Raw genomic sequence first — 136358 nt, 5'->3', positions numbered from 1 at the left:
CCAAACCATTCTGTGATTCTATGATTCTACGAATATGAAACAGGCTGCCACCATTGCATCTGTTTAGGAGCCTTAGTGAGGGGTCTTAAGCAATTCTGACCCCTGAAGGAGGTTTCCAGCTACCTGTGGCCTGTGCTCTGTAGTGGAATAGCCGTGCCCCTGCATTACCCTATTCTGTGGCAGCTACACCTCCTGATGTGCTGCAAGTCATGATGCTTACACATAGTCACAAAGACAAATTCTTTGCTTTCCTCTCCACCCTGTTCCCATCCTTCTCTATGCCTGAGCTCACCGTCAGTGCCTCCTACTCACCGCTTTTCTTTAACCTTAATGCTGTGCCTCCATCTGCTCCCTCCAGCTGCAGCTGGCAGTCTCCCCAGCTAGCCAGCTCCCCTCCCTCTCTCCTTGCCTTCCTTACCCAGGTGTGTGTGGGTACTTCTCTGCTCTGCATCTTGCTGAATATACCCTCCTGAAAACAGAAGGACAGAGAAAGTGCATACCAGCAGAGTGTTCCCCTCCGTAGTTTCATCTATCAATGTATAAAAGAGGAAAATCTAGGTTCAACGAACTGACTGACAACTGCAGCTGTAGAGGAGAGGCAGTGCCTAACATGTGAGTGCTGTGAGCCCGCAGGGTCAGCATGGCCTTTCTGTCCTGTACTGGGCAGGACCGGGGCAAAGCCACAGTGAGAACATGGCCCTAAACCCTGGGTGAGCTTTGCAGTTGGCTCCAAGGAGCTCTTGGATCTCAGTTCTCTTTGGGGTTTGTGTTTAGCGTGTTTAAATGGGGGGAGAAAATGAAGGAAAATCCCAGAGAGAAAATTACACTAAATTGAGACTAATATAAATACTTTGGGGTAAAACACCAGCATGGGGAGACTTGTAACTCTTCCCCAAAACACACTTTAGAAAATCGACAACTTGAAGGTGGTTAAGAAAGCACAATAAAGGTTCCAGATGACCTCTGCTGTTTTGCCACAGGGCAAGGCTCTCCATCGTTTGCAGTCGGTTAAGCAATACTTAACTCTTACTGGGGTGGGGGTGGGGGGGAGGGGGGGGTGGTGTATGTATTCCAGTCTTTTTCTTTTCTCGCCTTTTGAGGAGAGATGGAGATTTACTCCAGGTGCCGGTCAGGTCAGCTGGGTTGATCTCGGGAGGTTAACAGCTCTCCCTCCTCACTTATAATTTTTGTCTTTCACAGTGGGTATTTTTAGTGGGTGGTGGACAAAATGCTTTCTTACTGACTATTCTGAAGTCTGTTTCCAGACCGCCTGAGAGCATGCACTGTGGACAGACACAAGCCAAAACCCGGCTTGCAAATGACTAGCCACCTCATTAAATCATTGAACAACTTCAACTCTCAATATCCCCCTTGAATCACCCCGTGACTTTCTGAAGGTGCTGGAGTCCAACTGATCACCAATTCTGGAGGTTTTAAGGGACACTTTTGCCCATGGGCCCGCTGCTTGGGAACAGCCGTGTGAGCTTTCCAGTGCCTGTGTATCTATGGCTCTGGCAGTGTGGCTCGTGACAAGCCTTTCCCAATGCCCTACCAGTTAATCCTTTTAGTTTATTTAAATGAGACACAGGGCAAATGTGACTCATTGTCATTTTTGGGAAATGATAGATTTGCAAAGCATGGCCCAGGGGAGTGTCTGCAGCTGGGATCGATTCGTAGCTGCCTCATGCCCTCGCTCCCTTTCTCTTCTACTTTGAAAATTAGCGTTGCTACTTTCCTTTTGACGGCCAAATGCGGGAGAGACTTTCTAGTGTCCTCTGTTGCCTTTGTGTGAGGTGAATGTGCTGGGCTAGAGAGAGAAATTGCTTGAAGGGAAGAATTCGTTACATGTCAAACTGCATGCTGGCTTTGCTTTATTAAAACCACACACTTTGATTCCTTGCTACACACACCAGCTTTGCAAAGAGCTGTGGGAAGGTGAGTCCCTCCTTCTCAGACAGATCCGTGGCTGTTACAGCTGGGTGCCATGGTGCTGGTGGCTGGGCTGGTGCATCATATTTAGCCCTTTGTACTTCTTACCTCTTCATGCCACTGTAGCATCTGCACTGGCTCCACAGAGCAAGCATCCCTCAGCAGAGCATGTCTGTCTTGCTGGGAACTGTTACAACATCTGGAGCCTGACCTTTCAGTGTGCTATTGTTCCCCAGTACCTGCCAAAATAAAACTATGTGGGGCCCTCTGCAAAGCTGCTGCTCTGTTCTGACAGTCCTTGGGGTCTGCATTAGCACTGGTGTCAGCCCTGCCTAAACTCTCCCAGGTGCATCAGGGCCATCTTTGCTATCTGGGCACATAGGGACCACTTTGGGGGTCTTTGCTCTGCTGCCATGTAGTGGGAAGGGTCTGGCTGCACTTCTGAGATTTAGAGGCTGTGAGCTCACGAGAGGGGCATAAAAAAAAAAGAAAGACAATAGAATGGGGAACTTCATTTTCCTCTTGCTCTCTGAGCGCTACATCAGGGCTCTTCTGAGGGGGACTATGGGATACTCAGCCAAACTGAGCACCTTGCTGAGAGAGTCCCAGGAAGGATGGACCTGCAGCTGCCTTAATTGGACAATTTTGCTGAGATGAGGAGACCCAGGTAGCCTTCCAGGCTGTTTCAGGTACAGGACTCCTCATGGTCCACAACCAATAATTTTATCTAGCTTGCATCTCCTTGTGGGAGCACAGCCCAATGGAATAAAACTACACACGTCATTGCAGCCCTCCCAAGTGACAGCTCTGCACGCAAGGCACCTGCATGTGCGTGAAAAAAGTGCAGCCCCAAGCTTCCACTCATCTGGGCTTGCAGCAGACCAGAGTCCCAGAAAACTGAGACACAGGGGCTTAGGATTTAATCAAAGATCCAGGGAAAGTGGGTCTGGTGTCCGCCCCTTCACTTTGCCTCATTGCTGTGCTGGGCATGGCTGGCATGTTCCCCACCAAGCACACACTTATTACAAAGACTTCAGGTGGGTTTGACAGCCTGAGCATCACTGTCCCTAGCTTGTCTCTTCTTCCTCAGTGTTTGACAGTGCCAGGGAAGGAAGGCATGCAGGAGAGCAGTGCGCACAAAGCCCGTGCCCTTGTGACTTGGTATCTATTTGAACACTCCAGGCTGTGGGTGGAGTAAGCACAATATTCAAGGCACTGAAGTTAGAACCTGGGCAAACAGGAGTGAGGTAGTGTCTGAGACCACAGAACAAATATTTGCCTGCGATGCACTGCGGTATATAACTGAGAGGCAGCCAGCAAAGGGTGGAGAAGTCCAGTGGAGACAAGGCGCTGCTTGTTTGCTCAGCCATGCAGAGCACATAAATGCAAAGCAAGGGCCATTCAGGCCTCTATAGCAGCCATGAAAAGTGAAAAAGGAGTGGGCCAGTCACAGCCTGTCTACACATGCCTGAATACCCTCCAGGCACAAGTATGAGCATCATCTCAGAGGTGGCTCACCTGCCTCTGATCTTCTGGCTTGTACCTCTGAGAAGCAGCTTTCTGGGTAGGGAGAGGAAGAGAAAATACCTTCCTGTGCTGTCTCTCTTCCTCAATGTCTGCAGCAGGAGCTTCACATTATGGAGCTCCAGCTCCAGAGGTTGGGGCAGGGGGGACACAGCTGGCACTAGCTTCTGACCTGTCTTTTGCCTCCAAACCTACTGTTTGCTTACTGTATTGTCAACAAACTGCATTTACCTCCTGCTGGGTCTGTAGCACTGGGTGTTTCATGATCCACCCATCTGGGAACCTTTCTGCTACCTGGTAAGGTGCAAGGGCAGATTGTGCATCACCACTCCACTTGCCCACGTCTTCCCCCCAGAAAAACCACTGGGCTAGGCAGAATTAGACTCCCTTTATGTTCAAGGGATCAGATTTAAAAAGGCAGAAAACAGTATTTTGTGGTGCCTTTTTCTGAGCAGTAGCAAAACTGAGACTGTCTAGATCAGCAATGTTCAGATTGGAGTGAGAGGGTGACGTTCTTCTTTTTTTGCACCTTGTTTTGCTGTTTACAAAACCTCGGTGTATCCTGCTTCCTCAGACAGATTGGGTAGCACAGGGGAGGCTTCATCCTAACGCTCTTTTGGCCCCAGAAGTGCATGTCTTGATGTGATGTGTCCATGTCCCTCACAGTGTCAGGAACAACCAGAACAACCAGGCCAGGCAGAGAGCCTAAGGGTATCCTTGTGATTCAAACTGCCCCTCTCCCAAAAGATTTCAAATGATTTCTCCTCAGTTTTTTTTCCCCAGTTGTTCTTTTGGTGTGAAAATCCACATTGAGTTAGACACCACCTTCATGTTCAGGGGTGAGAAGTTGTTAATGTACAGGTGTACATGTGAAGGGAAGCCTCCTGGCCCCTCTGGAAATGAAAAGAGGCTGAATGATACACTCCAACACCCAAAAAGAAAAAGAAATGCTTGCTCATGTCCCCAAGGGATGGTTCACCCTCTGTCTCTGGACTGCATGTTTTCTCTGTGCAGTAACTTCCGGGGGTAGGAGGAGACCATGGGGTGGGGAACCTCATGTAAGGTCCAGCCATCACAACTTGCCCTGTTCCCTGTGCTGTTGCCTTTCTCCCCACCTCTCAGCTGCACATAGGCAACAGCAGCATGGGCTCTGCCCCTGGGAGAAAACCAGGGCAGGAAGGGGCGTTGATACTGTGAGGAAAGAGGCCATTTGCTCAACCAGGCAGTGCTTCCTACAGGGTGATGCAAAGGATTTTTATCTGTGTTGCTTTGCACTTCCTTGTTGTCCCAAATCTGTTGCAAGCTGAAAACATGATACTGGGTTCTGGGAAACTGCTGGTCCAAAGTTGGTGAGATCATGGGGCCACTTGATGCAGTCCCTGGTTGACAGCAGCAGGCACTTCAGAAAAGAGTAAGGCAGGATAAAAAGTCTTCCTCCATCTACTGCCAATGAGCGTTTGGGAACCTTTGGAGGGAGAGGTTGCTCTGGGCCTTCCATGTCTAACAGTTCTCATGGAACTTGTGCCACAGATTGATTTAGAAGCTTTTGGAAACTGCACAAACTCCTCACATCACCAGCTCTGCCAGCAGAAGTTAGCTGTGCATCTGTGAAGTAGCTCGTCCTTTTGCCAAGTTTAGGACTTATTCTTTGCTAACTGTATGGGGTGTCACCCAGACCTGGTGACATGAGAAGCAGTGAACAGTGGTTTCCCCATTTTCACATTTCCCATTTGAGTCCTGGTTTCTACCTTCTCTATTTTGCAGGTTGAGAGTCCTGGTACCTTTGCCATGTCCTGGCACAGAGCTATTCTGCACTTCCAGCAACTCAGAGTCTGTCCTGTCCTGTCACTGCACAGGTGACAGGTGCAGTGACAGGGCAGGACAGACTCTGAGGAGCTGGAAGTACAGCCCTAGGCAGAAGGCTCAGGATGTAGACACACCAGAGAATTAATTACCTTTATCCCTTTCCTCTTAATTCTCAACTTTTTATGTCCTTTTCTGACCACTGCTGAACACACCAAACCATTCACAGCGCCTCCTGAGTATCTTCTTCAGTGCCAGCACCTGATGTGGAGTCCATCAGTCTGCAGCTGTGGCAAGGGTTGCTGTTGCCCCATGCACACTACTTTATATTTATCAAAGCTGAGTTTTGTCTGCCACTTCGTTGCCCAATTACTTTCACACTGTGGGAGCCTTCTGCTGTCATTAAGTAAAGAGCTACAGCTTGCTAGATTCCTGGCTGACAAGCAAACCTTGGAAATGTAAGTAAGGGAGCAGGGTCCCTGAGTCTGCAAAAAGTCTGAAACAAGAGCATAAAAGTATAACTTACCCTGTCTCCAACACAGCCATTATTGCTACTTGTCAGAAAAACAGAGAGGACGGATTGATGTGCAGAGATCTACCCCATCCACTCTTGTTCGAGTTGTTTTCCTTTTGGGACAGCCTTTTGGACTGCTTATGCTTTTGGAAAGCCTAAGGCTGCTCCAAATCCTGGATTGTACTTCAGCACCCAGTGTTGTTGCTGGGGAATGCACAGATGCCAGATGGAGCATTCATGTGATGCTCTGTACACTATGTATCATCTATTTACATCTTTTTTTACATTAGCAACAGATGGCTTGGCATAATTTTTTTTTTTTTTTTAAATTAGGGGGAAAATGTATCTAAAACTTCACATATTTTCTGGAGCCTATGGTTTTCGCTTTTACAGTACCAATGCCTGAGGTCTTTAGCAAAAGGACCTCCCTACCCTTCCCTTGCCTTCTTGTGAAGAGGTGTCATACTAAAGATGTAGGTAGAGAGGATAGTAGTAAACAAGCAGAAACTTTCCCAATCATGCAAAGAGAAGAGGAAAAGGCAGCTCTGAAGCAAGAAAGACAAAAGGGAGAAGAAACAGACTTATGGGCAGTAGTAGGAAGGGAGGGGAAGAAGAGAAGCATCAGTGCTGACAAACCCTACCTTCAAAAGCTGGTTGGACTCACGTCCTACAAAAGCATGAGCGTGCTTCAGAAATACAAAACTTAGCAAAACATGAGTTCAACAGTTGATTACCTCTTTTTGCTCTTTTGGTATATAAGACTGTAAGCACTGGATCCCTGCTATCAAATTTTTCTTAGGAAATATGAGGCTTGATGGAGAGGAGGGTTAATGTAAATGAGGACTTTAACATGCTCATTGTGACTTCCAAAGCTGGGGCTGTAAGGAAGCTGCCAGCTTTGTTTGACTTAGGAGTGCTGATGCTGTTAGAAGAAAAGAAGAGGCCCTGGCAAGAGATACAGGATAGACCAGGAGCACCCAAGGTACTGAAATCTCTTTATCAGACTATATTCGCCTGGAAAACAAAAGGTCTTTGAATCACTAGGGATGAAAAACATCCCCAAAATTGCTAGATGCAAGCATCATCCTTGTGTAGAGTGTCAAGCCTTCTGCACTGGCAATGCGCAAGGCTGCTGCCATCTGTTGGGAGGTGGCTAAGGCTTGGTGGGAGAGAGCTGTCAGAGGAGAACATGAGAAGGTTGTTGGGACACAGGGAGTTTAAACTGCATCCTTACTGCAAAGGGCTATATCAGAGGGAAAGGAGCCCTTCATGGGGTAGCGCATATGTCCATAAACTCATCAGTGCTGTAGTACTGTCCGTAGGCAAGTATCTGATCTGCCTCGTGCCAACAGGACAGAGTAGAGTACAGCTTTGGGTGGAAAATATTTTTGATTTCAACAGTCCCTGTGAAACAACTCTTGGAGAATGGGCACACAGGCAATACCAAGATCTGCAGACAGAGCTCTGGACAAAGGCTGCAGGATCCCTCAGTGGCCAATGGACCAGTGGGTGCTGCATTTGTAGATAGGTCTTCCCCAGCTCAGGCATGTACATCTGCTGTCTAAGATGCCATTCTTTAGCTACATTACTTTGACCCACGGACCTTTGCTGCAGTAAATCAGATGATGTGCCTACTGGTTCTTGCTTGGTGTTTCTTAGCAAGCAAACGTGGTATGGTGGGTGGATGCAAACCTAGTTTACATTTTTATGCTAGTTTTACTCCTCTGTAAATCCTACTCAGTAATGACTAATCCCCAAGTTGATTCCCGTTTACCATTCGGATTATTTTATTTTCGCTAGATTTTGGTACTTAATAAAATTTAACCATTTAAGGTTTACTTGTCGTGGTTTTTCACATGCTATAAGGACAAGTGGTTGGCTCTAAGGCAGAACCGTGATACCACTTGTATGTAGCGACAAATTCCAAGTTTATGGTAAAAGCAAAGGCAATGGAGATTATAAGACACAGTCCCTCCAAGAAAGCATAAATACTTAAAGACAATGTACAGAAAGAGCAGATTGCAAAAGAAACTATGTCAAATGCCTACAAGGAGTTGAGTGAGTCACCATGACTAGGTGTACTACTCCAAGGAGCCCACCCATCCTGCCTCTATTCATGAAACTTTCCATGGTGCCAGGGACAGCTTGGGCCATGCAGCCTCTACTTACCTGCCATCATCTTTACCAGGAAAATACTACCCAGGAGTCATCTCCCTGTCTGAAGAAAGGAGGAGACAAGCTCCTTTGTGAAGAGTTGTGCAACTAATTTCTGCTGGGCTCAGGTCATTCCATCTGTAGCAGCTCAAAGAAAGGCAGCAACAGGTGGCCTGAGAAGCCAGGTGGCCCTCAAAAAAGCTGGAGGGACCTGCAGCTACATCAAGGAGAATGAGAACGCCCATCCTTCTAACACCACCAGCTTGCAGGGGTGCTGGGCCAGCTGCCACCTCCAGCTCAGCCCTGGCCCCAGGGATCGGCTTGCCTCTCCGGCATGCAGTGAAGCTGCTCTGCGCCAGAGGGTGCGGTGGGGCAGGTCTTGCCTTGCCTGACTCCCCTCCATCAGCTCACTGACATTGGGACCCATTGCCCAGGCTGAACCTGCATCCTGTCCTTGCTTTTTGGCTGTCTCACACTCCACATGGGATCAACACAGGCCCCTGTTAGGATCTGATCTCACCACCCTTTGCAAGGCAGCATACCTTACTGGGGGCTACTCTTTCAGGCGTTTCCCAGCAGGCAGGAGGTCCCCTGGCTCCCTCTGTCTTTCTCCTATTTCTGGCCATGAAACACCAGCAGTCTTGTGGCTTAGAAGGAGATGTTTCAGCTATTCCCTATGCCTCTTTGCCCCACATCTACTGTGGTGTCTGCAGTGCCCCTGTGAGTCAGTGAGGGCAGCAGCCGACTGTGGAGCAGGAAGTAGGATAGGAAAAGGTCTGCTGGGGCTGGCCTAGTGTGGCTACTTCTGCTGCTCATCTAACATCTAAAATTACCGCTACCAGTTGCCCATTTATTCTGAGCAAGGTGAAATGAATCAACAGTGAAGATCTGAATCCAGGAAATGGTTTGCCTAGCAGTCCGGAATGGGAAGTTTATGGGATTTTCAGAGAAGCAACTTTGTCAATACCATGTTGCCAGTCCCTGTGGTTTTAATCATGTGTCTTATATGTGGTTTTTTTTTTTTTTTTTTTTTTTCCTAGGGCTCTTGCAGTTGCAATGTGATTACCAAGTTCTCTCCTCTTTTCATATTGACACAATTCTTGCTTCTGGGACCTGTGAACAAAATCATGAGAACAAGAACCCCAGAGCCTCAAAATACCTGTGTGTAAATAAAGGGTAACACTACAGAGATGATTTTCAAAGCAATGTCTTTTTTCTCATCAAGAAAAGACTTGCACCTGACAACCTCAGCAATAGAGAAAACCAGTCTTGCCAGATGTGACTGAAACTGTATGCAATAGCTCCTTAGTACATGAGCTCTTCTCTAGCCTCCCAGGCACAAATACAGCCCTGCCTAAATGGAGGTCTGCTTTGATGCTGTGCTTCTTCTGGCCTTCAGTCTCCACTTGCAGTTATCAAACCAGGAGGCATTGCTGAGAGAAGTTATACACATAAGCCAAAAGGTTGCTGGACTTCAGGTCCTTCATCCTTCTTGGAGAAAGGCAGCAGACCCAGGGTGCCCAGCTCCTTGTGTGGGGAAGAGGCAGAACCATGAGGCTGTACTGAATTGTCTTCTTCAGGCTGCTACATGAGGAATTTAACCATTTAATCAAACACATTGCTACCTTCCGTCCTGATGCATGGACTATGAGATGCAAGACAGTTAAGGGTTTGTATGGACGGTATATTCAGGGGTAAGGTGTGAACTGCTGTGGTATACGAGCAAGTGATTCAACAAAATTCGCTTTGTGATCTTTACTGTGGTCCTTACACACCACAACAAGAAAGTGGAAGGGGAAAGAACAAAACTACAAGAACCTGCAAGGAAAAGAGAAATGAGGCTAATACATCTTCAGGTTGGTTGGTTGGACACTGAAGACCCTAGATGGGATGAAAATACAAATCATAAACCAGCTCACTGATGAGGCATGTAAAAATAGTTATTCTGAGTCAGCCTGCATTAATTTGAATATCGTGACCCTTCTTAGAGCCCAGGCACAAAGGCAAGAGCATCAGGCAACATCAGCCACTGATACACAGACAGTTAAGCCAGCAAGAAAGAGAAAAGTGTGACCTTACGCTTTGGAGAGTAAGGACACCTCCGATATAATGATGGGAGACCTCACCCTGAAAAAGGTGATTTACTCAGGTGTGCTTGCACTGTCCTGTATAAAGTGTGGCATGAATTATTGTCAGGTTCTGTTGCCTCTCCATCTTGGTAAAAGAAGAAATATGTTTCCAGAATGAAAGCAGAAAGGGGGTGGAGGAAGAAAACGATTCTCTACTGTGAAGCACAACATATGCTAGTGTGAAGCTGAACAGCTTTCCATGCAATATATTCTAGCCAAGCTATTAGTAACACCTGATACACCCATGGTTCCCCATCAGCTACCTGCCAGCAATGAGCATTTGACTCAATATTATCAATTATGTTCCTTTCCCCTCTCCTTCCCTCATACCAATTAAGCATCTGTTAATCATCAGAATAATCTTCTTCACAGAAAATATGGGACAAACAATTTTTGTAATAAAATGGAATATTATTGTAAATAACCATTAAGGTGTCCTGAAATAAGGTGGAGAGCCATATCATTACCCCGGGGATTTTAAGCACTGCTATTTAGCAAAAGTCCTGGGGAAAAGTAAGCTAGTCAAGTCTGCCAGCTGATGCACACAGGTAATGTGTGTCAGAAAAACCAGCAGCAAGACTGTCTTGGTCAGATCAGGATTTCTCTGGTCCCATGTCTATTAAGGCCCAGACCAGCTGCCCTGAAAGTAGCCACCTTTTCATTCATCTGCCCCTTCCCCAGGCAGGACTAGCTGTGCAGAAACCAGTCTCCACAGATGTTAGCCTGCCTTCAGAAGCCTCCCAGCAGAGGTTTCAGCAATGCCCCAGACAATATCCTCTCCTGGTTCACTTTAGCAAGCTTCTTCTAATCTAAGTCTCATTTGCTGCAATTTAAACTCACTGCTACTTCCTCAAGTCATAGCTAATGCAGAGAATAGCATCCCCTTTTAACATACTCCTATCTTCCTCAGTCTAACCAATAGGCAAAATATCAGTCTCTCCAGCCTTTCCTCCTGGATGTATTTTCTAGAGTTTTCATCATCCTTGTGCCTTTTATTGTTAGTATTAGCATAACCGAAGAGAGACAAGATATTTATATGTCCTCATACAGGGTCATACAATACCAATTAGAGTAGATCACACAATTAGGAATTTTCTTTAAGAGGACCCTTTTTGTTCCCACCCACACCTCCACACCCTTTTGATTTAATCCACTCAACAGAGCACCCCTACACTTGCCATGGAAGTTGCAACAGAAGTACCTATGACAAGTTCTGACACTACCCAGGGTCAAATAAAACCTATCTATCATAGACTTCTATGGGGATGCTGAAGTAATAAAAGTCTTACATAAGGTAATGTGATACAGAGCAGGGACATGCAAAGAGGCTGAATCCAAGTCATAGTGCAGGAAACTCAACTCTAACCTCCTGCTTGCCTCGTTTTGCAATATTAATTATTACCTGGATTGACTTCTCACTGCTTGAATGAACAAAATCCCCAGTTTACAGAAAGCACCTCTACTTACCACAGTGTTTAACGATGTGCTGTCCACATGGGAACAGCACCTGCTGCTCTATCTCTGCCCTAAATATCTGCAGGTCCCTGAGCTGAGGGAATCATATATGGAATGAAATTTTGCAGCTTCTTCCTCAGGTCAAAGCACAGGGAAGAAGGCAACCCACTAGGATGCTACATCTCAAAGAAACAACGATAATGTGACTTAGTGCTCTGTCTCCTTGGAACAAATGCCTGTGTGGCTTCCAGAATCGGTGACTAACAGGCAGTTGCCTGTTTGGTTGGCAGCTGGAAGCAGAAGAGCTACCTACAACTGCAACTGTACAACAGACCTTCTAAAACAGCCGTCTATTCCAGCAGCTTTGGCTGAGGAACTCTCGAGTGTTTAGCGAGCTTCTCATAGCTAGCACAGAGGCATCAGATGGAAGGACAAGTGCGTACCCATCAAATTTTCAACCTGGTTTAACAGTTTCTTACCAAACATGTAATTACATGCTTTTCCATAAACATTGGAACAGTGTACTAAAGCAGGCTACAATGTTCACCTCCAAGTCCCTAAGACTTGTCCCAACTTGACCCTGGAATTCCCAGCTAACTCTTGTTGGATATTTCTTAGCAGAATGGCATGAACCGGGAAAAGCACAGGATTGCAGCACAGTCCAGTCACATCCAATTCTTCCCTGCCCCACTTCAACCTTCATCCTTCCTGTAAGTCTAGAGACTATTGGCTGTTTCCTTCAATCCACTAGCTGGATTCTCATCCACCTGCTTTACACTTTTCTTTGCTTAAAGGATTGATATGTGAAGGTGTTAACTAATCATCTTTACTGGTTTATCATCCTGAAAGCTTAGTGCCCATGGATCTGAAGGTACTGATTGGACTACTGAGGGAAAAGACTTCTAATGTATAATATACTTTTGGGACCAAGATTTTAGAAATTTTGTAATCCTTATAACGGCAATAATAAAGATGAAAACAACTGAGTTATCTCTGAACATCCTGTTCACAGACACCAAGAATCAAGAGAACCTCTTACTTTAATAGCAATTTATTATCATTAAAAATAACAACAAGTAGGTTTAAATCCTTTTGTCTTACAAATCTAGTGTAACACACAGGTCACTGCTACATTCTATGAAACCTATGGTAAAATTGTATCCCCAAATCACATCGTTCTGCCTCATCCTCATACACATCAATGGTGTGGGACACAAAAAAACAGAAACACATGGCTCTTGTGTTAAGCAAGACTTGTCATAAGGATGATCATTAGGCCTCAAGATGCTAAGTTATTTTGTAAGAGCTATTAAGCATAACTTTAGTTTTTCCCTTTGTTAATATTGTTGGAACAATCAACTATTTCACACGGGTTTTGGTGCAGCTGTAAGAATCTTCTAAGAACTATATTCTTTCCCTGTATCTCCTCTTCTTTGCTGCTTAATTCTGACCCCCCCCCCGACAAGGCTGCCCAATTCCAGAAGACAAAACCACAGCAGTTTCCAGTCACTCTGCACACAGCATCACATATTTCCTTCACATTCTGTAGCCAGTGCTCAGCTCTAGCACTTGCCTTTAACATTGCTGCCAGAACAACTTGGTAGCACACAGTTCACGAATACTACACACTCATATATTAATATTCAGTTTCTTGGGAGCTCTAGAGCTTAAGTTAAGCTCAAGCTAATTGCCCAAGATAGATAATTTACAGCTAGTTCAGATTTGTGTAAAGGAGCAGCAACCAGATGCTGCAGGACAGATGCATCTTCACATTACAGCTGTTCATGAAAGGGCCTGAGCAAGTCATAATACTGTTCATCAATGGCTTGATGGACCAAAAAAAGTCTCCACAAGCAAGCAGACATAGTGGTGAAAAGGAAGGATGGTTCTAATTCTGTCAAGAATTTAATGTGTTGAATTTAAGCTTACAATGTTACTCAATATTCAAAAGTAAGCAGAAGCCTGAGTGAAACCCTTCTGGCTAGCAGGAAGATAGTGAAGGAGGAAACAGAACATGGGTAAACTTTACATAGCTACTCAGAAGTGGCTTGTCATCATTTCAGGTACAGAAGAAGGTCTGTTCTTCAGGAGCAGACCCCTTAGATGGATATTCTGCATCAGCTTCACAGTAGCAAGTGGAATTGGGGAGCTCAATGAAAACAAATCAGTAACCAGCTTCACATATATATTTATATCCACTCTGGATTTAGAGTGTAATGGGAAAATGTACAAACACAATCACAGGATAAACAGAAGAGGTACTAGGTCAACAGATTCTATGAACAGACTCCAGCTGTTCTACAACAGCAGTTCACACTCTTCTCTAAGCAGACCTGTAACTTAAACTCCAGGAGAAAAAGGGGTGTTAAATTTACTCAATGAAAAATACTTCTTTGGAGTTTGCTTTTAGCTGGACCTCTTGGGAAAAAAAAACACAACAAAACAATGCTTACAGCAAAACTGCAAAATCCTGTCTTACCTAACATCCTAAACTACTATCTTGCTTTGTAAATGTACCTAACAGCTTATGAATATCCTACACTTACACAATAACACCTTAATGACTTTTAACTGAGGTAGCCACTAAACCATCACCATACATTAGCAATGCCAACACAAAGGCAAAAGCTCAACTAAGATGCTCAAGAACAGTTAGTTTGCCAAAACCAGTAGCATTTGCTTCCGAAAATGTCATTTTCTGTCTTGCTCTCCTCCTCGCACCCTTGTTTCACTTCCTGTTTCTCCTCTTGCCCATCTCTAAGAAAGAGCAACAAGGAAAAATGTATCTTTCCAGTGCATTTGTAAAATGCATTTGGATTTTTAAAAGCAAATTTTCAAATAAAGAATCAGTGAATTTACTTTTAAATGAATGTCATTTAAAACACCGAGACTGAAGGACAATCTCCAACCCCAACCACTGTAACGTCAGGTGTCAGCTATATCATCTTCCTGGGCATGCCCAGGTGCTAGAAGCTGTGGAAAGATGCCTGCATGGGTAAAACACAGAAGTTGTGAAAAGGTCCCTTTCATTGTAAGTCTCATCCCATATATGTAAACACGCAAAGAATCATCTGTTAATCATGGTCTTTCAAGTACTGAGGAAGTTAAAATACAAATACAATTATAATTTCTCTAGCTAAAACATACATAGATCTATCATATCCTTGACCTTTCTAGTGGCATTTATTTCCTAAAATTAAAATATCTTCAAATTACTTCTGTAGCTATGATAGCCTATATTCAAATTCAACATTTAAAAAAAAAAATCAACTTTAAAGATATTTAATACCCTGGTATTTTTGAAAAAAATTCCAGGATTTTTTTGTGGTCCCTTATCACAGATCTTTTTCAAGATAATTTGGAACCCCCTCTACCCACATCCAAATCAACCAAGCAACTAAACAACGTAACCCCAACTGAAAATCAAACGCCCCAATAGCTAAGTTGTTTAATACTTGTATTGCAGAATGTACATTCAGGTTAAGTTCCGTAGGTAAACATCCAGTTCTGACTTCTTTTCTTCAACCACTATCTAAAATTTGAGGGTTCTCTCCATTGGCTAAATGTTTTAATGCAACTAAAGGAATGCAAACTCTCACTTCAGATAGGTTACATTGACCCAAAGCAGCATAAACCCCCTGCTTCCAAGATCTATATCCATGAAATAAACAAGCCTGAAAAGAAAAACCATGCTCCTGTTTAAAAATAGAGCACTAACCAGTCTGGCGTGCATAATACATTGTTTTCTCTACCTAGATTAGATACTGTGTCTATATTCCCAAATATAAAAATAAAATCGTACGAATTGCATGCAACCGTACGTAGCACAGTTCAAGCAATACTGAGGTGTTCTCCTTGTTTTTGTGAAGCATGTGGACAACAGCAAACTGCAGGTTGATAATTGTATCGTGGTCCTTGGGCTTCTTCTTCCACAGAGACACAAAAAGCTACTTTTATTTTTAAAATTCTCTAGCCCACAACAGGGAGACATTAAACAATTTAGCTGCAATAACTGTACTGTGAAGAACTTCTGAATTTCCTTACACATGTCTAGATTACCCAAATGGATTTTTTGTTGTAAGTCCTTTACTAGAACTCCTTTTTCACAAACCACAACAAAAAGGAATTTTCTGCTTTGATTGCATACAGTTGTTCAGCAGGTGGAAGGTAGTTTATTACATTATAAAACTAACTTCATCCTTATGAAGCGTATGTAATACACAAAGATTCCAGTTAAGCGTTACCACATACTAACCCTTCATATTTGTGTAAGATGACCAGCTATGAAATCGTAACTACTGAAACTGTACACAGGCACCTTGCCATATCGTACTTATGTTATAGCTCTCTTTTTAAAACATTCCACAACTGCCTCTGCATTTGGGTCATTTTCATCCATTTCATCTATTCAGCCGCTGTGTTACCACTTCTCGGTACATGATAGAGATATATATCAGCAGAAGAAAAATGACAAAGAAATCATCCAAGAATCCCAGAATCCCAAATAGGGCTTCAGGAAGAAAATCCAGAGGTGAAGCCAGGTAGAGCAAGGCTCCAAGCAAGCACAGGAATATTCTGATGCGAAACATCCAGAAGAGGCCTCCAACAGAAAACATCTCCCTGAAAGCATGCCGCAATAAAGTGGGCAGATCCATAATTCTTTCCATAATCTATGAAGAAAGAAATCAAAAGTTACTATTTTGCTTTAGCAACAGGCCCATGCTAAATGGGTCTTTTTTTTAGTCTGAAGTTTCTATTACTACATTACAGCTTTGGAATCTGTTAGTTTACAAGAATTAAAACAAAATAAACCCGTAAGATGAGACTTCCTGGACTTAGTTTTGCTGGGTAAAAAGTCAGATTTAGAATACATATGTTTTCAAGAAACAGTCAAACTGTGTTATTCTAGACCATAAAACATACATTTAACTCACTACAAAATACATTGGCATCTATTAAGAAGGAAAAGCAGTGACTACTAGAGTAAAACAAGTGACTGAGAAAGTGAGAAACAGCAAACAGATTAACTGGAGTGAAATATTGATCAGCATGCAAGACAACTAGGGACTGCGAGAAAAAACAACAGGTAAAGTAGAATAGGTTGCAGTTCTTCAGAAACACCCCCTCCCCTGGCATATAACCAATGATTTACACAAGTTTCCAAAGGATGGATCAAGCTTCAAAGTAAACTAAAGAACCTTCAAATTAATCCATCCATGGCTTCATTCCAGTTTTCTACTATGATTCTGTCATCTTAGTGAGGGATTGCTCAGTAGAAAATACTCAGGTTTTTGTTGTGAGGTGTAGGGAGGGATGAACTTTGAAATTTTTTTGATACTGGTTCCTTTTGTACTGTACACAGTTTCTACATGACGTGTAGGGCCATGACATTAAAATGAGTTATTGCCAAGGCTAAAAAAGTTCTCTAGAAGGGAATTTTGTAAGTAGTTAAGGCAATACACCACATATAAATCAAACATAATTTATCTAGTCCAATTAGGCCTTTAATGCATACTTCGGGCATGACCTCAGACAGGTTATTGGGCATTAGACACAGAGCCCACAGAGAGATCTAATGAAGCCTGAAAGGGAGTTTCAATCTATTCTGGATCAAAAGCATAACTGTTTTGTGGTTTAGAACATGAAAAAAAATTCCCGTCTCACACCTCTTTTGTCTCTTTGTACTGTAAACTTTTCTTACTAATATTTTGTTACTGTATCCAAATCCAATGAACAGATAAAGACAAGCAGGGAAGTGACTAGTACCCATGTGCATGCCCTTCACCTTGTGAAACAGAACATGCACATAGAAGACAGGCTCACAAGGCTGACTTTCTAACATTTGTAGAACTTCAACCATGTCTCAGCTGTTTATAAAAAAATGTGCTGTTTTCTTCACTCAGAGAGCAGAATAGACTGTAATATAATCTAGGAGGAAAATAAAAAAAAACAAGACAGCACATCTCTTGAAATCTGAGGAAGAAAGGCACAGAGTAGAACCTCAGGTTCTTCTAATCAAAGTAAAGAGATCAATCAAGTGAATATTCTTCCTGCAGGTCATGTATTTTATTAAGTAGTTTTACTGACTAATTATTAATGCTGTCAAATACAAGTCATAATTGAAAAAGAGCTTAACACATGAAGAGAGAACTCAAGGCTTATCAGTTTTCATTCACAATAAAAATGCAAGTTTCCATACATTTCCATAAATTAAAAACAAAGGTCGTGGGTTTGCCCTAACTGTATAAACATGAATTTCCTAAGGAAAACTCACACAGTCCCTAAGCATCAAGAAGAGAAAATTCATACCCAAGGGGAAAAGAAAAGGGAGGGGGAAAAAAAATAATAAAAAAATAATTTAAAAAAAAATCACAAAAAATGCTTTTAATCTCCCTTAAAATCAATGACTTCGACCCGAGTTTACCCAAAACTTACAGATCTGGGCTGTCCTGAGAATCTCCGATTGTAATCATTAACATCTTGAAATACTTGGGTTGCATCCTGCTGATCTTCACCAAAGAGTGGTAAAAACAATGTTACCTAGGCACAGCAGGGAGATTTTGTTACATGTACAACTGTCTTTTAAATGCAGGCACTGTCAACTATAAATGAAAACCGTAATCTTCAGTCAACTACATAGAACAAACTTTGTTTTAGTTGAATATTTAGTAGCAAAATAAAATGTAAACTACTAACATGGATACTGCTGCCAAGTTTTAAGAAATTCATTGCTTACAACTCTTTACAGTATATTAATTTTTAAAAAGATTGTTAAAAATAAGCGTAAGAACCCTCTTTCTTAAGAAAGGCTTACAGGAAATTTTTATAAACATATAAATGGGTTTGTTTCAGAAGTGGGACAAACGATTTGGAGAATAAAGTTAATTTACCAAATTAATCTAGTTTTGTTTCTTAAACTGAAAATCAAATAAAGCAATGGATGAGGCCATTCTTTTTCCATCGTTAGAATGGCCTTGCATTTCAGCAAACAAGCAGTAAAACTCATACTTTTCCATTTGGATGTTCATACCAAGACCAAGGAGAATAATACACAATAATAAGTTAACAGAAAAAGAGATTAACCTTCAGCTCTTTTCTAAGCACCGAGAATTCTGCTGCGTTCTTGGGTTAACTTTCATGCAAAGTTAGAAAAATATGTAAGGTCATATTCATATATATCTTATGTTATATTTCTGTATAGGAGTTTCTGAAAACTTAAGACTTGTATTTGGAAGTGATGTTCAGGTATAAAATGTGGATTATCATAGGAAACAGAAAATGCATAGCACTTTAAATTATTACAATCTTCAAAAGCTCCCTCTGTACCTGACCACTAAATATATATGTTATATCTGTGCAGCAGTCACATTTAGCAAATGACAACAGGAACAGATCTACATTCAACTCCTAGTCCTGCCACAAACCTTCCGTATGACTCATGTTGTTCATGTGCACATAGTTCCACCCCCCATTTATAGATCAGAGCTTACTTTTCTCACTTCAGAGTGAGAATGAATGCATAACCATGCAAGTAGTACAACCCAATTTACCTGTTACTCAGAGGAAGGTAGAAGAATATCTATGTAGAGATCCTAAAAAAATCACTTACGTTCCCCTTTTCCATCCTCCTCACCTTTATTTTTTGTTTTTCTCTCTTAACTGCCCACACCCTAAACCTACTCATTCTTTTCTAGTCGTATCTATTTTTCTTTCCTTCCTCTGTGTATTTACAGTCATTTGTCCTGCTGATATACACAACCAAAGCAGGATATAATGTATGGGCAGGGGCATGGAGCATGTTAGATAATTCATCAGAAGTTATTAGCTCTGTAGTTTGTGCATTGTTAAAATAAAGATCTACTTTTGTTAAAACATACAGTATAAGACTCAGAGATCTCAAGTGCTAATGAGTTGCAGGGACATATTTCAAACTGACAATGTAAGTAAGTTGCGTAGGAAGCAAGTTAATGCTTGTTCTACAAAGCTCAAATTAATAATACATACAAACTAAAAATAGCGACAAAATAAGAAATTTACATGGGTAGGTTTTTTTGGCAGTGAGAGAAGGAAGGGAAAGGGTACTTTTCAGAAACCAGTAATACACTGCCTACTGGCAGTGCACCACAACAGCCAGGTCTTTCAGATGCAAGTTCTTGTAAAGAAATTACACAACACCCCAAACAGAAATCATGGAAGAATCACAGTTAAGATCTCACGATTTCCTGTTTTCATACACTCCTTTACAGAAAAATGGCTGATTGAGTTGGAATGGCAGGAACAATCTGTATTCTTTGAGCCATTTGTCAAAGTAAAAAGTTAAAAAAACCCCTTAAGGTCCACCATCTATGTTTCACATATCCTTTCAGCTTCTCAGGCTTCTTCTTCTGTCAGTCTCACTATTGCAGTTCACATGTAAGTGCTTTTCTGGTAAGCTATAATAGATAGCCAAACTATCAAGTCCATGATTACTCAAAATATTACCGTTTGCCTGCAGATTGGACAACGGATGGCACCAAACCATGAGCCATACCTCCAGTACGCAATAATGCAAGAACCTGATAAAGAAAAGTTACAGACATTTAAACTTCTGAGTTGAAACACCCATTGCATGAAATAATATGTTACACATCAAGGAAAACAACGGAAGTGTATAAGCAGTTAGGTTAAATCCATTTTTTCTGGTGTACTTTTGTGAACAGCATTCATTGAAGATAGCCCCCGAACCAATGTGTTCAAATTCATACAATCATGGAACGGTTTGGGTTGGAAGGGACCTCTAAAGGCCATCTAGTTCAACCTCCCTGCAGTAAGCAACCTTCAACCAGATCAGGTTGCTCAGAGCCCCATCCAACGTGACATGGAACGTTTCCAGGAATGGGGCTTCTACCACCTCTCTGGGCAGCCTGTTCCAGTGTTTCACCACCCTCACAGTAAAATATTTCTTCCTTGTATCCAGTCTGGATCTACCCTTTTTAGTTTAAAACCACCTCCCTTCATCCCATTGCAACAGGTCCCACTGAAGAGTCTGTCTCCATCTTTCTTATAAGCCCCCTTAAAGTATTGGAAGGCCGCTACAAGGTCTCTTTGGAGACCAGGCTGAAGAACCCCAACTCTCTCAGTCTGTCCTAATAGGGGAGGTCTTCCAGTCCTCTGGTCATTTTTGTGGCCCTCCTCTGGAGCCACTGCAACAGGTCTTTCCTGTGCTGGAGGCTCCAGAGCTGAACACAGCACTGCAGGTGGGGTCTCATGAGAGCAGAGTAGAGGGGCAGAATGACCTCCCTCGACCTGCTGGCCACACTTCTCTTGATGCAGCCCAGGATGTGTTTGGCTTTCTGGGCTGCAAGCGCACATTGCTGGCTGTCGTTCAGTTTTTCATCCACCAGCACCCCCAAGCCCTCAGCAGGGCTGCTCTCAGCCCTTTCATCCCCCAGTGTTTATATCAATACTGGTGATTGCCCCAACCCAGGCGCAGGACCTTGCACTTGGTCTTGTTGATTCAATGCTATTAATGAGAAAAATCCTGAATAAGTTCAACTGCGTCATTAATTTTGCGGTATGACTTCCTGAAGAGACAGAAAACTCCTTAATCATTAACTGAAGGAGCAAATAATTGAAAAATCTACGACCTAAAAATTTAGAAGTCACAAAAATGTCCAAAGATGTAAAATTTATCCTAAACTCCTTGCTTTACCATCAGAGTTTCAACTGTATATAAAGGAACATACAAAAATCTGAGTACTTTAACTGTTTCCCAAATTTGTAAATTGTTTTGTTTAAATGACTAGGCATGGCATGCACTACATACTCTGTAAAACTAGATGAATGCAGTGAAAGAATTCTACTGAGAACCTGAACAACAGGAAGCAAAATGTACATAGGGGGTTTATATATAAATTTGAATAGCTGGACTCTCTGCCCTTGACATTTTAAATTTAGTTTCAATCCTGATAACAGAAAAAAATTGCAGCACATTCTCAAAGTGACTGTTTATTCACAAACGTATTTTCTAAACAATTTATATAAAACATATTTCTAATGCAGACTAGAAGATGAGCAGGTAAAATCAAACAAAGCTTTGCAATAGGATGACTGTACTAGTGCCAAAAGTTTGTATTTCTGTTCTGGTTTTATCTTTGTATTTCTGTTCTGTTTGTCTTTGCAGCTTGAGGTTTTTCTTGCTTACCACAGAAGAGATGTCCGCAGTTTGTTTCTATAGGAAATGTAGCCTGTTGCAAACAGACTGGGCAGGACATATCTGTATAGAAGCGATTTCTATCACCAGCAGAAGCATCCTGCTGGAATAGAAGAGAAATGCAAAGTGTTAGAGATACCATTTTTATGCAAATCTACTGAGTTAAAAAAAAACAAACAATAAATCCACTGTTAATTTACTAGAAGTCAAACAGTCAAATGCAAAACAATGTGAAATTAAAGAGAAATATATTTATATTAAAAAATGAAACACACTTAAATGCAAAAACTGATTCACTAAGCAAGTTCTTCTTGTGACAAGCCCATTATTTTCCCTTCATCACATACTGAAGTGTGTGCTTCAATCCAAATAAAGACTGCAAAAAACGACCCCCCCTTGGTCCTTCACATTAAGTTAGCTTAGATATGCTGAGGCATGAATAACAACTCAAATCTAGACTGTTACTTCATTATCCTAAGTAGTTCTGTCCAGAGACAGGTAACTGAACTGCATTGCTTACCAGCTGCGGTATTCAGTGCTCCCAAGCCTAAGCATAGACATCAGCTATGTATCTCACTGCCATCAAATATTTTTTCTCCCCATTTTGCCATATTTGTCTTTCACATAAATATGCACCATAGTTAAAAATCTGTCATTATTTCAAGGAGTATTACGATGAAAGACTATCCTCAATACTCTCCAAAAGCACAGCTTTTCACTGTGGAACTGGGATTCAGCAATTTCCAGTAACCTGGTCTAGCCTCTCCAATCCTCTCCTCTACATGTCAGAACTAGATGCAATCACAGAACCATAGAATGGTTTGGGTTGGAATGACCTTTAAAGATCATGTAGTCCAACCCCCCTGCCATAGGCGGGGACATTTGTCACTAGATCAGGTTGTTCAAAGCTCTGTTCAACCTGACCTTGAACACTTCCAGGGAGGGACCATCCACAACTTCTTTGGGCAACCTGGCCCAGTGTCTCACCACCCTCATCATAAAACATTTCTTCCTTATGTCCCATCTAAACCTAACCTCTTTCAGTTTAAAACCATTGTCCCTTGTCCGCTCACTAAAGGCTTTGGTAAAAAGTTCCTCTCTGTCAATCTCTTGTTGCCTGGCTCTTGTTGCTGTGCCATTGTTCTGCTACATCCAGTTTATCAGTCTAAACATCTAACCCCTGTCCTGTGGCAGCAAGCTGTACTCCAGATTTCCCTTCCTTTACCACTAAGTTCCCAGGAACACTGTAGGAAGCATACAACATAATCTAACACACTCCACCTTGTGGCAAAAATTTGTCTGAAAAACGAACGAGCCAAATATTTAATTTTAATCACTTATCCATAAAAAAAGCCTACGTTATCACATTAGCTGACAAATTTCAAGGATGCCTCGGTATAGTAAGTAAGCTTCCATAACTTTCAAGTCCAGCTTCTTCCAGAACCTCAGAGGAGTTTACACTACCCCAAACCAGATAGTTCAATGATGCCAACACTTAGCACAGCACCTGCTCAGTTTGAAGCTGCTGACGAAGAGCTCGCACTAGCTCTTGATTTTCTGGGTGTATGTTCTGATGTTCATTTCTGTGAAAGAAAATATAAGCAATAAGAAAAACTGAACACTGTGACCCAATACTGAAAAATAACTGACTGAAAAAAAACACTTGAACAAAGGGCAAAAAAAAAAAAAATCATTCTTTCCTGCTATAAAGGATTTTAAAGGAAGTACACGAATAATTAAGGAAGCAGGACATTTATTCTAGATCTTAAAGTTACTCTGGACATTTAAAGCTGTACACCAGCAAGATTTTTCAGAGAGACTACATAATCAATCATTAAATTATGGTAAAACTAGATTTTCACCGAAAACTGCAAAAAAATCAAATTGCTTGAAAGCTTTTACATCACCATGCAGAAATATTTTTAATTTTTGTCTCCACTGCTAGTTTTTATATTGTTGGTCTACATGTAAATTTCTTATTTTTCCACTCACTGCCTAAGTTATAGAGTTGAAAAATCCTAATTATTTCAATTTTATCTGCCACATGAAAGATTAAGATGTATCATTTACATAAGAAGTGGTAGGCAAACTTAGATTTAGAATGTTGAATTTATGTAACTATCAGCAGACTAGATATAAAAAGAAATCACTCTTTTTAAATCACTCTTTAAAAAGAAAGACTCTACGGGAAAGAAAACTATAGGTTAGAGATGCCAAGGGGAATCACAGGGAAGGGACTCACTGAAGAAAGCAGGCTGGATATATTACAAGTTTGAAATTCAAAACCACAATGGGAACAGAATTGGAACTAAAAATGATGCTGACAACATTAAGAGGTGTTGAGTTACAATAAAAGAGTCAACAGCATCATATTCAAAAATGTGAATTTTCATGCTTTATTTATTCATATTCATTTCACTGGTCACACATTCTGCTCATCACTGCTGAGGTCTCAGCTGGATTCTGTTTTCCATTTTCAGCTAAATGCATAAGAGCACACAGAGTTGTTGGAGGAAGTTCAGAAGAGAATAAGAACTACTGCCCACATTTTTTAAACATTAGAGAAAGAGTGAAGAAATGTCACTTCATATAGAAGACTGCTCATGGAGAGAAAAGGGGACAGGATAAGGCTTTATTTTTAAGGATTTATTCTATAAATATGAGCAATTATTTCCCACAGTTATCTCAGGTTGGTGGGAAAATACTTCTAACCGCTAAGTGCACAAAATCAGAAAAGGTTACCTCAGGGTATCATGATCTATCTCTGACTACACGTTAAATCAAAGAACACGTTGCACTGCTTCCAGGGATGATCTAGGCAAGCCGATCCTCTGTCAGAGCTGAGGGCTCTGTACATTTTAGTACTTTCAGTACATTTTCTGGTTGCAATTCTATTTACGTAATTTCCTCAATGGCTCTAGGAGCTTCTGCAATATTTTACTTCATTTCATGTGGGCAATCATAACATTGCATTACTGCTATCTTTAACATTTTGTCTCTTTCATTTTTTCTTCAAAGAAGAACAAGCAAACCCCATATTTTTCATACTAATAGTGACATAGTTATCTGTAAAAAGTAAATTTAACACTAATGTGGGTAACATATATGAAAGTTATATGATGGGAAGCCTACATTATAACCCTTCTTGCTCACCCTGGGTCTCCATGAGACAGATTTTGTGGATGTTGTCTGTCACACATGTTACATGTATAAAAGTATTTTCCTATTTAGACACTACAAATGAGCATATTTTGCACCTTCAGTTTGCCAGAACTTTGATATATATTCAAATTCAATTAAAATCACATACAAGTGGATGGTGTGAATTGCAAGCCAGTTTATTCTGATTCCTTCATAAACAACTAATTGCAAATTTGCTGCTGAAGTGTTCATTTACATGACTACTCTGTTATCACATGCTCCCCCCCCCAAGAGAGTATTTGTAGAGCTGTAGCGATACAGTATGTACAACATCTGTTACTTATGCATAAGATGCTGAGGTAGCAAACACTGCACAACGTCCAGGAGGGGGACAGGCAGAGCTCAAGCATATCCAATTCATAACTTCTGCCATGTGATTAGTGTGTGAAAATAAATTAAATAAATGAAAAACAGTATGGTGCTATGAAACTAAAGGCATTATCAAACAAGCCAGAAAGACAGATTGAGGAGTCTTTCAGTTTCCCAGTTTCTGAGTGTTAGCACTCCATAACCTGAAGAAAAAAGTCCCATGATGTGGAAAGATTGTACTAGGTATCACGAAGGGCCCCACCAAATGATCATTACCAGAAGGAATAAGGCTGCCTACTCATTCAATATGCAGTCTCACACAGGGAAAGTGAAGGACAGTACTTATGGGGACTGGTGTATCACTGTGCAACGATGGCCATCGTTAATTTCCAAGCATTAAGATCTCACTTCTGCTGAAAATACTTGATCTTATAATCAAACCATATGATGGGATAGAAAAATGAGAGAAAAAGACATAAACCTGCAGATTCGTAAACATGGGTTAGGTAAGTCACCCAGAACAACTAGGGAATCTCTGGTACAAAACACTGGAGGGTCAGGCTCCCTTTAATTTCTTGGATAAACTAAATTTTCAGTCTCATTTGTAATGTAGCAACCTACTCACAAATTTAAAAGATAACAGAAAAACTCTGGCTGCATTTTATCAAAATTTGTAACTCAATGTCTACACAGGCTTTGCAAAAATATAGTGGCTGAATTAAACACCTGCAACTTGGTATATATGTTAATTACTGCTAATAAGTTTCTCCATCAAAAGCACAGAGACCTTCAGCTCATGCCCTGATGTGATGCTCCACTGAAGCTGGAAACAAGTACAGCAACCATATTCCTTAACAGTTTTTCCCATATTACACTTCTGCCCCCTAAAATATACTGCAACATATGCTCCTTGCTGTCCACTTTCCCTTTTTATTCAGTTCCTGCAACCTTATTCATTACCCTAAGCTTTTTTTTCATGTATTCTTACCCAGGACATGTTTCTACCCAACTTAGGTATTTCAGACATTGCATACAGAAGTATGGGTGGCAAAGAGACTGGGGTAATGGACACAGTATAAGGAATACACAGACTACTGTATTGCCTAAAATAACTAGAGAAGAAAAAGGAAATACTCCTTTTCTCCCCCCCACCTCCTTCTGTGCTAAATAAATAAAAATTACTATACTTTTTGTACTGTACAGATTTTCTACCATATTGTGCAGATTTTGATGAAGACAATACAAAAGAAATAGAGGAAAAAATGCTGCTGAATACAGACAATTTCAGAAGGTACCAGAAGGCACAGTGGAGAGCTAAGAGGATGCTGACAGGACTTTCAGTAGTCAGTCACACAATGCAGAAGTAAACAAATTTCAAGATTTCCAAAGTATGGAGGCTTTGTGTCCGAGTTTGTTTGCCCCACCAGAAAACAAAGCATCAGGACATGTAACAGGATCCACAGCCAAACTTTTTACTTAGCTTATTACACCGCAGAGGTAGTTAGTAAATAGCCCTTTTCTCCCCCCTCCAAGTACCTCTTCATCATCGTTGCAACATCTCACTGAACTCCAATCCTGAGTGAACTCCCACTACTCTTGCCCACTGGTGACCCTTGTTCCACTTGCTTTTTTTTGTGTTTCTAACTTACTTTCCTTAATAAAATGTTTACTTTTAAACTAAACACTTAAAATTCAAGTCACAAATGCTAAAAACGTCAATACGAGGGGTTAGAGAAAGCATAAGAGAGCAGAGTGAAAAGAGGCACTCTTGCAGACACTGAATAACTGAAACAGCTGTGGAAAGAAAAGCAAGGTGAAGTGCATATGTTTCTCTTAGATTCCTTTGCTACGTCCTGGTCTCTAAAAGCAGCACTGACTTGCAGTCCAAACAAGCTTTCCCACTTCTGGGTTCTTTTGTAGCTTGCTCTCAAATACCTCCTACCCCGCTAACACTTCTCATATGGACAGATCCTCCTCAGTAAATTCCATAATGCCAATGTGTCACTAAAATTGAACTATCTTAGAAAACTCTTCTGCGTTCAGAAGTCTACAGACATCTGTAAAAAAAACCAAAGAGCCTATCTGAAGCTTAGACTTATTTTACAAAAACACATAGGCTAAGGTATTTGTTAGGCAAGGAAAAACTCTGAAACGAAAGACAAGCTTTGACTACTTGACCATTAAATTTTTGGAATTGTGAACTTAACATTTTGCTTTGTGGAGGGCATATTAAAGTCCATTGTTTTTTAGCATATATAAACAAATCAGTCAATTTATTCAGGTTTGGGGTTTGTGGGGCTTTTTTTTTTTTTATTGGGAAGGCAACTGCAGCTAGAACATACATTGGAGAATTATATCCAATTGTAATTCTGGAGTCATTGACAAAGCTGCACTTTGTAACCAAATATGACACCCCAGCCATATAGACTGTGAATTCAGCCATTTTCAGTCTTAAGGAATGATGAACGTTATTTAGTTTGAGCATCTGAAGATAAGCAAGAGTTAAACTTCACTTCTGAGAAATGTACCATTTCACTCTAACTGTGAATTACAAGTAATCAGTTAAACAGAGTAAGTGATCAAACAATCATTCCCTTATTGTCACAAAATCACAGTTGTTTTATATACCAATACAAAAATTTGTTGAGAAAGTTAGAATTTTACAAATGCAGGTATCTTGATTAATTCCTGGCAACATATTCTCACCTTAAAAGCGTATATACCAGAGCAGCAATGAAAGCGAAACTGAGCACAACTGCCACCAATACCTGGTCACTTATTCCTTCTATAACTGAATCATTATCTAGCTTCAAACTCTGAACTTCTGCTTGGTGACTGGCCATCACAGCTCTAAAATGTAAAAAGAAATATATACATATAAAAACATACACATGCACATATACATTTTAAACATAGTTACAAAGAATATGTATATGCATCTATTCATGCACACAAGATACCCGAAGCAACAGATTAGTCACTGCTGGATGAAAAAATGGTAAAAGGAGGAAACAGGTGCATTTTTACCACTGAGCTTGCTGCAAAGGACTGCAAAACTTTCGTCTTGCACAGTAGCAAACAGTCTTAGATGACTGTGTTGTGATCTAAACACTGTTTTTTTAAAAAACATCATTCAGATACTTTACCTGGGAATCTTTACCAGATAACTTGCCCAGGAATAGGTCATTGCTGAATTAGACATATTCTAAGGATGGTTCATTTAAAAAAAAAGTATAGTGACTCTGCATTACCAGGAGTTCTAACTGTTACACAACACACCATTGCTGCTAGGCTGAGACAACGTAATTTTTAGAAACCTAATTTTCACCACTTATGTGAAGAAAGAAACAAGGACATTTGGGGTTTAGCTGTTTTTAGAGCATAAATGGCCATCTGGATACACAGGAACCACCCGATGCACTTTATATTTTGTCTGTTTTTTCTATGCACTACCATCCTTCAGCTGCCAACATGGGAAAAACTTGAAAGACAAAAGAGTATTATCAGGCTTTCCTAGTTAAAGACTTATTTTGTATTCATTTCACATATGCAACAATCAGAATGACTTGCCAACACTAACATTTATTTACCTATGGCATTAACCTACAGCTGGAGACAAGCAAAAAAACTCAGTTTCCAACACACTGCTAAATCACTCCTGTGGCAATCTGGAAGTGAAACAAACTATATCTGTGAATATTATTAAACCAATAGAGAGAAGCTAAATCTTGCAAATGACAAAAAAAGTCGTATTGAAGCTGTATTCATACATAATTAAATCATTTTTCATACAAAGCTGACATAAAATCTCAGCATCAGTTTACAAGGTCAGCTAACACTGGTATCATTTACTTTGCTTCCTAGTTCAGTGTGTGTACCTTAAGCTTGCAAGCTTTCATCAGTGTTTCTCTCTAGTTCATAGCTCATGTATTATTTTTTAATTTGAACCTTGCTGGCTAGCAAACATCACCATACACTGCCTGACCCTGAATTAATTGCAAAACTGAAATGGAATACATGTCATTGGGATTTTAGTGGATACCTGTAATGACTACCCTGGCAAGATTTCAACATGCCAGTCTACCACCAATATAAAACTGTCCATAAGACAGCTATTCCCACCCTCCAGACCTTTTCTTGTACAAGTTGTGGAGCTTTTTACAAGCCTCCTTACATTTGCAGGAGCCACCCTCTGTAGCAGCAATGCAAGCGAAGCTGGTATATTCTAACATTATTGTAAAAAAAAAAAGGGTAAATGGTATAATTAAGTACCATAAGAGCAGCAAAATGGAGAATGAAAGGTAGATTCCTTCAATTGTTGTTGTATGTTTGGGCTTCCACTGTGAAAACCAAAATGAAATAATGAAGCATATATGAAGTGAAACAATGAACTAAGTTATGCTAAGTGTTCCAATCTGAACTGAGACTACTATTTCTGTAATGATAGTAATAATTTTTGCTAATTACAGCTTTCCACAAGCAACTGTGTCATAGTCTAACTACCAAAATGTTGATTGGTATTTGGAAAGAGTAGCTTTTCCCAAAGGTGGAACACCAGTGACTCATTAAGAGCCATGTTTAAATTAGGTCAATACTGACACAGGTTTCATGTATGCTAATGACTAAAAAACCAGCTCTTTGTGGAAAGATCTTACATAGGAACAAGAGTCTACACAAGTAGTTATAGCATTTCTTTGTGCAGCTAGTTACACAATTATATCGCTATAGTTAAAGCCATGAGGCTAAGGTGTTGTGGAAGTTTTCTGAGCAGCAGTTCCTTGGTGCTGAGGATCCGGAGTGGTAGGTGTGCTATGATGCCTCCCTAGCTCAACATTCCCAACCTGCATACTTTATTTCTTGCATATCCAATCCCCAAAAAGTTTTTCTCTCTTATAATACATCATTCTCGGATGCTCAGTTTCCACAATCGTGTTTCAGGTAGCATGCCTGTATCTTCAACTCCTATGTTTTCTCTCCTTAAGCACTATCATCAGCCCATTAATTTTTACTGCATCACACCGGATTATTTCTGGGTACAAAATCAGAAGTAAACAGCAAAGAACTGGTATGTGATGATTCCTCTGCTGTCCTGCATCAGCTCTGTGAGAATAGACCAACATGCTAATAACAACTACATCCCACTAAGTATTATGCACTTTCTTCAGAAATACACACCGTGGCAGAGACATATAGATGATTTAACTGCGCCTTTGGAAGGCAAGCGTTTCTCACACTAACACCTGAAAGGCTTCCTGTGTCTGCTTGCCTAGCACACTGAAAGCAACACATGAATTGTCAGTATCACATAAAGCTACGTCAGTTTTCACTGAACAGTCTTCAAGACATCCACTGTAGAGCTCTCTCCCCCTCCCTGCCTGTTCCTTGAAACAAGAGTTTTAACCCTCATCTGTCTCCCATTAATAGCCCTCAATATATCTGCTTGTCTTCATTTCTGCTCATGCACTCTTCCTGAAATAGCAAACTATGGTGCCAAGGATCACAGCAGAGTATGAGCAAGAAATAGCCATATCCTCATCTTCTCTTCCTTCCCGCACATAATGCCAGTTACTTGTATCCACTTCACTCCTTCACTTACCACATATGACTTCCCCAATAACCATTTTAACACAAACTTGGTGTCCAAAAGCAATTCTTGCATAGTCTTTCTGGCTACATAAAATGCTACTCCCTCAAACACTTTGTCTTCACCTACATATCAATACTGCCAAGACATATACAGTGGGGGGAGTGGAATCTGCCTCAGTCTCTCTCCCAGCTGCTTCTATTACTAAATTCTAGAGAAGGTGGGCTACTGACGCTTAAGGCTCTTATTGTTCATGTTTTAACTTACTTGCTGCTTCTGGACAGCCAATAAGTGCTAAGCATATTCCCCTCTATCTCCAGCACTTTTTCTGAAACAGACCACTGCACAGGAGGGCTGATATGAATCGTGTAGACTAGGAACTACAAATATAAGGGCTTCACTTCAAAAGATTGATACATACTTTCTCAGATTGGTCATTCAAGCCTCAGTAGATACCGTAACAACCTCCTCCTACTCTTTATTTTTGGGCTAACATGTAAAAAAAGCAATTACTTCATGAAGAACATTGATAAAATACGCTACTTGAAAATTATCTGATTGAAGGAGGAATTTTCTGATCTCAAGTCTGTTTCGAATATTTTTGAACAAAATACCTAGAACTACAATTTTGCAGTTCATGTTTCTTCAGGTGCAACCACAACAGCCAATGAACACATCTGCAGTGGTTTGAATGAATAATAAACTAGCTAACAGTCCTAAATAGCTAAGAAATCTTGAGTCCCAGTGCACGTATTTAGCAGTGGTGCTCTTCTGTTGGTACAATGAATAAGCAGGCTATAGGTGACTTAATTCTTAAATGATGTCATGAAGACCCTTCAGTCTTCAGAGACAACCAGCACTGACAAAGACTGAGTGTATGTCAGAGAAGACTTCTCAAACCAGATGTTGTCACAGACATCTAATCTCTCCTAAAATAATAACCAGTAATAATTTGATGTAATGTAATAGCAACTTGATAAAAAAGTTTTAATTTAATGTTTTTAAAAATGTTTAAAAAAATTTTTTTTAAAAAATGTAGTTCAACTTTTTTATGTTGATCCACTACATTTGTCTGGTTATGCAAACATAACAGTGTTTAATCAACCTTTTAATCATATAGTCCTTTTCGGATCAGCATTCTGCACCACAGGTTTTTCAGACATTAAATAATTTTGAAGCTGTTCTTTCTTCTTTGTAGATTGCTACTTTGGTTTCTTTCTCTAATTACAAGGAAGGTTTGAATTTTTTTTAATGTTGTGCCTCTATTCTTTTATACATTAAATTAATTCCTGTCTACACTAGCTTTCTGAGAAAAATACCAAATTAATAGAATGACCAAATTAATACAAAAAAAAGGCAGTAACTGAAAACAGATTAAATTTTGAGAATTGATTTTTGGTTATACTTAGGATTTTTTCTCTTTTCAGCCATTTAACAAGGATAGCTTTCTTAAATGAAAGCATAACCCCACTCTGTGTTCCAATTAGGGGATGAAAACCAAACTACATCTAACAGTAGTTACATCAAAATTGGAATTTATACAATCAACTTCAGAATGTTAGAAGCAGCAGTTGAAAATCCGACAAAAATGTTAGACATTTTTCCTACATTAAAAGCAAAAAACAGAAGAGCCTGAAACTTAATTCCCAGTTTCATTTCATCTCATCTTTAAACTACTGGCACTTGCTTGAAGTAAAACAATACAACATTGCAGCAAGGGGAAAAAAGTCAAGAAGTTACTCCCTTGTTCCACTTGGGCTAGCTAAATTACAGCTGGACTTTGCAGCACTGTATTTTACTGGGATCAAATTTATCTGCGTTAGGATTCTTGATAGCTACAGAATGTAAACAACCTCAGACTGAATTGCCCACAAAATGCTTGGACATAGAAAGGAACAGAATTTATCATTTGTAAAATCATGCCGTTTTGTTTGTAAAAACCATCACAGACTAAACATCTGAACACAAAATCACCTTGTTTAGTATCAGTTTTTCTAGGAGTTATCACTGACAGAAAGCAACATTAACACCAGAATTTAAATTTAAGAATCTGCAGGCCTCAAAAGTTACGTTTCTCCCGCTATGGTTAAGTATGAACCATGCATGCAGGTTTATGCAAAAAAGGGAGAACCATAATGAGCAATACTGCAATTACAATGTCTTTTATTCTTGGAAATTCATATTGGTCACATTGAAATGCAAGTGCATGAGGACATACACTAGTGTGAATGTATTATTTTTTCATTTTTCAGATTTGAAAAGTATTATGAAGACTTTCAATGTTCAACATACAGCACAGCTAGAACAATACCCCATGCCATGATTCACAAAGAAATGAAAAACAATCCAGTGTTTGCCATGATACATTAAACACTTTTTGTCAGCTATCCAAAGCCAGAATACCCCCACAGTTTTCTGAAGGATTTGAACTCTTCCAAGTTTATCAGGGAAGTACCATATGCTAATATACTCTCAAAAACCCAGACATTTTAGGACCCACTACCAAAGGGATATACAAGCGTAGTAAAAAAGAAGAGGCTCTCTTCATGGCTGAGAAGCAAACAAGGAGATAACACACATGTAACACCGCCGTGAGATACAAATTAGTAACCGAGAGCAACAATTTATTGACTTTGAGAATGTGGTACAACTTGCTCCACATCTGAAAGATATGCTGGATAACAAAGTGTCCTTTCAGGGATGGACTGGGTGTGAAATGGATAAGAACAATGACAGGGTTCTGTGTGGTTTTTGGTTTTGTTTTTCTTTTTAACTTCATTTTTATTTTGAGTATTTTCTTCTTGATGCAGTACGGGCAACCACCCTCAGTGCTTGAAAAAAATCATAAAACGAAGACAGCGGTGGTAGGCCAGGGTGAAAGTCAGAACCTGTAATACCTTTTGCCTGTTGTCTTATATTAGCAGAAGCACTGCCCCGCTTCTTAAAAAAGCTGCTTGATTTGTAGAGGTCATGTGTTTCCCATAACAAGCTAATTCCTCTCCAACTAGTAGAATACTGATTCACCTTTTTTTTAAGACCAGAAAGGGTTTAACTCTTCAAAATTTTCTTCCACAGTAAAACGAAAAAAAAAAGGTTTCATTTGTATCAACAGATTTCTAATAAGATCGACCTGTTTTATATCACAGAAATCAACATTTAAGAACTTAAGCATACCAAAATGGAGCATATTTATTCTGTAACCCATCCTTTGCATGCATATTAGCTTATATTGAAATATCCACGGCATAAATGTAGTGGTTTTCTTTCATTTAAGAGAAAAATAGACATAAATTCCCAAAATAAAGACAAATTTTAAATGTGGGGTAGTAATTGAGACCACTTTCATCAAAAGTTATCCAATTCTTTTGTACTTCAGGGTAGCAGCAGCTTCTGCCCACTGTCTGTGGTTGAGAACGGGACTTTGTGAATGGGTCTGACCCAGCAAACTGTATCCTACAGTTATTTTTACTCTCTTTCATGAAGAGGTCAAAGGAATGCCTAGACAGAAAGCGTTAACAACAGCAGGTATTAACCATGCATGATGAACAGCAAATGTATAAACAGCATTGAAGACTCTAGCATGAATTTACTAGCAAATCAGCTAAATCCTGAGCTAATACATTTTGTCCAGGTACTTCAGTGTACTAAAGGTGGACTTTGAAGTAGCAGTGTAGACATACATAACATTATAAAACAGAAATAAGGGAAATGATGGATTATGTACTCAGAAAAAGTGGCTTTGCAGAAACAGGACTTCCTAGCTTCTCATTTTTGTGAGCACAGTCTTATTTGAGTAAAGCACACACAATACTCTCTAGTATTAGGTATCTCCATACATTTTAAAAATCAGGAGGAGACCACCCAAAGGGCACATTTACTAAGGGAAGCAAAAAAAATAATCAAATATAGCAACATAAAATTGTCAACATACATTCTGTGAGAAGGTTGTTAAAACTGACTTGGGAATGTCTTACTGGGATTTTATGCTAGTCTGTTAATACAGTTGGTGAATACAGCATTATTACGAGTTAGCAGCAACTTTGGGGTCACAAACTCAGCTGTATCATATTCAGTTATCTCTTCACCATAAATCACCTTTGCTTTCAGGACTACGCTCATTACATTTATATGCATGCGTGCTCTTTGAAGGAGAGAAAAGAAAAAGCCTTAAGAGTCAATTGCCAAAACAGAGTAGAGAGCAATTTCAGTAGACAAATAATAATTCTGTTCAATGTACCTTAAGAACTGACCAAGTAAGGCACTTGCCTGGTAAAGCAGGTCTCTGCAAGGTCTGAAGTCAGCAGCTTCTGAAGCACATTTTTTCCTATAGGGAAAAAAAAAAAAGCAAATAAAAGAAAATAAAAAAATAAAGTAGCTATTCTACTTTTGTTGGTGGAATCATGCTTTGCAAGTTAGAAATACTACAGAGGCAAACTCCAGATGCAGTTCTGCAAGGGAAAATAATCCCAAATTAATACACCATTCTACCGGGAAAACAAAGAGTCCCCAAGCATTTTTCTCATGAGTCTGAAACTATGTTGACAGCTTGAAGCAAAAAGACAAATTCAACGGTCTGTATAGTTTTACTGTTTGGAATATCTGTCTGCATGATGTAAAACCTGTGTAAAACAATTCCCAGCAAAGTCTTCCACTGCTTTATAAGGCTAAAACATACTGAAAGGTATATAGTTCTAAAAAAAAAACCCCAAACCTAGAGGGTGGAACTGAATTAATATGCAGAGAATAACATGAGAAAGAGCCTGATAATGCCTTCAGTTTGGATATCTGACTTTTCTGATCAGACAGAAAGAGAAAGGAAATGTCACTTAATTATAATACGTTTACTGAAATATAGCAATACTTCAGCTAAAAATGAAAAGGCTCTAAATCTCAAGATCTTAAGTGCCCAAGAATTCTTTATTGTAGCAAGCAGCACTTCTGTGCACAACCTCACATCTAAAATAGACAGGAAGACAAAAAGCATTGCCATACTTGTTTGTATTGACGAAATATAAAGTGTAAGCTACAAGTCATGACAACGTGCAAAGCAGAGTGGGAAACGGGTACCTAAAGGAAGATGTGGCAGAAAACCTTAAACACTGAAATATACCTGTGAAAGCATTGTTTGTTGAAGGTACCAAGCTTATAGCTTAACATACACATTAAAACTTGGAATGGCAAATTATAGTTGCGCAGCTTATACAGCTTTCTAAGCCTTAACTCGCTCCCTAACATGAAAGCTACCTTTAAAGAAAAAGAGATCAAATTCATGACTTTTAAAAATTAAAACAGCAGGTTATACGACGAGATCAGTGAGAAGGCACTTTACTAGGAAAACCTGAGAATTTTCATAGCTTTTACAATACAGTTTAATTAAAAATAGATTGACATAAAGGAACAGTCAGATTTTGTCCACGCTACTAACTTGTTTAATGGAAGAACTTATTTAAAGGAAGAACTTATTTAATGGAGAAAAAGGAACAAAGCGACAGTTACTAGATCCGCAACCCTTTCTTTCTTGGTTGTTTATCCAACCCTCAGCCGTTACCAGTGCACTGCGCTCACTACTCCATGCTGTCAGGCCAGTAGCTAACTTCTAGGGAACTGTACAGCTTATCATGACACCCAGCATTCTCATTGCAAACTTCGGATGGGCCAAAATTCAACGGACTACTGACAAGAAGTTTCTTGAACTCTTCAGGCAATCCCTTTGCAGTGTGGTGGAGAACTACTCTGGCTATTATTTGAATTACCTGCAGCTAATGCTAAGTAAGTAACTTTTATATCATGTTAATTTTTACTACAGCAGAGTTTTGCCGAGAGGAAGTTAACGTCATTTTCTACTCCAAAAAGAGTGGAAAACCTTGCAGAGGCTACTCCTGCCACAGGCCAAGCCATGTTACTTACTAGCAAGAGAATGTCTGCGGGCGCAGCGTCCCCACTAGCCCACGCTTCCGAGGCCAGGGAGGGCCGTGCTCGGGGTGCTCCTGCAGGTCCCTCCGGACCCTGCCCGAGACCTTCCCAACCGGCTCCTACCCGCTACCGGCCTGCGCGGCGACAGCCAAGGGCACACACAGCCGGGGGAAGAGGCAGACCCCGCGAAGGGCCGCGGCTTCCTTCAGCACCCCTCGGGGGCCCACTGGCGTACGAGGTCCTCCACGGCTTGGAGCGCAGCGGAGCGGAGCGCGCCTCGCCACAGCGCCGACCCCCACTCGCTGCCACCTGTGCCAGCGCCGTCAAACACCGCCACTCCGGGCCAGACCAGACCAGGCCGGACCGGAAGCGACGCAAGCGACGGGGCGGACACCCCCAAGGGCCGGCACACGCCGTCCCGTCGCGGCTGGCAGCGGGCGAGCCCGGGCCGGGCGGACAGAGCCCCCACCCCTTCCCCTCGGCGGAGCGGGGAGGGGCGCAGCTCTGCGCGGCTGTACCTCAGCTCCCGGAGCGCGTGACGCTCGCCACCGACCGCGGCCCCGCCTCCTGCCAGCGTCGCGGCGCCCCGTCGCCTCTCCTCCCCCGCGCGGCCGCCGCACGGCGCAGGCGCGGGCGGTTCCTGTCAGGTCGCTCTGACGTGTCGACGCCGCGGCCAGGCCCGGGACAGGGCGGGAGGGGGCGCCGGCGATACTGACCCGGCCGCTCGCCCCGTCGGCCGCGCCCCGCCATGTTCAACGTGGAGAGCCTGGAGCGGGCCGAGCTCGGGGAGAGTCTCCTCACCTGGGTGAGTGCTGCGGCCGGCAGGCCCCCGCCTGAAGCTGAGCCGCCTGGTGGGGACGCGGCTCCGTGCGCCCCTGCGCCCCCGCCGCGGCCCTGCTCCGTCGGGAGAGGGAGAGGGGGGCCGCGCCCCGTCTCTGCAGCCTCCGCCCGGCCGCGCCCTGGCGCTCGGGCCAGCTCCAACCTTGCCGCAGTTGTCGGAGCTCTGGCGGACCTGCCCAGACTCGTCTCACCACTGTGAGGCAGACGGTCTGGGGGCTGCCTGGGGTAGGGGGGGGCACTCCGCCGCCTTGGCTCTGCCCCCTCGTCAGGGTAACAAAGGAACCGGCGCCTCGCGGCGTCGCGACCGGCACGGTGGCGGGGGCCGGGGCCTGCGCCAACGCGGCCGGAGGAAGCGCGCCCAGGTGCGCCCCCCGCCCCGCGTCTTGCGCCCGGGCTCGGCGGGCCAGGTGTTACCCGTAGCGTTGTTCATTCCCACGGGACCCGCGCCCTTCCTGGCGTGGCTCCGGTGTGTTGGTGCCGCGTTTTTCTAACCTGCCGGCTGCGCTCGGCAGGCTTTCTGACCAGAAACTTTCTTTTCGTCTGTTTGGTTTCCTGTATCTTTAAGTAGTGCTTGAGCCTTCGGAGACAAAATCTACCTATGAAGTCGAAGATAATACAGTATCAACCTAAGAGTTATGTTTGTCGGTTTTAATGTTCAGAGCTTGGTTCATAAACATCTTCAGGTTGTGCTGTAATTCACAGAGCAGATGAAATGAGGTGGACATTGAACCTGGGTTTGCAGCTAATTCATGAATTTGAGCAGTGACTGTAGCATAGCCATGAAACTTGTATCTCTGTAGCGCCTGATTTACTGGTTAGCTGTTTGGAACCACTGGATTTGGTTTGGGAGCTTTTTATTTCTTTTCTTTTTTTTCCCTCCATAAGCAAAATTGCCAAGGAAATACCCACTATGTGGAACTGTGGAGTACAACAGATTGTTGAAGAGAAAGTTTTTCGCTTTTAGACATTTGTTCTGTGCAAGGTCAGAGCTGCTTAAAGCTGTGATGTGATGAGTAAGTTACTGGAGAATGACAGGTCAGATTTCTCTGTGAAAGTCAAAAGGGGATGAGCAAGGGAAATTCACTGATTGTTAGAGGTGAGCAGGTGACCTGGAAAGTACAGAAGGGAGAGGTTTTGGGGAAGAGTGTGCTCTACTGCTTCATACAGGTCTGGAATAAGTAACCCAGTGTCTCTTTCCTTCACTTGTCCTGCTTTTGGCTTCCCATGCTTTCTTTTCCAGGTATTGGGAATGAAAGTCCTCTTAACAATAGGATTCTTGAGGAAGTTGATGTGCGTGAATCCCAGCAAAGAGTGCTAGGAGAAGGAGGAAGGTTTACTGGGGTGTGATGGAGGAAGATCTGTTGCTATATGCTGCTGGTTTCCATGTGTTCAGTTTTAGCTGGTTTAGATATGCTCCTCTTGTGCTCTCTGGCAGTAAAGCAGTGGTACCAATGGGAGAAGCATAAGCTTGAAAACTTACCTAGCAAGTGATCGCGGTCCCAGTGCATTCCTAATTCCCCAGACTTCCAAGTAACCAGCAGACCAGCACTTTCCTTTTCACATGAGCTGTGTTTAAGCTGCTGCAGCATGAAAGAGATTGAACTTTCTCTTGTATGGTATTGGCCTGTTAAGAGTGATTTGAACTGTTGATCCTACCCGTTATCCAATCGCAAGTTGGACAAAATTGTTAATGGCTTGAGAACTTTTTATTGAAGTATCGTCGGTGAAGAAGTCTGTGTAAAGTCTGAAAACATTTCAAACCTGAAAATATTCCAATAATCTGTTACTTAAGTATGCTGTTGAAATTTGATTTTTGAGGTGTTGATATTTCAATAAAGCTGTTTTAAAAACTTGGTAAGGTTAAGGTGTTTACTAGTTAACAAAGGAAATCAGAAAATTCGGAGTTAGAAGGCAGCGGCTACTTCCCAGTTCCCCAAACAAATTCTTTGTGCAGCCAAATGTAGTACAAACCAGTGGTTTATATGTGTTCGAAATGACTGATTTATCAGCTTCTGCACATGTTCAAATGTGGCGGAAGCTGAATTAGTCTTGATAGAAAGAAAAAAGTCAACAGTTCTTTTTTGTGGCGGTGAAGAGGACAAGTGTATCTATAAGTGTTAGTGAAAGTCTCCACTGATTTTCTTGCATTAAACAAAAAAAATAGTGGAAAGAACTAGTGATTTTTTGGTGTGTTTTTCCTCCGCATTTGAGGTTGGTAGTTGAGGCAGTTGATTTGTTGAGTGTCGAACTTTACTGTTACCCTTGAAAATAATTTGCAATTTCTTAGAAAAGCTAAACCATTGAAAAAAGTTACCTTAGCACAAAAAGCTATCCTGGAAATGTAGACATAAAATGGAAAGCTTAGAGAGAGCAATTGCAGCAACAGAAGAAATCTTGTGGCCTTGACCATCTGTAGGAATTGTTACTTGGTTATGTTTGAGCCGTCATTAGTGTTTATAATCTTCAGCCCTGAAACTGTACCCATCCAATGGATTCATGTCCTGTCTGTAGTAAAGGTCTATGCAGATCCATTTACATTTCTGACCTTCGCACCCCCTAGGATATCGAGCTAATCAAGAAACCAGCTATATCTTTTTTGGTTAGCAGAAACATTAATCAACACATTTCTTAAATGAATGTGTGGAGGTATGGGTTATTTTTACAATTTCGATGTGAATCTGGCTTTGAAACAGACTCAGTAAAAAAAAAATGAAGAAAGGCTGTTTCAGTTTATTCCAGAATACATGAAACTTGCAAAAGAGGCAATGAAGTTTTCTAGTCCTCGGTGAGACTGGCTGTATAAACAAGATGCGTTCTTTGCCTGGCTTTCTCTTGAGTCTTATAATGATTCTTGGGAAACTGTTCATTTAAATAGGAGAATAGAGCTGTCTTAATTGCAGTTTATGCATACCTGGGATGGCTAGTCTTTTCCATCGTGCCAGAGAAGCTGGCTGTTCTGAAGAACTGGTTTAACTTCCCAGATTTCTTGCTTCATATTCATATAGAAGTACTTGAACTGGTTTGTCTGTCTTTTAAGTAGAATAGATAAGGCTTTCCACAAGTCTGAGAACCTGTTCAGCCTAAGCTGAGTGTTTGCTCAGATGGTTGTAGGGGAGATGAAACTGCACCTCCCTCTGCCACCTCATGACTTTGATGAATGAGAATATCCCTCAAACCTTTTACTTTGCATGCCTGTGATTCCTATTCTGGTATCTTTAACCTGGAGCAAACTACTTACGTGTGAATATGTTTTGGTTTATTCTTTAATATGTCATCAGCACCCCTATTTTTGGTGTGACGCTCCAGCTTTGAGTGTGATTTTTAAATTTGTACCTTTTCGGCAGCATTGTCAAATGGGCTCCTGAATAATTTTTGGTCAGGATTTCAGACAGCTGGGAGAGGTTTTGCTTCCTACCACTTTAGCAGGTGACCATGATGTTATTTTGAGGCAGCAGGGTAGTGGTAACTCAAGTGAAACAACAGAGGACTGGAGTCCAACTACTGACATCTCAAAGTTAATATTTATACTTTAGCAGTGTTTGCAATCTACTGTGATTGCAGAACTATTACTTTACCAAAAATCTCCCAGAAGCCTCTTCTGAGACTATTCTAGGCACTGTGGTATAGTTATCCAAGCTGCACTGCAGCCAAAGCAGTTTAGAAAAATATGGCTATGAGGTAAACCTGCAATGGTACTAAAATTGTCTCAGTATATCTAATACAGATTTACAACATCTTTTCTGTTTAAAAGTTTCGCTGGTCCACATAGGAATACAGATTTTTTTTTTTTTTTTTTCTTTGTATGTAGTGTCAGGAGTGCTTTTAACTCAGATAAATCACTGAGTCATTTCTTAAAACATGGAGAGCTGTCAAACGTGCATGTGGCAGTTACAGTTTAATATTTCTATACCTGAGATCAGTGGAATGTCTGCAGGCTTTTGCTATGTAATATTAGAAATTTTCTTTTTTAACATAGAACTAAGATGTGATGCTGAAAAGATTGCTTAGCATTGCTATGTGTACAGCAGGATTCCTCAAAGAGGTCACTGCTGTCTGGTTTTAAGTATCAAATTGCTTTGGAGGTGTCATGAACTTTCTTTCTTTTATTATGATAAATAGCTCTTGTTTTGTCATATGCTGCTGTCCAGTCCCAGTCAGTGGGTTTCAGGGTATCTTTTGTATCCTCTCCTTTAAAAGGGGTGTTCCTCTGCCCGGCAGAGACCCTTTGCTCAGCAAAGGTAGTCAGTTGTTGACCCTCTTTGGTCAGACTGGCAGCAATAACACACTTTAATAGTAGTAATGTTTCACAGATCGGATGAAATAATGTTTCACAAATTGGATAAAGGTATGGCATTCCCTAATTTTGTCTAATAATATAGAGAGAGTTTAAAAAAAAAAAAAAAAAAGTGAAAGAAAGAAATATCAGTACTCCTGGGGTCCAGTGATGTCTTGCAGGTCCGGTCTGATCTTCAGTTGTTTGGTGGTGGGTGGACACCTGTGTCTTGATTATTGGTATCTTTATTGTCCCTTCCATTAATATTCATGGGTCCTGTTCATGTTATCCCCTCCTCTTCTTGCTTTTCATGCTAATTAGGATGCAGGCACAGTATATGACATTTTGGGAGCTCCAAGGGGGTTTTGTCCACTATAGATAAGGGAGCGGACCTCCCCAAGTCCAGTGTCCACTTGTAGATAAGGGAGTGGGCCCCCCCAAGTCCAGAAACACCCCTCTTCTGCAGGGCTTGTCTGTTTGGGTAGGGGAGGTTGGGTAGCTTGCTCCAACTGAAGCCCCCTTTTATTGATCGCTCCAACTAAAGTTTCTGAAGGGAGAACACCACTCCACCCTCTTTATCTCTGAGGAGGGAGCACCAGTTTGCCTTCACAGGGCTTGTTTCCTCCTCAGAGCAGGCTGTACTGTAAAGCAGGCTGTTTTTTAGGGCTAATACATAAAACTTGCACTGTAAAACAGGTTTGTTCAAGACACATATATAAAATCTGCAAAACAGGTTGTTTAAGGCAAGAAAAATCAGGCTGTCCTTCACAGCTGCTTCCACCAAGCTGCATCTTTGCCTCCTTGCTTTCTATTCTAACCCACAAGACCAAATACAGTTTCTGTGGTAGATATATAAAAACTTTTATGATGAGTGAGAATTTTGTAAACACTGTACAAGGCCCCTGTTTCAGCACCTCCATTTTAAAAGCACTCTGGACCTTTATGTGGTATCAAACCTTTGACATTTCTCCTTTTTGTCTGAAAAATCTTCTCAGTATAGTGTATGTCTGTCTTCTGTGTGGTGGCCTGTCCCCAACTGGAAGGATTTGCCTGTGTTTGTTTGAAATATAGAGACCGTGTGAGCAAGTGCTGAAACAGATTTTGATTCCTTAAGTCTGCTTGTAAATGCTTTTTAGGCATCCTTTTCAGAGAGGATCAAATCTGGAATTTATTAGGAAAGCTGTGTTTTCTCCTACTGTCCAGTTACTCCTTTTAAGACTATGCTATTTTGATCTTTGTGCATCTATGGTTTTAAGTACTCTTCTGGTTTCTTGTAGATGCCAAGATTATAGGAGAATTGCTATGTCTGTTTAAACTCTTTCTTCTTTTGATCATTGACGAGAAAGTTGTAGGGTTTCATTTTCTTCTGATGATATCATTACGTCACCATCTCTTACCTCTTGAAGAAAATATCAAATTTCAGGAGTGATTGTGCTGGTGAAGACAGCAGGTCAGGAGCATAGTTCTTTTTGAGTATGTTGCTGTTCAGACAGAGGGGAAAAGCACTGAGCTTGCCAGCAGTTGCGGTGCATGCGTTGAGGTATCTGGCAAATCACAGCCCTGTATCTGCTGTGACAGACCAGTAGGTTAGGCAACCTTTTTTATTTTTGATGACCTCCCACTAAGATGGTAAAGAATTTGTTGTTCCACCTTTTTAGGGGTAGTGGACTAAAAGAGTAAATATTCTGAGCGTACTATTCTCTATGTTTGAAAGAGCTGGGGTGTCTAGCACCATTATTAGGTTATAGGGATTTTTTTGACCTGCTACTGAGAGGTCAAGCAGAGGCAGAAGAACTTCTCTTAAAGATTGTGTTGTAGAGCCAGTAATACGAAGCTGATAATATATGAATATGATAATTAAAGATAATAAGGTACAGTTTGTATGTATTCCTCCCCCTCCCTCTGTCAACAACAGGAAGGAAGGCTGAACACAGTTTGGTGGAGCAGACGTTATTCTTCATGTGGGTGTTTTGACAGTGTTAGATTTTCATTCTTTGGGGCTTTGTCCCAAATTCTGCCTTTTTTCAATTTACTGCTTTCTGAAGAGCTTTTCTATAACAGTGGTACATTTAAAACAATTGCTAGTTCTCTGAAGAAAAAAACTTTTAGATGTGATTCAGTATGTCCTCAATTTCAGCTCTTAGTACTGCCCTCTCATTTTTGGGGGGAGGATTGTGAGGTGTTGCTTGGAGAAGAAACAGATCTTGCTGCTGAGAACTGAGAACCTTAAACAGTATAAAGGAAACTTTTTCTGTTAGCTTGTTAATCTCAAGGAGGAGAGAAACCTGTTTTTATTTTCTTTTTGAAATACTTATACAATTATTTCAAAGAGTTGAAATGTGAATTTTGCATGATTGTCTTTCTTATTGTGAGACCATTTTGAGGCTCTTGAATTGGAAGATAATACTCTGACATTCTGTTCTTCCTGGGCCATCAAAAGTCTTTGCTGCAATGTGTTTCACTTCTGTAGAGCAATTACAGACTTTCAGGTTGTGGAGCAGGAAAGGGAGAGGAAGAGGTGCCCAAGCCTCAATTGCACTTGCTGCTATCTGCTTTCTTGGCTGAGCTGGGGACTCTTGAGAACTGTGGTAGTTTAGAAAGGCTTAACTAACTTTGGTTTGCCTCCAGCTTCAGAGTCTAAGTCCAGGGTTGCTTAATAAATTTAATTTGCAAGTCCAGTCATTAATTAAAAAACAAACAAACAAAACCCCAACAACAACACAACAACGTTATTGGCCACACATCAACTGACACTAGCACAAGGTTAATGCAGGAATGTGTGTCTGGAAGTGAGGGGAAGACAGTAGTAGTGTCCTTGTGGCTTTTGTTGCCAACAGCCTGGCAGGTCCTGCAACAGAGGAAAGGAAAAGGGATTAACTCCTTCCTCAACCTGCTGGTGGTGGTTTCCTGCCCTGTAGGGTATGCGTGTGCTGTTTTTCTGCCTTTGCCAGATGTATCATTCCTTAGTCATTCCTATGAGTTACTGCTTGGTCAGGGCGGTGAACAGGAGACAGCATGGTAAGGAGGAGGAAGGTTTTGGTGGCGGGAAAAGCTTTCTAAAGCTAAAGGTGGAGGGAATCCAGCCAGCACTCCACTCCTGCATGTGGCAGGCAAAAAAGCTTCTGAATGAAAACAAAGCTATGAGTTGTGTTTCAGTGGACTAGCTGGGGCCACAAAGGGATGGCAGCTTTTCAAAGGGGTCACACAGGAAATGGTTTTGGAGTGGTGCGTGTAGTGGAGCAAGTGTTGCACAAAAAGATGCATTGTGAATCTGATGGTTACGTGCTTCAGTGCTAGAATTTGTAGGGCTCTTTCATGCCATTTGGTTGCAAGCTTCTTTGCCAGTGTCTTCTATGGAAGTCCTGTTACTGTTCTGTTTGAAACTAAATCTCTCAGGGTAGCCAGGTTTAGATCCTGAAGCTGAACACCAAGTGGATATTCACACCCCATGTGATGTATGTTTTGGGGGCATTAGATCTGGGAAATGAGCATCCATATTTTATTCATTGCGGAGTTTTATTCATTGCAGAGTTGTAAAGTATTAAATGGGTTATAGCCCTTCCTATGTTCCTGGATTACATAAGATAAACTTTTGAGTGAACTTGTTTGCCATGGCAGCAAAGTATCCATAGTTTTACTTCAGGGTAGGGATAAGTAGAAATAAGTTTATGTTTAACTGCAACAGAGATTATGGTGGTTTTATCAATTCTATTGGCCCTTTGGTGGTTAGGAAAGAAAACACAGCAGGACTTGACCACTCCGGCATGGTTTAGCTGATTTTATTCTATGGACAGTGCCAGAAGATGGCAGCCTGTTCCATGGTGATGCCTGCCTTTCTCAAGGAATCATGGAATTTGATCAGCCTCTGAAAAATCTTATTCTGCATACCTACACAGTCTCCATGAAATTCAGGAAAATGTTTGCTGAAATATAAATCCTGGAAATGGAGAAGATTTCAACTGCAAGATATGCTAAATTTAGTGGTGTACTATACATCTGTGTTACCAGTTCTAGAATCTGCTTTCTTAGCCTGATGAAAACTTAGTGCCAGCTCTCTCTGAAGCTTATCTTTCAGCTGCTAAGTCGCTCTTACAGTCTTTCACAGGATCACAAGAGTGTTTCCACATTGATCAGAAAGTTTGTGCAGATGATATTTCAGTAGAACTTGATGCTCTTGGATTCATATTCATGCCTTTGGGGAAGAGTCCTTTATTCCACCTGTCAATAGAGGCAGGAATTCTCATCTAAATTATAGCTGCAGAAGAGTGGAGTTGTGGGCTTTAAATAGTTATTCTTCTTTTTTTTTGTATTTTGCAAGGGGAAAGCTGTCATATTTACTTTTTTTTTTTTTTAATTAGTACTAGCAGTATGTATGAATTTTGACTTCTTACATGCAAAGTTTTTCTGGCTAACCACTAGCCAAGAAAGTAATGAACTTTGCTTTGCTTTATGCCATAACATAGAAGCTGTGCTTTGCTGCCTGTCCTTTACCTTAGAATGGATCAGTTTGGGCACGTTTGCCTGGTACTACTCAGGTTTCTAGTAGCCTAGCAGTCTTTGTTCAGGATTAAAAATATTTCGCTCTTTTGTTCATTGAGCACTGTTCTGTTGTTTGTGTTTAACACCTGCTTTCAGAGAATAGTCCCATTATCCTACTTTGGTGAAACTTCAGGCATCCCAATTCTAGGGGTTGCAGTTCTATGGCTTCTGTGAGAAGCCATAGAAGACAGAAGATAGCAGTGTACATTTCCTGTCTTTAATGTGACATCACTTTAATTATGTTATTTTATCAGCTCTAGGTAGTAGAGATGGAAATTTTTGCACTCTCATCAGCTGAGGAAGCCGGTGGTTCACCTCCTGTAAACCCTGCCATTTGTGCTTTTCTTCCATGAGAAGATGTTTCTAGTCTTAAAAGGCACTTTTTTGGATTTCTGAAGTTCATTGGTGCTTGGTGGAGTGTGAATGTATGTGTCCTATAAATGTGGGTGTATTGAGGTAATGTGTGGCAGTTTTACTTATTAATAGCTTGCATTTTGAGAAAAGGAGAGAAAGCATCAATGGTAACTATTACTTTTAAATAAAACAAGATTAAATAGATGAAAACTTGGAAAGAACTGTTGGTTTATTGTGCTGTGTTAGGCCTTCCTATTAGTAATTATTATCATATTTTCATTTTATCTTCATCACAAATGCTGTGTAGTATTCTTTTTTTCGTGAACTGGCTCATCTGGCTTTTAACTGGAAACAGGAACATACTCATTTTCTCCCCAGGAGTTGATAGATGAGCTTGTCTTCTCATGGACGTTTCTGAAATGGTCAAACCAAACACCGTTCAGACTTGAGACTGTTCATTGTATCTGAATAATGTGTTGTACTTGAACACTTCAGTTAGCAGCAATTTAGCACTATCTTGTCATTGCCAAGATAGTGCAATAGTAACTGGTTTATGCTGTTGTGGCTCTCTCGTCTCACAGTCCTTCAGTAAGTAATCTTTGGTCAAGCTATCTTTTCTACTTTCTGCACTGCCTTTCTGCAAAGGAAATATTTAGTCTTTGTAGAAATTAGACTGTGAATGAAATATTTTGATCAAGATCTTCATGGCTTTGAGCTGTTCAAGTATTTGGGGTTAAACACAGTATATATAAAATGAGAAGGAAATTCATAAAAATAGCATTTAACAACATCCCCACCCTAGCCAGTAATGTAAAGACCTTGCCATTTTCTTGTTTGGCTAATTGAATGCTTAACATTACAGAGAGATTGCAAAGTAACTTGAGATTTTATTAAGGAAAGTCTGACAAGCTGAAAATCAGTGAAAACGCCTGGAAATTCAAATCGTGGAATAAGTGTTGCTTGTTGGAACGCTTGGATCTGCTTTCGTTTGTTTCATGCAGTCTGCTGCTGTCTTGGAAAGCATGAAAAAATAGCTTATGACATGACTATTCAAGCAGAAGATAGCAGTGCTACCAACTGGAAGGAGAAAAATGGGTGAAGAAACCTTTAAGTTGTCCAGAAGCACAGGATCTGATTATAGGATAGGAATCCAATTCTCATTATGACAGGTCTGTCTCAATACAAGAATTTGACATCTGAGGAAGAAAAACTTTCTGTATCACATAATTAGCTTACTGTCCTGAAAAAAAATCAGTGGTCTGGTTTCTTGCAGGGTTTGTGAAGAACCCTGAAATCTGTTTTAGTGGGATTCTCGTGGATCTTGTAGGTAATATTGGGTGAATATATGAGAACAGAAGTATTCAACCCTTCTTAATCTTCTCTGTCAGTTTGCTCTTTCAAGTGCTTTTGCTAATGGCCTGAGTAGTGATTCACATCTCACCCAGTAAAGCTGATTCCTGTCTTGTTCTTACTCATTTTAGCCACTTCTCTCTGTCTTAGCTGTGGGATCTGTTTCTTCTGTGGTGATAGATTCTGTTATATAATGTTGTTCTAGACACTAAATGACCGCCAGCTCTAAGCTTGCATAGTCAGTACCAAAAATGTAGGGAAATAATGGGTAAATAATTCTAAAGGATCATTTAGAGGGAGGACTTTACTCTGATGAGTAACTAATTGGAAACTGTGCGTTACCTTTAGTTGTGTTTGCACATAAGGTGACCAGTCACACAGTGTTTTATCTGCTAAGAACCGCTAATAAAGATCTCTGGTATTATTACAAGAGAATACGTAAAAGATCTATTATGCAACTGCACCAGCAATAAAAACTAAAGCATGTATATAATCACTGTTCAAAAAGCAGGTCTTTCATTAGCTCATAGGGTTGGGAAGTGAAAGATGCTGGAGAGCTTTTGTTTTCTTGGAGGGTGGGGGAAGTTTTTGGTTGGGTGTTTTTTTGCTTTTTAATTGTTTTTGGTTTTGTTTTCCTCCAGTTTCATGGGATGCTGGATTCCCCATTACAACTTTTATCCTGGTCTTTAGCTACTGTCTTTGAGAACTGAGTGTTTGTCCCATTCTCTGACCTTCATATCAAGAGTGCTTTTCATGAAATAGGTTTCTGCCTCCTATCCCTAGTAGCTAACAAATCCTTACTAGTCAAATATGTAATCCAGAACTTTAAGTCAGATTTTCTAAGATTCTGACTTCCTGCAGCAATTATTAGTCTCCAGTGGTAGCCCCCTTTGCATTGAAACAGTCACCCGCTACTCCTTATTTTAAAGTTTGTATGAAAATTGATGACTCATGTTCATAGCCATGTGAATCGGAGATCTCTCATCACATAATAGTTGATAGAAGGTGTGCAGGCTTGCTTGGGCTAGTGACTGGGACTAGTGGTTGGTGTTTTTTTCCCCCTTTTTTCCCCAGACTCTTGTCTGATAGAATCATAAAATAGTTTGGGTTGGAAGGGACCTTTAAAGGTCATCTAGTCCAACACCCTGCGGTGAGCAGGGACATCTTCAACTAGATCAGGCTGCTCAGAGCCCCATCCAACATGACATGGAATGTTTCCAGGAATGGAGCTTCTACCACCTCTCTGGGCAGCCTGTTCCAGTGTTTCACCACCCTCACAGTTAAAAAAATGTCTTCCTTATATCCACTCTGGATCTACCCTGTTTTAATTTAAAACCACTACCCCTCTTCGTATTGCAAAAGGCCCTACTGAAGAGTACCTCCACATCTTTCCTGTAGGCCCCCTTTGTGTACTGGAGGGCCGCTATAAGGTCTCTCTGGAGCCTTCTGCAGGCTGAAAAAAGCCAATTCCCTCAGCCTATTCTCACAGCAGAGGTGCTTCATCATTTTTGTGGCCCTCCTCTGGACTCACTCCAACAGGTCTGTGTCTTTCCTGTGCTGGGGGCCCCAGAGCTGAACACAGCACTGCAGGTGGGGTCTCATGAGAGCAGAGTAGAGGGGCAGAATGACCTCCCTCGACCTGCTGGCCACACTTCTCTTGATGCAGCCCAGGATGTGTTTGGCTTTCTGGGCTGCAAGCGCACATTGCTGGCTGTCGTTCAGTTTTTCGACCACCAGCACCCCCAAGCCCTCAGCAGGGCTGCTCTCAGTCCTTTCATCCCCCAGTGTTTATATCAATACTGGCAACTGCTCCAACCCAGGCGCAGGACCTTGCACTTGGTCTTGTTGAACCTCATGAGGTTCACGTGGGTCCGCTTCTTGAGCATGTCCCTTTGAATGGCATCCTGTCCCTCAAGCATGATGTCAACGCTCTATATAGTGGTACAAGAAGTAGGAAAAAAAAAAAAAGAATCATAACAGGGAATGGGAATTAATTTACAGCTTTGAGGAATTAATGATGGGGACAGTATTGCAAACACTCAAGAAGTAGGAGCAGTTCCAGCAGGATGAGCTAGAAGTCTTCCAGGAGGAAACACATTACAATGCATAGGGAGGGCAGTGTTTTAACAGCTGTTGTTGAATAGCTGTTTAGGGGCACACAAACAAAAATACTTGCTTCTTTGTTTCTGCAGCTGGACTCTGCTTCTGCATTGCCACATTCTTACCATTCTTCTTCCCTCTGGAAATGAACTCTACTGTTTTTTAGAGTGATTTAGCATTTTGTAGAACTATCTGAGAATGGTATAGGAGTTTAACTTTGACATAAATTTGTACAGCTATTTTATGTAGGCTATTTGGGAAGAAAATTTGTTACTTTCTTATCTCAAAGGATATGAAAGGGATATCGTTCCTTTGTTTTAAGAGCTGAATAAATGTTTGTAGCATAAATATGACTCCTTAATTGAAATATTATGCTGTATATTCCTTTCCTCTGCAAGAAAAGACATTTAGTACAAAATTTAAATGTATGGGAAGAAAGAAGTCATATAATTAGTTTTAGTCTTTATGTTCTTTGTCATATAACCATGAAAAACATCATTGTTGTCAATGGCATTCTTGCATGTGTGACTGGGGGGGGGGGGGGGAGGGGAAGAGTTCAGACTGGTTACCTGAGCGTTAATGACAATTTTGACCTTTTCTTGTGTGTAAAGTGTTGGGGAAGTATGAGGATAAAATTTGTTACAAAACATCAGAGAGTATGCATCTTGTTTTTCTGTGTCATGGAAATAGGCTTAGCAACCCTTCTTCCATCAATATTGGGATATCTCCTACGTACACTTTTATTTACTTAAGAAGGTGTTTCATATATCAAGATACAAATGAAATTTAAAAAATCTTACTAGTTTGCAGTCTGTTTGAAGAACTCCTTAATTGTCAGTATTGCTTACTTGAAATCAAGAAAGGGAGCCAAGAGACCTGCATGGTTAAACAGGGAACTAATGGGCAAACTCAAGTGGAAGAACAGAGTCTATAGATCATGGAAGGAGGGGATGGCCACTTGGGAGGAATATAAGAACTGTTGTCAGAGGATGTAGGGAGGCATGTAGGATTTAGGAAAGCTGCGGCCTCCTTGGAGTTAAACCTTGCAAGGGAGGTCAAGGACAGCAGAAAGGGCTTCTTAAATACATTGCAGACAAAGCTAACATTAGAGGCAATGTAGGCCCACTGTTAAATGAGGCGGGTGCCCTGGTGACAGAGGATACAAAGAAGGTGGAGCTACTGAATGCCTTCTTTGCCTCTATCTGTACTGCTGGAGACTGTCCTCAGGAACTCCAGACACCTGAGGCCCCAGAGGAAGTCAGGATAAAGGAGGAGTTTGACTTGGCGGATGAGGACTGGGTTAGGGATCAATTAAGCAAGCTGGACATACATAAATCCATGGGCCCTGATGGGATGCACCTGCGGGTGCTGAGGGAGCTGGTGGGAGTCATTGCTAGACCACTCTCCATCATCTTTGGTAAGTCATGGGGAACAGGAGAGGTGCCTGAGGACTGGAGGAATGCAAATGTCACTCCAGTCTTCAAAAAGGGCAAGAAGGAGGACCCGAGTAACTACAGACAGGTCAGCCTCACCTCCATCCCTGGAAAGGTGATGGGACAACGTATCCTCAGCGCTGTCTCTAGGCATATCAAGGATAAGAGGGTCATTAGCAGCAGTCAGCACGGCTTCACCAAGGGGAAGTCATGTTTGACCAACCTGATAGCCTTTTATGAAGGCATAACCAGGTGGATAGATGATGGTAGTGCAGTGGATGTGGTTTATCTTGATTTCAGTAAAGCATTTGATGCAGTCTCCCATAGCATCCTTGCAGCTAAACTGAGGAAGTGTGGTCTGGATGATTGGGTAGTGAGGTGGATTGTGAACTGGTTGAAGGGAAGAAGTCAGAGAGTTGTTGTCAATGGGACAGAGTCTAGTTGGAGGCCTGTATCTAGTGGAGTCTCTCAGGGGTCGGTACTGGGACCAGTACTATTCAATATATCCGTCAATGACCTGGACGAGGGAACAGAGCGCACTGTCAGCAAGTTTGCTGATGACACAAAAGTGGGAGGAGTGGCTGACACACCAGAAGGCTGTGCTGCCATTCAGAGAGACCTGGACAGGCTGGAGAGCTGGGCAGGGAGAAGTTTAATGGAATACAACAAGGGCAAGTGTAGAGGCATGCATCTGGGAAAGAAAAACCCCATGTACCAGTATAAGTTGAGGACTGAGCTGTTTGAGAGGAGCGTAGGGGAAAGGGACCTGGGGGTCCTGGTGGACGGCAGGATGACCATGAGCCAGCAATGTGCCCTTGTGGCCAAGAAGGCCAATGGCATCCTGGGGTGTATTAGAAGGGGTGTGGTCAGTAGGTCGCGAGAGGTTCTCCTCCCCCTCTACTCTGCCCTGGTGAGACCGCACCTGGAATATTGTGCCCAGTTCTGGGCCCTTCAGTTCAAGAAGGACAGGGAACTGCTGCAAAGAGTCCAGCGCAGAGCCACAAAGATGATTAAGGGCATGGAACTTCTCCCTTATGATGAAAGGCTGAGGTAGCTGGGTCTCTTTAGCTTGGAGGAGACTGAGGGGTGACCTCATTAATGTTTATAAATACGTAAAGGGTGAGTGTCAGGAGGATGGAGCCAGGTTCTTCTTGATGATGTCCAGTGACAGGACAAGGGGCAATGGGTGCAAGCTGAACACAGAGGTTCCACATAAAGATGAGAAAAACTTTTTCACTGTGGGGGTAGCAGAGCACTAGAACAGGCTGCCCAGAGAGGTTGTGGTGTCTCCTTCTCTGGAGACATTCAAAACCCTCCTGGACGCGTTCCTGTGATCTACTCTAGGTGGTCCTGCTCTGGCAGGTGGAGTTGGACTAGATGATCTTTTGAGGTTCCTTCCAACCCCTAACAACCTGTGATTCGGTGAAAAGACCGTTTAACTTTGTCTCTTTTTGAAATATCACAATAGTAGTAGTTATTTTTTTTCGATTTGGCTATTGTGCATCAAAGTTACTTAAGTTTTCATTATTTAAAGGTATAATATGGAAAATTTGAAACAAGCTTTCGTTGTCTATGGATCAGAATTTTATCCTTATAGCATCTTGAACGTCTTCAAGCATAAACATCCATGATGTCATTGCAGCTTTTTTTCTCTAGAAAGTAGTATTTCCTGTTTAATGTGTTCCTGTTTAATGAATTTGTGGATTCAGACTTAGAATTGTCTTTGTATTCCTTCAACAGTATTGCCGCAATTCAGAGACTGTAGTTAAATTCAATTTTCTGGCAAAATAGCAATTTGATGTTATATCCTGTATGTGGTATTTTTCACGTGTGGGTTGTTTTTTGGTTGTGTTTTTTTTTTTTTAACCCACCCGCCTTGATTTTCACCTAGTGTCTCTGCAATCTATGATGGCATCATGATTCTCTGGAGAAGGGAGGAGCTGTGTTTTCTGGGTAGCTAGAGTGAGCTGTAGGAAAACATACTGAATCTGAAGTGTAGAAGACACTTCTGTTTTGTATGCCACACAGTAATTTGGTTTTGTACTCTTGAAACATGGACACCATTCATGAATCTTCAACAGTCACTGTTGAACTTGCTCAGCAAACATGCTTTGAGAGCTCATTTTTTTGGCTTTTCATGGACATCATTGCTGGTTTTTTCCCTAATTGCTAGTTTTTTGTTCCAGATTAAATGAAAGAAAGAAACATTCACCTAGCTGCTTGTTCTCCACATTCATGTTAAGTGGCATTGCTAGAGTGCTTATGTGACATTCCAAAGGTATTATGAGAATCTGAATATTGTGCTCTTGATTTTTTTGAGAGCCTTCTCCTGAAAAAAGGACCTGCAAAATTTCCCATTGTTATATGAATTGTTTTTTATGGTAAGATACATATCTGGAGGGTATTCCTTGAGGAATGGCTTGGACCAGCATTAGTGTTTCAAACACCACTAAACCATGAAAGGTTGTACATTATATTGAGAAAAAAGATGGTTGATATATCTAACATTTATGTATCCTGAAGCTGCGGGCTCTCTTGTAGGCTTTCTTATCCCTGCTCATACCAGTGGTGCTTCCTACAAATATGTCCAGGCTTCCCCTAGGAGGAGGATAATAGCGAAGAGCATTGTGCAGATACCCTTCAAATGAAATATCATCAAAACTATTTTCACAAAACTCATCTGCATCCTTTAAAAATAATGTTTGTTTAAAGTAAATGATCAAAAACTTAGACTAGTTGAAAAGACTGTGCTGGAAGCAGAAAAGCTGTTTTCCACAGCAAGGGAGGGAGAAAAAAGCTTTGCCTTGTGTATTTGTACATTTGCTGTAATGATAGAAGGAGGGTTTCGGACAGCCTGTATGCTACGTATAAGGAAAGTGAGTTAATGAGTGGAAGCCATACATAAACTATGTGTATTGATGTGTGGGTTTTTTTTTTTTTTTTTAAGAGACTTATTGCTTCTTCATAATCTAGGATATTACACAGCATCCTCAGAAAATTAATGTTCTGTGGTTGCAGTAAGTGTGTTCAGTATGTAGTCTGCGGAGGGCAATTTGTTGCAAACTAACTCATCTTTAGTCACAAGTAATTCTGCCATCAAACAGCTCAGTCCTATGGTCCTTGCCATTCCCCTTCAGAATAGCAGCATTTTCGAATCTTAGCTTCCATCTCAAGACGAGAGGCTTGACATTATATGGACATTACTATCTCTCACTGTGGTAATAAAACACCTTGAAATACTCAGAACACTAGTAGTGCATAGACCCCTTAGGGTGTAACAGCGTTGTGCTCTCCTATCTGACAGTAAGCAGTAATTAAGTATGGAGTATGTTTGTGCCTCTCTCTACGTTTGATCTTCTGGTTGTGGAGAGCCTATAAGAGTTTTGTGTGATCAGCGTTACTTCTAAAAGCTGAGTTTCTTACATATGTTAATTGAGAGAGTGTACTTGAATATATGCTCCAAAAGTACTTGAATGGGAGAACAGAAGTCCCAGTGATTTTCCGAGTTAGAAAATGCTGTGGAAAATTTGCCTGTTGGAGAAGGTACTGCTGTTACTTTACGGGTTTGCAAAAACAAAGGTGCTAAGCCCTGTCAGTAGTTCATTTCCTTGATTGCTATTAAATCTAAAGCCTCTTAATTCCTAACACGTACACTAAATGTGTGGGGTTTACTCTGTTCTATTTGGTGGCATTTTTTTTTTAACTTTTGAAAGTTCCTCAACATTGAAGTAAAAGAAGATAATGATTTCCTTTCTCCCACAGATCCAGACATTTAATGTTGAGGCACCATGCCAGACTGTGGAAGATTTAATGAATGGGGTTGTGATGGCCCAGGTTCTTCAAAAAATGTAAGAATTATTTAATGAATTAAATACACAGAGTTTTATTGTCTGTACATTTTTCTGTATTTAAGTGTATTTTAGTTCAAAGTTGGCTGATATTCCATAATGATGTGGCTTTTCCTGTGCTTAGTATTTTAATCTAGAACATGACTAATTGTTTTTTTCTCTGCAGTTTTCAGGTGACTATCTTAAATGCATAAAAAAATAAATGAAGTTTTGTTTTAGGGAGGTGTTTATTCAAACATGGGCTTACTGGAAAGTAAGTTTGATTAAAACTAAGCATACAAATTCAAACTTTTTTAAGAAGTTGGAACCAGTGCAAGGTAAGGTATTGGCCCTGATCAGTGTTTGAAGCTACAGTCAGTGTATCAGTAGTGTTGGAATTAGTTTCATGCAATAAAACTTTTGTGATAAACTGAATGAAACCAACAATTCAGTTGTTTACAATGGTGCTGTGTTCTTGAAAGTGAAGGAATAATAGCTATTACACTAGATGATGTTTTTGTGCTTTTGAACTTTAAGATCAAATGGGATAAAATTCATTAGCACAACATCTCAGTGTAATCTAGGATGTTTCTGGGGATTACAGATATGCATCTGAAGTGTAGCTATAAGCAGAATTACCTGTTTTCACAGAAACACAACTTTTTATTGTTCATTAGAAACTTAAGCAGCGTTTACCAGGGGAGCAGTCCAAATGGAGCATGCAAGTTTCTACAGACCTATTTTTTAAAAAAAGACAAGCTTTGATCCTTTTATGTGGAGAGGGTACTGTCTTGAGTGTAAATACTGAAGAAAAACTTTCCTTTGTAATTTGTTGAAAGTAAAGATATGAACACCTTCCTGTTCATAGAATAGTTGAGGTTGAAAAGCACCTCTGGAGTGCCAACTCACCTGCTCAAACCAGAGTTACGAGAGCAAGTTGCCCCGGGATTGTGTCCACTCAGATTTTGAGTGCATGGAAGGATGGAGACTCCACAGGCCCTCTGGGCTACCTGTTTCAATGTTCAATTGCCCTCACAGTTTAAAAAACAAACAAACAGAAAAAGCTGGGGTCATTTTTTCTTTATGTTCAGACGGAAGTACTTGTCTTCGATTTGTGCCCATTGCCTCTTGTCTATTTAGTGGACATCACTGAGGAGATTATGTGAGGGCATAAAGAAGAAGGAGCCATCAGGTATTTATACACAGGATTGGTAAGATCCCACTAAGCCTTCTCTTCTTGAGGCTAAACAGACACAGCTTGCTCAGTCTCACCTTGTATGACAGGTGCTCCAGTCTGTTAATCATTTTAATTGCCCTTTGCTGAGCTTCCTTCTATGTCTGGGTCTCTCTCATACTGGGGAGCCCAGGACACTGCACTTCAGATTTGGTCTCACCAGAGCTGAGTAGTACCTCTCTTGGCCTGCTGGCAATGCTCTTCCCAATGCAGCCTGGGATGTGGTTGGCCTTCTTTGCTGCAAGGACTCATTGCTGGAACGTGTTCAGCTTAGTTTCTACCAAGCTGCTTCTCTACAAAGTTGCTTTCCAACCGGTTGCCCCCGCCCCGCATATACTGGTGCACGGAGTTTGTACTTAACCTTTGCTGAAATGTGTAAGGTTCCTGTCAGCCCATTTCTCCAGCCTGTCAAGGTCCTTCCGAATGGCAGCACAACTATTAAGTGTATCAAACGCTCCTTCCAGTTTTGCATTATTCTGAAAACTTGTACTCTGTTCCATCATCTAGGTCACTTTAAAGGTATTTAGTAGCATTGACCCCTTGGGTATGCTACTAGTAGGCTGGCCTCCAGCTGGACTTCGTGCTGCTGCTCATAGCCCTTTCAGCCTGGCAGTTGAACCGTTTTTCAACTTGCTTCACTGTTCACTTACCCAGGCCATGCTTCATCAGTTTGTCCATGATGGTGTTATCCTGATCAAGTGGTCCGTAGCAGGCATCTATGACAGTGTCACTTATGTTGGTCTGCCTGGTCAACCTGACCCATAACCTCAGCTGACTCGTCATCCATCCCAAGGCAGAGATCATGCATTCCTGTTGCTCTCACATAAAGATCATCTCTCTGTCACTGCCTTCCCAGCTTGTTCTTCCTAAAGAGCCTGTATTCGTTCATGGCAGCAACCTTGTCATGTGAACCATCCTACCACATCTTGGCCTTGTAAGTACACACAGTGCTCTTCTTGCTTCTGTTTGTTCTCCATGCTGCATCCATTGGTGCACAGGCAATTCACATGTTCATCCAGTCTTGCTGATTCCCAAGAATGAGAGCTTTCCCTGTAGTGTTTTTCTGTAGGCCTTTCCCTATTTATGTGCCTATGCACTTCAGCCCTGTTTTGTTTGGCTATGAGGTGTCTTTTGTTCATGTCGTCCCACACCATTTGCTTGCCAACAGAGTCCACTACTTTGCCACTTGATGTTTGGTTGTATTTTTCCTCCTCTATTATTCCATGTTAAAAACTGTTCTTACCAGGTTGGCCAGTCTGTTGGCGAAGATGCTTCTGCCCACCATAGTCAGGTGGATCCTGTCTCTTCTGAGCAGTCCTTGATTCTCAAAGAGGGTTCTATGGTCATAGAAACCAAAACCCTGCTGCCCACACCAGTTCACAGCTGGTTGTTGACCTGCAGAATCTGTGTGCTCTGCAAGCCCTTCCTGCTAACTGGTGCAAGCGGGGAGAACACCACTTGGGCCTTGACCATAGCTTCCAGAGCCGCATAATCAAAGTTGGTACTTTCCAGGTCTCCCTAGCTGTATAGCTAGTGCCCCAGGTGGGACAACCTTTGGCAGTCTTTCAACAATGGCATGAATTCAAACCACTAGCAAGCAGCAGCTCTTCTTAGGTGATGAGTCAGTCAGAAGAGGAGGGTCTTCCGTCCCTTGCTAACGCTTGCCACTTTGCTGTTGTGCTGCTGCATCGCTCAGGTTTACTGAACAGAGATGGTTCATTTGACAGAACTCCTAGCCTCTTAACTGATATGAGGGTACTGAATCTGTTCTGTAGTTGCAAATCCTCAAGTGGGGCAGGGGCATTCCTCCTAGTGAAAAGAAGAGCTGGCAGTTCACAGGAAGAAAAAAGGGGGAAAGAGGAAATCTTGATGTAGCCAAATTTTTAAGGCAATGCTTTTTAGCATGTGGAAAAGTAAGGTCTAGAACGTAGAATCCTAAAGGCTTGAAGTAGAGAACAGTCTTTCTTTCCTACCTGAAACTTTGAAGAACATGTAAATGCTGCAAAGGTTCTTTCTGCACTTAATTTCTCCTTCTGTGAGGAAGATGAGGCATCACTTAAAATAATTATCCAATCTTTACATGTTTTTGCATCAAACAAAACTAATTTCAAGTAGTATCAGCAGTCCTCTTGCTTCAGAGCAGTTGAAGCAGTCTTTCTAGAGTCTATTATCAGGGAATGTAGTGACAAGACGAGGGATAATGGCTTCAAACTGAAAGAGGGTAGATTTAGATTAAGTATTAAGAAGAAATTCTTCACTGTATGTGTGGTGAGACACTGGAACAGGTTGCCCAGAGAAGCTGTGGCTGCCCCCTCCCTGGCAGTGTTCAAAGCCAGGTTAGATGGGGCTTTGAGCAACCTGGTCTAGTGGAAGGTGTCCCTACCCATTGCAGGGGGGTTGGAACTAGGTGATCTTTAAGGTCCCTTCCATACCAAACCATTCTGTGATTCTGCTGTTTTAAGGTATTTTGCTGGTACACAAAAGGTGACAGCACCCCCCCCACCCCACCCCCCCAAGTAGAAATGATTTGTCAACCCAGAATTTAAATCAACTCACTTGTAAGTTTTCTGAAGTCTGAAAGTAAATACAACAGAAATCAGGTACTGCTCCTTTTTTCTCAGGATTGGAGAGATACCATCCTTTTTTTTCCCTGCTGGAGTATAAAAAGGTTGTGACCATATAAATGATGTGTTCAGTAAACTATAGTAAGTCAGGATTTCATCATAATGGTCTGTGAATCTGTTTTCAGAGCATTTAGAAAATATTTAGTAGTGACATTGTCCCATCCCACCTGGTGGATTTCGGGATAGGTGGATCTTTTGTATCCTCCCTTTTAAAAGGGATTTTCGTCTGCACAGCAGAGACCCTTTGCTCAGCAAAGGTAGCGAGTTAATAACCCTCTTTGGCAGCAATAATGCATTTTAATAGTAATAATGTTTCACAGACTGGATAAAGGTATGGCTTTCCCTAGTTTTATCTAATAATATGGAGTCAGAAATAGAGAGAAAGAAGTATCACCATTCCTGGGGTCCAGCGACGTGTTGCAGGTCTGGTCTGATCTTCAGTTGTTTGGTGGTGGGTGGACACCTGTGTCTTGATTATTGGTATCTTTATCATCCCTTTCCATCAATATTCATGAGTCCTGTTCACGTTATCCCCTCCTCTTCTCACTTTTCATGCTGGTTAGGACGCAAGTGCAGTATACGACATTTTGGAGGCTCCGAGGAGGTTTTGTCCACTATAGATAAGGGAGCGGACCTCCCCAAGTCCAGTGTCCACTTGTAGATAAGGGAGTGGGCCCCCCCAAGTCCAGAAACACCCCTCTTCTGCAGGGCTTGTCTGTTTGGGTAGGGGAGGTTGGGTAGCTTGCTCCAACTGAAGCCCCCTTTTATTGATCGCTCCAACTAAAGTTTCTGAAGGGAGAACACCACTCCACCCTCTTTATCTCTGAGGAGGGAGCACCAGTCTGCCTTCACAGGGCTTGTTTCCTCCTCAGAGCAGGCTGTACTGTAAAGCAGGCTGTTTTTTAGGGCTAATACATAAAACTTGCACTGTAAAACAGGTTTGTTCAAGACACATACGTAAGATCGGCAAAACAGGTTATGGCAAAAAATCGGACTATCCTTCACACATAGGCATGTAGAAAAAATTTAGTAGAGACATATATAATACGGATATTTTCCTGTCTTTAACTTATGTGGTTCTTCCATATGTTATTCAAGAACGTGTTCTTCCATATCTTCTGTTCTTCCATGCAAGTTTCACTTAACATAATGATGGGCCAGTAGTTGATAACTGTATATATTTTTGACTGACAAGTTCAAGGACTAATTAGAATTTTAATCTAAAACATAATATACCTTGATAAAAAACAAAATGAATCTTCAGTGTCAAAGGCCCCTCAATAATTTGGCTGACTGTTTTAACCTGGTACTAACTGTGACTTGAAACACTGCCTTTCTCCCTGCCTTGGTATTAAGAAAGGAAAACTGTTCTGAGATACTGTTTTCAGCTGATGAACTGATTTTTAGAAGGGGAAGTACAATACAGATATTGCATTTCTGTAGCGGGATTTTAAAATATTTCCTGTAGCAATTGTCATGCTGACGGTGAATGCAGGAATTCTTTAGTTTACCCAGTTTATATGTAAAGGTTAGCTAAGCCCTGTATATTTCTTTCCCTATGCCCAAGGTAATAATTTGAACCTGACATAATTAGTAATTGGCTGTCTTTCTGATAGTTGTGCTTCAGGTTTACCATTTTGTATTCTTGTGCAATGAACACATAGATTCTTATGCAGGGATTTAGCAATAATGTTGCTAAATCTTGACTGCATTCCTGTTGAGATAAACTTCGAAGTGCAGCAGCAAGCTGATCTTGGATTGTAAACCAGGAATGATAACATATGAACAGTTTTTTGAGGGAAGACATTATTGCTTTTTTTTTTTTTTTGTAGTAATGGAAGGTGGCTCCAATTGATTTTTGAAGTAGACATCAAGGGTTGCAGAATAGCTAAATGTTGTTTCCCTGGACATGAGAGATGGGAACATTGGCCAGCTATAGGGATCAGCATTTGTATAGCTGAATAGAAAATTGATAAGAAGTGTGCTGACAAAGCCATTTTAAGTATTCTTTCTTGAAAACAAAAATAAGTTCAACACTAGCAGTGAAATCTTTTTGCTCCTTCAAACAGATACCACAGGAAGAATACTTAGTCAGGAATCAGGGAGTGTTCAACAATACAAAGCAAGTCTAGAACAGGTTTTTCCAGTTTACCCTTCTTTGTATATTAGCAGCACTGGCTCTCTCTCTGTCCCAAGATAACCACATAGAAGAAAATTTTTGCAGGTATAGAAACATGTAAAAGCAAGACAGCTGGGTGCTCGAGGTTATTTGGACAAGTCATGCAGTGATGTTAAATAGCAAAGAGCAAGCACAGCCTGAAAGCATCAGGTCACTGCAAACAGATGTCATTTGCAGTGAAAACTTGTGTGTTACGGCTTTGGCATGAAAATTGCTCCGTAAGTTAACCTTCAAAGGACAGTTTATCTCTACTGGAGACACAAAGCATAAATGCTGTTACTCTTATTCCACTGAGAAGGCTAAACTACTATTTCTGTAATGGATGTTCCTTGAAATTTGAGTGTCTGTCAGTATAGCTGCCTCTGTTTAGGGTACTTCATCAATGTGTGTTCTTTAAGGCTGATAGTACTAATAGGTTAATTACATCAAAGTGGGAGGGGAGAATTCTGACAATTTCTGGGTGCATTTTACTGTAGTAAAGTAATGTTTAAAAAATAACTGAAAGAGCAGATTAATATATCCAGTCAGAATTTAGAAAAAAGAAGAAAAGAATTCACTATGAATGAAGAAAATGCAGTCAGTGAAGAACTCAAATTAAGTGAGGTAGAGTGTTAATGAAAATTGAAAGATGTTGGGGAGATCCAGTGATCTGTGTATATTTCTATAGGAGAGTAAGGATAGCATTTCTTCTTGAAAACTTTCAAGTTTAAAAGTCTGAACTCTATTCTATTTTTTTTAACCTCCACCTTCATAGAGTCTGTACTTATGAGGGCAGGAGATAGTGGGAACAAGATGAAAAGTAGTTAATGGTGAGGAACAGTTTCAAAGAGATCCCTAGTTCAGGGCATTAGTTGCTTTAGATATGCAGAAAGTTTGCACAACATAGGACTGTAGGTTTTGTTGAAGGAACAAAAAAAAGGAAGAATATCGCTTATTCATCAGCTGGTAAAAAACAGCTGTGCCTTATGTGCCCTGGTTTGGGCTAAACCAGAACCAATTCTGGTTTAGTGCTTTAAATTTTCAGTTAAATCTCTTCTAACTAACGGCATTTTCTGAAACAGCAGCATGTTTTTCCAAACAGTGACTGCTTCTAGCAGTGATAAGGCCTGGTGTTTATAGTTCGTACCAAGGAATGGTATGCAGAGAGGCCCTTGCTTATACTTGTTCTTATAGCAACCAAGGTCACTGCTGAATCTTGTACTTAATGTTCGGGTGCTGGGAGTGAAAAGGGTCGCAAGCACATAAAAGGTCGCACCTGCAGGGAGGAGCAAACCAGACAGGTGACCCAAAACTGACCAGCTGAGCATTCCATCCCATATACGTCATATTCAGTATAAAGCTGAGAGATCACGAGGGTCAATCTCTCTTCTTCGATGGCCGACATCTGAGGAGCACTCTGTCTGTTCTCCTGTCGTCGATCCCAATCCATGCATCCCTGAATCCAGTGCTTGAGTCCAGCTCGTGCATCCCATCCCCATCTGCTGCCGAGTCCAGCCTAGGACTGCCCCAGTGCCAGCCCTGAAGTGTCGATGGTGAGGTATCAGGATGGGGGGGAGTTGGGTTTAGTATTGGTTTAGTATCTAGTTGTATATAGTTGTACATATTGTGTATATATATAATTATTTTTCCTTATTCTTAGTATTATCTTTTCTTGTTACTGTTTCATTAAAGGTGTTTCAGTTTTCTTTTCCAAACCAAAACTTTTCATGAAGTCTCTCTCCCTTGTTCTCTCTTCTTTTCCCTTTTGGGAGGGGAGAGGGGTTAATAGAGAACATCTGTCATTCGTTAGTGGCCAGCCCAGCCTCAGCCCATGACACTTGTGTCAAGTGTTCAGAAGGGGCCAGCAGCTCCTTCCATTGTTCTCAATTTTTTGTGCATGGTTATAAATGTTTTTTGCACTCAAGGTAGCAGCCCATTTGTAAGTAAGGGCCATTCATCAGAAGTAACAACTCATGTGGCAGAATCTTCTGTAGTAAAACTGCTGGAAGAGGCTGTGAGATGAGAAAGATACAGAGGAAATTACCAACACCTTCAGAAGTTTTTCACTGATAGTGTGTGATACAAAATGGTGTAAATGTGTGCTATGTAACAAGCATGAGCATTTTGCTTACAGATGCAGTTTTTAATAAACAGGTGTTGGTAAATCCCTGAAGGACACTTTCTTTCTTAACATAAAATGTTTATCTTTGAATTTAAGGTTAAAGTACCATGGAATGGAATTCTGCAGTGCTAACTGTATTATCTTGGAGGAAGAAATTCAGTCTATGCTTTAACTTATCTTTTTTATTATTATTATGTAAGTTTTTTTTGTATCATTATGTAAGATTCACTGTTCATTTGTGTTCAGATGTGAGGGTTACTGGTCCCTCTGACTAGAATTGGTATGAATACAGTAAGATAAGATGCCTGTAACATTCAGTGTTGTTACAGAGTATTGTATTCTATAAGGGGTAAAGATTGGAAGCAAAAGAAAATGTTTGAACTTTCTATGAGCAGACTGCCTAAAGTCATGTAGCTTATGTTGTTTAGAGTAGAGAGAAGTACCATAGCTTGCTTTTGAATTCCCTCCTTTATTTCAGTGGGTTTTTTATAGCTTTCACTAATGTTACTTGTGTTTTCACTGTCCATTGGTATCCCTAGAATAGCATAATTCCTTGTTTTATGCTACAGTTTTAGATTTTTCTTTTCAGCCCACTCTGAAGACTGTTTAGTACCAGGAGTCCCTCTTCTTTTAATTCTTTCTTTGTCTGTCATACTGGCCTTGGTAAATGCAAAAGATGGTATGTGTTTTCATCTGTCATCTGTGCATTGTGCCCCACTTAATGAATTATTCATTTGTTATATTATACATTTCAGAATGCTGTGTATGTTTTGACACATGCAGAACACAAAAGCCATGCTTTTGTGTGTCGCTGGTGGAGGGAAATTTTTGTCAACAGACGTTTCTTAAAGCAGCTTACTGTACCACTGTTAAAATGAGTAATAATCATGAGTTATACTACATGCTCTGCGGGTTGATTTTCTAAAGAGGAACATTTCTGCTTCTTGGCATCTATGATGTGGAGAGACGATTGCTCAAATAAAGGAAAATTTGCATACAAAATAAGGTGGAGATGGTATAAATGAGTACTGCTGAAAACAACATCACATGAAGTGATACAGCATTAACAACAGCATAAGTATCTTGTGCTCTGAAGAACAGCCCCTGTTATCTGCAGCACTGTTCAGATACTAGGCAGCAGCCAACTGATATACCATTATAAACCTGGAAAGTTATCTAGTGCAAGTGATTATCCAAGTTTGGATCTAGGCTCAGGAACTTAATAAATTCAAGTGCTGAGTTCAAACAAGTCACCTCATGATAATGATGATGCTCCGGTTTTCTGTTGACCTTGCCTAATACCTCCTCAAAATGAGCTGGTAGGTTTTGTAATCACAGCTGCTCCGTTCTCATTTTCACATTTGCTTAGGTGATGCTTTTGCAAGCGCTGTAAGAAAGGACACGGACTAAGGGAGTTAAAGGACTCTGAATACAATTGAATCATGTTTGCCAAAGATTCAGCAGGGGGAGGCTTATTTGGAGCAAGGGCTGTGAATGACCTAATGTCTGGAAGCTCCTTTTAAAAAGCACTTGTAGAAATTCTGATGGAATTTTTTTTAATTTCAGATTTGATTTCCATTAGTTTGACATAGAGAGACAGCATTGCTGTTGGTATTAATTTTGAACATCAATTGGACTTTCGAGGACAGAAATGAAATTATAATAGCACATTAGGAAGGATTCTAGGTGATTGATGGATGAGGAAAGGGTGATTATTCTAGATTTGCTTGGCGTTGATACCCGCCCTGTTTTTCTTCTTATTCCTTGCAGTGTTTTTGCAATATGCTACTAAGTATGTGATTACTATTATTGTGCAATCTGCATGGTAGTGCTGTAAGGAGAATTGTTGGTGCTGTTCTGACCGCTGTTAGATATTGCTGATTTAGATTGGTTGATGTTTTTTGGTTTTTTGCTGGACTGTTGGATACTTCCAGGAGGTTTGTATACTTAAAAAGAAGTATCTGTATACTTAAAAAGAAAAAACAAGGATCTAGGGATCTCTGGGGGAGGACTACCACACTGAGTTTAGATTTAATTCTCGGAGACCTTCCTTATGTATGTCTGATGACATAGAATGGTGTAGGTAGCCCAAGACTTCCCTCAAGACAGTGAAGGCCAGTTGCTGGTCCGTGTGTTACTTTTATTGCAGTAGTAGCTGAGAAGAGCTGCTTAGTTGCTATTGAAGTACAGGCTTCCAGAGTGGAATCAGTTGGAGCGGACCCTGAAATCTTGTTACTCTTCCTCTCAGCTGATGCCCTTATTGTTGAAAATCAGTATGCAATATTAGCCATGCAATCAGTCCAAATATAATTCTGCTTGTGGGCAGTTGTTTATGCTTACCCATGTTGCTTCTTAGAGTCATTATTTACAGTGAAAATGATAAGTCAAGAATTGATACATTCCTGGCACTGCAGCCTTGAAGCAGCTGAAGATGTTAGTGACCAAGTGCAATCCTTAAAATTGTAAGATATAGTCCTTAAGAAAGCCTGTTGCTCTTTTTTTCTGGTGAAGCACAGGTAGGTAGGCATACTTGCTTTCTCACTTGTTTGCATAAACACTTCGTAGTTCTGAGTCTATTGTAAGCAAGGCTCGCTTGGCTGTTGGCAATTCCCAGAAGACTCATCTGAAAGATTCTAGGGTGCATTTTGAACTCCACACACCTCAAACAGAATCAATTGAGGCTACATGGGGTGTGAACTCCCATTTTTTTCATTACTTGTCCAGCCGGTTTCGTTGTGATTGAGTGGAAGTTAGGCAAATTAAGCTAGGCAAATTAAGGAGAGACATTTGTTGAATGTAAGCCTTCTTCATCTCTAATAGATCTAGTATGTATTCAAATCAATTTCATTCTTAGGTTACCTGTCTTCTGATTGCAGAGAGGCCATTTGAAAGCTATTTGAAAACATCTATTTCAGAACCAGATGGAAGTCTGGATGAGACATTGCTTTTTTGTTTCATAGTTTAAGATTCTGTCATCTGTGTTAGAACTGCACTGTTTTTGAATGGGAGTAATTTGGAGTCATCAACTTAACTAGTAATTAAAGCTGTTCTTCCAGCTATATGTTTGCAGATGCTATGTCAGAGGAAAGGAATTAAGCCATAATCTCCACCAGAGTCTGTAATAGAATGTGTAAAAATAGCAATTGTAATGTGTCAGTAGACCTTGATGCATTGTGGAGAAGACATTGTGGGGAAGGTGGAGCACAGGAGATAGTGTCCTTCAGGTACAAAGTGTGGCTACAAAATCTGTGCACTGATAGAAGTACTGATGTAATTGCTGGTTTACAGCATGTAAGATAGAGATGTCATTTGACTCTCCAGACACATTCATAGTTTTCTTGAGCTTTTGTCAAAAAGTTCTTATGGCATTTCGCCCTTAAAAAAAGAGCTCAGTCCAGAACCCTTCTATCTGTGGAGAATACAGCAGTAAATGTGATAATACTTGGTGGCAAATGCAGCAGTGTAAGTCCAGAAATTAGAATATTTCACATGAAACTCTAACCTGGCCTACCACACTGACTATATTACTTTGTATGTTGGATGAAATATGAGCCTTTCCTTGTATTATGTTGACCTACTCCTTTAAAACCCCTTGTTTCTTCTGCATTCTCTTTCCTTAGTTCTGATCATAGCATTTTCAAAATTCTGTATGATACAAAGAAAATTTGACTTAAGTGAACAGCCTTTTAGATGATCATGGTACTTGGGGGCAAGAGAGTCTTGGGAGTTGGTTGGAAGAAGCCACTAATGGAGGGTACTTATGAGAAACAGGGAGAGAGAGAAGTAGTTTATAGAAATAGAATTATACTCTACAAGCAGTAGGTGTTCTTCTGTTCTTTATCTTGATTGCCTCATTGAAAGTGCAGAAATAGAAAAACTTTTTTAAAGAAAGTTGTTCACAAAAAGATTTGTCTAGGGTTACCATGAAAAGAAATTTGCAAATACTGATAGTGTAAATACTTAACTTCGGTGATATTTTTAAACTCTTTTCAGTGTATAAAGACAGCAAATGTATTGTTTGGTCTCAAGCTTCCCATTTAGAAGTTGAATAGTTGTGAGCAGTGTATAGTGGTAGGGTTCCATAATATGTGGAAGAGTAATAATTTTTGTAACACTTTCAAGTAATGCAAGCAAATATTGCTCCACCACAAACTGATAGAGGAAGAACTTAGGGAAAAACAGGCAAAATGCATTCTAAGTTCAGCAGCTTCCTCAAAAGTGTTAGCTACTCATGGCATACTAAGGAAGCTGTGCTGTCAACAGGGTGCAAAGCCTTACAAAAGTAAGTAGTAACAGGATTCTGAACTACTACGTACAGGCCATGTGTCAGATACAGAGGTAGTAATTTAAATAACCTCAGCCTGAGATAGGGGCTTAATCACTAAGGTATCCTCACAGTTTCTGTAATATGTTTTTAATGAATACATTTTTTGTGTTTCAGAGATCCGGCTTACTTTGATGATAATTGGCTGAACAGGATCAAAACAGAAGTAGGAGATAATTGGAGGCTAAAGGTATTTGATTTACTTTGATTGTCTGCAGATCTGTATTTCAATTCTTCATACAATATTGTATCTAAATGTTAGCATATTTCTGGATTAAGACCTTGCTTCATAGTACAGCATTTTGAATTTTAGACCATTTTAGTTACAGTAACTTTTTTACGTTGTTATAGTCCTGCAGTTTAGTGAAGAAAAGATGTTTTGAGTTTGTAAATAGATTTCAATAATTTAAAAGGAAAACATTAAAATAAATTTTATGCATCAATTATCTCTGTTTTTCAAATGTTGAATGAAAGATTGTTTTAAATTGAAGTGTGACAGTAGTCTTTAAAAAAAACCTCTGGGAAGCACGTGCATAAAATTAGCAGAATAATAAGCAGTTTATTTAAATAAAAATGGCAAAATGTTGTTTCCTTTTACTTTATCAGCTCTGCACAGCTATTGAGCTTTAGGAGAGGAAGTTGTGTTTTTTCTATGTTGTTTGTACTCAGCATGTTTTTTTAACCATGTTCTATTTGCTGGGTCATTTGTATCACTTGGTATTCTAGTACTTTCTCTGCAAACCTTAAGGCAAAAGAATTTACAGTGCTATGACTGAGGAGCATTTTGGTTTATAAAACCGGAGGAACATAGTTTTGCATGCAGATGTTGGTGTAGTTTCTGACCAGTTTTGTTCAGAGAATGCTATATGTACCTTTCTACGTTGCCATTTCCAGTCTGACTACTTGGGGAAACAAAATCATGATGGTTTGTCTGTTAGTTCATGTTTCCTATAAAACCACTTTGTTCTGGCCACCAAAAACCCTTCTGAGGATCTGAGGAGGAGCTACAACTGTGAAATAATCTAGTACTTACAGGCTTGTCAATATCGGTGGCTGAATAGAAGGGGGACACAGCTAAGTGCCACCTGAGACAAGGATGGAGCATGCTGCTGCTCTATATGTTTTAACTTCGTCAACAGAGCTGTCAGCATGATCTCTGCTGCCTGGCCAGCTGTGTGCAAGTCTAGGCTGCTCTAAAATATTTTGTCTGCCAGGCCTGCCAGAAAAAACGTGGGTGCATTGATGAGGATATTGACAGACTGGTGGATAAAAGACATGATCCTAAAAAAGCTTTGTTAGTTCTACTGCTTGTAGAGCAGGTAATTTAAATGAACTTTTCAAAGAAGCATATGAAATTGCAAGTCAACAGCTGGATACAAAGTTTTATTTTTCTCTGAAGTATTTCTGTGGCTTTTTTTCTGAAGAATATTGAAGTCTTGGCTGTTAAATTTACAGAACAACAAATTGAGAACTGTTTATTGTAATAGCATTTCAGCTGCTTGAAAGTGGAGCAGCAACTTCTATAACTCTCGTATGGAGCTTGAGGAATACATTTTTTTTGTGTCTCCCACCAATTTGGCGGATGCCAAGGCTTTTAGCAGGTGTGAATAAAAAATTAAAAAAAAAAAAGCTGAGCAATCTAGTAACTTCTTTATGTTGTTGAGGTTGGAAAAACATCAGGTCAAATTTCAGTTTCTTGCTGATGTCATTCCTTCTTGCTTTTCATATATCCATGTAAATAAGAATTAAAGACTGATTTTTTTTGTTTGTTTGAGATGTGTACTCCAGCTTTTTGTATACATTTTTTTGTATACCAGTTCCCTTTTCATGAAGAATACTGACACTAAAAGGCATAAATGTGATAGTATTTTCTAATTGTGAAAGTAATGCCATACTTTGCCAACTGTTCTTCTTTATATGTGGGTAACACTATTAGTAATCTTGTTCAAATGTCTATCAGTCAATCTGTCATTTATAACCTGACTTGTAGGAACACTTTCAATCTGTGCGTTTCTATTCATTTGTCAGTAGATTTAAAATGTAGGCAACGTATTTCTGCATGACTCAATTATATATATTCCCATTCATATTTTAAGAAGCACCATGAGAAATGATAATTGGGCTATCTCACTGCCACACAAGTCATGATAATGAGCTCAGTTATATTCTTGTTGCTGAACATGGTGCTCTTAGCCTTCCTATATCGTATGGTATAATAGTCACCACTTGTACAAGCTTTTGATATTATGAACCACATAAAGGACCCAGTCTAGAAGGGGAAGAATTAAAAAAAAAAAAAACCAAACCCAAATGTAATGTGCAGGTAGTTCTGCTTTGTGGAACAGTGGTTAGGAGGGTGTGATAGAGGCTAGTTTAGGTCTGATACAGCCGTCCTAACCACTGTTGAAAGAGATGCTTAGAAAATCACACAATTGTTAACTTTGAATTGGATGCTGTGCTGTATGGGGAATAAAGAGGAATATGTGGCTCAGCTTTCAATGAAGTCTTATACAACTATTTTTCCTGTTGCTGTACCAGTTTAAAACATATGTATAAATTCACAGGGTGGTTGTTATAGTCTTGGTTTCAGGGCAGGTTGTCTGACTTGAGAGACTGAGCTGTCTTAACTGCAATTTTACGTTAGGGGGGTGGTGGGGAGAAAGGAAAGACATATCTATCTCTTCTGATGTACTACTGAACACTTTAATATAGTCAAAGTTTAAACTGTGTACACACTAGTATTTCATGCTGAAGGTGATGACATTTTGAAGATAAAACAGCCTTTATTGAAAATGGGAAACAGCATAGAAAATAATTCTATTGCCAACATTTTGCAGGAATGAAATTCCCTAATGAAGAAATGAGAATAGTTCAATGTCAAGTCATGCAGGAATACCAGTAACAGAACAGAAATTTAGACAGTTAATGATTTAATACAAATGTGTCAGTTTTGGCAGTTACAGAATAAGTTGTTGACTATCGGAGGGATGGGATAAAACCGACACCCTTCTTCCCCTGCCCTTTCTTCTATTCAGTGTGGTCCTACCTAACTTGAGAAAGGATGGAAATATATTGCTCAGCTTGATTTCTGACTTTTTCTTCTGGATTTTTCACTTGGCATTCAGACTACAGCATCAGTTTAAAGTACAATTTTATTGATGTTTATAGTAGCAAGCCGTGTTTGTTCCATTACTGAATAGCACATTCAAACAATAGGAGCCACTAGACTTTCTGCACCTGGTACAGTTTGAATGCCTTGTGTTTGATACAGTATTGAAAAATGGAATTTTAAATTAGGGCACAGACTACTTAGCACTGTAATCTAAGTAAACAAACCTGATTTTTGAGAGAATTAGTTTTGACTCTCTGTAGTAGTACAGTTATGTTTGCTCTGAAGTCTTCTGCAGTACAAGCTGGGTTGACTGGTTTTCAGTATACAGTATCATCTTTCTGCTACTTTGTTGTTCCTTTACAAGGGAAGGGAGCACTTATTCATGAGCAGCCTTTTAAAGGTTTGTTTTTCTGATAAGTGTGGAAGCAGGTCATGTGAGTGTTTTTCTGCAAGCAAGAAGCAAAGATTATATGTGTATTGTAAGCCAGCATTCATTTCTGTTAAAATTATAATTAGCAATTAATATATTTAATTCTGTTTTGATACACCCTTGTTTCCTGAGTCAACGAAGTCTCCAAATAATAAGTTTAGTGTGGGAATGCTCTGTGTTCAGAGCTACATCTAAATTTTTTTTTTGTCATGTAACTCGGAGAGGTATTTGTATCTGTTCTTTTTGGGATTTCTGTTTGCAGAAGATGAGTTGGAGGGGGATAACCCCCAAAGCTAGTGGTATAATCTCCCTCAAGGCTCCGTTTATAGTCAGTGAAGAGACAGGCTCCCACAGAGTGCAGTTTAGAGCAGAAACCTAATGTATGGAGTGGGAAGAATGCATCACACTCTCCCTCCCCTCTTTCTCCCCACTGCATTTTAAGTGCAACTGGGAAGAATATATATATTAATGAGATATCTGGAGCTGAGTAAGAATTCTGTCACTGCTTGAGAGTGTGCCTTAGCAACGCTTCCAGATGTTATAAGGTCTTAATTATAACCTGTGTGAAGGGAAATAGGTTAGTGCATAATTACCTGGGAAAGATACTGTTGAACAGCATTTCAGAACATTTAGGTTCCCATTCAGATGCTTCAGGACCTGAAATGTACACGAATAAGTAAATTTACGCAGGGTCTTCAGCACAAAAGGGATTTCAGTCATACATGTGATATAAGGATAAATGCAAAATTGGGGATGGGCTGTCACAATGTTAGAGAGAAAAACAAGAGGTTAGATAATCCATGCTCCTTTTTTGTCAGCAATCACAAGCTTAAGGGCATGTCTACTGTCCACTTCATCAGGCTTTCCTTTTGTTGTTCAAGTGTATTCATAAAGAGAGAAATCTAGACAGACTGCCCTTACAGACCCTCAGTTTGAAACCAGGAAGTAAATTGTAATTAAATAAAAATACAAATTGCATATGACAGGTGAGAAAAAAAAAATGGGAGAAGAAAATCTGCAAACATCAAGTCGTACAATGCTGCCAGATCACGTGTTGCCTTCAGTAGCCCAGGGCACATCATCTCTGCTTTCATTCCAGTGAGTTTATCAGGTTAATGCTGTGTAACAAGGGTCAGTCTCACTGAACAGTGTGTGCTAAATATGTGGTACTATATACAGCCATGATGGCTGTAAACTGAGAGGGTAATGATCGTTTAACATAAGGAGTATCTACACAGCTCTGCTGTGGATATTAGTGAAATTTATTGTTCAAAGAATGAATGTTAACATACAGATTGCCTTCATGGGTGCATTAGTTCAAAGTGGATGCTCTCTCCTTGGTAATATGGGATTGAGGAAATAAAACAGGAAATGGCAAATGGAAGAGATTGAATAGAAATTCATCTAGAAATAATTAATAATCCGTCTCTTGTGAGCTGCAACAGCTTTTGAAGTGGAATAAAGCATAGTTGTCAGTATTTTTTAATTTTTTTTTTTTTCCCCCAGTAAGTTTAATGTCTTTTCCAACAGAGGTATGGGTGCAGGGAATGGATGTGAAAGGGGTTGGGAGGGTAGTGTGTGGGCTTTGTATGGAAAAGGAGAAAGACAGGTTGCTGATGTGGGCAAATAAGCATCCCATGTGATCATGGGCTGGTCTCCAAAGCATGATACAATGCTTTATAGTCACAATCCATATTGGAAATTCTATCTGTTGTTCTATCATTGCATGATTTAATGGTCTTTGTTAACTTGTTATAGTTAGGTTTTCCGCATGTGATTAAGAAAAAGAGAGAAAAAAATTCTGAACAACCATCACCTGCTGTAATTTAGAATTCTGATGTAATTGGTTGTCGTTTTAACACTTTCTTGTTCTGTTGTTCATTTTTATTGATCTCTGTTTGAAGCATTCCTTTTACGAACTTATGCTATGACCTGACAAATGTTACTGGAGATGCTGAGTTGAATCTCAAAATAGAAAACATTTGTGGTAGTCTCCACATGATGGTTCTTTGCCAGTGGCAGTAGAACTGTCTTAAGTGTATCAACTGCAGATGAGTTAAAAAAAAAAAAAAAAGTAAAATCAAGAGCCCTCTGAATAACACTGAAGATTGTTCTTAAATTTAACCAGTCTATAAAGAAGCTGCTTTAGCTGTATAATTGTCTGATTATGTGCCAGATACAAAGACGGTACAGTTAACTCTCGAAAGCAAGTTATCCTAGTACTGCTGATTGATGGTGGAATAAAATAGGACCTCAAAGACAAAATTTTTCTTTCAGTTTATATGCTTTTTTCTTTTTCTGAGGGTGCTGCCCTACATGTCAGTTTTGACAGCAGATTTTGATCAATATTGATTTTGTTCCAGTATCTCAACTCATCTCAACTCTAAGCTCTATGAAAGTTACAGGGAGGAAGGTGACTCTGTCTTTAAGGGATTTTAGTTCGAACAAGGCTTACCAAGAGAGGGGAAAAGAAGTATTTTGTAGGTGGGAACATTGTGTTTTATTTCTCATTTTTTGGGATTGTGTTCACGTTCAAGGTTCTTCACAATGTTCTCATCGGTAAACTGGACTTAAATTCTGCAACATGGCCTTTGCATTTCTGTGGCACTTTCTGCAGCAGACTCAGGTAAATTACAAACTGGAAGATATTACTGAATCTGAAAATTAAATTCCAATCAGTGCAGTATTCTTTGTGATGATTTGAAATCAAAACAAAATGATATACATTTCTTTAAATTCTTAAATCTGTTGCAGATTCTGGTTATGGTTGTGCATAGCCTCTGAGAGGTGGTGGTGATTGCTTTTTGGGCAGACAGCTAGAAGACAGTTGTAGTTCTTACAGAAACATGTGTTATGTGTAATATTACAGAAATAGTATGTACTTGGGAGTTGAAGGTGTAAGCCTTAAAGTAAACGAATTATTTTGCTGTTGTAAGAGGGACAGTAAATGCTGTTTTATACTTGCTATCATGTAGCATCTCCAGTTCTCATTCTAGGTTGTCAGAATGTTCTATGTGTCACTTTTCAAGTCCAAATGAATTTTTGTTTCTTGTATGACTTTTCAGTGATTATGAACACAATTAGGTTGTTCTTTTATCTTAGTAAGTGGTCAGCTTTTGCCACTTATTTCCAAAAGGGAGTGGATTAATAGGAATAAGGTAATCACATCATTGTCACTTCAGATTTCATGGCTAAGTCTTTTAGTGTGTCTATAGCCTGTTCCTTTCTTGAGTTTCTCTTAGGAAAGATGAGAGACTGGATTTTACTTTAATCACCTGATTTCGTCTGTTGACTGTGCTAAGTGTTGAGTTTGTCCCTGGATTTCAGTATCATGTTTCCTAACTGTTTTCTGTTGCGTTTCCTCAGATTTTTTAGAAGCTGGATGACTTCTTTTAGTGGACAGAATCTCCTAGCTGGATAGAAGTTGTTGTGGGCTTTAAACACAGTTGGGATTTGAGTTTTCGCTCTCCCTTCATTATAGTTCTACAGTTTGCTGCTGTGGTTACTGTTGTTGGCAACAGTACTTGTACTTTGTGAATCTTTTAGTTTCAGTGTTTGCAGAACCTCTTCATAGACTTCACAAAATCATAGAATCATTTAGGTTGGGAAAGACCCTTCAGATTGAGTCCAACTGAAAACCTTACGCTACCAAGTCCCTAAGTGCCACATCTACAGGTCTTTTAAATACCACAAGGGATGGTGACTTGCTGCTTCCCTTGACAGCCTGTTCCAATGCTTGACAACCCTTTCCATGAAGAATTTTTTCCTAATGTCTGATCTAAACCTCCCCTGGCGCAACTTGGGGCCATTTCCTCTCACCCAATCGTGAGTTACTTGGTAGAAGAGACGGACCCCCATGTCATTACAGCCTCCTTTCAGGTAGTTGTAGAGAGCAATAAGGTCTCCCTTCAGCCTCCTCCAGGCTAAACCACCCCAGTTCCCTCAGCCGCTCCTCTGTCACAGGCAACGTGCACTGCTCCTATTATCTAAATTCCTTGCTTAAATACTTGGACATTAATTGGTGGGAAACATAGCAGTTACTTTCAGCAAAGATTTCTTTTTTTTTTTCCTAAATATCACCTATGAGATGAATGGGGCATTTTATAATTTTTAAATGCACTGTTTATCTCAGACTTGCTGTAAATGGATTTTTACTGGAAAGGGATCAGTACTCAGTACTACAGAAGTGTGGCATAGATTCTATACAGCAGGAGACACTTAGCTGATGCCATTAGCTATGCAAGTGAACAGAAGCTATCTTTATATGGCAGTGAAGGCATCACTGAGAAATGCAAATTTTGCCTTGATACTGTAAGACAGACATTCAGTTGTAAAGAACTGGGTGGGGATGGGGACCAACACAAAAGTGAAACAACTATGATGAATAATTAATGAGCAAGTTAATAAGTTTGCATAGGTTGGGAATAAAGGTGTATATTGAGCAACAGCTGGTTTTGGTTTGGGAGGTTTATCTCTGCAGAAGGTACATCACTGGGATACTTTCAGAGAAGAAAGGAGGAAAAGAATGTTTCAATGTCAGGATACAAAAATAACACTAAGATAAATAAGTACTCTGAAAAAGATTCATACTTTAGTCTGATGTGAAGCCTATCCAATTTTTTCATAAGTCTAAATGGGTTCTGCCAATTAATAAAGATTTGTGATCAGTTCTGGAAGTCTAATCATAAGGGACTATTGCATAACTTTGATTCTACATTAAACTGCTCAAACAGAAAGTCTCATTGTGCAAACAGATGTAATTGTATGACTCTTGTGTGATTGTTCTGTGATTGTCTACTTTATGATAATTTCTCTATAACTTGTTCCCTGCATTTATTGTATTTCCTTCTTCTTGTCAAATAGGTAAGCAACCTGAAGAAAATTTTAAAAGGAATATTGGATTACAACCATGAGGTAAGAACCGTTTTAAGTAATCTACATCTACATTCCTTTATTGTTACATATTTTAGTGAACATGTTTACTGTAAATTATATTTCACTGGTTAAATTCTGAATTTTTCTTGCAAAGTGTTTGGCATGTAGTGTTTCATGGCCTATTCTCGGGTGTTAACCTTCCCTAAAGCTTCTCATCTGCTTTACTGAATACTCAAGAGATTCCAGAGGGGTCTGACATGCAAATTCTGTCTTACAGACAGTAGATGTTTTTGCTCACTGTGTTCTGATGATGGAGTTTAACAGTACCTCTGTTTGATTTTTTTTTTTTTTTTTTTTTTTTAAAATCCTCGGCTTCTTTCCTTTTTTTTCCTCTTGAGGAAAGAAACCAGCATTTTTAGCCTCTCTCCACATTACAGTTTTCAGTGAAATATTTTAATCCTGAGATACTGGAGTTTACCCTTGGCATTCTGTCTCAGACTATTGAGCAAAGTCAGAAATTAAACACTCCAGAGGAGGTGCAATAGAGTATTTTTTTCAGTGGGCAATCTTGATCTGAAATATACTTTTAGTTTCAGTGATGTTTTGAGGCAAATTGATCTGTACAGGTTGCATCACAAAACTTACAATATGTATGTTCTGGACATCACTTATCTCAGAATATTAGCTTGTCATAAATACTTCAGAGAGGAAGATATTTGTTAATAAACAAGTCTTCAAAAATGAACAGATTTTCAGAAATTAAAAGTTACTCTTAAGCTCATATTCAGTAAATGGTCAGGTGTCTGTGTTGAATAAAATTTGAAAAATAATGGTTAAGCAAGCTGGTCATACCTGACCATTCTAGAAAGAAACAAATAAGTTTTTTGTTGTAGAAAATTAATATTACTATGACCATGATGCCAGCTTCTTTTCGGCTAGTTGGTATGTATGATGAAAGTTTTCTGCTGTGAAAACTTTACTACTAAGCAAGTTTGGAGCCATTTCAAGCTGATTAAGTTCTGCAAAGGTAATGCACATCTATAAATTTGACTGGATTTTGGCTTGGTTTCCTTTTTTTCTGCTGAGGCAATGCTTGTGGTGATAACAGAAATGATCTGGATTCTACTCTGGATCCTTGTTATGTTTTCCTCAACCTGTTTCTCTCTCCTAGCACCTGCTACAAAAATACAGATAGGCATGTATATGGATTTTAGCTGATGTAGCTAAAAGCCATTGAAAAGTGTATGTGATAATTCTGTTTGTCTTCAAAAATGTGTATTGCATTCAGAAGGACAGTCTTTCAATAGCTATCCTACATTGCTGTCTTTGTCAAGAAGCCATAGTTACCTGTGTAGGGCTTGCGTGCTTTCTTATGCCCCAGTAATCTTGCTGCAGAACTCTGTTGCTCTGGAATTCAAACTTCCATTTTTTTTTAGTAAGGGTCTTTTATATTTATTTTTTAAACAAGGGGAAAAAAGCGCTGGTTTTCATCTCAAGATATTTATTGCAGGGTCTGTCCTTCATTTTCATATTTCTTTCAAATTTTTTTTTTTTTGCTGAATTAAAGTTGTATCTCATGTTTACTTTAAAATCCTGTATTTACAGCTTTGCATTCTTGGCTTCTTTGTAGTGCCTGTTGATATGCTTCTTCCCTTCAGCTTTCTTCAACAGCAATTATGTTATCAGTAACTATGAATCCATTGTAGTATTAATTATTAAATCTGGCATTGCACTTGAAAGAAATTCAGGAACTACAGATCAATACATAAACGTATTAGATCTGTAGAATTCAAAGAATATTGTGTTCTACTGTATTATCATAGTCTATATACAATGGTAGTATTTTCCATTGTGCTTGATGGAGTCACTGAATTGTTATTTTCTTACTAGAATGACAAGGAAGTCTTTTCCAATGAGAATGAATCTGAGTCCTTTAAAGAATACAGAGATTTTTCATACTGTTGGTGCTTATTCTTTGAGAAAGCTGTTTTAAAAAAAAAAGAGCCACAATACAGAAACCATCATACAAAACATGAACAAACTGAACCAAAACAATTCCATAAAGCCCAACTTTTGAATGGCTTTATTTCCATGTATTCTTCATACGCATCTGTTAAATGTTTTTTATAAATACCTTTGCCTGATCTTCTGTTTTTCTTGACTATTAACATGAAAAAGGGCAACCAGTAAACAAATGACTGATTACCTCCATAGTCAGTTTCTTTATTGCACCCTGCTTAAGAAGTGACAGTTTCTTTTTATTTGCAATTAATGTGTTAGAGATATGTTTAATTCCGTATTTCATATTCATATTTTTTAGCCCTCTGAAAGCTCTTTATGAACAATTTAGCAGAACTGTTTAATTCCTTCTGCTGACAATCATTAATGTAAATCCTTCTTAATTATAAATCAGATTGCATTAATTGTAAGTCACATGGGGGTTTTGTTTGGTTTTGGGGTTTTTTTTCTTTCTTTCTTCATGTGGGCATGTTGGGTTGTACTACTACCTCAAATTCTGTTCCATGGAACTAGCTTTCTTAGCTCTGAGACTTGCTAAATATCCTTAAATTTTCTGAAAGTGTGAGGCTGAGTGATCAAGTTTGTGTCTTCTATTTGTCATCTATCAGTTCTAGACACGTGTAGTGTATAAGTGAAGTATTTCAGTTTCTGGCTTTCCAGTGGTAAGAAATGTGAGATTTTTGTATAATATTTTATTCTACATAAGGTGGTTTTAGGAATTAGATTTTTTTTAATGGAATACTTAAAAAAAAAATTAATTACACATGTGCTGTTGATCACCATGGAAGCCTGCCTTTGTTAGCTTTTTATCTGAAGAAAAAAAATCTTCCTAAGTTTGAAACTAATGGTTTCTTATTAGTGGAGACAGTCAGGTTTGTTGTCTCCCAAATATTAGTTATGTCAAGCAACATTGTTTAATATTTGGGTGTTAGGCAATTCAGTCTGTTGTAAAGGTGTTTGAAAACTATGTTTAAGTACAAGTGAATTGCTCTGAATCATCTTTGTATTTTGAAATGTGTATGTATATGTGTAGTCATACCGATGTGTGTACCTGCTCTTTATGCAGGTTCTAGGGCAACATATTAATGACTTCATCCTTCCTGATGTTAACCTGATTGGAGAGCATGCTGATGCTGCAGAGCTTGGGAGAATGCTTCAGCTTATTTTGGGATGTGCTGTGAATTGTGAACAGAAGCAAGGTATTACATTTTGAAAACATGTTTTCACTCAGGCAGTGAGTAAAAGTCCAGCTTGTTATGTAACTACTTAGGGGAAAAAATTATATTTCTGAGGTTGCTGTCAGAGACAAAGGTATCTTTTTTTTCAACGATGACGTTATTTTGTCCTACAGATAAAAACCATTGTTTCGTTGTGAGCTCTGAGTCTAGTTTTTGAGTCTCAAAACTGTGGAACTGGTTTTGCTTCCAACATACATATTTTCAATTCTGAAAAGGCAGTCTACAAAGGAAAATTCTTGGGCCCACCCTTTAACCATTTGTGAGGTAGATCTGGGAGAGTTAAGAATTAGAAAATGTGATTGTTACATTATTCTATGTGACTCTTGGTTTTAGGAGTGCATTCCAGTTGGCATCTTACTACCTGGCTGAGAGCCATCAGTATATCTGGGGCTGGTCTGAAGATATGTCTGGTGTGATCTGGGATACTGTGGTTTTTGAGACTTTTGCATGGGGTTGGCAGATAGGAAAAAGTAATGTTGGCTGAAGACTGAGCCTGATACCTTAAGGGCATCCAAAATGTCGTTGTTAGGTGATTGAATCCCACTTCAGCAGTCACTGAAAGAGACTTCTTTCTCTCTTGACTCCCAAGGCACCAGCTGTCTATCTGACTTGCACAGCTAAAATAGGGACCCATTCATTTTTCATGCAGGTGCCACAGATGATGTGATGAACAATGGAGATGCTTGTTGAAGTGTCCCAAATCTTGTGCTATAAACTTGCCTTGTTTGCAGGGTGTCTTATTGTTACCCAATTACCTTAAGTTACACTTAATTCAAGCTAGGTTAAGGTAACAAATCAACTACATTTATTCATAACACTTAAAACAGGAAGCGTAGGAACATGTTTATAAAATACACATGTGGGTAAAAAAACTGTTTACTATATTTACATTAAAGTTGCATCAAATACGTTGCTTCCTGATTTAACTCATTTTGGTTTCCTTTCTGACAAAATGGCAGCCAGGGTTTCAGACCTTTGGCCACCTTTTTGTGTAGTGCATTTTAGCTTTTATAGCTAGTTTCCCCTTTCCGGTTTTCTCAGGTGTCTAAAACACTTTCATTTCTCCTTCTGAAATTACATTTATTCTATTAATCAGGATGGCTATCCTGTTAATTAAAATGAAGTTAATTTTCTTCCATAAGTATGTAAATAATTGTCTTATTAGGCTTCTTGTCCTCTCTGGTTTATGTAAAATTACCTTCCTTTCTTTTGGTGACTATTTGGCATCCTCAAGTGGGAAGTATATCTTATTCCTGTATTTTTCTTACTCATTCAGTCTGGACATTAAAAATGTACATGTTTGAAATATCGGAACAGTCTAGTTTTACGTACTTTGAGACAGACTTGGCATGACCTAATTAATCACTTTCAGGTGACTGATTCCCAGCATCTTTCTCTTGGGAAATCATTGAAAGAATACAGATTGCGTGTAAAGGTGATCATATCTGACTGGAAACCATATGCTACTGGGCAAGTCATAAACTCCTTGACTTGGTCTAAATGTCAGTATTTGTCCTTCTGACCGCTGTATCATCTTACATGTGTAGCTCACATCTATGCATATGTGAGGAATGAAAAAGTGGAGGCGACTTATTTGTGATACAGCACAGAAATAAGAACAAAACCCAAAAACGAATATGAAAATGCCTTCAAATGAGGATGCTGTAGGAAGGCAGGACATTATTAAACTTCAGGGAAAGGACAACCTATGCATGGATTGTTTACTTGTGTAGCCTGAATGGTTTGGGAACAAAATGAGAAAAAGAGTATAAGTAGTTATTTCAGAAGTATGAGATGCCAGAAGGAAAAAATGAATGACAGTCGCATGCTTTTTTTTGTTGTTGCAGAGTTCCAATGAGCCTGCATTTACATCTGAACAGACTTCTGATAAAGTCTTGTTGAGTTTGCTGGGGTGGGACTTGACTGGTGATTATGCATTTCAGTGCCATCTGTGGCACCTAATCATTTTGTAGGAAGGGTGCAGCTTCTGACTTTGTGTTCTGTGTGACTTGATTTTCAACAGTAACATTTCAGAATGCTCTTATTTTCAGAGTACATCCAGACCATAATGATGATGGAAGAATCGGTTCAACATGTTGTCATGACAGCCATTCAGGAGGTATGCTGGGATGCCCATGTTGTGTAGAAGTTCAACCTTTAAGTATTTTACAAAAGTATGCTTTTTCCCCCTTTGGGAAAACTTGGTTGGAAGTAAAGAAAATAAGAGGCATAGATTTTTGCCATTTTACATTGAAAAATAGCTTATTTTTCCTTAACAAAACAAATCAGTAAAGCTTGCTTTATATCAAGTAACTATGGTTGAGTGTCCCACTTTTCTTTAAATCTAGAAGATTGAAACTTCTAGATATTTTTGATTATGGGTTCCCTTTCCTTTACCTTTCCTACCCTGTGGCTCCTGAAGTGTGATAGACTGCTTTTATGAGAGTAACCAAATACTGTAGAATTTCTTCAACATTTGTACCTTGAACTTGCAGAACTCCATGAACTGTTAATTTTTTTAATTTCTTTTTACTGGACAAGTGAAAAGAAAGAGAAATGGGTAGCAGAGTGTTCTTTTGTCAGCTGTAGTGTTGTGAATAGGCTAATAAAGGTATTGTTCTAGTAGTTTTTACAATTTAGTGAGCATACTGCAGTGTATTTTATAAAAGTTCTGTTCAGTAGTGAATTAAAACCACAGTGAAAATTAAACCACACTGTTAGTGACCACTATAGCCATGAAGCCCCCATGTGACTTCTTAGGAGCCCGAAGTACGTATCAGTCTTCACAGACGAAGGTTTACTGCAGGGCAGGCCACTAAGGAAAGCAGGAAATCACTGGTAATCCTGTTTCTTCTGAACCTGAACAAGAAAAACTAATTTCCACATTGAGCTCTAGAACAGTTTCACTTTTCTGTAATGTCTGAATAGAGAAAGAGGTGTCCGTGAGCCTACATGGACCCTGACCCCTGTTATTATTTTGACCAATGCTGTATCCATACAGTTGCACATCCAGTTGTCTGTGTGTGGACTGCTATCTATAACATTGCAGAGAGGACTTTTGAAATGAGCACTGTAAGAATCCTTCTGCTAAATCATCTTCCAATCAGTGCTGTCATGCACCAGTTTTCCTGAGTTTTGGGATATTTTCCTTTTGCATTCTTTTTATCTGTACTACAATGTTTTGGTGGATTTTTCTGATGTCCTCTTTTATTAAACCCAACTTTCAGCGTCACTTTATTCTTCACTGTCTTAAAATAGGAAACCTTCTCTAGTCCTTCCTCCTTCTGTTGAAAATCTCCTGTTTGATTTTTGTAAAAATCTCCTTCATTTGATAAAATAGCCAGATCTGAAGCAGCCTACAATTTTTGACATTGAACTTACTTAGTGTGCCATTTCTTGGAGATGGAGTAGAAGTGGGGAGAAATCACAGGATGAGAGTCTGTTCTTCTGGAGCAGATTTTTGAAAACTCACTGAATCAAAAAGCTTGCTATTCAGGTACTGGTGCAGTTCTGGGTAATTTTAATTCTGCCTTCCAAACTGCTTAGAAATCCAAGGCATTCAGAACCAAATGAGGAGGATCTCAAATGCTTAACGAAGAGATCAGAAAGTGTCTCAGAAAATTTGAGATACTTTGAGAGTGGGACCTCACTGCATTGTTTTTTCAGTGGTCTTGGGAGTCTGGAGAGGTCCCAGTCAACTGGAAGCTGGCAAAGGTTGTTCCAGTTTTCAAGAAGGGAGAGAAGGAAGGCCCTGGTAATTACAGCCCTATTGCACTTCAATGCCTGGCAAAATTATGGAGGTTATTCTGGGAGTTACTGAAAAACACTTGAGAGACAATGCGGTCATTGGTCATAGCCAACATGGGTTGTGAGGGGAAACTCCTCCTTTACTAACTTAATTTCCTTCTATGACAAGGTTGCCCATCTAGTTGACCAAGAGAAGCCAGTAGATGTGGTCTTTCTGGATCATAGAACGGTTTGTGTTGGAAGGGCTCTTAAAGATCATCTAGTTCGAGCCCCACTGCCATGGGCAGGGACACCTTCCACTAGATCAGGTTGCTCGAAGCCCCATCCAACCTGGCCTTGAACACTTCCAGGGAGGGGACATCCAACAGCTTCTCTGGGAAACTTCTTCCAGTGTCTCACCACCCTCACAGGAAAGAACTTCTTCCTAATAGCTAATCTAAATCTATCCTCTTTCAGTTTGAAACAGTTACCCCTTGTCCTATCACTACACTCCCTGTTAAGAGTCCCTCCCCACCTTTCCTGTAGGCCCCCTTTTAGTACTTGAAGGCAGCTGTGAGGTCGACCCGGAGCCTTCTCTTCTCCAGGCTGAACAAGCCCAACTCTCTCAGCCTGTCCTCAGAGGGGAGGTGCTCCAGCCTTTGATCATCTTCGTGGCCCTCCTCTGGACCCACTTGAGCAGGTCCATGTCTTTCTTACCATGGGGGTCCCAGAGCTCAACACAGTATTCCCAGTGGGGTCTCATGAGAGCAGAGTAGGGGCGGGGGGATTGCCTCCCTTGACCTGCTGGCCCAGGATGCGATTGGCTTTCTGGGCTGCAAGCGCACATTGCTGGCTCGTATTCAGTTTTTCATCCACCAGCACCCACAAGTCCTTCTCCACAGGACTGTTCTTGGCCCACTTATTGCCCAGCTTACATTTGTGCTTGGGATTGCCCTGACCCAGGTGCAGGACCTTGCACTTGGCCTTCTTGAGCTTCATGAGATTTGCCTGGGCTCACCTCTCCAGCCTGTCAAAGTCCCTCTGGATGGCCTCCCTTCTCTCCAGCGTGTCAGCTGCACTACTCAGCTTGGTGTCGTTGACAAACTTGCTGAGGGTGCACTCAATGCTACTGTCCATGTTGTCAACAAAGGCGCTAAACAGCACTGGTCCCAATACAGACCCTTGAGGAATGCCACTCATCGCTGGTCTCTACTCAGACATTGAGATGTTGGCTGCGACTCTTTGAGTGTGGTCATCCAGCCAATTCCTAATCCACCAAATGGTGGTTCATTTGTCAAATCCTTGTCTCTCCAGTTTAGAGACAAGGATGTCTTATTGGACAGCATGTAATGCTTTGCACGGGTCCAGGTTGCTCTTCCCTTATCCAACAGCTCTGTAACCCCATCATAGAAGGCCAGCAAATTTGCCAGGCATGATTTGCCTTTGGTGAAGCTGTGTTGGCTTTCACCAGTCACCTTTTTGTTTTCCATGTGCCCTAGCGTAGTTTCCAGGAGGATCTCCATGATCTTGCTGGGCACAGAGGTGAGATTGTAGTTCCATAGGTCTTCCTTTTTTCCCTTTTTAAATAAGGGAGTTATGTTTCCTCTTTTCCAGTCAGTGGGAACTTTGCTGAACTTGCATGACTTCTCAAATATGATGGATAGTAGCTTAGCCACTTCATCCACCAGTTCCCTCAGGACCCGCAGATGCATCTCATCAGGTCCCATGGACTTGTGCACCTTCAGGTTCCTTAGATGGTTTCAAACCTTATCTTCTCCTACAGAGGGTGGTTCTTCATTCTGCCGGTCCCTGCCTTTGCCTTCTGTGACTTGGGCGGTGTGGCTGGAGCACTTGCTGGTGAAGACTGAGGCAAAAAAATTGTTGAGTACCTCAGCCTTCTCCATATCCTGGGTAACCAGGTCTCCGATTTCCTTCTGGAAAGGGCCCACTTTTGTCCCTTGTCCTCCTTTTATCACCAGCATACCTACACCTATTTTTTTCTTGTTGGCCTTGATGCCCCTGGCCAGATATAATTCTGTCAGGGCTTTGGCTTTCCTAACCTGATCTCTGACAGCTCAGACAATTTCTCTGTGTTCCTCCCAGGATACCTGTCCTTGCTTCCACACTCTGTAGGCTTCTTTTTTGTGGCCATGTTTGTCCAGGAGCAGCTTGTTCATACATGCAGGCCTTTTGGCATTTTTGCCTGGCTTCTTCCTTGTTGGGGTGCATCACTCCTGAGCTTGGAGGAGGTGATCCTTGAATATTAACCAAGTTTCTTGGGCCCCTCTCCCTCCAGGGCATTATCCCATGGTACTCTACCAAGCGGGTCCCTGAAAAGGTCGAAGTCTGCTCTACTGATTTTTGCAAAGCTTTTGATGCTGTCTCTCACAGCAGCCTTCTGGACAAAATGTCCAGGATACAGCTAGACAAGTCCGTAATACGTTGGGTGAGCAATTTACCGATGAGTCAAGCTCAAAGAGTTATAGTAAATGAAGTTACATCAGGCTGGTGACCAGTCAACAGTGGGATTCCCCAGGGGGCAATTTTAGGGCCTGTGCTCTTTAATGTTTTTATAAATAATCTAGACAGAGGAATCTAATGCGCATTAAGGAAGTTTGCTGATGATACTAAACTAGGAGGAGCTGTGGACTCCTTTGAGGGTAGGGTGCCTTACAAGGAGATCTGAATAGACTAAAGAGCTGAGCAATCACCAACTGTATGAAATTTAACAAGAGCAAGTGTTGGATTCTCCCCCTGGGCCAGGCTAGTCCTGGTTATACATACAAACTGGGGGACAATAGGTTGGAGAGCAGCCCCGTGGAAAGAGAATGTGGGGTTTGGGTTGGTGGCAAGTTGAATATGAATCAACAGTGTGCTCTGGCAGCCAGGAGGTCCAACCGTGTCCTGGGGTGCATCAAGCACAGAATAGCTAGCCAGTTGAGGGAGGTGATTGTCCCACTCTACGCTGTGGAGGTGAGGCCCCACCTTGAGTACTGTGTGCAGTTTTGGGTGCCTCAATATATGAAGGACATCGAACTATTGGAGTGTGACCAAGATGGTGAAAAGTTTTGAGGGCAAGACTTGAGAGGATTGGCTGGGATCACTTAGTTTGTTCAGCTTGGAGAAGGCTGAGGGGTGACCTCATCACAGTCTACAACTTCCTCAAGGGAGGCAGCAGAGGGGGAGTTGCTGATCTCGTGTGTTGCTGATCTCGTGTTTCTGGTGACCAGCGATAGGACGTAAGGAAATGGCATGAAGCTGCCTCAGGGGAAGTTCAGATTGGATGTTAGGAAAAGGTTCTTCATGGAGAGGGTGGTAGGTCACCAGAACAGGCTCCCCAGGGAAGTGGTCACAGGACAAAGCCTGTCAGAGTTTAAGGAGCGTCTGGAGGATGCTCTTAGTCATATGGTTTAGTTTTAGGTAGTTCTGCAGGGAGCGGGGAGTTGAACTTGATGATCCTTATGGGTCTTTTCCAACTTGAGATGTTCTCTAATTCTAACAAAAAGTTTAGATCCAGAGAGTCTTTCCAGAGCTGTACCTGCAGTCTGTGTCTTTGGAGGGGTGAAACTTCACTTCTATTTCTTGGACTCAGAGCAGTGTTTAGAATCCAAGTGACTTGGACTAAGCAATATGTGGGAGACACCAAAATAAAGTGCCTAGAAAAGTACCTATGTGTGCATATTTAAAAAGTTGGTATGTTACCTAATCCAAATGTTTCAAAGCATTTGACATTCATGTACTCTTTCTTCAAAATTAAGTATGTAAAAAGACATCTCAAAGCTTTGTTGATGTGTTATGTAACTTATTTTTCTGTTTCAGCAAAGCACATATAAATTTTTTTGATACAATATTTCATGAGGCGCAGTAGAACAAGCCTCTGCCCTTTTTTCTCTGCTTTTTGCATGAAGAAGACGATTTTTAAATGGAAGGAGAATTTAAAAAAAAAATTTATTTGGCTATTTCCATTTTTTAATAACTTGTGACTCTTCAACATTTCCTTTCTTCAAGTATTTAAATGTTTAAAATAAAATGCCGTTAATAAAATGTGCCTTGTGCTCCATATAAAGGTTTTATAAATTGAACAATGCTTTTCTGTTTATTTGTCAGTGTAGTCAAATTGATCTAGTGTGTTGCCACCACCTAGGTTCTTAGATTCTAATCTGCAGATGTGCCTTTCTAAATGCAAGCTGTGCACAAGGTAGAGGAAGAGCAAGAATGATAAAGCTATCAAAAATATTGCAAAAAAAAATTACATATACTTACAAATTATGTACTTTATAATCTGTAACATATACCTCTATATTCTGTTCATATTATTTTAAATTATTATTAGTTGCAATTAATGTATTACTATGTATAATATAGCATATATTTTTAATTTCATGATATGCAGGGTTTTTTAATGGCCAAAAAAATCTGTCCTTACAGAAAGCATTTTGGCCATCTCTTTCCCTGCCTTTTCTTTCCTTGTCATCCTTTGAAAATTTTGCTGTCATTTTCCCAGCTCTTTCCTTTGAGCAGCCAAGTTCATTACTGATAAAAATGGTGGCTGGAGCAATTGTTTACCTTTGCTGTTTAGAACATCTTTAAACTTGATCACTTAACAGATGTCTGTGCAGCTCAAATTAAGAGTTAGAATAGGCTCTTAACAGCAAAGTACTAGATGTAGTGTCAAAACTTGCTTGGCGTGCGTAGCAAAATCCAGACTTCCTGTCTGGATTAGTACCGACTGTGTTACTTCCGCAAAGTAGAAACTCGTTTTATGCCTTTTCCCCCACCCTGTGTTTTGTCCTGACTGTTTAAAGGTTCATCTTCGTCTGATGTAAAAGTGGTTTTGCGTAGCTAGAAATGATAGAAAGGTATTTCCTTGGGTCTGTTAGCAGTATTGGAGGAAGAAGAAGGTCCAGTTGCGTTAAAGGTTACACGCTCTGTTGTACGTAGCCTTAACTCTTAAAAAGCAAACAGGTGAAAAGATGATTTAAAAAAGAAAAATAACCTTCAAAATACAGAAGCTGGATTTTGACCTTATTTCCTGGGCACTTAAATGAGCTTCTACAATGTTAGCAACTGTAGAAGAAGCGTTTCAAGTAAAACAAATATTTTGAACTTTTAACATCATCAACTAAGTGCTGCATTTGCAAAATCATGCAAATAGTGTAGGGGGAAAAAAAGCATTTGTAATTCAGGTTATTCATGCATGCTGATTTTGTGATAGTTTTACACCTTCCCTAGTCTTTATGTATCCATGACAACTTGTTCACATTTCACAAGCAAAGCAGTTAAAAAGTGAAGGTTTTAATAATGTAAAATTAGCAGATCTACAAGTATGTTGTAAGACATCATACCGAAGCTATGAGCATGAAAATTTATAGATGTAAAGGATTAACAGGGAATGACAACTGCTTCTTATAAAACTAGACAAAGAATGATAAAAATTCCATGCTGTCCAGGTTATTGTACCATTTTAAAATCCAGACTGACTTCTTCACCACAGAATAAGCTTTCTATTTTAAATGACATTTTGATTATTTGAACAAATACTTGTGCTACTTCAAGTCATCATTCTAAATATGCAAAATAAACTAGAAAAAGAGCAAGGAATTAAATGCTTGTTGCTTGCTTTTTTTTTGCTGTGGGAAGCTCTTAAGCAGACTTTTCCTTCTGTCGTAGAGGCCTAGTGCAATTGCTTGATTTTGCAGGTGCTTTTTTTCATTTCCCATTTTATAATCATTTCACCTGTACATCATAATCCGTTAAAGATACATGTGAAAATAGGTGATAATACTGTACTTAACCTAAATTGCGAGTTTGGACCCGAAAGCCAGTTCCATTACTGCAAAATTGTGAAGGTAAGCCTTTATGCTCACCTGTAGTTTGCTCCTGAAGAAATGAAAACTTGCAGCTGTGGAGGAAGAATGAGAAGGTCACTTCCTTCTGCTTTTTATTCTCTTGAGTCAGGCAGTTGAGGTACAAATGAAATAAAGTTTGCCGCTCTCAACTCAGTTGGCATTGAACCATACCTCTCAAGACCATGTGTTGTAATATCACACTTGCAGGTTGCATGTGAAGCTCTGAAACTACAGCAATATTTCAGGAATTTGTCTGAATGTGGGCTTGTAAGGGAGATATATAGTAGAACACAGTAGAGAAATTAACTTTAAAAATTAATAATAATCTGCTAGGATCGTCAGATTAGTAATAATGCAGAAAGAGCTAGTATGCTATCAAGCAGGTGACTGATGAAATGGGCATATTGGAGCTCTGAACTTGAGTAGTATCAAAGAATGCTGATTGACAAGAAACAATGTGAAGAGTAGAAGAAACTAGGCAAACCTGTTACCTTGTGTTTTTCAAGTGGATGGAAGGTGGAGTGTGTATTTGGAGTTGACGGGCCTATCTGTGTCGAATCCTAAAACACATCATTCAGTAAAAATTTTCTTGACTTTTTCAGGAAATCTTATTAAAGAGAGAATTTTGGATAAGTGGGTGGAGTTGTATCCTATTAGCTGAGCTGTTTATGGTAAAGTGTTTGCTATTAAGTGAGGAGAAACTGGGTGGAGGGAACTTAGAAGCAGGGCACAGTCAAGACAGTTGCTTGTGTATATACCGTTGTCCTTTTCCAGTGTGTGGGAAGGTGTGTAAGGAGAAGGTGGAGGCACTCCTTCACCCTGGTAACTCTTCCTTTTCACCCCACTTCTTAACTTCAGTTTATTGTTATCTGCTGATCAGGAGTTGCATTCCTGTTTTAGTTGTGAGTAATTAAGCAGTCTCTTTCCTGTTCCTTGTCTGTGCTGATTGTGATGCAGCCAAATCCCCTAGACTTCTTCGTTAGCATCCCCACCATGTCACAGCTGCAAGATTGCAAGATGTTGCATTGAGTCAGTCATCTGCATATGTGTCTGTGGCTCTTGCCCTCAGTGTCTCATACACATTTCCCATGATGTTCCTGATGCAACCCGTGGAGTTCACTTCCCAAATTCTGTGTAACACTCACACTATGCCCATACTGTGTATCTCCACCAGCTAATATCCTCTTTTCTGGACATCTCTGCTAAGGATTCTTAAGGATAGGAAGTTTTGGGAGAAACAGGAAAACACATTGAAGAATAAAGTGCCCAGGCCTGCTTCCTTTACGGTAATCCACAGCAAGGAGCAACGCCACAGTGGCCTCTAGTGGGTTGTGCAGCCTCTTGTATTGCTCCTACAGTAAGTCTTGGGCAGGCCTGCTAAACTGGCTTTCTGCAGAGGAAGCTGTGCTAAGGGCAGAAGGGGGTGGTGGCTGTCAGGGACATTTTGTGGTACACCTTTGCAGGCTGCATGCAGCCTGGGACCTGCCAGTTTGCAAGTACTGGCTTAATGGGTGAAACTTAGTGTCTGAAATGTGTTTGTGAACAGCGTTGTGGGATATAGAATAGGGAGAAGAGTTCAGTATTTGGTTAATATGGCTATCCCTGTTAGTCATCTGGAAAAATATTTAAACACTAGCTAGTGAAATAGAGGAATTGAAATGTGTGTAAACATCACAGAGCAGAGAGGGACTGGAAATTCTTGTTTTGGATGGCAAAATGATAATCAGCATAGAAAACATGGCCCTAAATTAAATGTAAGTTTGTCATGCCACTGTACATGGTAATGAAAAAGACACGTGTCTTCATTTGTTCAGGGGACAGCTCTGAGGTTAGGGACTTTGTAATTACTGTTACAGAGAATGTGGGCTTCATGAAATGCTTCATTTTAGAGTGGTGGTGGTGGGTTGACCCTGGCTGGATGCCAGGAGCCCACCAACGCTGCTCTATCACTCCCCTCCCCTCAGCTGGGCAGGGGAGAGAAAATACAATAACAGACATGTGTGTCAAGATAAGGACAGTTTAATAAAGCAAAAGAAAAGGAAAAGGCCATGTGCAGAAGCAAAGGAAAACAAAAGATTTTATTCTCTACTTCCCATTCAGCAGGAGATGTCCTGCCACTTCCTGGGAAGTAGGGTTTCAGTACGCGTGGTGGTTGGTCCAGACAACAAACATAAAAATGAACAACCCCTCCTTCCTTCTCTTTTCCACTAGCTTATATTGCTGAGCAAACGTCATATGGTATGGAATATCCCTTTGGCTGGTTTGAGTCAGCTGTACTGGCTAGATCCTCACCCAAGATTTTGCCCACCCACAGCCTGCTAGGGAAATGTTGGAGAGACAGTCTTGATGCTGTGTGAGCCCTGATCAGCAGTAGCAAAAACACTGTTGTGTTATTAACACTTTTATAGCTACCACTACAAAGGACAGCACAATGAGGGCTCAATCACAGAATCAGAATGGCAGGAGTTGGAAGGGTCCTCTGGAGATCTGGTCCAGCCCCCCTGCTAAAGCAGGTTCACCTAGAGCAGGTTACACAGGACTGCATCCAGATGGGTTTTGAATATCTCCAGGGAAGGAGACTCTACAGCCTCCCTGGGCAGCCTGTTCCAGTGCTCTGTCACCCTTAATGTAGAGAAGTTTTTCCTCATGTTGAGGTGGAACTTCGTGTGCTCCAGTTTGTGCCCATTGCCCCTTGTCCTGTCGCTGGGGACCACTGAACAGAGCCTGGCCCCATCCTCTTGACACCAGTCCTTCAGATATTTATAAGTATTGGTAAAGTCCCCTCTCAGTCTTCTCTTCTCCAGGCTAAAGAGCCCCCAGTCTCTCAGCCTTTCCTTATGGGAGAGATGCTCCAGTCACCTAATAGTCTTAGTAGCCCTCCACTGGACTCTCTCCAGTAGTTCTCTGTCTCTCTTGATCTGGGGGGCCCGGAACTGGACACAGTACTCCAGATGTGGCCTCAGCAGGGCAGGGGAGAGGAGAAGAGTAACCTCCCTCGACCTGCTGGCCACGCTGCTCTTCATGCACCCCAGGACGCCATTGGCCTTCTTGGCCACAAGGGCACATGGCTGGCTCATGGTTAGCTTGTCTACAACAGCGCCCAGGTCCTTCTCCACAGCCCTGCTCTCCAGCAGGTCGACCCCCAGCCTGTACTGGTGCATGGGGTTATTCCTTCCCAGGTGCAAGACCGTACACTTGCCCTTGTTGAACCTCATTAGGTTCATCTCTGCCCAGCTCTCCAGCCTGTCCAGGTCTCACTGAATGGCAGCACAGCCTTCTGGTGTGTCAGCCACTCCTCCCAGTTTAGTATCATCAGCAAACTTGCTGAGGGTGCACTCTGTTCCTCTATCTAGGTCGTTGATAGTATATTGATGAAGACTGCACCCAGTACTGACCCCTGGGGAACACTGCTAGTCACAGGCCTCCAACTAGACTCAGCACCACTGATCACAACCCTCTGAGCTCTGTCCTTCAGCCAGTTGTCAATCCACCTCACTGTTCTCTCGTTTATCTCGCACTTCCTGAGCTTACCTGTGAGGATGTGATGGGAGACAGTATCAATAGCTTTGCTAAAGTCAAGGTAGACAACATCCACTGCTTTCCTCTCATCTACCCAGCCAGTCATGCCATCGTAGAAGGCTAACAGGTTGGTCAGGCATGATTTCCCCTTGGTGAATCCATGCTGACTACTCCTGATAATCTTCTTTTCCTCCACTCATTTAGAGATAACAGCCAGAATGAATTGTTCCATCACCTTTCCAGGGATGGAGGTGAAGCTGACTGGCCTATAGTTACCCACATCCTACTTCTTGCCCTTTTTGAAGACTGGAGTGACATTGGCTTTCCTACAGTCCTCAGACACCTCTCCTGTCCTCCATGACTTGTCAAAGATGATGGAGAGTGGCTTAGCAGTAACATCTGCCAGCTCCTCAGCACTCGTGGTTGCCTCCCATCGGGGCCCATCGATTTGTGTGTCCAGTCCGGCTAAAAGATCCCTAACTGAATCCTCCTCAACCAAGGGGCAGTCTTCCTTCCTCCAGACATCCTCTCCTGCCTCCAAGGTGTCTGAGATTCCTGAAGACCAGCCGTAGCAGTAAAGACTGAGGCAAAGAAGGCATTCAGTAACTGCCTTCTCTGTCACCAGGGCACCCACCTCATTCAGCAAGGGGCCCACATTTTTCCATGGTCTTCCTTTTGCTACTGATGTATTTGAAGAATCCCTTCTTATTGTCTTTGATGTCCCTAGCCAGACTTAATTCCAAACAGGCCTTAGTCTTTGTCGTTGCATCAGACAGACACACTACAGTAGTTGGTCCTTGTAACAATGTAGACAAGATGGAAGGAATTCAGCAACTATCAGCAAACATTGTCGAGCTCCAAGGAGGACTGTTGAGGACAGATAGCTTAATTTAAGCATGTGGTGTGCAGCTTATCCCAATTAAGGAGATGGGGAAAGGGAGAGAACCGTAAGTATGTAAATATTTGAATGATGTAAATGTCAAACAGAGATTTTCTCTTGTACCCAGTGGTATAAACAGAAAAGATGGAGAAGAAATGAAAGCTCTGTGCTGTATGTACAAGGAGCTTTGCCGATGAAAAGTAATGCAAAGCGCTGATTTCTGGAACAAATGAAGGAAGCTGTGTTTCTGAAGAGAATAACCAGGCTGAACAAGAGGCCTTAGGAAAGAAATCTTGTCCTGATTCTGGTTAGGATAGGGACTTTTTGATTGTAATTTCCATGAATCGTGTCATATGGAGAACTCATAAAACATTTTGTGTTTGGACAGGATGACAGATTATCAGTGTTGTTCTGTAATGCTACTTTTTGAGTTAGTTACAACATATTTCTTATTTGGAAGGCTGTTCCTTTTTGTGTTTTACAACTTTCAGTAATAACATTTGCTGGAGGTGCCTGGGAGGAGGTCTTTGGGCTACAACTTCTGTTACATTTGATTTAACTTTTAACTACCTGTGTAGATGATCAGTGGGTTACTGAAAGAAAATATAATTTCTTACCGGCTTTTAATCTTTTAGTAAGCACATAGGTCAATTTGGAGGGCTTGCTTTTTTTTTTTAATTAAAAAAAAAAAAGATCGTGGCTAAAAGTTGTGTTTTCTAGACTAAAACCACTACCAACTATTCCTGCAATGTTGGCTGTAATACTCATTTGAGGAATGCTCTTTATAGATGTCCTTTTTAAATTTGCAAATTACAACTTAAAGCAGTTTTGATAATCTTTGTTTTGCACAGTTAGCTGAGATGGATATGTTCCCAAATTTAGTTAAACGAATAATAAATTGATGTGAACTCCTAGGTGATCAAAAAATGAAAACCACTGGCAGAGAACAGTTAAAAGCAGGTCTTGCATGGTGTGTCGATAGCTACCATCATTCCAATGCCACTTCAGTAAAATGCTTGGCAGAGTGTACTGTAGGTTTCATCATAAAGAATGTGTGTTTTCAGAAGAAAAAGAGATGATATAAAATTTCTTTTATAGTACTTTAAATATTATAAATTCTGAAGATTTCTTTCTGTAATTGTTTCTGAATATGTCATATATGAAAATGAAGTTAAAAACTGAATTAAGTGAGATTGAAGCTCCTAAAAGTTAAAATCAGCTTGGTATTTCATTGAAGCTTAGCTTTTAATATTAAAGTAAATCCTTGCTTTTTCTAATCCAGTGTAATCTAATTGCAGTTGATGAGTAAAGAGTCTCCAGTCTCTGTTGGAAATGACGCTTACATTGACCTTGATCGGCAGGTACCTAAGACTATCTAGATACTTCTTTTCCTTCAACCATAGCACATCAGTGGCCAGTCATTTTGCTTTATTAAGAAGTCTGTCTTTTTTTGTATAATCGTGAAAGGGTTTTGTGGGAAATTAAAATAAGGAACAGAAAACTAAATTTCATTATTTCAAGTTCTTTTGCTTTAAAAATTGAGTTTACCCATTTTCTGTATTTAAAGGAGAAGAAAAACGCTGTTTGGAAAGCAAGTTTAGCTGTATGACACAGTAAAGCAAAATTGCAGACTAGTGCAAATTTTTGGGTATTGAGAAAGAAGGATTAAAAAAAAAGTATAGTATTTGAATAAAACTTTTTGCCATTACTACTTCCAAAGTCAGTTTAAAAACCCCATAGATGTCGCTCAGAAGTCCTTAAGGGAGTTCTGGGAACTGTTACAATATATAAGAAGTTTTTGAAGAGAATCCATCCTTGTCTGATATATTTAAAGAATAAGCAAAACCAATTGCTTTTTTACTAGCTTAACCTTGTGCTAACACTGTCCTTCCTCATTTTTTTTCTAATTGAGAAGTAGTGTACAGTCGTGTTCCTGTGTTCCTCCACCGTGTGTTCTCTGCAGAAGTATGTAAATTCAGGAAAATGGAATTAATTTTTGTCAACAGGCGCTTGAGAAATAAACTTGAAAAAATAAGATATGATGATTCTGTTTGAGAAAGTCTTATCCAAAATTCATCATATGTAATAATACATGTCTATATCTCTGTATATATAATACACATGCACCTGTTTTATCAGGCCAATTTTTTTGTAGCTATGTTTTTTATGTTATCTTAGCTGTATTCATATGCCAGTTTACAAGATATATATCTTTGAACATAAAGCCTTTGAAGGCAAGTATCTGAGTATTTCCCACTGCTTACAAAATTCAAGGACCTCTTCAGAAAGATAGGCTTCTCCCTCACTATGTTAGTTGTATTCCTGTTGTGCAGTAAGAGTAGCTTCCAGTGACTAGAGAAATTTACCCTAATTGTCCATTCCCTGTATTCCACCTTCCAGTCTTTTCTGTATTTTAAAAGTAGATTGAAAACTGAAGTTATGGACTCTTTGCATTTGTAAAGAAAAGTGGTATTGACAATTTTTTCAGTATACAGAGTTGATGAGTTTGTCAAACCCAAGTTCTTCAGGATTTTTTGACTCAATTCGTAGAATAGATGTGATAATTCTACTGTATTTTTGTAAGACCAAATGTTGCTATTAGGTATGTTTCCTTTTTACTGTCACACAAACTAAATCATAATCATATCTGCTTCTTTATTTCTTTATCAGATCAGAATTGCCTCAGTGTTCCAAAAATTTAATGTATTACCTAAATGTAAAAATAGTTTTAGTTGTGTAGTTCATAATATTTTTAGACACTTCACAGAGAGTGATGAAACTATAAATGTTTGTTTTTCATGGTAGCTGAAGAAAACTACGGAAGAATTAAATGAAGCACTAGCAACAAAAGAAGAAATTGCCCAGAGATGTCATGAGTTAGATATGCAGGTAGGTTTGCTATGTTGTACTTACTAATTTTGAAGTGGGAGACATGTTAATTTTTAGGCAGCTGAAAACAAGAAGTATAGTGTTGAATTTTTAAACGGGGGATGAAAATTGCACAGTAATTATTTTGCTTTACTTGTGCTAGCAGAGTGAATTTCACTATTTTCTTACCTTGATGCAATGTTGCCAGTATTAAGATGATTCATGCTAACAAAACTTTTTTTGATTCAGATAGGAGGAGGAGGTTGAGCTGTGTGGTTCAACTCTGGCATTAGAGAACTATTAGAGGTTGTGCTGGTGTAACAGTTTCAGTTAAGAGTTAAATCCTGATCAGAAGTTACTGTAGTCTCTCAGCTGTGTATGGATTTATACTAAGCCTTACTATAAATCAAGTGTACCCTGTCTGGAAGACAGGAGGAGTGTAAAGTGAGAACTCCGAAAGGCATTGCCCTTGCAATCCTACTTGGGAGTATAATTCAGGCTTTTGCCAAGTGGTTCAGTAATTAGAATTAATGAAGCTGATTTGTGTGTCCTGGTTGATTTTGGTGTGTTTGGCGATTCAAGCTCTTATTGAAGCACTTCCGTCTGTTCAGATGTTCACATTCCCTCTCTTCTCCTCCTCCTGCGTGTTAATTCTATCCTATTTAGTAATATATGGACCCATGCTTCAGCTATTGTTTGAGTTGCAGCACTTTGGGTTCTTTGCACTACTGCCTGTTTTGACAACATTGGCAGAAATTGAACTGTCTTTGGGACTGTGTTCCTGTTTCAGGTCTGCTTGCAGTTGACTGCTGGATTAAAGAAAAAGTCTAGACACAGACTGTGGATATCCAGACCTGGATATTCTATCTGATTGATAAGCATTCTTTCTTTTGGAAATCAGTTTTAAAAGCTTTACTGGGGAGAGCTAGTTTTATTTGTTGGGAAAGTATGCAGACTTTATTGTAATGAAGTTATCTTCTGTGATAAGTTACACTTTTCCTTTAGATACTTATGCGAAACACAATTAAGAACAGTTACATTTTCTGTGTGGTAAATCTGCCCCTAATGTTGCAATGTGTTGGTTACATCACATAGCAATTGAATATCAATGTTTCAGTATATTCTTGTGAAATGTGATTATTTAAGCCTGTATGTTTCCATTTGTGTTGATACTTTATTATGCACATGAAAAAGATTGCTCTCTATAGCCGGATAGCTCAGTTATTACAGTTTATGCTTTTATTACAACAGGTTGCAGCCCTCCAGGAGGAGAAGAGCAGCTTGCTTGCCGAGAACCAGATTTTGATGGAACGTTTAAATCAATCTGATTCTATTGAAGATCCCAACAGCCCTGCAGGTCGCAGGCATTTACAGCTGCAGACACAATTGGAACAACTCCAAGAGGAAACATTCAGGTAGAAAAGCCACACTTGGTTAGATTTTTTCTTTGTAGCTGGCAACAGACATGACATAAGACTCTACTGGCAGTTATGAATTAGTGTAATGGGTGGCATAACCACCGTAGTAGAGTTTTACAGTGTTATGTACATGTTATGATTTACCACTTTACAAGCTCCAGCATAAAAAAAAAATGCATAATTAATGTTGAAATGCTGTATACATGTCACTTACTCTGTGAATTTATTTTTAATTGTTTGTGTGCAATCATTTCACCCATGTTTTTAAAAATCAGTGAGAATGAAAAGTCGTATGCTTTCCTCTAAGTAAATTATTCTGATTTTATTTTTAAGGTGTAGGAATTCCTAGCTGAAAGTTTGCTGTGTGAGGTACTACAGGTGGTATTGTTATACAGCAAAGTATGAGTTTGAAAACAAATTATTTCATATCTGAAAGATGGAGATTATCCACAAGTGAGCTCTGCTCTTCATTTGCATTTCCTCAACACATGGAAATACAGTTCCTGTTTAAATATCATTCCTAGTCTTTTTGACTGTTGCTTTCAGGCTCTATAAGCCTATCCTACTGAAGAAACTGGTGTACTTCACCATCATCTTTTAGTTCTTTTTGCTGTGTTTTCCGTATCCTGTGTGAGTGAAACTATTTCTTTAGACTGCCACTTTTTCTTCTCTTTCAGTCCTCTTCTTGTTGCCCTTTTCTAATTCTTACATCAGCTGTAATGTAACTTTTCTTTTTTGCTTGTTCTGCCATTTTCCACTTCCTCTTGCTCAGCCTCTTTTCTGCGTGTTCAGACACACTCTCTCCCTTCAGTTTCTTGAAAAACATTCAGTGTTTCTCTTTCACAACTGTTAGTGCCTGGTTTTCTTCTTTCTATACATCTACCATGTAACGGCTTAATGTAGTGATGTCTAATGTCCCCTTTTATCTCTTCATGTATGTCTCCATGCTCTGGAATGATTCCTGTCTGAGTCTATTACCAGTTGCTGTTTGAACAGGTTTTTAACCCATGTGCACTGCCTGTTACTCTAGTTTCAGGTCTTTCTAAACTCTTTTCATGTGTGAGACTCATCTCCCAACCTCCTTTATCTCTTTCCCCTGCCTTTAAAGCGTGTGGTTTCTGGTGGCAGTTTGTGTGTTTGTTCCCCAGCTCTACCTAACCAAACAGGACATACATTCAGCTTAACTGATGCCCAGTGTGGTACAACAGTCTTTCTCCTAGTCTTGCCTCTTCATGTCATTTGAAGTTCTGCTCTGGTCTATCACAATACAAATCTTTGTTGTATATGGTTTAGATGATCTACTGGCTTTCTCTTGTCTCCATTCTTGTAAATTCTTTTTAGACTCCTTGAATTAATGGATAGAATACTTTTTTTTTCCTTTCAGGCCCATACCTCCTTTTCTGGATTGTTTTTATTTTAATTTCAGATCAAAATCACGGTAGGACTTCATGTTGCATATTGTATCCTCTTCCATTCGTTCAAAATGCTTTGACAAAGTGTCTCATAGTTATTCTTTTTGTTCACTACAAGGTTAAAGCAGCCTTGCCTGTGTATGTTGTATGTAAGTAGTTCACTCCAGAAACTTTGGTCTGAATTCTTTACGTGGTAACTAAGTAACTAAATGGATGACTTGGTTCTTCAGAGGTACTGGGGAGTCAAAGACTCTTTATAAGAAAATAAAGAACTGAATAAAGTCACCTTGGTGAGAGCTCTACAGCGTTTAGAACATCTGACAATCAGGTCAATATTGTTGAGGGTGTATAGGAGTTGAACAGCTGAACAGAATATTAGGATAAAGATGTCATGTTCAAACTCTGTATGATCCAAGATGAAAGAAAGGTGGAAATTTCTGCTTGAGCTTCCATTGTGAAAAATTACTATGACAGAAAAAACTCAGGATTTACTTTTCTGAGAACATACATTACCTTGTGATCTTCCAGATAGAAGGACTGGTAGCAAATTGGGAGCATCAAAAAAGTCAGTCTGCTTCTACGTTTTTGAGTATGCACACTGGGCTGTTATTCTCCTTCGCTGCACCAGAAGGCCACTTCATGTGTTTTTAGAGACTGTAATAATGAGGAAGTGTATCTGTGGCTCAAGCTAAGAAATGATTTTCTGTTTTACTTCATTTCTACAGGTTAGAAGCTGCCAAAGATGACTATCGCATACGCTGTGAAGAACTAGAAAAGGAAATTGCTGAATTGCGACAACAAACAGAAGAGCTTACTACACTGGCAGAGGAGGCTCAGTCTTTGAAGGATGAGATAGATGTACTCCGGTAAATTCTGATCCATTAACCGTTTTTTAACTATTAACTTTTGATCTATATTGTTCATGTACTTAGTCTTCATTAGCTTTTGTTTAAATAATTTTAATATTAAATATAAACACTATTTCAATGCCAAGGTTCTTTTGGATCCTCCAGCGAAGTACACAGACCACACAATTCTGCTTAAATTAGTTATTTATTATGTACCTAATCAATAACCGTGAGTAAACTTAGCAATCCTACACCATCTTAGGGTCATAACAAGTCACTCATTCGTATCTTGAGTATTCTTTACTCACCTTCATCATGACTTGGGCATCTGTTCTCATCAGGGAATGAGATCCTTTCCTTTCTGTGTTTGCATTATTTGGACTTTGGGTGGCGGTTTGATTCATCATATAATGATAATGTGAACATCACCTGTTACAGCTCTGTTTGCCACTGGATTTTAGCTCCCAAAGTTTTCATGGTTTGATGATGCGAGGGTTTTATAAGGCAGGGCAGCCGCTTGTACTGTGGAATGTAATCTTTCAGTAGTGGTGTCTTGCTGCCATGGGTTATTCAGAACAGTTATCCACTACCCACCTGTATCTCTCTTTCTGGCAAGGCAAGCAAGGCTTATTTTAATACTGCGTTTTCGAATTCACCAGCAGCTTCCTACCAAAGCTATCTGTCTTCACCTCCTCTGTCATTAATATAAGGAATATATTCAGGCTGCATAGTTCTGTAAACTACCTGTGTGGACAGCATGGGTTCAAAGAGTAATTCCTTGCCCCAAAGAGATGATCCGCATTTCATTGGGGATTAAGGAGATTTGTCTTGCCTCAGTGTCCCATAAATTGACCATCAGTTCAACAGGGGATTCTCCAGATTTCTTAGGAGATTGAGTCTGTACATTGGTTGCTTCTAAAATGAAACTGGGGTCAGTAATAGTAGCTGGGTTGTGGGTGGTTGGGAGTGAAGGCTATTGATATCCTGGCAGTGCACCAGGCAGATTTTAAAAACTGAAATGTTATGAATGGAGCCTGCTGTTTCATTTTTTGAGAAGGAATCAGGCTCCAAAGCTCTTGTGGTACTTCTTGTGTCACCAAGTATATGCCACCCAGGAGGTAGATCTTTATGAATTTATTCCTGGCTATCTGACCTGGTTTGGCTTTGACAGAATCATAGCCCAGCCATGCTAGGCAGGCTCAAGTCAGCCAGCGCAGCTGACCTGAGTTAGCTACAGGTGTAGCCCATACCATAATGTCGTACTCATTATAAAGGGAGAAGGCTTATTGGGGAGAGGGAGCTGCTGGGGTTCCTCCTGCTCTGCCTCTGGCTTTTGGTGAGGACTGCTCTGCAGTAGGTCCTGACAACAGCATATTCATTTGGCAAACTATTTTTCTGTTTGTATTGGTGGGAGTTTCATTAAATCTGTTGTACTTTTATCTATGGGTCTTCTCTCCTTTTTCCCAGTTCCCCCCTGGTTAGTGAGGGTTCATTGGGTGATAGAGCAACTGTTACAGTTTAGCCCTTGGTACAGGCTAAACGTAGACGCTATCATTAAACTAAATTGAATGGCAGAAAATTTTATTCTTTACCCTCATAAAATTCAGGACTGCAGATCAATTTAGAATTGAAAGGAAGTGGGTTGGAGTGAAGATGCTTTAACTATTATTTTAAGATTGGAAGCCAATAAAAAGGATGTATTAGGAAGAGTCATAGTGTCTGAAAGTACCTCCATCAGCAGCTCTTTGAGTTGGCAAATAGTTATGGGAAGGAAGCAGACAATTTAAAAGTGAAAACATTAGTAATGGGAGGATATGATTGCTTTCTTTTTCTCCCCACGATGTCTCAGAATATCTTCTGCATTAAGGCAAAATACTGAGGAAGTTCAGGACATCTCATTTTGTTAGTTTTCAGAGTACAAATTTGACACAAATCTGTCCTTCCAGGCATTCTTCTGATAAAGTAGCCAAGTTAGAAAGCCAGGTGGAGTCATACAAAAAGAAATTGGAAGACCTGGGTGATTTGCGACGGCAAGTAAAACTCTTGGAAGAGAAGAATACTGTGTACATGCAAAATACTGTGAGCCTGGAAGAAGAACTGAGGAAGGCCAATGCAGCACGCAGTCAGCTGGAAACATACAAGAGACAGGTGAGAACATCGTCAGTGTAGCAATTCTCTGTATTGTTCAACACTGTCTATTCATAATATGGCTAATACCTCGAAGTAAAAAAGAAATTATGAACAAATAGCTCCTTGCGTTTAGAAGACTTCTGTGTTTTGTAGGTCCTCCTTTCCTGCAATTCTTATCATTATTTCGAGTTTACATTAGTATGCCAGTAAGGGGTATTTCTTTCTTTTAAAAAATCAACAGATTTTTTTTTTCTCAAATTATTACTGATTTGTATTCGGTAGTGGTGCTGGGATTAGAGCCTTTTCTTTCAGAAAGAGTATCCACTTTTCAGTTACAAATTTCCTGTAGTGAGGAACGCACCACAGCTGAGATTTATTCCTGTGGTTAATAACGCCTTTTTTTTTAAGATTCTAGTTTGTCTGATATGTCTGAATTTGTCCAGTTATGAAGAGAGAAGGACCTGTATCATCCCTGTTGTTTATACGCACCCAGCAGAGTACAAAATGTGTCACCAGCACACCCTCTGGAGTGAAAGGCATCTGTTTATCCTCCTGCTGATTAAAGTGCCATGTGATCTTTTTTCTGTAAAGGTAGAAGATGTGCTTAATCTTCCCTCTGCTTCTACATTGCATTGACATGACATCATTCTGGGATTCTTGTTACAGGGCCAGACAGAGCATGATTTGTTATAGTAGCAGTGCTTGCTCTGTATTTCTGCCTGCTCATAAGCTCAAATAGTCATGGCACAGGGGTCCAGCTTACAGCAGAATAAAAATACAGAAACAACTGTTAATAATACTGTGAGCCCAGAAGCAGTGTGTGTCCCTAAGACTTGATAGCTTTTCCCCTACACTTGGCCGTCTTAGTTATTAAGACAACTAGCTTCAGCCTCTGTGGGCTAATTGTAAGTACAGTCCAAATGATTCCACCAGAAAAAAAGAACTTGGACAAGAAAAATGCTGAAATAACAGAAAATCAAAAGGAAAAGTAAATGTAAGAATAGTATCATGTTTACTGTCAACAAATATTTCACTCCATTGAACAGCTGAGCATGTGATACAGTTGTGTAACCTTGACATCTGCATCTGATTGTTCTTATTTCACCAACAAGGACTTTGGAGGGGGCAGTCCCATCATTTGTGCTGCAAAAGTACTTCTCCTTTTCTTCATCATTCTCTATGTTTTATGGGTAGGATTTAATGTCTGAGGAGCTGTTGATTTGTACAAAACTGTTCTGTTGGCTGAGACTGGAATAAACCCCATATATCTTGTGGCAGATGTGAGTTTTCTTCACCTAACCACGGTGCCTCAAAATGAACACACAGTGTGTTTGCCTTTAGTGTCTGTAAGGCTGGGCTCCTTTTGAGAACTGCCTGTGAGTCATGAGCTGTCACAAAATTGATTTCTGGGAATCCTAAACTGTGCTGTAAGAACTAAGTAAGGTGTAAGTATTCTGATGTTATGTCACTGCTGAGCATTAGTATGCCCCTTTAGTGGAATGTGTCTTGTCTGGTGTGTGAAAGATCCAACCCCACTTATGATGATGCCATCAGAGGAGTTATTTCTTTGGCTTAGAAGCTCTGCACTGTGCAGGTGAAAGTGCTTGGTTCAAACTCCTATAGTGATCTGCAAGAAAATCACATCTTCACCCCATCCAGCAGTTTCTGTGAGATGAGGTTAGTGGTAGTGTATTATGCTGGGAGATGTAGCAGCATTGTTGATGTAAGAGGTTTTGTTCACTTTTCTCAAAGCAAGCACAAGCGTTTTCTGAGAAACTTTTCATTGCAGCATGAATAATTGAAGTGTGAAGATTCCAGGTTTATTTTTTGTAATTTTGATTCAGCCCCTTTGTGCATGTGCCTTCTGATATACTTTTTATATATATTTAACAGTACATCTTACTTTTCTTTGCTGCAAGTTTCCTGCTTTACTCGTTCCACATGTCAGATAGTGCTCAGTAAATGTGATGAATGTGATGACAGTTCTTTTTTTTTTTTAATCATCTGCATTACCATGTAGCTGTGTATTTTTCTATACACTCCCAAGTCCTGATTCAGGACAATTTATTTCCTGCTGAGTTTTTCTACCTACCATTACCATAGCATGAGCAATTACAAACATTAATGCATTTGTTTCCGTTTGATGTGAAAACACATTTATTTTGCAAGTGGGGGCATAATCACAGGTGAAGGCCTCAGTTATTCTGATAGCCCCAGTGATGGATGTCACATCTGAGAAACAAAATATTTTCGTATCTAACATTCTGAGATATTTTTATTTTAATCTTATAATCTCAGAAATGGCAGGCCTGTGCCTTTTTTGCAGCCTTTAATTTAAGAACAACAGCAGCGAAATGCTTCTCTAAGACTTAGGACCATGCAGGCTTTTAGGCCTAGTAGTTATTTTCCTGTAGGTATACACATTGAAAATAAAAGGTAATTAGAACCACTAGGCAGTCTTAATGTAGATATGGCTACTGCTTTGCTTCACAAGTTAATCACTTTCTCTGTAATCTAAAAGCCATGAAAAAGCCTTCTTATTAAGTGCTTCAGAAGAAGTTGTGTGTCTTTAGCTGAGTCATCATTCAGCTTTTGTGTTTGCAGGTCAGTCTTTATTAAGCTTACTTGGTTCCATGCTCTCTGCGTTATAAGCTTTACTAATGTTCTGGGATGAATGAGCCTTTGCTACTAAAGGCCGAGAGCTTTGAAAAGGCAAGACTTCACTGATTTGCCCTCTGTTCACTGATGGTTTCTGTTCAGCTTTCGGATTTCTGCTCATTTAAAATTAAAAGCTCTTTACTGATCTGTAGCTGAAAGTACACATGTGACTTTGTTATCAATGTTTCCTTCTGAAGTAAAGAAAATTGTTTATGAGCCTGTGGCTGAGTCTTTATATTAGTGTATTAAAAATGTTTAGGAAAATCTCAGGTTAAGAAACGTTACCTGACTACATAAACTAGTGGTTGAATTCTGAGTGAGGCTTGTGAAATAGACTTAACAAAAGGTGTAGATAATTTGCTTTCTTCAGAGTTTTTTCATTTTCCTAGGCTTCTCAGAATGCAGGGGGATTTTTCTACTTTTCCTAAAATCTTTGATCCATAGAACTATATAGCTTTTTTTCTGTAAACCATGCTTGGGCTTAAATTCTTGGTTTTAGATGCGCTGAAAATATGTCACAGTTTTTGCTTCTTTTGCTTGTGCTAAGACCTAATATTTGAATGCTATTGGTTTTGCTGAAGCACAGGATAACTTATGAAAGCAGGTTTTAGTATGTCCTGTAGGTAACTATTTCACTTGTTTACAACATGACTCGTGGTGCATGGTAATTGGCTACTTTGTCTTGTGTATTTTGTATTAATATTAATAAATTTGCAGACAAATTATTGATTCTTGTTCTCACAGGCAGTTGAACTACAAAACAGGTTATCTGAAGAATCCAAGAAAGCTGATAAATTAGATTATGAATGCAAACGACTGAAAGAAAAAGTAGACAGCCTCCAAAAAGAAAAAGATGTAAGTGCCAAGGTGTTATTTTTATGGTAGTAGTGGTAGCAGCTTTGTGTCCTTTATAACACAGAGATATGGTAATTATAGTTAGCCGTTTACAGCAAGCTTTTTAAATTAGGAAGTCTTTTTTCACTTAAAATTTTCAGATGTTTGTTTGCAAGATCCTTTTTAAATGTCCGAATTGTACAGCATGGAATGAAGTGACTGTACAAAAACATATGCAACCCACTTCTAAGAGGAAAAGCCTTCATATTTGGGATCTGAAGTTGTTTCTTGACTGTTCACCATGAGAAGATTAATAAACACTCAGGGTAACTGTAATGTATTTTGACAAACTATTTAAAGTAGGGCTTCCGCAGTATTATCCTAGAACTAAACTCCTGCTACACTTATTCTAAAGCATTATTTGAGGTACCATCAGCATGCTTCTCTTTGTGGACTCATGACTACTGCAGCAAGAGGCTTAGCAGTCGTATAGAGACACATGTTCTTTGTGGCGATCTCGCCTTTTATGACAGTTCCTTGTTGATCTGTCTTGTATTGCCAACATGGGATACACAGGATGGATATCCGTCTATTCACTTCCTCTCCATCATTTGCTGCTAGTGATTCTGCAATTAATTGCTCTGTCGTCTCTTGCCAAGGCTGATCCTTCAGACTTCTTGTGCGCACTATTGTTTCTCACCAGTTTATTTTGGCTTGTTTCTTAGGAGTATATGCAGGTGCCTCAAACTACCTGAAACCAAGGCCAGCAGTTTGAGTTAGCAATTTCATAAGCTTGTTTTAAGTCCATTTATCCATCAGTTAGAATCTCTGTAGGCTTTTCCTTCAGTAGTTGTATTTCCTGTCCCATTCTTTCCAAAATTTCCAGCCCCTGCCCTTGAATAGCATTTAAACTGAAAATTTGCAGTTCTTTTCTGTTATTAGGTCTTTTATTTCCATATTTTATTAAATTTTCAAACTGTTGTGGACACTTGTCCTTGATATCACTTCCATCTGCCCTTCAGTTCAGATTGGAATGCCCACAATAACTGTATTTGTACTGTGCTTTGGCTTTCGCTCTTTATTTAAAATTTGTTTTTCCGGTTTTATGTTTGGTAATGGTAGGGTTGTGTCTGTGGCTTACACATTGCTTGGTGGACCATTTCATCTTGCACAAAGGATCTGAATTGCAGGACATTGTCATGTAGTTTTCTGTTTTACTCCCTGACAAATAGCATTTTTTGGGGGTCGATGTTGGTTTTCAGTACATTCTTTTGAATGGGTATGCGCCTGTGAGAAGTACATTACAGCTGAAGTCTCTCTACGTTTGAATTAGTGATTCACTACCTGTGTTACCTACTTTTTCTGTTCGCTGTTGTCACACATGTATCAGTAAGGTTGCCCACCTCAGGTCACAACCTACATAGTGATATCTTGTCAGATATATTTTGGAAACAGTTACTGAAATTGGTTTTATCCTTGTCTTTTATGTTCTGGCAAAGTGTGGTAGCATGTTTGGTGTCTTCAGCTATGTAGCTTGGAATTTTACCCCTGTGGTGTGTTGTACAGTAAGTACTAAGATAATTTCATGACTTTGTCTGCAGTGTACAAATGAAGCCCTAGAGCTTTTTCTATTAATTAAAATATTCTGGCATTTGATCAGCTTGTTGTTTTCTGACTGATGGTAGCAGACTGCAGACTCCTTGCTTTCAGCAGCTGAGTTTGAGCACTCCTCTGTGTGGCTCGTCTTCTGTAGTGCTTATGGTAAAAACAAGGTAGTTTTTACTTTGCCTGTGGGGTTTGTGAAATGACTTTTAGTGCTAACAGAATGTACACTTTATTTGGATTGTTCTGAGAGTTGCACCAGAGTTCGACTTGCAAGATTCAGAAATAAAGCAGAAGCCTCTGTCATACCTCACCAAAATGTTCTTTGCTAAAGTAATTCCAAGTCCTGGATCCGTTTGGTCTGAAATATAAAATATATCTGAATGAAACTGTTAATAGGATGAAATGCAGAGCCAAGGTCTGTCCTGGACCTTTTAGTAATAATAGACATGTCTTATTTTTGAGCAAACTGCAACTTGGATCTTTACATAGTTGCCATTTTCTCTTTTCATTTTTGAATCTTGGCAACCTTCTGGACAAAAACTTGATGCTACCTGCAGATTCTCGTTTTTTGCCTAAAGGGGACTTGTGCCAAATTAGGAGAGCATTTTCCTGACGCTACTGAAGAGCATATCTGTCTAGATCCCAAAGTGGCCCAGTCCTGTTCTTCAGTTCTCTTTGGACTGAGCCTCAAGCAACTAGTTTTTTTCCATAGGTAAGATGCTGGTGAATGTCAAGGCCAGTAGACAAACAGGAGGAAGTAGATATGCTCATACTTTCACTGTTGAAAGACAAACAAAATGAATTTAATGGACTTGACTGCATAATGTTGACTGTGTACTCACCTGCTTTTTGTTTCACTGCTGGCTAAACCTTGGTTTCTTGTTGAGGGAAAAATCTATGGTCTCTTAATTCACTTCCCTTTCACTTGGAATCGACCCTGATCAGGGAAGAAGGAGGATGGCTGAGTGGCCCCGGTGGATGCTGTTTACTATGTCGTACCAGAACTTGGTGTCACTAGTAGCTTGATTTCGGAAGCTTATACCCTGATATTTTTACCCCCATAGGTGTAATACAGAGCAGCCTCTCTTCTCAGAAAAACTGCTGTTCATGTGGAATATAGAATATTTATGTTTATTCTGTTACGAAATATACTGAGATACCTTAATTTGAAAGTCATCTGTAGAGCTGCATTTTTTTTTTTAAAGTTGTTGAAGGCTGTGTATTTTGGTGGCTTCTGTACTGTTAAAGATGGCTTTGTAGTGCCAGGACTGATATTCATTCTCTTTCCAATTATTCAGAGATTAAGGACAGAAAGGGATTCTTTGAAAGAAACTATCGAAGAGCTTAGATGTGTACAAGCTCAGGAGGGTCAACTCACCACTACAGGTAAAGGATAAATAAGGAGATTAAATGCATCTTTTCTACAGTTTACAGGACTTCTCCGGAGAGTATTAAAAGCACTTTTGTTTAGGACAGAATAAATTTAAACTGCTCCAAGATCAGCAGTGAAAAGCTGCTTCAGATATTCATAACTTTGTAAGCATTTGAAAACTTCAAATGTTATTTCAGTCAATCAGAAATTTTACTGTCCTCGCCAGTGTGATATTTTTGTAATGTATTTCTGATTTCTGTGTAGTTACATAATTTTCTTGAGAGATACTAAGTTTTCTCGTGTGTGTATGTTTCCTGTATTGCAGTTTATTTCTATGTATAATGATGCACAGGTTTGCAGTTCTTCAATAAGCTAATGAGCAGAAAATAACACCACAAAATTACTTCATCAGAATGGATGCAGACAGAAATAATGATTATTCTCCAAATGAAATTGTGCTTGTCTGTCTGTCTTCTTGTAGCCTGTCTTGTGTAATTTTCCATTGTCTAGCATTACTCTAAACCCGTAAACTTCTAGAACAAGTATTTACTTCAGAGCTTTTAAAGAAAGCTACTGGTCTGTTTGCTAACTTTTTTACTTTTCCTAACCCAGGATTGATGCCTCTGGGAAGACAAGAGCCTTCAGACAGTTTAGCAGCAGAAATCGTTACTCCTGAAATAAAGTAAGCTAATGTGTGCTCTGCTTTACTAACTTTTACAAGGTTACCCATAGATAATTAGTTATTTTTCAGTGTTAGAAAATTTCTTCAGTTGATGTTTGGTTTTTTATTTCCTTTTGGCTATCCGCACAACAGGAGCTGTTATGCTTAAGATAGAATTCAGTAGCCCTCTCTTGAGTTTGTATTGTACTCCAAAAAAATAAGGGAAACAAAAAAAAAAAACCTTTATCCTCATATTGTTTTTCTTCTATTTTGTAACATGGCAGCTTTTACAATCTATTAAAAAAACAGCAGAGCTGAAAATCATTGTATCTTAAGGTGTTGCAGGCAGTGTTTAGCCTTGCCAGTATGCTAGAAGTTTTTAAGACAGTCACATCTCAGAAATCTGTTAGCTCTTAAGGCAGTCTTTTATCTCTACTAGTACTGATACGGTATTTTAACACTTGGAAAGCTCCATATGAGTCGAAACATACTGCTCAGTAGTAAAATAATACCTTTCTAGAAAGCTGATAATAGAAAAGATTTTTCTTCGAGCTGTGCTGCTACACCTTACTACAAGAGCAATTCTTGTTAGTTTTGTTCAGAAATAAGAAAAGAGAAGAATAACATTTTGAGGCAGTGTTAGTGAAGTATGGAGTTACTGCATGAACCTTCCCACTTGGTTGCGTGGGAGAGGACAGGACCCTAAATACCATAAATATCCAAGCATAGCCTGTGGTTTCACTGGCACTTCATGTTTGGCTCCTGAAGATGTATTCTGGATTTTATGCAGGCATACATCTATGCAGACTGTTTGCAGCTGCTGAACTTGGCCTCCATGCCTACTTGGTAGAGGTGGACAGTAACAGTGGCTGCTGTAGGACTGGAGCTTCCTGATCTGGAGTTCTGGGCTTCTGCTGATGAAGGGGGAACACTGCACAAGGCAGCCCACCCGTAGGAGTAGCTACTACTGCTCCCTTGTTCCCTCCATGGTGACAGAGCATGAGTCTATGCTCAAGCACCTTTCTCAATCTCATAGAGAAGACCTGCAGACAGTGGGAGGGTTCACAGAATGTCAGGGGTTGGAAAGGGCCTTGAAAGATCATCTAGTCCCACCCCCCTGCCAAAGCGGGACCACCTAGAGTAGGTCACACAGGAATGCATCCAGGTGAGTTTTGAATGTCTCCAGAGAAGGAGACTCCACAACCTCTCTGGGCAGCCTGTTCCAGTGCTCACAGTGAAAAAGTTTTTCCTTATGTTAATGTGGAACCTCCTGTGCTCCGGCTTGCACCTGTTGCCCCTTGTCCTGTCATTGGACATCACCAAGAAGAGCCCGGATCCATCCTCCTGACGCTTGCCCTTTACGTATTTATAAACATTAATGAGGTCACCCCTCAGTCTCCTCCAAGCTAAAGAGACCCAGCTACCTCAGCCTTTCATCATAAGGGAGAAGTTCCATGCCCTTAATCATCTTTGTGGCTCTGCGCTGGACTCTTTGAAGCAGTTCCCTGTCCTTCTTGAACTGAAGGGCCCAGAACTGGGCACAATATTCCAGGTGCGGTCTCACCAGGGCAGAGTAGAGGGGGAGGAGAACCTCTCGCGACCTACTGACCACACCCCTTCTAATCCACCCCAGGATGCCATTGGCCTTCTTGGCCACGAGGGCACATTGCTGGCTCATGGTCATCCTGCCGTCCACCAGGACCCCCAGGTCCCTTTCCCCTACGCTCCTCTCAAACAGCTCAGTCCTCAACTTATACTGGTACATGGGGTTTTTCTTTCCCAGATGCACGCCTCTACACTTGCCCTTGTTGTATTCCATTAAACTTCTCCCTGCCCAGCTCTCCAGCCTGTCCAGGTCTCTCTGAATGGCAGCACAGCCTTCTGGTGTGTCAGCCACTCCTCCCACTTTTGTGTCATCAGCAAACTTGCTGACAGTGCGCTCTGTTCCCTCGTCCAGGTCATTGACGGATATATTGAATAGTACTGGTCCCAGTACCGACCCCTGAGAGACTCCACTAGATACAGGCCTCCAACTAGACTCTGTCCCATTGACAACAACTCTCTGACTTCTTCCCTTCAACCAGTTCACAATCCACCTCACTACCCAATCATCCAGACCACACTTCCTCAGTTTAGCTGCAAGGATGCTATGGGAGACTGCATCAAATGCTTTACTGAAATCAAGATAAACCACATCCACTGCACTACCATCATCTATCCACCTGGTTATGCCTTCATAAAAGGCTATCAGGTTGGTCAAACATGACTTCCCCTTGGTGAAGCCGTGCTGACTGCTGCTAATGACCCTCTTATCCTTGATATGCCTAGAGACAGCGCTGAGGATAAGTTGTCCCATCACCTTTCCAGGGATGGAGGTGAGGCTGACCAGTCTGTAGTTACTCGGGTCCTCCTTCTTGCCCTTTTTGAAGACTGGAGTGACATTTGCATTCCTCCAGTCCTCAGGCACCTCTCCTGTTCCCCATGACTTACCAAAGATGATGGAGAGTGGTCTAGCAATGACTCCCACCAGCTCCCTCAGCACCCGCAGGTGCATCCCATCAGGGCCCATGGATTTATGTATGTCCAGCTTGCTTAATTGATCCCTAACCCAGTAGTCATCAACCAAGTCAAACTCCTCCTTTATCCTGACTTCCTCTGGGGCCTCAGGTGTCTGGAGTTCCTGAGGACAGCTTTTAGCTGTATGGATAGAGGCAAAGAAGCATTTGGTAGCTCCACCTTCTCTGTATCCTCTGTCACCAGGGCACCTGCCTCATACAACAGTGGGCCTACATTGCCTCTAAAGTTAGTTTTGTCTGCAGTGTATTTAAGAAGCCCTTTCTGTTGTCCTTGACCTCCCTTGCAAGGCTTAACTCCAAGGAGGTCTTTGCTTTCCTCGTTGTCTCCCTACATCCTCTGACAACAGTTCTTATATTCCTCCCAAGTGGCCATCCCCTCCTTCCATGATCTATAGACTCTGTTCTTCCACTTGAGCTTGCCCATTAGTTCCCTGTTTAACAATGCAGATCTCCTGGCTCCCTTTCTTGATTTCCTACCCACTGGGATGCTCCAATCTTGAGCTTGGAAAAAGTGGTCCTTGAATATAAACCAGCTATCTTGGGCCCCTTTATCTTCTAGAACCATGTCCCATAGGCTTTCCCCTAGCAATTGCTTGAAAAGGCCAAAGTTTGCCCTGCTGAAGTCCAAGGTTGTGATCCTGCTTGGTATTCTGTTCCTGCTGCACAAGATCCTGAACTCCACTATCTCATGATCACTGCAGCCAAGGTTGCCCTCAACTTTCACTGCTTCAACCAGACCCTGCTTGTTAGTCAGTATAAGATCTAACAGTGCTCCTCTTCTAGTTGGCTCATCCACCACTTGCATCAATAAATTATCATTGTTGCACTGGTGGAACCTCCTGGACTGTGAATGGCTAGCTGTGTAGGCCTTCCAGCAAATATCTGAGTAGCTAAAATCCCCCATGAGTAGCAGAGCCTGTTACTGTGAGGCTGCTGTCACCTGCCTGTAGAAGGCCTCATCAACTTCCTCATCTTGATCAGGTGGCCTGTAATAGACACCCACAACAGTATCTCTCCCATGCTAGCCTGCCCCTTAATTCTCACCCACAAACCCTCAACCCACTCCTCATTCACCCCTGGGCAGAACTCCGTACATTCTAGTTGCTGTCTTACATAAAGAGCAACTCTACCTCCTAGTCTTGTTGGCCTGTCTTTCCTGAAAGTGACATAGCCATCCATGACCACACTCCAGTCATGTGACCTGTCCCACCATGTCTCTGTAATTGCCACCAGATCGTAATCCCTTGACCACACACAGATTTCTAACTCCTCCTGTTTATTCCCCATGCTGTGTGCATTGGTATAGAGGCGTTTCAGAGAGTGAGCTGAGAACACTGACTTCACCCTAGGGGGATGGGAGGCCTTCTGGTCCTCATTAATACTAGAACACTGCCTTGCTGGTGCAAAGCCAGCTACAACCCCATCCCCCTTTGAATCTAGTATAAAGCTCTATCTATGAGCAGTGCTAACTGTTGCCCTGGAACTCTTTTCCCTCTACAAGATAAGCCCTTCCCATGTGTTAGCATCAGGTCTGGTGTCTCGTAAAACCAGCTGTTATCAAAGGACCCAAACCCCTGCGTGTAGCACCAGTCTTGGAGCCAGGTTTTTAGGGCCTGGATCCTTCTATTGCTTCCCATATCATCACCCGCAACTGGAAGGAGGGAAGACAAAATAACTTGCGCACTGGACTCTTTCAATAATTGTCCCAAGGCCCTGAAGTCTCTCTTCATTCCCCTCAGACTATGGGATGCAGCTTCCTCCTCTCCTGCCTGGAAGACCAGTAGCAGGTAGTAGTCTGATGACCGCACTAGAATGGGGAATTTCTTAGTGACATCCCTAATTCGGGCTTCAGGAAGACTACAGACTTACCTATGATGAGGGTCAACCCAACATATTGGGCCCTCTGTTCCCTTTAGGAGTGAGTCTCCAACAACTATAGCTCTTCTTCCTTGTGAAGGAGGTTGCTATACGGCTGGAAGGCCTATCTGACTGTGGTAAGACCTCCGGTATATCATCCACATCCTCATTAGACTGGCCATCCTCCAGCAGGGCCTCATATCTGTTTCTCAGAGGCACCTAGGGAGGTGAGGCAGGCAAGGAGGGCGCTTGCCTTCTGTCACGGCCATGAACTTGCCTCCACTCACCTCTCTCATTTAGGCTTCTGTCTTCCACCTGACACAGGCAGGATATAGGGGCCCCTTTATCCTGGGTGCTATCTGCTGGGTGCTCCCATTTCCATTGCAGGGAGGGCAGAGCCTGGTTCCACCAGTCTATCTCCATTTCAGCCTCCCTAATGCTCCTAAGCCTTTTTATTTCACCTTGTAGCCTTTCAGCCTCATCTTGCAGCTGTGCCACTCGGGTGAGCAGTTCATCTACCTACTCACACCTCGCACAGCCGTACTCGTGGCTGCCCACTGCTGCCAGTGAGAGGCTGTGGCATTCCCTGCAGCCTGTGAGCTGGACACCTGGGACCTCTGTCTGGGTCGCCACATTTCTTCGAACAGGTTTTGTTTGGCGTGCTACCATAGCTGCCCGCACCACCGACTGCTCCGACTGCCGTGGCACTGGTAACGTCAGCACCCTTCCTGCACGCCCTGCCTGCGCGAACTGCCGCGCAAACTGCTGCACCACACTCTGGCTGACGTGCCACTCTGTCTGCCCGCTCTGTTCACAGCACTTCTGGTCAGTAGGGCTCCCTAAGCCGCTTTTTATAGTTTATATAGGGTTTTGTGAGGCAGGTTCAGTCTATGGCCTGTCAGTTGCATCTGAGGAAATCAACAAATGAAGTGACATGGGGAGTTAGCAGGGCTCATTGGAAGAGCCTTTAAACAAGATTTGAAGGGGGAAAGGAATAAAACCAGGCTGGCTAGAGATAAGCCTGGGGGTGGCATGCCAGTGTTTGAGAGACAGTGTGCCAGTGATGTCCTTCAGTCTGCTCCATGATGAGCACATTTGAAATGTCCCTGTACTAATTCATGGAGCACATTACCCATCTCATTGGTGGTAGGGGATGGAGATGCATGCAGCAGCAAAGAGGTAAGGGTTGTTGATGCGTTAGAAACCACAGAAGTACCTGAGTTTAGTGACATAGGAATTAGGACTTCTCCCCCAAAAAAGGTGGCAGGATTAATAGGCCAGCTAAAGTACTTCTACAGCAATGCGTGTAACATGGACAACAAACAGGGGGAGTTGGAAGCCATTGTGCAGCTGGAAAACTATGATGCAATTGCAATCACAGAAACATGGTGCGTTGACTGGCACAACTGGAGTGCTGCGATGGATGGCTATAAACTCTTCAGAAGGGACAGGCAAGGAAGGAGAGGTGGTGGGGTAGCCATGTATGTTAAGGAGTATTTTGGATGTCTAGAGCTTGATGATGATGACGAAAGGGTTGAGTGTTTATGGGTAAGAGTCAGGAAGGGCCAACAAGGCAGGTATTGTGGTGGGAGTCTGTTATAGACCACCCAACCAGGATGAAGAGGCAGATGAAATAGTCTATAAACAGCTGGGAGAAATCTCATGATCACTAGCCCTTGTTCTCATGGAGGACTTCAACTTACCAGACATCTGCTGGAAATACACTACAGTGGAGAGGAAACAATCCAGGAGGTTCCTGGAGTGAGTGGAAGATAACTTCCTGGCACAGCTGGTGATGGAGCCAACTAGGGAAGGCACCCTGCTGGACCTGTTGTTTGTGAACAGAGAAGGATTTGTGGATGATGAGATGGTTGGAGGCTGTCTTGTGCACAGCGATCATTAAATTATAGAGGTTTTGATTCTTGGAGAAGTAAGGAGTGAGGTTAGCAAAACTGCTACCTAGGACTTTCGGAGGGACTTTTGGAGACTTTGGGCTGTTTGGGGCCTGGTTGACTTGGGAGTTGCTTGGGAGACAGTCCTGAAGGGCAGAGGGGTCCAGGAAGGCTGGACATTCTTCAAGAAGTAACTCTTAAAGGTGCATGAGCAGCTGTTCCCATGTGCAGAAAGTCAAGCTGAACAGAGAGCTTTGGCTGGAAATCAGGGGAAAAAAAAGAGAGTTCATGACCTTTGGAAGAAAGGGTAGGGCACTCAGGAGGACTACAAGGATGTTGTGAGGTTATTCAAGGAGAAAATTAGAAAGGCCAAAACAATACAAAATGTTTTTATAAATACATTAGCAACAAAAGGAGGTTAAGGAGAATCTTCATCCTTTATTGGATGTGGTGTGAAACAGTGACAAAGGCTGAGAAAAAGGCTGAGGTACTTAATGCCTTCTTTGCCTCAGTCTTTAATAGTAAGACCAGTTGTTCTCTGGGTACCCAGCTCACTGAGCTGGAAGACAGAGATGGGGAGCAGAATGAAGCCCCCATAATCCAAGGGGAAATTATTAGCAACCTGCTGCACCACTTAGACACACAAGTCTGATGGGATCCACTCAGGGGTATTGAGGGAGCTGGAGGAAGTGCTCACCAAGCCACTTTCCATCATTTATCAGCAGTCCTGGCTAACCAGAGAAGTCCCGGTTGTCTGGAAGTTAGCAAATTGTCCTGATTTGGCTTGGACAGAATCATAGCCTAGCCATGCAAGGTGGGCTGTTAGCAGTTTCAAGTCAGCCAGGGCAGCTGACCTGAGTTAGCTACAGGTGTAGCCCATACGATAATGTCACGGTCATTATGAAGGGGGAAGGTTTACTAAGGAGAAAGCTCCTCTGGGGTTCCTGCTGATGTTCCTCTTGCTGCTCCTCTGTCTTCTCCTGAGGACTGCTCTCCTGTTGATTGTGACGACTGGGTATTGATTTGGCTAAGTATTAACTCTGTATATCTCTGTTGGTATTGGTGGTGTTTTAAATCTGTTGCACTTCTACCCAAAGGTCTGTTCTCCTTTTTCCCAATTCCCCTCCCTGGCTGATGAGGGGTCATCGAGTGATAGAGCAACTGTTATAGTTTAGCCCTGGTTACAGGCTAAACGTAGACACCCATCTACAAGAAGGGCCAGAAGGATGATCCAGGGAACTAGAGGCCTGTCACTCTGACCTCAAGTGCTGGGGAAGCTTATGGAGCAGATCATCTAGAGTGCCAGCACACAGCACATACAGGACAACCAGGCAATCAGGCCCAGTCAGCATGGGTTTATGAAAGGAAGGTCCTGCTTGACTAACCTCATCTCCTTCTATGACAAGGTGACCCACTTAGTGGATGAGGGAAAGGCTGAGGATGTTGTCTACCTGGACTTCAGTAAATCCTTTGACATAGTCTACCACAGCATTCTCCTAAGAAAACTGGTGGCTCATGGCCTAGATAGTTGTACTCTTTACTGGGTGAAGAACTGGATGGCCAGGCCCAAAGAGCTGTGGTGAATGGAGTTAAATCCAGTTGGCAGCTGATCACAAGTGGTGTTCCCCAGGGCTCAGTATTAGGGCCAGTTCTGTTTGATATCTTTACCAACAATCTGGACAAAGGGGTCAAATGTACCCTTAATAAGTTTGCAGATGACACCAAGTTGAGCAGGGGTGTTGATCTGTTTGAGGATAGAAAGGCTTTTCAGAGGGATCTGGATAGGCTGGATTGATGGGCCGAGGTTGATTGTTTGAGGTTCAATAAGGCCAAGTGCCAGGTCCTGCACTTGGGTCACAACTCCATGCAGCCCTACAGCTTGGGGATGAGTGGCTGGAAAGCTACCCAGTGGACAAGGACCTGGGGGTACTGGTTGACAGCCGGCTGAACATGAGCCAGCAGTGTGCCCAGGTGGCCAAGAAGGCCAACAGCATCCTGGCCTGTATCAGACAGTGTGGCCAGCAGGAGTAGAGATTGTCCCTCTGTACTTGGCACTGGTGAGGCTACACCTCAAATGCTTGTTCAGTTTTGGGCCCCTCACTACAAGAAAGACCTTGAGGTGCTGGACCATGTCCAGAGAAGAGCAACAAAGCTGGTGAAGGGTCTAGAGCACAAGTCGTATGAGGAGCGGCTGAGGGAATTGGGGTTGTTTACTCTGGAGAAGAGGAAGCTGCGGGGAGACCTTATGGCTCTACAATTACCTGAAAGGAGGTTGTAGTGAGGTGGGTGTTGGTCTCTTCTCCCAAGTAACAAGTAATAGGATGAGAGGAAACAGCCTCAAGTTGTGCCAGGGGAGGTTTAGACTGGATATTAGGAAAAAATTCTTCACTGAAAGGGTTGTTAAGCTTTGGAAGAGGCTGCGTAGGGGAGTGGTTGAGTCACCATCTCTGGAGGTATTTAAAAGATGTGTAGACATGGCATGTGGGGATGTGGTTTAGTGGTAAATTTGGTGCTGGTAGGTTAATGGGTGGACTCGGTGATCTTAAAGGTCTTTTCCAACCTAAATGATTCTATAATTCTGTGTAAACAGACCAGCAGGGTAGCAGTGACTTGCCCAGGTTTATGCAGTAGTTCAGTGACAGTTGAGATTACAACCTCCTTTAACACTTGGTACCAAGCTTTGCATTTTCCACATTCTATCTATAAATCTGTCCAGCTGTACCCTGAGGTCTAATAAGGGCACTCAGGCGACTTCCTTGTGTTGTGCTTTCTATAATTACAACTCCTTTGATCAGGTTTGTATTTGGGGGTTTGCAAACATGACTGTTGTTTTAGCTGTCTCCCTTAGGTAAAAATGATCTTTGTGTTTACACAAAGGATATTTACACCTCCTGTGGTCAAGTGTTTTCTTCTTTATAGAGATTGCTGTATTTTTTCCTACAAAATTGTATTTTATGTGTTTAGGGAGAAACTCATTCGCCTTCAACATGAGAACAAGATGTTAAAGTTGAATCAAGAAGGTTCTGACAATGAAAAGATCGCCTTGTTGCAGAGCCTTCTTGATGATGCAAATTTACGGAAGAATGAATTAGAGACAGAAAACAGGTAAGAAGGTTTGTCCTCTTGTTTCAGTTGACTTTTCTAACAATGCCATATTCTTTTGACTGTATTGTGTCCAATACTGGCCTCCCCACTACAAGACAGACATGGACTAACTGGAGTCAGTCCAGTGAAAGGGCACAAGGATGTCGCTACAGGACTGCATCTTTCATGGAAGAAGTATCTGGGGGATAGAGACTATGTAGCCTGGAAAGAGAAGGCTCAGGGCAGATCTTAGCCCTGTTTATAAATACCTGATGGGAGGATCTAAAGGAGATGGAGCTAGACTCTTCTCGGTGGTGCCCAGTAAGAGGGCAAGAGGCAATGGGCAGAAATTAAAACACGTTAAATTTCATCTAAATGTAAGAACATACTTTTTTACTGGGAGGGTTGCTTGTCTTGGTTTGAAAAGACAGGTGTCTGTGGAGGAAGGCAGGAGCCTCCCTTGAAATGGAAAGTGCAACCCCCTTCCCTCCAAATTATTATAATTTTGAAATTAACGGGCCCTCAGGCAAAGATATGGAGAGTAGGAATAACAGTTCTTTACTAATATATATATATAACACAAGTCAGGGAAAAACAAACAACCCACTGGTTTACACTGACAGAGTCAGAAATACAACCTGCCACCCTGTTAGGGTGGCAGTAGCAGTCCGATAAGATGCTGGCTGCAGTCCTCCTGAAGCGATGGATGTAGTTCTGTTGAAGTAGCTATCAGGGAAAAGAGTCTGGTCTTCCTCCGAAGGTCCAGTGGTAGGTAGGTAGCTCTTGTCCTCTGGAACTCCAGTGGGGGGAAAAGCTCCTCTGGGAATCCAGTGGAAGAAGGCTGCTAGGGTGTTGGAGATCTCCGTTTTTATTTGGCATGGACTGCTTGGCTCCTTCCCCCCGCCCCCCGCCCCGGACGGAGCATCTCACAATGGGATGGGGAGTCCTGAGGCAGTTCCTTGATGGGCCATTAACAGGAGATAGCCCAGGAGCGAGTTATCGATGGGTCAGGCGATAAGGCATTGTTGTGCCCGGTAACAGGAGATAGTCCAGAGGGGGGAGGCAGGGAGCGCCGCCCCACCTGGGCTCAACAGCTCCTGAAGATGGTAATAGAATTTTTTTTTTTTTTTTTTCCTTTTGGCACATTTTACACTGTAACCCAGGACATTGCTGAACACTGGAATAGGTTGTCCAGAGAGGTTGTCTCCATCCTTGGAGATATTTAAAACCCAACAGGACGTGTTCCTGGGCAAGCCACTCTAGCTGACCCTGTTAGATTAAGTGAATCAGCATACAGATGTCCATGGGACCAGACAGCGTGCATCTGACATACTAAGGTAGCTGGCTCATACTGTCGTGAGGCTACTCTCTATCTAAACTTTGAATCTGGTATCTAATCTTCTCTGATCTTGCCCTTTGGTTGGGGAAGGTTCCTGAAGCCTGGGATAAGGTAAATACAGCACTCACCTGCAAGAAGGACAAGAAAGAGAGTTCAGAGAACTACAGAGACTGGTCCGTTCAGGCACAGCTCATTTTCTGGGAATTTCATAAAGCAAGTCCATCTGGAACCTGTTTCCGACCACATGAGGGAGTAATTGGGAAAGGCCAACATGAATTTATTCAGGGCAAATCATACCTAACCTTGAAGATGAGATGACTGCCTATGAAGGATGAAACAGTGGATGGTACCTACCTTAGCTTTAGCAAAGCCTTTGACACTGTCTCCCATTGTATCCTTATTATGTTCAGAATGGTTAGAGATAGACTAAATAAGTGGACAGTAAAGTAAGTGGAAAATTGGTTGGATAGCTGGGCCTAAAGTGTTATCAGTAGTACAAAATCCAACTGGCAACCCATTCATCAGGCATTGATACCAGGACTAGTGCTGTTCATCACCTTTATTAACAATTTGACTGATGGGGTGGACTATACTCTCAGCAAGCTTGAGGATAGTGCCACATTGGGAGGAGTGACTGATATGCTGAAAGGGAGAGCTGTTATTCAGAGGAGCTCAGCAGTCCAGAGAAATGTTAGGAGCCCTGTCACTGGCTGGGAGCAGCCTGGCAGTGCTGGATGTGGCCAGTAGGCTGGAGAATGGCTTTGCTGTAAAAGCCCTGAGATTCCAGTCGGCAGCAAAGGAGTATGTGTTGACTGGTCATCTTGTAGCTGACTGTGACCTGGGCTGTCCTCACAAGGGTGCAGGCAGTCAGTCTGGGAAAATGATCCTTCGCCTCTCGTCAGTACTTACGAGATCACATCTGTACATAGCATAAAATTTTTGGATTCCTCAGTACAAGCAGTAACTGAATGTACAGGAGTGCAGCAGAACACTGCTAAGGTGAGGGACGCTGGAGCATATGATACATGGGATAAGACTGAGAACTGGGTTTGTTCAGGCCAAATAAAAGGTGGCATAGAGGGGATAATACTGTGTTCTACATCTACCTGATGGGAAGGTGTCAGGCAGACAGAGCTGGGCTCTTCTCAGAGTGACAGTGGAAGGACAAGAGGCAACAGACATAATATGGAGTATGAGTCTGAGCACTAGAAGAGAGGTCCAAAGAGATTGTCAGACCTCCATCCTTAAAGGAGTCCGAACCTGGACTGAACATGGTTCCCAGCACTTGTAAGTGCACCTGCCTTAAGGAAGAGGTTGGATTTAGACAACCTCTGGAGATCCCTTCCAACGTACAGGTTTATAGGATTCTGTGACTGTGTAAAAACATTAAGCTAATAGCTCTCACACAATAAAACTGTTAGAAACTCTTGTTTCGTGTATATAGAAATGATTTCTTAATACATGAATTTATGTTGTCTTGGAAGAGTATCAGAATGTTCTGGATGACTACTGGCTATAATCTCTGGAACTGCTGTGTGCTCTAACTAGTGTCCTAAATTTTCTGTGAATAAAATACAGTATTGCATCTCTTGTGTAGATGACCTGAAAACACTGGGCATTAAAAAAATCTCAGGCTTCCTCTTGCAGTTGTTTGTTTTTTTCTGAAAAACAAAATATTATCTCTTTCCTAGATTGGTAAATCAGAGACTTCTAGAAGTGCAGTCCCAGGTTGAAGAACTACAAAAATCTTTGCAGGATCAAGGTTCAAAAGCTGAAGATGTAAGTAGAAATGTCCATCAAACTTACATTCCAGTAGTTACCATTTTCGAAACTTTCACCTTTTTGTAAAAAAAATATGTAAAAGAAATGTGCAAATGGAGATTTCAGTTTTCCATATTTACTTGTATGGTCTTATCACTGAATTGTGCTCCTCTAAATAGGATATAAGACGTAGTGTGACGTTTGTCTAGAAGAGAAGTCATCCTATGTAGAGAAGATGTCAGATGTGTTTTATTTGATTAATCGTGTCTGTTCCAGTAGTAAATTTAGCATTAAAATCATTCAATCAGAATAGAGTTTTGCAGGGAGTTTAGGAAATGTTAATTCTTCATGTCTTAATAAAGTATCTGAAGTTATTTTTGGTTTAGTTTCCTTAATGAAAGTCAAGGCCTTTCCTGCCAATGGAAGCTCTGTAATTGTGGATGCAAATGTATCTTGTAATGCAAGAAGTCAGGCAGGCCGAAACTTAAAAAAAAATAATTAGGACTCATCACGATGCAGCATTTTCTGTTTCTGTGTGCAGAATTAACTCTGTTTTTAATGTAAGAATACACATTGTGGCAGAGCTAGTGTGGAAAACAACTTTCAGTCTTCCACTCAAAATTTTTCTGCCATCTCCTGTATTTGAGAGAAGAAGCTCTAGAACTTCCATGAAAGCAGTGATTTGCTGGACTGTACATGCATAGTGTATGCTCACAATCTCAGTGTATTGTGTTTCTAATTGGCGATAAGTTATAATGTGTTGCTTTCTATTTTTGTGGTTTTGTTTTAACTAATTTATATAAAACAGTGAAAGTTTTTACTAGCTGATTATTTTCATTTAAGAGTGTGTTTAATTTAGGTTATCCTTTTAATTTTCAGAATAAACTGTGAAAGTGAAACACCTAGTCGAGTTCAGATAAGATTATTTTCCTAGTTAACCTCAAATACATTTTAGAATGCATTTTAAAATGCATCCATACTATTATGTGATTCTGAGATAGTCTTTGTTGTCTTGGTTATTGGTCAAAATCAGATTTTTCAGAGTGAACAAGAATATGCAAAAATTGTTCTCAGATATTGAGTATTGTATATGATCCCTAATCCAATTCAGCTTTATTTACTGCAATTTTGATTGTGTCGCTTTTTGAGGCTCTGGTTTGGACAGTAATTTAGGACATGTCTGCAGCTCACAGGACTGGTTGCAGCCTACGTAGGCATCATCAGATGATTTTGTTAACAGCAAAACGCCACCATCACAACAGCGCGGTGCAGTCTGCTTTGTGTACCAGGCAGTCCTTGTCACATCAGAGCTGGCAAGTTCATGATGCAGTTGCTGCATTCCTGGCTTTTGTGTAGGTCTGACCATGCCAGTGGTGATTTATAGGCACCAATCCCATGGCCTGTTTTGCTGAGTTTGGTGTGTAGGATTTCATTTACTCTTAAAGAAGCAAAAGAGAGAGTGTAGACTCAGAGAAGTATTGAGGCTTGCAAGAACCTTTGAAGGTATGCCCATCTCATCCAGTCTCTTACACAAAGGAGAGCAAACCTCAAAGTTAAACCCAGCTGCTCAAGTAAATGGGATTTGTGCTGGGACCACCTGAGTTATCCTTAAGATATCCTTACAAAAAAGAGTTATTCTTAAGAAGCATGAGTAAAAGGATAAGGAGAGACATGGCATACAGTTCATTGATGCATCATTTTCAGCGTATTTCCTGGTTTTCACCACTTTCTGCAACAGTGCACTGAAATCTGTATTTTTGTATACTTACACGGTAAACATGCTCAACCCAGAAAACTGAAGATCCCATTTGTATCCAGAAATGTATGATGAGGGCTTGGTTTGTCTGGGGGGTTGGCGGGGTGTGTGTGTTGTTTGGTTTGGTTGGTTTCAAAGTTGAAGTAGTTTTTAGGCTTGCCCAAAAAAGCAGTAAAAGCACTATCCTAACCCGAACAGGTATCATTGCAATAATACATGCTACTTGCCAAGGTCCACATGCGGAAGCAGTTTTGATTTTGTATTGAAGCACAGTGGAAGGCAGATGTTAGGAAGATACCAGTGCCATTAGGCCTGTAATGGGCACTGACACATCCTGTTGGGGTGCATGATTAGTCCATCCTGGCTGTTGCCTTGATAGCCAGGGAAAGGCCTCCTAACCTCAGTCTTCCATACTACACAAGCAACTCAGACATGCCTGGTGTGGTCAGAACAGCAGGCTTGATTTATTGTCCTCCAGAATGCAGTGGTCATGTGTAGGGCTGCTGGCCAGGTACCTTGAACAGCTTTGACTGCATCATTAGTGGGCATGATGGTATTGGGTCGATAGTTGGACATGATGATCTCAGAGGTCTAGTCCAGCCTTATGATTCTATGATTTGCATGCCTTATTATCACTCTCTTTTGCCATCCTTGTTCATGCTTTCTTTGCCCTAGTTCCTTCCTGTATAATCAACCTGCCTTGAGTTACTTCTACACCACTGGACCTAGTCTTGCTAAATCCATACCACATCTGGTGTTTCTCATACTGTTACATACACGATCTTGGGCTTATTATATGCTGTTACTGATACAGTTACTAAGTCCTACCGACTAGCACCTCCCTAAAAGGTCCCCAAAACTCCATTACCTGTGAAGTTCAGCCACTTTGCTCATTTGGTGAAACACTGGACCAGGCTGCCCAGAGAGGTGGTGGATGCCCCATCCCTGGAAACATTCAAGGTCAGGTTGGACAGGGCTCTGAGCAACCTGATCTAGTTGAAGATGTCCCTGCTTACTGCAAGGTGTTGGACTAGCTGACCTTTAAAGGTCCCTTCCAACCCAAACCGTTCTATGAGACTATGATTACTCTTAGCATCTATGAAATCTGATCATTTGTCATGGTGCTGTTTATAACTTCTGTCATCTTCTCACAGCATTACCAGCCTCATCGAGCAATTTTCGCAAGTCTTTTGCCATAGTTTCCCTCACCCTGCTAAGTAAGCTTAACCTCAAGCCACAGCCTAGCCATCTGGCTGTGGCCCTAACATGCAGAACAAAACCAAATTTTGTCCTCAAAAAGGGGACAGACCTGGTTCCTTTGGCTTGTTTAAGCATGAATTTCCAGCAAAAAGACTTCATTTCTGTAGGTTTTTTTGATGTAAAAGAAAGAGAGCAATTAAATACTGGGGAGAATACCTGTTTTCTAAAACTACACCATAAGTATGTTTTTCTGATGTTTTGTAGGTGGAACTTGTTAGCAGTGGGAGGGAAAAGCAAAATAGCGAGTGTGCACTTCCTGATTTTTACAGTTTCAGTATAAAAATGTTCTTCTATTATGAACAGATAAAACTTTTGAATGACGTTAAATGTAAAATTAGCTCAAAATTAGATAAAGCTTTTTTTAATTGGGATTGTTTTTGAGAGACTGGTCTTCCTATGAGAGAAAAACAATTATAGTAATTACGTGTTAAGAGCAGAGGATTTGGCTATGTGGCTTGGAAGCTGAACTGAGACTTCAAAAGAAAAAAAGTAATGTTTGCTCATTTTTAAAGTAATTTGTTTGAATTTATCTGCGCTGCTACAAGTGTATACTGGATCTTTGGGTGGTGAAAATCACACATTTTACCTTTTATTCTTTTTCCTAATCTCGTGTCTTGGGTAAATTACTCTGGGTAAACTCAGTCCTGCTTCTTTTAATTGTGTGTGCTGTTCATCGTTGTTAGTTTCTTGCTTGGGAGAACGTATGATCTGTCTAGATGGGAGAGGCTCCCACAGCACTGCTGGTACTGTGCAAATAATATGTATGAAAATATAGCAGTGGAATAAATGTTGACAAGCAGTTGTGTCTGTTCCAAGATTAACTCAAATGCAATACAAGGATCACAAAAGGAAAGCTGAGTTCAATTTTTATTTTCTTACCTTAGGAAAATGGGCACTGCTACCAACTTTTTCCTGTTCTTGTCCAAACCAACCAATAGTCCCCTAATAATCAGATATAAGTGATGGTGCCAGTTCAAATTCTTTATGACCAAGAAAGATGCATCAAACACTTACTGTTACAGAAAAGGTGACATTACAGGAGTTGTTCAGACACTCAAAAAAAGCCAAATAGTTAAAACCTGCAGATTCTTAGCTGCTGCAAATTTCTGACTCTGAAGTCAGGAGGGACATTCTGTCTTGTTTTTATGTGCTCCCCTGCTTTCTTACAGTGCAATAAAGAAATCCAACTTTGAAATAATGAAAAAGCTTGACCCAGGAATGTGATCAAAGATGATATTGAAGTATTTACACAAAAGCTAAAAGCTCTTCTGGGTGCACATGGTCATTGTCTCTGTTGGCCGGGTGTCTAAACCTTTGTTGAATGACCATTGAAGAAAAAGCAATGAACTAATTTTGTTGATGATGTTATCTTATATTTTCATGATGTTCTAGACCATCAGTCACATGCTAGACCTCCAGTGTGATTAGTAGATAAATACAAACCAAAAAGGCAGTTTCGGATTTAAATATTCTATATTTGTCTTATATTTAATCAGTGTGGGAATAACACAATTCAGAATCACTCCACAAAAATACATGCATTTCTTGATTTTGATTCTAGCCCAATAGACTGCGTATTTTCTCTTGTTTTGTTACTTGTATGATTTTTACTTTAAAATCACTTTCCAAAATAGCAGTTGCTCTCCTTTGAATTCTGGTTTAAACACAATGATTTACAGATGTGCTTCTTTACTATTTATATATTACTGCTTTTAGAGATAGTTTTAGCAAATGTTACAGGATGAAACTGCTGATGAGAACAGAGGAGAAAAATGGGCATGTGTGAAAAAATGCATAGCTTTAACTTTTTCTGTTCATGACTTTCTAAATAGTTTCTTCTGTTGGCTGCTGTTTTGCTTTATACTAATGTCATCTCTGTTTCTTGGCATGGGCTTCTGCTCAAGGCTATTGTGAGTATGGCTTTCTATTTATTTAACACAACTTTCAGTTTATAGACATTTATTTGGTTTATTCTTTTTGAAAGATACTTGCTGTGTATGAAATGAGTTTAAAATCAAAACAAAACTTACTTTGAAGCTTTTATTCAAAGAGCTTATCTAAATGTCATTTAACCGGAAAGTGGAACACTGTAAGTTGTATGGTAATTTTTACATGTCTGTAATCAATAAAGGTGAGAAACAGAAAAAGGGTAAAATTTCTGCTACACTGCAGTCAGAAACATTCTCCTCCCTCTAGTTTCTATGGAGACACAAATTTACTTCAACTGATTTGCTGCATGTCTTTATGCAAATTGCATTGCAGTATTGGTAGGACAGCTCTTCCAGCACATTTTGCTACACTTCCCAATTTCAGATTAATTTATTAAGTCTAATAAGTCTATGAAAGTACTGAAGAAAGTAAAACAACTGCCATAGAATTTTGTCATTTATGGATCTTGCTCTTACTGATCTAGTTCCTGGGAAAATATTTGTGAAGTTATGAAGTGCTCTAATTTCAGGAAAGTCACACAGCTGTGGAGAGGATTGCTACCACAGAGGATGGCTTTACAGTTGTGAACTAAAAATGAGTGAAATAAAAAGCTGTATTTTGGTTAGAATATCAAAACCGTATGTTTTAAAAGAATTTGAAATTATGTGAAAACTCTGCAATATATTAAAATAAACCATTTAACTTTCTATTTTAGTCAGTTCTTCTGAAAAAGAAACTTGAAGAACATCTGTAAGTATTTTATTTGCCTACTTTGTTTGCCATTTGAAATTATGTGTTTTCCATATGGTAAGGAAGGCAGTTATTAATCATACATCTGGAAAATACACGAAATTAGATAACTCAGGGGAATCTGCTGTTCGGATACTATTTTCATGTAATAGAAAACCTTTGTGAAGGCAGTGAGAGCGATGAAGGAGCCACCACTTTCTGGTAGTTAGAAAACTTTGCTTAACATTGTGTAAATCTTTACTCAAGAGGAGTAAATAATTTTGTTCTGAGGAAAGCATGTTAATATAAACACAATTAATTTGTTTACTTTTTAGTATATATTATGACATAAAAGGTAACATTTTAGGGTGTTTTATCATTTCGTTGTGCTATTTCTACACCCCTTTTACTTGCCTAAAATGCAAAGAGCTGTTTGCTTTTTGACTGACTTGCAAAGAAAAAAAAAATAGTTTCTCTTGCCTTTGGGTTTAGCCATTCTTTCTCAATGTATTCTCATTTAGGAGTGTTCATTTTAGGCATGCACTGTGCACTTAACTGTAAGTTCCAGTTTGTAATTAGTGGTACGGTTGTCCATACACCATAATGTTTTTCAGCTTATTTAACAAATATTTCCACAGTGACATTGTCATTTGTTCTCATGCCCTACAGCAAAAATCGATCATGCTTTCAGAAATATATCACTATCTGAGGATTTTTTGTATCACTTAATGTTCATTCAAGCACAGTGATAATATTGGGAAAACAATATATGCTTTTATGGTTTGTAACAGCGAGAAGCTTCATGAAGCTAACAATGAGCTACAGAAGAAACGAGCTATTATTGAGGATTTGGAACCAAGATGCAATAACAGTTGTGAGTGACCTGTGCAGTCCATTTCTTTTCTTTGTAAAGTGTTTCACGTGCAAGGTCTTTAATTATAATACCTGTAGAATGTGCAAGTTAAATAAGTGTACATTTTAAATGGCAGTGATGTGTATGTTGTTAATTTCTCTGGAAGCTATGGTGACCAAAAGGATGCTTCTAACACTTGAAATGCAGGGGATCACATTTTAGAGACCACCATAGTAAGACATTACAATGGCCATAGAAGCACTGAGTCACTGTTGTACCTGTCACTGAACCTCGGCTGTCATATCTCTTAAGACCCTAATTTAGGAGATCCTTGCTGCCATCACTAGGTTATTTTTTCCTCCCAATATGTATTCCTTCAGTGTGTTTTCAGAACTGTGTTGTGATTTGAGAAAAGTGAGTCCGGGCACTGGTCAAAGAGAATGTAGGATGTGTGTCACATTGCTCAGATGATATCCAGAACCCAGCATCCAGTTATTGGTTTAGCATATTAATACTACATTTTTTTCTCAGAGGTTTTGAAGGAGGTGGGTTGTTTTTTTCAAGACTACTTGTTATAGAACAAGGCAAAAGTTTGCAACCAATGACAGCTTTTCTGGTTTATGCCAAAGCGATTTTATTCATAAAGAGATCGAGGAAGATAGAAATATCAGTTCAGTATTCATTACATACATTCTATATCCAAAAAGAGTTTTCACTTGTGTGCAGCTAAAACTGCAGAATGTGTTACAAATTCCATGTCTTAGGAAATGTTGGAACACTTGGAAATGAGGTCCAGGAACTTCATGAGTAACTAATAAACGTAATCCTGTCATACTTGATAAGCTTCATTGCAAGAGTAATAGCAGTCTTCTGATTTGCTAGCTTCTAAACATTAGGGCATATTGAAGCTTCTGTAGTTCGTTTACTGAAATTACAAGTTGCTTTTTAAAAATCTAGGTCTGAACTTTTGTCTTGGTAAAATAAAAATATTTGTGCCTTCCTCCTTTCTTTTCGTACCCAGGAAATGTGTGTGAATTATTTTTTCAGATTCTTTTAACTATTCTGGATGTGGCCAAAGTGGTTTGGCATTGTACAAGAATGATGGCACATTTTAAAAATAGATTCTTGCAATCTTGGAGACAATCTGCTATTGGTCCTCTTGCTGATCAACGAAAATCTTACTTGGTCCATTACTAGCCTTGTGTTTTTGAGTGGCTAGAGGGAAAACTGTAGGGAAAATGTGAAAGAATATTTCAAAATGAGTCTGCAAAACAGATGGACTAAGGGTTGGCAATTACCTTACATTGTCTGACAACCAGACATCAATGTTACATGCTATTTGATTTAGGATGATACAATTGATTTTTAATTTTTTTTCCTGAGATCTGAGAAGGTATATAGAAGGTGTATGAGCAATAGTAGATTGACATATTCTTGTATCAACACAGGAAAAGGCTGTGCAATGAAGCTGTCCTGCTGATCTGCATTGCTGCTTAAGAAAATGTGGGGGAAAAATTAAATGGAGTATATTCATGTCACAAGGCTGACAAATTGTGTCCAATGTTACAGTTTAGCACATTTAAGCAAAGAGTTGTGCTTGTTAAGAATTATTCCTCTTACATACATTAGGAAAACTCCTATTTATCTGAGTTACAATACCAAGATGTTATGAATCTGTAATTCATCAGTAAACTCATTTTCTAAGCATGTTCCATAATGGGATTGATTTATGATTCCATTCCTCTTTTATTTTTTTGTAATCTTCAAAAAAGCAAAATTTGTGTACAAATCAGCAATCTCATGAGATTACATAGGAGTACACATTTTTAATGTGTTTCTGAGCTGTTCAGTAATTAAAACTATGGTATCTGCTACATCATGTTCCTTAGGTTTTCTTAACTGGAGTAAATTCTAGCTGTGCCTTAAATGTCTGTTGAAAAACATGAAAATAAACATAATATAATTATGTTATTTTTCAATGTGTGCATCTCCTGACATTAAAGCACTCAAAATTGAAGAATTACAAGAAGCTTTACGGAAAAAGGAAGAGGAAATGAAGCAAATGGAAGAGCGATACAAAAAGTATTTGGAAAAGGCCAAAAGTGTAAGTATATGTGTTCCGCGTTAATGATCCCTCTCTGACAGACTGCATCACATGTCTGCTCTGCAGGAATAAAGGAGGTATCTGTATATACACTAGCAAGTAAAAAGAGAAGGAAAGGCCCATTGATTTCTTTGTATCTTCTTATCGTTACAGTACCTAATACTGATTAATTCTGCAGACGATTTTACCCTGGTTTTGTGTTCGTCACTGTCCCCTTTTGCTACCTATCCATAAGCATGTGTGATGCCTCTGTACAAATGTATACCCGCTGCTACAGATGTTGGAGTCACCCAGACAAACCTGGTTAAGCATGCTTTCATGTTGGCTCTTGACAAAGAGAGGGTGTTAAACCCTTTCTAATGCTGTTAATGCTGTTTCTTTGTGGAAGTTCTTCCTAACTTCTGTCTCTGAGTGACAAATGTATAGACCAGCTTAAGTGGTATCCATATTAGGACTGATGGTATAGAAATAGCAGAAATAGCTGTGCTGTATTTTAGGATTGGAGAACCACCCATCTAAACCAACTCAAGGGTAGGAAGCTCTATGAGCAAAAGTACTCTTTAACTGGCTTTTGTCCTGGGTCTTCTGGGCACAGTTATGGCACAGTTGTCATGAAGAGTTCTATGCCTTTGTACACACAAGTAGAGCTTAGTAGCACCAGGTATGGGCACAGCTGGACCACCAAACTCTGCTTTTATCGATTTAGCAGAGAGGGAAAATTAAGTTTGGGATTCTTTCCTTCACAGGTGGCTGGATCTGTTTATGTGTATTTCTGGATCGTATCAGCTTCTTGTGGTGCTCAGTCAGTAATGTCTGTCTTACCTGGGGCAGATAATGTGATACACTTTCTTATAAATACAACTTCTAGCTACTTCAGATTTCATCAGGCCCTAATTGCTCACATGAATTTCTTACTCTTTTTGAGGGGCTCAGAGTTTACAGAATGTGCCAGAGCTGTCTTTATCAATCTAAATTTGATTTTGTTTTCTTTGTTCATCTTTTGCCCCCAGTTTCTTTTTGTGTTCTGATTTAGCTGACTAGTTTAGAAACTGTTTTAATATGAACTCTTTTACTGATGCTTTTTCCAAGTAAAGTGGTGTTTTTAACTGAAGCAGCTTTGAAAGCTGTTACATTTCTCTGATGACGTTCAGCATTCTCTTTGCCTTTACTGTTTAATATAGCAGGTGGCTAATATTTAAGTATGATATTGAGGATGTGGGTATACTACCAGCTTTGAAATGGCAGTATTGTGATCTCAATGATAGTCCCGTTTCTTCTGTTACTATACCTTGATATTTTGAGTTTCTTAAAAGTATAAGAGTGTCTTTATTCATCTGACCGTGGTTGTATCAAGATCTTTGCTATATCTGCATATTGTTAAATTGGTATCTGTAAGTAGGTTCCTAATTTGGCAAAACTTTGTGCTTCCCTCCTTTACTTCTCTGTAGTTTCCTCAATGAATTCCTGTAAGACCTTTCAAAAGTCTTGAGGAAATCTAAACAAATATTTATTTATTTTTTTACATCTTATGTTACTGACTGTGTCTCACAATATTCCAGTGAAAGACAGTGTCACAATTTCCCTTTTCAGTAGGATTTTTTTATTTGTATGTACTGCATTACTATAGGGTATTCTATACAATAGCAGCATTAATTATTTTAGTTAGGTTAGCTTTTTGCGATCTTCTTATCGACTTTCAGTATTATTATTTTTTTTGTGAAGATGAGTACAATCATTATAGCCTTCCACTATATAAATTGTCCAGGTCTAATGTGTATTTTCTTAGAAACACACTACAGTTTTATGAATCTTCCTTCGTGAGTACCATTCAGTAAAAATGACTTAGTAAAATTTAAAGTATTGTTTTATTTCAGCATCCAGACACGATCCTGAAATGAGTAGAAAGACAAAAGATGTAAAGTCTCTTTCTATATATCCAGAGGTTGTTAAAAAGTTTTAAGCTATTTTCTATTAAGGGTTTTTGTTGCTGGATTTGTTCTTGGTTTGGCTGAGTGTTTGATGGATGCCACATACAAACACAACCAGGTGTCTTTTCGTGTAATTAGTAACATAATGATCATACCTGTGCCACAGAATGCTTCTTGGCTTAACAGAGCTACTAGAAATGACAGCACCTGGTGCCCTAGGTAGATGAATCATGCCATCTTTCCATAATGACCAAAGCAGTCCTTCCTCAAGCAGGAGGAATTGACAGGTAGGTAAACATTAGCTATAAAGAGAGAAATCTTTGAGAAAATGTTTCTACCGCTGTGACCCCAAGGTAGTGCAGCTGGGGGAGGAACTGCATGTGTGAGTCTGGGATACTGAATGTCTTAAGTGTCACTTTTTCCTACTGGTAGTTTTGTTCCACAGTCTTGTAAAAGAGAGCCCAGTTCAGATGCTCTAACATATCATGGCTGATGTTCAGAGGTAGAGCCTCTGTCATACTGCTGGCAAGTTTGTTTTATAGGAGTCAGCCTCTTAAAACTGCACATCCCTCTGACATTTTGGAATGTCATTTCTTACCACTGATATGTTTTAAGTCACTTTTTTATTTCTTAACCTGAATTAAAAAGTTGTAATTCCTTGATGTATTTCCCTTCAATTAGATTGTTTTTGCAGGATTTAGTTAAAAAACAAACTGGTTTTCTCTTACAGGTCATCCGCACCTTAGATCCTAAGCAGAACCAGGGTGCAGCTCCTGAGATTCAGGCTCTGAAAAATCAGTTGCAGGAGCGGGACAGAATGTTTCATTCGTTGGAGGTAGTAATCCTCATGTTTCCTGGTAGATGCATATCTGGTCATTGTTTTTTAGGTATAGACTAATACTTTTATTATACTTTTGTTTTAAATATATCCTTTTTTGATGTTTGTTTTTTAGAAAGAATATGAAAAAACAAAATGTCAAAGAGAAATGGAAGAGAAATTTATTGTTAGTGCCTGGTACAATATGGTAAGAATCTCCCAAATGTTTTACTAAAAAAAAAAAAAAAAGGAATGAAACTATTATTAGTTGTTTCTGGGTTATTTAAAATAGTATTCATTCATTTACTTTTTTGTTTGTTTGTTTGAAATGCGTTTTCTAACACACAGACACATAAACAAATTATTTTAATAATTTTAAGCTATCACTATATAAGAGTATGTTCTCATGGTAACTTTGGGGTAATGAAAAAGGATATGTTTGTTATTATCAAGTTTTGAAACCAGAAATGGCACTTTCCAGAGGGAAGGATATATCAGATTACTATTTTGTAATTCCAGCCATTCAGTTGTACTGACAGTGCTCAAATTTACTTTCTTCTTTGGTTCTTCACTCTCCAGTCTTCCAGTTGTTTCTAAAGAAAACCTATACAACTTACTTGCTGCAGTAAGTGCTCCAAAAAACAACCCCTTTAACTTCGGTGCAAGTTTAGCCCCATGGAAAGGGTGAGCACAGAGGCGAGACCCTCACCTAAATTATTCAAACCATAAGGAAATGATCTGTGCAGCCATACAGCTTTTGCTGGGCTTGTATGCCAGGAGATTTTTCACCTTCATGCCATGTGTTCAAGACTTCTCTTTGGCAGAGTGTGGCTGCATTGAAACTGCTCTTCAGATAGAAAGAATCCCTGACCTGTGTAACATTCGTGTTTCGTTCCGCTTCGTCATGGAGTTCAAAATCGTCCTCTCTGTCTTCCCTTGGAAGAGTTTCCTTCTTGCTGTTCTATGTTCTTGTTATGTCTGTGAATAGTAAGCCAAAAATGTTAACTTAAGGGGAGTGTTTGAATCCTTTAAATATTGAAGGCATTTTAAAGTGACTAGTGTCCTTGACCAATTTTGTAACATCAGTCCCACTGATAAGTAGAAGATATGCCTAAGCTAAGAGGCTGTGGTTCAGTAGGCTGTCACAAACACTAAGATGAACACTGAGAGCTTTGTCTGTGTCTTTTTTTAGTTAGCATCTGCTTTTATACACAACTACACAACCCATCACATCTTCTCTCATTTCCTCCTTGCATTTACTCCTGCTGAAAACATACTTTCGCTCAAGATGGGCTACTGCCATGTGAGCTGTTTTTTCACAGAGGATGACAATGCTTTGATTATTGTCAGAAGAAAAATAATCTTCTAGTTTAACATGCTGGAAGGCAGCAGGGTGGGGAGGGGAAGCACTTTTGAAAAGACTTGTCCGGTTACCGTGTGTTTATGTGTAGAAGCATATGTTCAGATGTAGGACACTGTGAGACCTGCTTCTCAATAGTTACTCCGAACCCAGACAATTGGTGGGGTGGGTGAGGAAGAAAAAAAAAGAATGCACAAAGAATGAGGAAGGATATCTTAGCTTTATCCTTGAAAATATGATGCTTCATGTTTGAAATTCAAAATGGCTTAGTCAATGTTGGTGAAGAAGGAGGTAATAAAATGTTAAATGAATAAAGTTGTTCAGTGTTGTGTTGGTATTCACTGAGAAGTTTCTCTTTGTCCATAGGGAATGACTCTGCATAAAAAAGCAGCAGAAGATAGACTGGCTAGTACAGGCTCCGGACAGTCCTTCCTGGCTAGGCAAAGGCAAGCCACGAGCACAAGGAGATCTTACCCTGGTCATGTCCAGCCAGCAACAGCAAGGTAGAGAAGCCCTGCCCTTAGAAAGAAAACTGTCCGGTGATCCAGGCCACTGCTGTTGCAAGTTTCAACATTCAAGGAAAATCAGCCAGCATCCTTTCTCCCTTGTTACTGCTATTATTTTACAGTTTAGGAAAGGGCTTTATTATGGTTTCTCATTGTTCTGTAATGCCCTTTGCTTATAGTTTTTGGAGTCTCTCCGCCCCCCCCGCCTGCTCCGCATTTTTGAATGTGCCGAAGTTTTGCAAACATCTAGAGGAGTTCTGTATAATAACAGAGTCTTATTTATATGAAGCCTGGTCTCTTATGAAAAGCCTCATATGGGCTGTTTAACAATGTAAATTTCCTGTCACAGCTGATACCTTTGTGCCTATGAGGGTTGTTACGCTTTCTAAGACCGTCTTTGTTCAAAGGGAATTAGGCTTTTTATTTCATGTGGTAACCTGTTGCTTCAGAAAAATGCTGAAAACTCATTACAGAAATGCAAAATTAGTATATAGTATTATTGTGAAATATATTTGCTACTAAAAAACTTAGTAATGGCAAAAGGGAGGATATTTTTTTTACATCTACATGCAAAGTTTGCTCTTATTCTTGGTGTTCAGTAGGGAAACAGGATGATTGTTCTTCAGGTTTTTTTTAATCTACTGGTGTTACCTCCTTTGCTGTCAGAGCTGAGTATTTTCAAATGTTTTTTTCCAGTCTTTTTAGTCAAGTGTATGCTTAATATGTATTATAAAAAGATTGTGAAATATTTAGAATGCTCTAATATGCTACTGCATCATCCTTCTAAAAAGGACTTTTGTTTTAAAATTTTATAATTATGGATGGACAATACATAATGGATCAAGGCCCCAGTTAATATTGTTGATTCTAATGTATTCCAGTTGTCATCCCCTACTAAAAGACTTGCTTTTAATATATTGATTCAGGGTATAATTGTATCAGTTGCCTTACTAATGGTATCAGTGCCTTCAGGTGAGTTTGTTGCTGACTTTGTTGGAAACTGGCTGTGATTTTAGTGTGTAGCTGGTTAATTGTGCGTCACTCATTGTAGCACCTTCGTGTTGATCAGTGGGGGTGGATGGTGACCCTTACTATTAATTTAGGCTCTGTTCCTACAAAGTTCTGCTTTTTCCCTGACTAATTCTATGGTCTCCGTATCATTTTTGTCAAAGAAAAAAATCTTACATCTTATGATGATTCAATTTTAAACGTTTTTCATTTAGAGACTGTTTGGACCCTAATGCACATGCAGTCTGGTTTATAAATTT

General features: G+C 40.4%; 2 protein-coding genes across 3 annotated transcripts; one reads left to right on the top strand and one right to left on the bottom strand.

Annotated features, from left to right (window-relative positions):
* Positions 1–14925: 14925 nt before the first annotated feature.
* RNF170 (ring finger protein 170) lies at positions 14926–35042 on the bottom strand. Of its 2 annotated transcripts, none has more exons than XM_009961575.2 (7): positions 35032–35042; positions 27917–28060; positions 23208–23283; positions 21692–21803; positions 19990–20063; positions 17944–18048; positions 14926–16178 (listed from the first exon to the last, which is right to left on the bottom strand). In XM_009961575.2, exons 2-7 carry the CDS (start codon positions 28051–28053, stop codon positions 15909–15911), a joined length of 774 nt encoding a protein of 257 aa, XP_009959877.1. In that variant the 5' UTR covers positions 28054–28060; positions 35032–35042; the 3' UTR covers positions 14926–15908. The 2 variants fall into 2 exon arrangements, with proteins under 2 accessions (XP_009959877.1, XP_086335446.1); XM_086479320.1 differs by having other exon boundaries at positions 21692–21800.
* A 2413-nt stretch (positions 35043–37455) lies between these two features.
* HOOK3 (hook microtubule tethering protein 3) lies at positions 37456–135091 on the top strand. Its single transcript, XM_086479327.1, has 22 exons — positions 37456–37512; positions 55359–55444; positions 68003–68075; positions 76291–76341; positions 79388–79520; positions 81611–81678; positions 94832–94894; positions 96339–96422; positions 97653–97816; positions 99957–100097; positions 102026–102227; positions 105612–105722; positions 108605–108692; positions 109291–109360; positions 118629–118769; positions 121779–121866; positions 127509–127543; positions 128314–128396; positions 130379–130479; positions 133138–133242; positions 133361–133432; positions 134951–135091. The coding sequence occupies exons 1-22, from the start codon at positions 37456–37458 to the stop codon at positions 135089–135091; spliced, it is 2157 nt and encodes a 718-aa protein (XP_086335453.1).
* The last annotated feature ends 1267 nt before the right edge of the window (positions 135092–136358 follow it).

The sequence above is a fragment of the Leptosomus discolor genome, chromosome Z (genome assembly GCF_034619465.1).
Source record: "Leptosomus discolor isolate bLepDis1 chromosome Z, bLepDis1.hap2, whole genome shotgun sequence".
Classification (NCBI taxonomy): domain Eukaryota; kingdom Metazoa; phylum Chordata; class Aves; order Leptosomiformes; family Leptosomidae; genus Leptosomus; species Leptosomus discolor.
Note: the sequence above shows the minus strand (reverse complement) of the source record. Positions and strands in the feature narration are given on the sequence as shown.

What these genes read in the sequence shown, in the direction of transcription:
- HOOK3 (XM_086479327.1), top strand. Translation starts at nt 37,456, where the DNA reads ATGTTCAACGTGGAGAGCCTGGAGCGGGCCGAGCTCGGGGAGAGTCTC. An exon ending in GAATTGTGAACAGAAGCAAG is followed by an intron (nt 79,521 to 81,610) that starts GTATTACATTTT and finishes TCTTATTTTCAG; the next exon opens with AGTACATCCAGACCATAATG. An exon ending in TCATGACAGCCATTCAGGAG is followed by an intron (nt 81,679 to 94,831) that starts GTATGCTGGGAT and finishes ATCTAATTGCAG; the next exon opens with TTGATGAGTAAAGAGTCTCC.
- RNF170 (XM_009961575.2), bottom strand. Translation starts at nt 28,053, where the DNA reads ATGGCCAGTCACCAAGCAGAAGTTCAGAGTTTGAAGCTAGATAATGAT. An exon ending in CTGGTATATACGCTTTTAAG is followed by an intron (nt 23,284 to 27,916) that starts GTGAGAATATGT and finishes TTTCTTTCACAG; the next exon opens with AAATGAACATCAGAACATAC. An exon ending in GTCCAATCTGCAGGCAAACG is followed by an intron (nt 18,049 to 19,989) that starts GTAATATTTTGA and finishes TGCTGTGCCTAG; the next exon opens with GTAACATTGTTTTTACCACT.